This window comes from Sciurus carolinensis, unplaced genomic scaffold, assembly GCF_902686445.1.
Source record: "Sciurus carolinensis unplaced genomic scaffold, mSciCar1.2, whole genome shotgun sequence".
Taxonomy (NCBI): Eukaryota; Metazoa; Chordata; class Mammalia; order Rodentia; family Sciuridae; genus Sciurus; species Sciurus carolinensis.
Genome location: NW_025920172.1, coordinates 495,066 through 639,244, shown reverse-complemented (window position 1 = coordinate 639,244; position 144,179 = coordinate 495,066). Strand labels below are relative to the sequence as shown.

The 144,179-nt window shown below is 47.6% G+C and overlaps 1 pseudogene and 2 gene segments (V, D, J or C); all 3 read right to left on the bottom strand.

Annotated features, from left to right (window-relative positions):
* Positions 1-619: 619 nt before the first annotated feature.
* LOC124974735 (immunoglobulin heavy variable 4-38-2-like) lies at positions 620-3,187 on the bottom strand (annotated as a pseudogene).
* A 45,968-nt stretch (positions 3,188-49,155) lies between these two features.
* LOC124974734 (Ig heavy chain V region 914-like) lies at positions 49,156-127,082 on the bottom strand. The segment is given in 3 exon segments: positions 49,156-49,206; positions 50,950-51,257; positions 126,955-127,082. Coding segments are annotated over 3 exon segments (405 nt in total).
* On the bottom strand, positions 66,054-66,569 carry LOC124974719 (Ig heavy chain V region 1B43-like). The segment is given in 2 exon segments: positions 66,054-66,439; positions 66,518-66,569. Coding segments are annotated over 2 exon segments (390 nt in total).
* Positions 127,083-144,179: the final 17,097 nt, after the last annotated feature.

Sequence of the window (144,179 nt, the reverse complement as noted above, 5' to 3'; positions counted from 1 at the left end):
GTAATATAAAATGTCAAGGTAATTGTGAAATGGTCACTATTTGTGTATTAAATGTGTTCATATTTTCCAGATATACAAGTTTTAAAGCAGGGAAATTATCAAGCTGCTATTTTCCAAACTATACTTCTCTGTAATGGTAATTAAAAAGTGTAAATTTTATTGGGGATTTATTTCTACCATTTAATGTTCTATTATAGGACCTGTTATCAATAGGATATATGTAAAATGTGTTACTTTTTACACCAAGATAAAAATTTAAATGTAAATGCAATTCTAAAAGTTAGAGCCTGATTTGTTTAAAGGTTAATATTGTGAAACATGAAAACATTTTGCCACATTTGCCACACAAAAGGAAAGTTAAAAACTCTCTCAGCCTTCCTTTGATTCATGTTTTAGATGTAATGTTAAATTGTGTTAACTAATGTTCATATAGACTCACAAGTCAATATATGTAAATGTCTTAAAATGACATTTAAGAAAGAGTGTAATGCACAGTAGCAAAAACGGGACAGCAGTGATTGAGATTAGGGTCTCTGACCTCATGACTCTGAACAGTGGCCTTCCTTGAGAGCTGCACAGAGCTCCTAACATTGCGCTTTGCAGCTCTACCATCTTAGATCTACAGGTTCCACTTGATTCCTTGGTCACTGTCATCCTGCAATGGCGAAGGAAGAAGGGTTTTTCTTGTTCCTTGGTGAAGAGTGTTGTTTCTACGCCAACCACTCTGGAATTTTACAAGATAAAACCAAAAATCTACAAGAAGATCTGGGACATTGTAGGAGGGAGCTCCACTCTGATTTCCTCTGGGCTGGGTTACACGGGTGGCTCCTCTACCTCCTCCCGCTTATGGGATGGCTAATTACCATTATCCTTGTGTTCACCTTTGGGCCTTGAATAATCAATAAGCTTATCCATTTCCTGAACAGCCAGGCTAAGTCTGTGCTCAAGCCAGTCTAAGTCTGTGCTCATGGTGGTCCCACAGCATTATACCGCCCTTCATAATGATGATTGGGAGCCCTGTAGGATCACGGATCACTCCTCTCAGGACACTGGGGTCTAAGTGTCTCTCCCTTGAGCCCTGCTCCTCCTGAGGGGCCTGCCTGAAGTGCTAAGGTGGTAGTCAATGATGGGTAAGATAATCAGAGGAGGACAACCTAAGACAGGCACACCTTCGAGTAAGGTGGACGCCCAAACTGCTAGGGTGATGTTCCATGATGGGTAAGACCCTCCCAGGGGCAACCAAAGACAGACACACCCTTAATATAAAACAAAAAAGGGGGATGAGTTGGGACTAATGACAGGGTAACTAACTGAGGCTGACTCCATAGTACCTGGCGAGTGAGCATGATCAAGGCCTCAAAGGCGGTTTCAAAGGTTAATGACGATAAATTGCACCACCATCAGGGATTGGTTAACAACAGTTCCGTGAACCTGATCAGCTCATGCTTGCCATATAGTCCTATGGGACTCTCACATGCGTGAAGCACCCATGTCTTGCTGACCTTTAAGCTGATTGGTTCCCGCCTAGCCCCCACCCTATCATAAAAGCTGTGTGATTTCCTCAATAATCGCCTTCCTGCTGTGACTGGTCTCCCTGATGCATCTGATTGTCCTCCTCCTGGGGGCTGGGTGTGGGCGGTCAGTTGGCCCTACTATCCCGGTCTGACCTTCTTGGGGAGTGTCCCCTTCCCTTGTCGCTGGTCAAGAACAGCAAAGGGGCTTAAGACCCCGACATTCACCCTTTGGAGTCCTAGGTGTGGGATGTGGATGTCCAGAGCCTCATCATGAGGAGTGGATGCTCACACACACCAAAGCTCACTCTGAGCATACACATGTCTGTTTATCTGACCAGGTTTAGGGCTTGTGGTCAGCATTTCTTAGCTCAGGCTTTGGACATTTGAATCATTTAATTCCACTCTGAGGGTGTTGTGCTGTGATGGAATGAGGTTTGGCAGCCGCAGTGGTTTCTAACTACAACCATCTTAGGTTTGTCCCATCTTAACATGGGGAGCACACACTGCCTGCAGACCTTGTCAAAGGTCCCAGGAGTGGAAGTCTCTGCACGTGTAGGATCCAGGCAGACGTGTGTACTGTGGCCTGACAATGTCTGGACAGACCCTGGGTGGACTGGGAATGGGAAGGAGTCATGGGAAAGGGACAGGGACCCCCTGAGCATGGAGGGTAAGACCTGGCATCAGAAGTTCATAAAGTTCCCCTGAGCATGGTGAGCTCACCTGGAGCCCAGGTACGCAGGAGGCTGAGGCAGGAGGACAGCTTTCCAAGACCAGCCTGGGAATCTGGGGAGAAGCTGTGTCAAAATGAGATGCAATCAGGGCTGGGATGGGGCTCAGTGGAGGAGCACCTGGACTCAATCTCACTGCTGAAAACAAATGTTGGTAAAGTCCACTTTAAAGGCACTGCTCAGGAAATGTCATTGAAAAACACAAACAAAAAAAGCTTCACAAATGAAATTGTATTCTCTGTGCTGACAGAATTGTAGATGAGCTTGAACTAAACAAGAAAAACATTTCTGAGGGTTTGAGAGGAGAGAACTCAAATATCTCCAAGGAAGGTGGTGTCAGGAGAGCTGCTGGCTGGGGAGGAACCTCAGGAACCAGGTGAACTGCTCTCTCCTCCGTCTGTACCTGCTCCTGGGTGACCCTGAGTTCCCTGTGTGCTGAGCACACCCTGCTGGCCCTGGGCTCCCTGCATGGAGGTTTGTGTCTGGGCTCACACTGAGGTCCCCTCACTGTGTCTCTGGCACAGAAATAGATGGCCGTGTCCTGGGTGGTCAGGGAGCTCAGTTGCAGGGAGAACTGGTTCTTCGACGTGTCTCTGGAGATGCACGCTCGACTCTTGAGGGATGGGCTGTAGTGTTACCATCATAACATACGTACCCTATCCACTCCAGCCCCTTCCCTGGGGGCTGACAGATCCAGCTCCAGCAGTAACCACTAGAGATGGAGTAACCAGACACAGTACAGGTGAGGGACAGGTTCTGCAAGGGCTTCACCAGGCCAGGTCCTGACTCCTGCAGCTGCACCTGGCAAAGGACATCTGGGGACAAAGATAGGCAGACCCTGTCAGTCACCTCAGTCACAACCTCCCCATGTACCCAGCTTTGACACTGGGGACACTCACCATGGGGCGCTGTGACCAGGCACAGGAAAAGACTCAGCAGTCTCATCTTCTGGACCACACTGGCCTTCCCAGAGAGCTCAGCCCTGTGTGAGCAGAGAGCTGTGAGCTCCCACAGCCCAGAGGGCATTTGAACCCAGAGCAGGAGGAGGAATTTGCATGTGGGTGAGGCTCTTCTTATATCTGGAGAGGATGAGACCAGGATGCCCAGGCCCTTAGTGCTCCTGAGATGTGTCCCTCCCTTGATCCCATGTGGAGCTTTACCTGTGACAGGAGAGCAGTTGGTTTAAGGGGTGCTGGAAGGCTGTCAGAGGAGGAGCCCCCATTCTTGAGCCCAGCACTGCCTCCTCCAACCCTTCCTCCCTGTACCTGGAAGGATCTCAGAGTGGCAGGAACTTGCCTATCATGCAAGAGGCCCAAGGTTCAACTCCCAGCCCTGAAGGAAGAGACCTCAATGGTGACTGGAAAAGGCCACAGGACTGAGGATGGTGTTCCCCATGTCCAGGAAAAGAGCTCTCCTTTGTTCTCATGAATAGTTCTTCTCTTGTCTCTGTAATATTTTGGGTTACAGACTGTACAGGAGAGGAGGGAGCAGGGACTTATAAGAGGAGGGGTACCTGCTGTGTGACCACTGCCCTGCCCACCACCTTCTGACTTGCTCATCATCCTGACTCTTCAGCCAATGCCTGTGGGCAACAGTGGACTGGACTCTGCCCTGAGTTCTTCCACTCATCTTTCCTGCCCTCTGGTCTCCACCATGAGAGGATGGCATGGGAGGGGCTGGGACATGGTGGGGGTCCTGGGAGCAGAGGCAGCTCTCACCTGCAGCCTGAGGCTGAGAGCCACCGGGTCCACCAAGAGCAGCAGAGCCAGGCTAACAGCAGACAGGGAGGGCATGCAGGGCAGGCTGGGCCAGGAGAGAGGCCCAGAGCTCCTTCCTTGTGCAGTATCACTGCAGTGAGAACTGCACTGCCCACAGCACCATCATTTGGAGGACACTTTGGACACTCTCCTTAGTCAGGTGGATTTGCTGAGAGGACAAGTGTAGGTGCTGATCTCCTGAAGAGGATTCAGGAACTGATCTCCTGCCTAACTGAGTGAACACAACCTACTAATGAGACATGTAGGCACCTGTTCTTTTTCACTATGTTGTTGATCCTAACCTCACTGCAAACCCTGAACCTCCAGACATCCTCCTCCTGGTGCTGCGGAGGCTCAGGGAAGACCTTGCTGGTCTCCATGTTTCCAGCAGCAGCAAATCCATGGGTTCCCTGTGGATGAAGATTCTAATTTCTAGAAATTCACCTGATTTAAAAGCTGGTCCTGTAGTCTAACCAAATCAGAGACATTTTCAGATGATCCCACCTCCTGAATTTGGAATCCTCGACCCTCTCTCTATGTGACTGTTTCCCTTACTCACGTAGGCCAGGTGTGAGCCAGTGGCCTCAGCAGCCTGCTCTTCAAAAGGTCCTGTTTAGATAATGTGCCCATGCACAGTCTTCAACTCGGCCTCACTGTGATTGACTCCTGCATTTGTTATGTTCAAGGTTTCATGGATCCAATATATTGTCTGTGTGCCCACAGCCCTGCCCTCTACCCTCTGACCTTTCATGTGAGAAACCGCTAAGGATCATGGAAAAGAACACAGCTAGAGTGCACAGAAAGTGCAGGGAGCATGGCACACACTTGCTGCTCAAAAAAACATTAGTTAACATGTCAAGACAGAAAAAAAGAGGACAGGGTGGACGGATGCTCCTAGGCATGGGGATCTGGGAGGTAAGTTCCTTCCAGGCAGCTCAAATCCATGGACAACTGCACAAATACAACAACTTTGAACTTGAGTTTGACCTGGCTCCTTGGCTGAGGAGGTCTTGCTGTAGAAGTCTGAACCAGGTCACACTTCACATTCTTGTCCATATTCCTGTGATCCTGCTTTGAACAAAGATGTGGCTCCTCCTCCATCTGCACCACATAAGAAGAAGGAGTTACATAATATTGAAAAGTTCCCTCAGGCTTACTGTTATAGTCATCAAGGCTCAAAACTCAAGGTTGATATTCAGAAATATGTGAAGCATCACAGGAATCTGAATCTAGTATAGAAAGCAAAACATTATTTACTGAAATTAAGATTGATAAAAATTAAGAAGTACAAGTAGAAGACTAGAGGAATTCCTGAGATGAAAAGAGAAACCACAATATACAGAGCAAAAGTCTGCCCAGGACATTCCTCACCTTCTCCTGGGGCTGATGTGATGCTGATGGTCCTGATCTCCTTGCTGCTCCTATATGCTCTGCTGGTCCTATGGGCCCCCTGCTGGTCCTAAGGGTCCTCTACTACTCCTACATGTGCCCTCCTGCTACTGAGCATCCCACTCCTGGATCTGCTGCAGATATTGAGCTCTGCCTCCTGGTACTGGGTCTTTTCTTCTTGTCGTGATCCCCTGGTGACCCTGAATTCTTGCTGCTTCTCCTGAACCTCTTGCTGGTACTGAGCTCCCTCTCTTGAACCTAAATACTGTCCATAGGTCTTGATATCCCTGATGATCCTAAGTACTCCTTAGTGGTCTTTAGGTCCCATTAGTGGTCCTGAATCTACTTTTGCTCCTGAGCTGCACCTTCGAGTCTTGACCTGCTTTGTTGGTCCAGGGCTCACTGCTGGTCTTCAACTCCCCTGCTGGTGCTCAGCTTCCTGTAAGTCCTCAATTCTACCTGGAGGCTGTTGAGTGACCGGGCTTACGCTGAGTTCCCTCAATGTGTGCTCCACTGGAATACATAGCTGTGTGCTCAGGTTCTTGCTGGTGGGTTGAGTGTTAATAAAACCTGGCTCTTAGAAGTGTCTTGGTGATGCTGACACTCTACCCATGCAGGACCAAATTCTGCAGGTGCAATTGAACAAGGACACCTGGGAACAGAACCACCATGTGCAACCCCCAGTGAGCACTGAGGACCAATGTGGACTCAAGATCTGTTGTGTAACGCTATCTGCTTCCACCACTATCAGTCTATCTAACCCCCTGCTGGTCCTTCCCTGGAGGATGGCAGATCCAGCTCACACCATAGCTGGGTAAAGAGAATCCAGACAGAGCAATGGTGAGGGACAGGATCCATGAGGGCTTATCCTGGCCAGGATCTGACTCCTGGATCTCCACCATGAACACGGCACCAGGGACAAGGAGCATCACCTCCTGTCAGTCACACTAGAAGCTGCATGCCCCATCTATCTCCTGAAATTCCTGGACTGTCACACATGGCAGGCAGAAGGGCAGTCCAAGGACCTCCATGCTGCAATAAAAGCCTTGTGAGAAGGACTGAGGGCTGCTGATCCAGGGCTGAGACGTGGGCTGCTTTGCATGGGGGAGGCCTAGGATACAAGTGGGGAGCAGCTGGCAGGGCCACTGTCCTTCCTAGGGAGTGTGCTGGCCTTGTGCTGGTCAGAGGCAATAGGAGTAAACCTCCATGTCCTCCCTGCTTCCTACCTGGTCTTCCTCCTGCAGTCATCAGGAATGGACAGGCCAGAGTTCATGGGTTGGGAACACCACACTTAAGGGAGGGCTTCTGCAGGAGGGCACAGCCATGCAGAGAAAGGAGACAGCAGGTGGACCCCTCAGGTCCTTTGCTCTGTGCTGTGAACTCCAGGGGAGGGTTTGGGGTGGGGCAGGGCAGAGGGTGCCATGGGCCTTGCTGGGGATGGAGAGGAAGTTCAAGAGTCTGCTTGCTCCCACTCAGGCAGCCAATGGCCTCCTGCCTTGAATATCTTCATAACCTTGACTTCACCCTTGGCTGTGGTGCTCCTAGACCTCCAGACCTTGCTGTCTCCAGGTCTCACAGCTTCTGGGTCTGTGAAGTGTCTCTGGGTCCTTGTGAGGCAGTCTCAGAATGTCCCATGTTAAGTCACATCAGGGCTTAGCATGGACCTCTGTGAAGGCTGGAGGTCAGTGCTGGGTGAACCATGACCCATGAACCATGGACAGGAGGCTCTGCGATTCCTACCTGGCTCTGTCCAGCAGGCTCAGGGCCTGATAATGGAATAGGTGTCTGCAGTCTGCACTGGAGATTCCCTTCCAGCTCTGCAGCCTGCCTGTGTCCATCATAACTGAGACAATACCAGGAGCAGGGCCATGAACACAGGTGCAGAGCCTGTGGGTTCTGGGGCAGCCCATGTCCCCTTACCCTGTTCTCCTGTGAAAATCACATGTGCTGAGAGAGGAAGCCCTGCCCTGCAGCCCTGCAGCCCTGTGAGGACCCCACTCTCTGGCCCATGCTCAGCTCTGGGACCTGCACTGGTCCAGAGGACAAAGCAGCCCAGCTCCCTGTGCTCACCCAGCACAATGTTATGTATTCCCTGTCAGGTATTCAAGGCAGGAGGAGGACCATATGTGAGGGAATGTGAGTGGTGTTTTCTCTGTGCTCTCCCAGGGTGCAGTGTTAACAGATTTAGAAATGCAGGTTGTGATTTTTCCTATAAACTTGAGCCAACATAGAGGAATCATGCACATGGTGAATTGCTTAACCTCAACCAGTGAGGATAATCCATATGGGGAGGTTTTAAATGAACTCAGCATGAGAACCTGGGGCAGTCAGTGGCAAAGCCTTACCTAAGGCCACAATGATAAGGAACAGGCATCATTCTCCTACAGTCACAGTCTTCCTGAGGTCCAGAGGACTCCCTGCAGACACATGGAAGCAGCAGAGCAGAGGACTCTTAGGAACTCCATAGTCCTGTGCACCCAGAGGATGGAAGGTGGTTTCAGATTGCCAGGCACCAGCAAGGCCCCAGCTTCACCAGCTCAGAGGCAGAGATGAAAATACTGTAGTCACCTAGGGCAGGATATGTGGGAGAGAGCTCTGGGGTGCCTGGCCCTGAACTGCCAGGCATGGTCTCCCTTGTTCAACCAGCAAGGTGCTCAGAGTTTCCCAGTCATGGCTGAAGGGAGGTCAGGACCTGCTGCCTGCTGAGGCCACCTTGTCATCAGCCTCCCCATGCTGGCTTTGCTGGCAGGCAGAGGGCAAGAGGGTCAGATCACATGAGTTCCACCAAGACTTTAAGGAAGTCGCAGATGGGATGTCAGGGTAAGAGTCCTGCTGGCAGCCCTGGCAGGGTGATGCTGGAGCTGAGAGATGAAGCCAGAACTGCTATGGAGACCCAGGAACAGAGCCCATGTGTGGCAATAATTTTTAGAGGTGGAAAGATTAGATGATGATTATTGGAACCTAATCAGTAGAATCATATAAGGTCATGCTTTATATGGGTGACAACCAAATGTAAGATGGTGTGTTTATTGGAAGTAGGTCAATGGGATGTGGTTTGGATTTTTATTATGTCCCTGGTGAGCAGAGCTCTCCCTCCATCTCTCTGTCAGCTGTTACTATATGCTGAGCAGCTTTCTTCCACCACACTGCTCTGCCATGATTGGCCACCTCACCTATGGACTAGAGTTATGTTGTTCACTGCCCGTGGACTGAGACCTCTGAAATTGTAAGCAGAAATAACTGTGTCCTCTTCACATGGTCCTTGACATATATATTGGTTATGGTAATGTGAAAGGTGACTAAGACACTATCCAATGCCACATAAAGAGCAATTTAAATAATAATCAGTCTGCTTTCCTACAGAACATGGTAGAAGGAGAAGCAGTAGAATGAGATAGAATGACTCGTGAACATCCACCATCCTGTGAGGACCTGACAGGAGGGAGGGTTGCTGTGGGACAGGGAGGGAGGAGCAGACCCCAACCTGCAGATACAGGTGAGATTTTTACAGTCCAGGAGCCTTCCTGTCATGAGATAGATCATGAAAAAGAAGACAAACAACACTATTGGTAAATAAAAATATATAAAACTGTGAAATATTGGGTATATAATTAATCTGTTCAGAGAGATATTGAAAACTATAAAATATTCTAGAAAAAATATAGCAAGGCAATTGAAGTAAATCCAGAGTCCCTGCTGTAAAAATATTAAAACTCTGAAACTCTTTTAATTCCCAAATAGAGCTATGAGGAGGGGGGTCAGCTGTGGGACAGGGAGGGAGGAGGAGACCCCAAACTGCAGAGCCAGGTGAGCCTGTTACCCTCCAGTGGCCTTCCTGCCATGAGGTATAGCATGAAAAATAACAGGACAACAAAATTACTTGTGAATAAAAATATATAAAACTGGAAATTATTAGGTATAAAATGAATCTGTTTAAAGACAGATATTGAAAACTAGAATATATTCTAGAAAAAATATAACAAGGCAGTTAAAGGAAGTCCAGGGTCCCTGATGTAATTCTCAAATAGAGCTATGATTTTAGCACTTCGTATTATAACCCTAATGGATTTTTTTTACAGTATTAGAAAAAACTGTTTACAACATATTTTGATCGGAAAAAAAGATCCTGAATATTCAAAACAGATTTTTAATTCATCATAGATATCTATAGGATTGCATTCACTTTGAGGTAATCATAGAAGACTGGACTGTAATTTGCTCCCATTCAGTCCCCATGACTTCCCATTCTCTCTCCTCCTTCCTTCTCTTGATCCCTTCCTCTGCTCTGCTCATCTCTCTGTTAAAGGTTGGAGATGGACTGTCCCCAAGCTTCTTTGTTTGTGCCAAAGAGTCAGATGTGGGAAGATGAGGTCATGAGCTCTGAAACTTGTAAGTGATCTATTTTCATGGACCTGATGGGTGGTGATTTAAGCAGGTGAGGCATGACTGAGGAAGGGAGTCACAGGGGGTGTCCTGGAGAGTGCCCACTCCCCTGTAGCCCCAGTGATTTCACCTGTGCTTGGTGGCCACCAAGAGGTGAGCACCTTCTTTCCTTTGCTGCCCTTCCACCAGCAGGCTCTGCCTCCCTCAGGTCCACAGCAGTGCAGTGACCTTCTACAACCTGGAGCCAGAGCAAAACTGACATGCTCTACATTGGTATTGTCAGGTGTTTACACACAGGGAAGGAAAGATGACTGCCACAGAAATTAGTACCAGAAGTGGGGTCCATCTATGACAAGCTTATCTATGAGATTCCAAAGTCTTTAGAATTGGTTTTAGGAAAGAAAGTGGAAAAGCCTGATGATGCAGGATGGAGAAGCCTTCAAGGTGTAAGTAGGGTTCATGGGCTATTGTAGTGGGAGCTCAGAGGGCCAGAAGGCTGATAGGAATGAAAACCATGCTCATGAGGATTCCAAGGGAACTGAGGACTCCCTGGGGAGCTGGAATGGAGGCAATTCATGGTGTATTACAGCAAAGAGCATGTCTACACTTTCCCAAGCCTGAGGAGACCTGGGAGGCTGAATTAAAGGTAATGAACTAGTCAATCTAGTGGTGGAAGATTCAAGGCAGCACAGCTGCAGGAGGTGACATAGGTACTGCTCTTTGTTATGAATCAGGTCTATGGTGATCATCAGGAGCAGAATACAGAGCAGAAGGATTTGAAGACTTGCAGATGAGTCAGAACAGTACATGCAAAATTAGGGAGGGATAAGGAATTTGGGGTTTTAGAAGAGTTTACAGACAAAATGGGATGCTATGTACTCTACCCAGACAATAGGGCAGATAATTCAAGGACATCTAAGGATTTGCAAGGGCACACCCATTGCAGCATCAGGAAAGTTGGAGGTAGATCCCATGAATTGAGTTAGTGGGGCCCCGGTCACATTGTGAACTAGGAAGTGGCTTCTTCATGCTCCCTCCTAGGCACTGAGAGACCAGAGCAGCCATGACCCCAGGGGGTTCATTTTCTGCTTGAGCTTCCAGCATAAGCTGGTATTATGCACAGAGTGCTGGTTCTTTCAGAATGCAGGAAGCTGGAGTTGTTCATGGATGACTTCACTGATCCTTCAAAGAATTCTGGGAGGTCAGGCAATGAGTAGAATGTCCAGAATCTCTGTGGTCAACCTGAGGTAGATGATGCTTGGACCTGTGAATCTGAGCCTGAATCTGGAATGAAGACCCCAGAAATTAAGAGATGGCAGCCATGTGCTCTATGTCCCAAGGAGGGCTGCTGACTGTGGAGAAAGCCAGGATATGGAAGAAGCCATGAGGGCAGCAGCAGGCAGCACCACAGGGTCACGAAGGCCAATCACTTAGAAGAACACATCTCTCTTTCTTGTGACTCTGAGACCACAGTACTGGCTTGCCAGGTAAGTTTTCTTTCCTATCTTTTTCCAATCCCTTCTCTCTCAGCCTTAGACTTGTTTACTTGATGCCACTGTGTGCATATATATGACCTGCTTCTGATTTTGATAGGAGCTGCCAGCCAAGTGTTTGCCTTTATTGAGGTGAGACATTGAAGTTGGCCTTTTGGGAAATGCAGGGAATGGTCACTCCATGATGACTCTGAGAGAAGAACCACATTCATTTTGCACTGTGAGATGGACATGAGCTTTGGGGTCCAAGGTTGGAAGGTTATGGTGTGGATATGAGGTGTCCTCCCACAACCTCTGTTCTATTGTTGGTAGTGAAAACATCAGAATGTGAGCTGCAACCACATCAGTCCATCCTAGTCAAAATAGACTACCTGAGAGGCACCTGTATGTGGGTAAAGAGTGTGTGGAGGAGGCGTTCACTGTCCCCCAGCCTCCTTCCCACTTTCTTTCTTATTCATTTCTGCCAAGACCTACACCTGTTGCCTCCACCTCCCTTCCACCTTGGGAATTTGCCTCACCTGAGACCGAGCATGATAGAGTTGGATGACCACGTACTGACCCTCTGAAACTATCAACCAGGATGAAATTTTTTATTCTAGGTGAATCATGATGTAGTTTGGTCAAAGGGATATATTCATTAAGTTCATTGAACTTGCTGTATTGATCACATCTCAACTAAGCAATTAAATAGATAAATAGATGGTTGTTAAAATAATGACAGGTGAATGACAGATTACAAACAGATAGACCTGTTTGATTATACACACGCAGACACAAACATATGGAGAGAAGAGAAAGACAGGTAAGAATTTAAAGTGATAGAAGATAGAAAGATGGTAGACAGGGGATGGATAGAGGTCAGCAGCCTTGGTTGAGGCTCTGGTGTCTGGAGGACCCACAGGTGGAGGGCTGCCTGCTTCGTAATTGTGGACATGTCTGGACCAGCCACAATGCCTTGGCATCCCAAGAATGGTTCCTGCCACTTTCCCCCATGCGTTGAACCCCTAGATCCTCAAGTCTCCTACTCAAATAACAGTTGGTGGAGACCCAGGCCTGACTGGGCCTCATCTTCAAGAATCTCAGGATGGGCAGATCTGGGCTCCAGCTCCCACAGGTGTGTGACCTTGCCCTGGTCCTGGTCCTGCTGTGGGCACCCTGCTCTTTCCTAGGTTCATGCTCAGGTCACTAACCCCTGCTTTCTGGGACACATGTGTGAGGAATGAGCAGTGCACTCTGTTCACACTGAGGCAAGGTGTGCTTGGGTTTCCAGGTTATTGAGGAGAGTCACAGCAAATTCACTTTATGAGATGACCTGAGACGAGGAATAGTGTGGGCACCAGAGTCCATGAGCCTCAGTAGAACTGGCATTTAAAGTCTTAATCGTGAGATGCGAGGATATTTGAGCTCTCTACCACCCAGGTGCCATGAGAAGTCCCAATGCCCTGCAGACACCCAGACTGACTCCAGACACTGCCATGGACCTTAGAGTGGAGTAGAGAAGCAGGAGGACCCTGTGGACTCCATGTCCACATGCAGGACACTGTCTGCCCAGAAAAACCTCAGGCAATGTCTGCCCAGGGTGTGGAGAGCTCATCAGGGAGAGAGCAGGTAGAGATGTGGCCAAGGAAGGAGTGCAGGTGTGTAGTCACCAGGAGAACCATGTTGTCAATGGAGGATCCTGATGACAGCTAAGGACACTGTGTGGGAGTCTGAGCAGCAGACACAGGTTTTCATTTCAGGTGTGTGTGTTTGTGTGTGTGTGAGTGCATGTGTGTGTCTGATGTTTCTGGGAAGTCATAATGTGTGTGTGTGTCTGTGTGTTTGTGTGAGGTATGTGTGGGTCTCTGTAAGATCCTAATGTGTGTGTGTGTGTGTGTGTGTGTGTATGGTGTGTGCGCACACGTGTGTGCATGTCTGAGGTCTCTGAGAGCCTAGGCTATGCTCTGGAAGATGAGTCTGCACAATGGTGTGAATGGACACCTGCCTGCCCTGGGGAGGTGTGAGTCCAGGTCAGTGTGTAAAGAGCACCTGGCAGTTTCTTGGTCGTAATGGGTCAAGGTAGAGAGCCTGCTGAGCTCTCCCCATGTGCGCCCTCTTCAGCTGTCCAGGGACTGACTGACTGGAGCAGGAGGCAGGCCTGGTACTCAGGGACAGCAATGTGACAATGTAGCAGAATCTGCCTTCCAGGGTTCTCACCCATAGAGACACACAAAACATCCAGACACACATACAAATATAAAACTCAAATATAAATGTACACATGGACACATAGATCACACAGGTACTGTGCAGCCAGGACTGAGGTCTGTGGAGAAAGACACAACTGACCTCATAAGATAACATCATGGGATGAGCTGAGGCAGATAAGATCCCACGATTCCCCATGATGGGATCAAGGGACACCCAGATCAGGTGAAGAGAAACCACTCACTCTTCTCCCAGGCTGCTCTGAAGGTGGCACCTGAGTTCCCTGTATGCTGAGCGCCCACTGCTGGCCCTGGGCACCCTGCAGGAGAGTTTGTGTCTGGGCTCACACTGAGGTCCCCTCACTGTGTCTCTGGCACAGTAATAGGTTGCTGTGTCCTGGGTGGTCAGCTCAGCTGCAGGGAGAACTGGTTCTTGACGTGTTTCTGGAGATGGATGCTCGTTTCTTGAGTGATGGACTGTAGTTAGTGCTACCATCACTACATAGGCGCCACATCCACTCCAGCCCCTTCCATGGGGGCAGACGGATCCAGCTCCAGCAGTAATACTTGGTTGTGATGGAGAATCCAGACACAGCACAGGTGAGAGCCAGAGTCTGCAAGGGTTTCACAAGGCCAGGTCCCGACTCCTAGAGCTAGTCCAGGCATAGGACACCTGGCGACAAGGACAGGCAGACCCTGTCAGTCACCTGCAGTCACAACCTCACCATGGATCCAGATCTGACACTGGGGACACTCCCCTTGGGGACCTGTGACCAGGCACATGAGAAGACCCAACAGCCTCATCTTCTAGACCACACCCAGAGGGCATTTGAACCCAGAGCAGGAGGAGGAATTTGCATGTGGGTGAGGCTCTTCTTATATCTGGAGAGGCTGAGGCCAGGCTGCCCAGCTCCTTAGTGCTCCTGAGATGTGAACCTGGCATGAGAGCCAAAGCCAGTTCTTACTCTCACATTGATTGAGTTCATGGCCCAGGTTGAGGGTGTGGGGCCATGGAGCTGCTAACTCCCAGGAACCTGGGGCAGCCCTACTGGGTCAGGAATCCCTGCTTCTTGCTTGCCTAAAATGTGCTCACATCATGGACTTTCCAAGTTCACCTGTCCTCTCCACATTGGTGGGTTGTGGGCTGTTTCTTCTTCTGACTCACAGGTTACTACTATCTGCAGGATTGTCCTGTAAGCCCGAGATCTCCCTCCTCCTCAGCCAGTGCCCAGGAAGGCAGCTCCCAGGCCTGAGTTATGGTCACCTCTGGGAGGAGAGGTGCAGCTCCACTCTGCACTCCCAGCAGCATGACCAACTCCAGGCCCTGCCTCCTGCCAGCACCTCTCTGTCAGATCTTCCTGGTACTTTCAGAAATTCCATCCTGGGGGGAATCTCCTGGGTCATAATGCGAACTCTCCTGGTGGCAGATGAAGGAGATTCTCTGCTCCTGTGCTGAAGTACCACCTTCTGCACACTCCACCAGCCTGGGCGAAGGACCAGTCAGTGTCCTCATGGACCTGGTGCTGTGTCCAGGGTCAGATTTAATTTCCACCACTGCATCTGGTGCTCTTTGTTCTCCACATCTGCCCTCTGGACTCTCTCCCAGCAAGGCCAGACAGTCTAAGCTCCTATGTCCAGTGTCATGTCCCTCATCCCCCACACTGTAGACCTGGCCCTTTGTCACCTGTCCATTGTCATAGGTAGAGGCCATGATGGTCTCTCTCATGTTGGATGCAGTGCCAGAGACACAGCCCCTGCTAGGTACACAGTTCCAGACTCCACCTGTGTTCCCATGGTGATTTGTCCATGGTCAGGACATGTGTCCCTGACGGAGAGACAGGAGCAGGACAGCTCCTGGTCACGATGCCTCTGATGAGTGAAGGAGGCTGCAGACCTGGGAGGATCCAGCCCTCTCCATGGTTCCCATCTCCATGCCCAGCATCCTCCTCCTCCAGTTCAGGGAATGTGGTGAAGGAGACTGATGGAAGGGGACAGGTGGTCAAGGTAAGGGAGGGCTTTGAAAACTTTTCCAGGGTCACCCTTGTCTTAGAACTACTGATACTAACTTTTGTTTTTTAACATCTATCATTCTATCTCTATCAATCATCCATCCATCATCCCTCATATGTGTTAACTATCATCATTTTTTAAAGTTTCTATTGCATATGATGCATTATTTGGTCATTTATCTGTGTCTATAAAATATCATTTATCCTCCATTTAGTATCAATCTTTTTATTTGTAATCTGTGTATCAGGTGTCTATCTATCCTCTTTCTTCCCCTCATCCTCATTACCTGAACTATTCTTCCCTTTTTGCCCTTGTCTTGCATCTCTCCTGGACACACAGCCACCTGCCCATGATGGTGCTGCCCTGTCTTCCTCAGCATGTCTGTGTCATCCACAGATGGAGACAACAAGTGACCCTGGGTCATTCTCCCCAAACCCTGCAACTGAGAGATTCCACCATGGGTCCACTGCACTCCCGAGGTCATGTTCCCAGGACAGGATCATATAGGGTGCAGACCTTGTGTGAACCATGGGGAAGCAGGTGTGCCTATACTCAGTGTGGGCTCCTTCAGTCCCCACTGTGCATGTCATCTGAATGAGGACCAACTAGAGGTCCTCTCAGATCTACAGGAAGCCCAGCAAGCTCACCTCTAGTCAAATCACTGCAAGGCTTAGCAATAGAAACTCACGGGAGAGGGAAGCGAAGGCCCTTAGCAGGGGAAAGGAGAAGTCGAGAATTTGAATTATCGATCACCCAACTTGATGTACATGAAAAGGTAAAGAGTCCCCCCTGAGTTTAAAACTGACAAACTGGCAAAGTCACAAAATACAAAATTAACACACAAAAAAGTAACATTTTATACATGAAAAGCAAACATTAAAAAATCAAAAAACAATCCAATTCAAAAAGACTAAATAATTACTAGGATAAATTAATCAAAATAGAGAAATTCTCCTTAAGGAAAACCATAAAACTGTCCAAAGTAATTGAAGAGGAAAGAGACAAAATGGAAAGAGAGTCCAAGTTTATGGATTGGAGAAAAATATTGTTAACTTTTCACATTTCATGAAACTACTTGCAGATAAAATGTTGTCTTTCCCAAAGTTCCTTTTACAGTCTTTTTTTTTTATTGCGGTACTGGGGATCAAACTCAGGGCCTTGTGCTTGCAAGGCAAGCACTCCACAAGCTGAGCTATCTCCCCAGCCCCCTTTCACATTCTTAACAGAAAGAGAAAGCATAAAACCACAATCCACTGGGAACAGAAGGTCCCTGAGCAGGAAAAGCCAACATCACCCCCTAAAATATACCTGGTCTTATCTCAACCTCGATGTCAACATGTACCACTCTGTGAGAGCAGCTCATACTGATGACCCTGCAGTGAACCAACACACAGACCAGAGGAGAAACAGAGGACAGGGTGCAATCCCACACATGCAGTCCATGGGCTGTGGGCAAAACTGACAGAAAAAGTCATTGGAGGAAAGGTCAGTTGTTACTGAACAGCTCTGGGAAAACTGGATGGCCACACAGGAGAAAGGAACTGGACTCCTAACTCTCACTAGTGCAAAGCTCAGTTCCAAACAAATGCAAGACTTGCATACAGGTCCTGTAATGTGAGAGCCTTGGAAGAAAACCTGGGAGCTGCTGCACAGTGCTGCTACAGGAGGAGAGTTTGCATAAGTACCTTAAAGCTAAGGCCATAAGAGTGAAAGTGGACATGTGGATTCATCACACAGCAGGACTCTCCACAGCAAAGTACACTAGAGTGAGGATTAAAAACTACATAGTCGCAGAAAAATCATGTGGAAGCCTGTTCCTCCAACAAGGGACAGAAATACAGATTGAGTGTGAAAAGTTCATTAACCAAAGACAACACAGAGGAAGAGTCCACAGCTGGCAGCACTTTGGCTAATTATATGCATACACACCTCCCAAATGAGCACATAGACCTGATCATGGAGAATTTTTTAAAAAAATGCTCAATATCATGAATCACCAGGAAAGTACAAACAAAACCACAATGGAATTTCAACCCTTCCTGGTGGAACAGCTTCTGGTAAAGGGCAGAAGTTAACAGATTCTCACACCTGGAGGGGGTCAGGGAGTTCTTGTGGACTGACTGGTAGGAATGTAGAAAAGCATGGTGGTCATGGAGAACACTGTAGAGCTTAAAAACTAAAATCAGTTCTTCCATGATGCAGTCACCCAGGTTTAACCACAGGGAATAGACCATGCAGTTCAAATAGATGCTGCAAACCTATGAGTAAAAAGCACATTACAAAATCAACAAAGGAGCCTTTCAAGGGGTAGGTGGATAAGGGAAATGCACCATTTCTTGACCAAGAAATATTATATAACCAGAAGAATAGCATCTTGTCCCTCCTGACCATGGGCGTGGACCTGGAGCTCATGGACCTAGCTGACCTAAGCCAGGAAGAGGAGAACATCACCACACCAGCATCATGTGGGGAAGATACTGCATCAGCCTCCTGGACAGAGAGAGGACCAGTGGCCCCTGGAGATGGGCAGGTGCAGGGAGGGTGAGGGTGGGGTGGGTGGTGAGGACCAGGTGCAGAGAGGGCCTTGTCCTGGTGCCCTGCAGCTCACATGCACCGGTGGCCACAGCCAGGCTGTGCTTCACAGTGACTGCAGCCCAGTATCTGGGGGCGTTCCAACACCAAGGAGGGATGGACGGCTGGTGTGCACAGCCTGGGTCATTCATGGTGCCTTCACCCATGTGTCAGGGTGCTGTCCTCTGCCTCACAAGGACTGGATTTCATTGTGACTATGAAAATACAGCTGGAAATGCCAGTTATGTGTCTGATGGAGAGAGAGGCTGACCTTCTTAGTGTGCTGATGATCACACACCATCGCATGTGAAAAACAGCAGCATACAACACATCACTGCTTATTCAGGTTCTTCAAACTGTATTACACTGTAAAATTCCTAAATCTAATTCACTTAAGTAGGTGTAAGTATTATACACATAAAAATAGCTTTAAACAATCAAGTACAAACTGTGCCCAACTGAGGAGCTTCATATTAAGGAAAGTGATCCCAGCATCCACCAGGTCTAAGGAAGGAGCTGAGTGAGGACCACAGAGCAAGTCCTGAGGTTTCATCGAGGCAAAGGAGACAGGAACTCATTCGCCAGGGAGACTATACCATTCATAATATGCCCTGTTAATTCAGATGTGGGATCATTTTTGTTTTTTGAAACACCAAAATTGTACAGTGCATGATTACTGGATATCAGAGAAATAAAACAAAGGAAAGCTATTGTATTTCTGAGTAGTATGAATAAAGATAGATAATGAATTGAGAAGATGATGACAGGTAGAGAGATTTAAAGTATACAAGATAGGCAGGAACAACCTCTGCTGTAGAAATATGTTCATGTGTCTATGAACATGAACTACACGACTATTTATAATGCACACACAATATGTTTAATGATTAAAAACATGGAATTATTACTGATAGAAACAGAAGTGAAATGCATTGTTAGAAAATGTACTACACAACATTATAAATTACTTACAAATTTCATATTAAACATCACTACCAAAGCTCTCAACCAGGAAATATTTTTCAAAATATTCTTAATGACTTAATTTTCTGGAAGAAACCAGGAGTATCTTAGGACAATCTGGGATATAAAAATTGATAAAGCTCATCCTCACCCAGACTGGAGCTGGACTCTCAGGACAACTGGACACTGAGCAGGAACAGAGCCCAGGACTGTAAACCCATCAGGCTGAAGCTGTATCTCCCCAGCAGCCAGTGGTCCTGGGCTTCTCAGACTCAGGGTCACTTTGCAACAAGTTGGGGCACAGGGTGTCTTCAGGATCCTGCAGCTCCCACAGTCCATGCAGAACTGACTACCCTCACTCGGGGTCTTTGCAAGGAAGCCCCTTTCTCACCAAGACTTGCTCAGATCACCCCTGTCCACAGGTCATGCACAGATATCTGAGGAGTGGGCATCTCTTTCCTTTGGAGCCCAGAGTGTGGTGTGCGGTGTCACAGAGTCACATCATGAGTGTCAGATAGCTCACGTACACCACAGTTCTGTGGATTATGACCAGTTTTGGGTTTTGTGTTGGCAAATCTCAGCTCAATTATCTTTACTCTTTGGAACAGAAGATACCTTGTGCCTGCTGATAATGGCTAGAGAAGACCCACTGCATCCACATTCTCTAACACCTGATGGCAGTACAAGGGACTGTTATTATCATGTGACAAAACTAACTGTCCTCTGTCCATGTCAAATGTCCCTTGTGGCTGGAATCTCTGGTACAAGTGGGCTCTGACTTCTGCATGTGCACAGTGCACAGATCAGTCACAGGAAGGTCTCAGGAGCCCTGGAATGGGAGGAGCCCTGGGGCAGGGAGGATGTGGAGACCCTTCTCAGGGTGGAGGGAATATCCAGGGCCATGAAGTGTTCACACAGCTCACGTGATGGCACCTACATTTCATGTCATTTCAAAGAAAGTGTCATCATCAGACCTGATTATGAAGTTTGTGCTGAGAGGGGAGATTTCAGAAACCCCTACCTGGACAAGGAGAGGTGAGTGAAGTCCACGGGGAGGAGCCCTGTGTAGAACCACCATGGCTGGAGCACATAGTAGGAGCTGCCTCATAAGAGGGCTCAGGACTGGGGTCAAGGTTCTCTCCTCCCTGTGCACCTGCTCCTGGGTGACCCTGAGCTCCCTGTGTGCTGAGCGCCCCTTGCTGGCCCTGGGACCCTGCAGGGAGGTTTGTGTCTGGGCTAACACTGAGGACCCCTCACTGTGTCTCTGGCACAGTAATAGGTGGCCATGGCCTGGTGGTCAGGGATCTCAGATGCAGGGAGAACTGGTTCTTGGATGTGTCTCTGGAGATGGACGCTCGGCTCTTGAGGGATGGGCTGTAGTAAGTGCTACCATCATAACATATGAGCCCCATCCACTCCAGCCCCTTCCCTCTGAGTTGACAAATTCATCTCCAGCAGTAATAACTGGTTGTGAAGGAGAATTCAGACACAGCACAGGTGAGGGACAGCATTTGTGAGGGCTTCACCAGGCCAGGTCCTGACTCCTGAAGCTGCACACAGGACATCTGGGGACAAGGACAGGCAGACCCTTTCAGTCACCTGCAGGGATGGCATACCCAAGTACCAAGCTCTGACACTCGGAACACTCACCATGGGGAGCTGTGACCAGGCACAGGAGAAGACCAAGCAGCCTCATCTTCTAGACCACACCTGCCTTCCCAGAGAGCTCAACCCTGTGTGAGTAGAGAGCTGTGAGCTCCCACAGCCCAGAGGGCATTTGAACCCAGAGCAGGAGGAGGAATTTGCATGTGGCTGAGGCTCTTCTTATATCTGGAGAGGCTGAGGCCAGGATGCCCAGGTCCTTATTGCTCATGAGATGTGTCCCTCTCTTGATCCCAAGTGGAGCTTTACCTGTGACAGGAGAGTTGTTTTGTTTTCTGGGTTCTGGAATGTTGTGGAACCGCGAACCGTTCTTTCTCAGCCCAGCAGCTTCCCCAAGGACCCTGCTCCCTTCCTGCTGCCCAGTCTCACTCCTTTGCTCTACTCAGGGTATTGGTGTTGTGTCCTGAGTGCTGAGCACAGTACAATCTGCTGCCTTCTCCCCCATTGCCCTCTGCTGGGACATGGCCCTTGTGTCCCTGGAAAGCATGTGACACTGTCAATTTGGTGGTGTTATCTTGGTGTGGCCTTTCTCACTCCGAATGTGCTGTGGTCAGTGTAGATGTGGGTGACCACAGAGGAGTTAGACCAAAAGTGACTGAACAAGACTCTATTGGAGTTTGTGTCTGGGGCAAGATTCACCAGTCCTTCAGCGTGAAGGCCAGGGAATCCACGCCATGGACCTGATGGGGCCAGGTTTTGTAGTCCCAGAAAAGCGGGGGAAACCTTGAGGGTTTAGTGTCCCCCTGGTGTTGGCTGGGGAATCCGTTGATTGACAGGTGGTTGAGAGACTCCTCTAGGGTTACCTGCTGGCATCTGATTGGTTCTTGTTTGACATGCTCTGGCTGCCTGATTCCCAGGCCGCTTGATGCCCCATACCAATTCAGCTGCTCAGACCTCCCTAACAGTCAGGACACACCAGAACCAGAACCAAGGAGACTGTACCCAAGGTCTCCTCTTAATTTTGTCACATGTGTGATGGTGAGCATGTGAAAAGAGAAGGAGGCCGTCTCTCCAAGTTGGCCAATCGCCAGAGAAACTATGCATCTGAGATCTGAGTGTTTCCTTCTATGTCCAGCTCCCTCCTGATCTTCAGAGAATTCCCTGGATTCCACCTTCCCAGCTCTCTGTAGATCCTGGTTTGGAGAGTCATTCACAGAAGACCCAGGCTCAGGGTGCTGCTGTCCTGACTCTCTGCAGTGATGGACAACTTCCTGTCAACTCCAGTCCATCCTCTCCACAAGTCTCACCTGGAAATGTGTCTACAGACCCAGGGGCAGCCCTGCTCTGGTACCAGGGAGTGGCGTCCTCTCTCCTTCATCCTCAGGAGGGAGGGTGGAAGTATTGATGGGGACAATCTGGCCCCAGGGAAGACGAGGTTTAGGGCAGACCAGTCAAAATGCTGCCAAAAACCTGTCTCCACTTCAGTGGTGGGCTTAGGACAAGACCACACTGTCTGAACTGAGAAAACACCTGACCAACTGCAGCGGTTTTTCCTGGCTTATCTCTGTAATCTTCATGGTACCCTCCTGAGCTGCCTCTTCCTATGCAGAGTACAATGAGCATGGCTGAGGAGCTTACTCCTGCAGGTGAGCACCAAGTCTGTGTCCTGTCTTCTCCCGAACCATGGTGCTGCCCTTTGCTGGCTCCTGTGTGAGGTCAGAGACCATGAAGGGGAAACCAGACCCCATATGTCCAGTCCAGAGACTGAGTCAGGGCCATGATGTGCTGCATCTGTCCCCCTCCTCAAGTGACTGTGCAGTGCCCTGCAACACAGGCACCTCATGAAGGATTCTGATTTTATTACTAGGAGGTTGTGAGTCATGAGCTCCAGGGTTGTGTCAGATCCCTCTGAAGGAAGTGAACAGGACAGCACCTTAGCTCAGGCCCTCTGTGCCTAGCCATGATATTGACACCAGCAGGACACTTCAGCCCTCCACTTGACAACTGTGAGTAGCACATCAGGCTAATGAGCTTCATGTGCCCATTTTATCAAGTATTAACTCTGCGATCTCATGATGCTCAATCTTATGGCCTGGAGGTCATATCAAGTTCCTCTGAATTAATGCATTCACCAGCTCCAAACAGAAATCTTCAAACAAAAAGGGTGCTAAACCTTCTGGGTCTCAGTGTCTGCTGACCATCATTATTTAAACGAAATTCTAATACAGGCCATAGGGGCAAAGCAGGGCCCAGGGGACTCATTAGCTTCCATGATGTTCCCAATGGTCACAATGGTGGAGTCACTAAATCCACTTCTTAGCACAGGCTGCATCTTTGACATCCATCATTCATGGTGGGGAAATAACACCTGCTCTCTCCTCACTGCTGCAGGTCCACAGTAGATGGTCATTCACTGCAGCCACCTGCTGAGCATCTGCTATCCTGGAGGTGTTGCTCCTGCTAAGAGAACAGACTCCAGTCTACCAGCCTCTCCCCAGGCCCACTGCTCCAGTCTCTGGGAGCCTCCCTCTACTCTGTGCACCTCAGGGATAACTGTTTATATTAGAATTTTCACACAATGGTTCCTATCTGTGACTGATTGATGACACTAAGTCTTGTCCTGAGGGTCCCCTGTGTTTTCCCAAATGAGGACCACCATGGTTAATGGCTGAGTAGTATTCCATGATTACTCAGGCTCCCCTTCTCCTGGTGAGAGCACAGGTCACTGTTGTACCCTGGCTGGGGTGAACAGTGGTGCAGTCAGCATGGGGTGGAGGTGGGGGTTCCTCCTCCTAATCATGGAACTGAAGGCAGAGCTGAGGATCATTTTCATCACACCCTGGACCAGAGATTGCTAACTGTTTCTCAAGCACAGCTCAGGTGCCTTCACCTTGCTGAGATTCAGGGCCACAGCCAGCCCTGGTATCTCACAGGAGAGAGTAGAGACAGGGCCCTCAGGAGGAGAATCTTTCTGCTGTGTGCACACCCCCTGCCTCCACACTCTGTTCTGGCTCATCGACTGACTAATTCAGCCACAGATGTGTGCAGGAGAAGACCTTCCTGGGTTGCACCCAGGCCCAAGGAAAGAGTCCTTCAGACAAAACCTCTCAACACTCCATTTGTGGGATGGGTACATCTATCTGGGTTTTAAGAGACAACAATAATGTTCTGTATGTATTTCATGATAAAATGAAAAGAAGAAACACATGATTTCTGTCTCTTAGTATTAATATAATACTCACAAAATTACATAGTCAAGTTTTCTTATTTGGGAACTTATGACCCATAAAGTCACTGCAGACATTCAGTTACTGAGTGCTAACCTGCTTCTCCCTGGGAAGTGCAGAGTCAATTCCTGCTGGACTCTCATCACATGTGTCCCATGGCAGCTTGGGTCTTAGAGGTCCTTATAAACTATGCAGATCCATGTAATTTCACAACCACCTGGTCCATCTACCTCTTCTTATGCAGGACTTGCAAGGAATTAGAAGTCTTTCCACATAATTCCTGTCTAGTGAAGGCACTGAACACCCAAGCTCAACTTTCTCATCCTCATGTGTGAGAGCAGCAACTCCAGCCAGGAAAGATTCCTGCTCATCCTGAACTCCAGGCCTTGCATAGTTCAGCCTCTTCTTAAAAAGTGCCTGTTAGCAGCATTTTTTTAAAAAGAAATTTATTGCAGGAATCCAATAATCCAGACACTCCATGTATCTACAGGGTCACCACAACCTCTTCCTATAGACATCAAATTTTTATTTCACTAACCTTGAAATCATGATCAACATGATTTGAGGTGTCCCCCAAAATCTCACATGTGAGACAATGCATGAAGATTCAGAGGAGAAATGATTGGGGTAAGGCCTTAACCCAATCAGTGAATTAATCCCTGATGGATAAATGAAGTGGTAGGGTGTGGCTGGAGGAGGAGGGAATTGGCCATGACTATGGGGTATATATTTTGTGTCTGGAGTGCTTCCTGATGATGTGAGCTGCTTCCCTACTCCCACTTTCCACCATGATGTTCTGCTTCACCTCAGGCCCTAAGGAATGGAGCTAGCCTCCTATGGACTAAAACCTCCAAAACCATCGGACATCAAATACACTATTCCTCCTACATAATTGTGCTGGTCACATTGTTTAGTTGTAGCAGCTTAAAAGATGTATAAAAGATATTGTAACCCTTAATTGGGTGGTTGCTGTGACTAACGGGACCATGTGTTTCAGAAGGTTTTGGAGCTGCTTGGAAGAGATCTTGCATCTGATAGAAGAAAAAGTAGGTCCAGAGCTTCAACATGTCGGCTTAGGACGAGACTTCCTCAACAGGACTCCAATAGCACAAGAAATAAAAGCAAGAATTAATAACTGGGATAGAGTCAAACTAAAAAACTTTCTCTCAGCAAAGGAAACTATCAGCAATGCGAAGAAAGAGCCTACAGAGTGGGAGAAAATCTTTGCCAATCATACTTCAGATAGAGCACTAATCTCCAGAATCTATAAAGAACTCAAAAAACTACACCAAGCATGCAAGTAATCCAATCGACAAATGGGCTAAGGAAATGAATAGACACTTCACAGAAGAAGATCTACAAGCAATCAACAAGCATATGGAAAAATGTTCAACATCTCTAGTAATAAGAGAAATGCAAATCAAAACCACCCTAAGATTCCATCTCACCCCAATTAGAATGGCGATTATCAAGAATACAAGCAACAACAGGTCTTGGCGAGGATGTGGGGAGAAAGGTACACTCATACATTGCTGGTGGGGCTGCAAATTAGTGCAGCCTCTCTGGAAAGCAGTATGGTGACTCCTTAGAAAACTTGGAATGGAACCACCATTTGACCCAGCTATGCCACTCCTTGGCCTATACCCAAAGGACTTAAAATCAGCATATTACAGAGATACAGCCACATCAATGTTCATAGCTGCTCAGTTCACAATAGCCAGATTGTGGAACCAACCTAGATGTCCTTCAATTGATGAATGGATAAAGAAACTGTGGTATATATATACAATGGAATATTACTCTGCCATAAAGAATGATAAAATTATGGCATTTGCAGGCAAATGGATGAAACTGGAGAATATCATGCTAAGTGAGATAAGCCAATCTCAAAAAACCAAAGGAGGAATGATATCACTAATAAGTGGATGAGGACACATAATGGGGGGTGGGAAGAGATAGTGTTAGGGTTAGAGTTAGGTTTAGGGAGGGGGGCAAGAATGGAGGAAGGAAGGACTGTATAGAGGGAAAAGAGGGGTGGGAGGGGTGGGGGGAAGGGAAAAAAATAACAGAATGAATCAAACATTACCCTATGTAAATTTTTGATTACACAAATCGTATGAATTTACGCCATGTACAAATAGAGAAACAACATGTATCCCATTTGTGTACAATAATAAAAAAAAAAGAAAAAAAAAAAAGAAATTGTTACCCTTAATTGGGTGGTTGCTGTGACTAACGTGACCATGTGTTTCAGAAGATTTTGGAGCTGCATGGAATTGGTTGGGGGAATTTTCAGATATTTAACAGTGCAATATGGAAATGTTTTAGAATGTTGAAAGCAGAGATTAATGGTCAATTCTGGTGGGAGCTCAGAAGACCACCATGATAATAGGACCGTGATCAGTGAAGACCTGACTCAAGAAAGTTCAGAAAAGTGGGACTCCATGGGAATGTGGAATAGAGGCCACTCCTGTTACCTTCTGGCTGAGAAGTTGTACGAATTTTGCCTGTGCCTGAGAGTTTCTGTGAGGCTGATTTTAAAAGTGATATACCAGGGTCCAGCCCTAGCTGAGATTGTAGTGGTCTCAGGTGAAGGAGTAGGCATTGGCGCAGTGGAGAACAAAGCAACACAGACTCAAAGAATGGATGCTAAGTTCTAAATTTTATTTTTCCCAGCCATCTTTTTATACATTAAAAGGTTGACAGTTACACACCTTTTTCCAGAACAGGAAAAGATCACAAGGAAAAATAACAAAAATATCTTGTATAATCATTACTAGGCTAGGCAATGAAGTATTGTAATTATTTTTAGTAATTGCTTACTCGTGATAACCTATAAGTAAACAATAAGACATATTAATATTGCTTAACTAATCATAAAGGTTAAAGCAAGTTCAGCAGGGTTGAGTAAATGTCAGTTGTGTGGCTACTGCTGTGGTTAATAAGCGCTAGACAGTTTAAGCTAACAACAATATGACATCATCTTATACTGTGTGAACTTAACATTGAGGAACTATTGTCTGGGGGATAGGTGGCCAAGAGTATTTACAGCATTAGTAAATCCTAATCTTTAAGAAATGGAGTATCTTGCACTCTTGTATGTTTACATTCAAACCAGATTATAACATGTCCTTATTTTATATATAAATATCCAGTAGAAGATAAAGGAGGGTCTATATCCAGGGGCTTATGAGGCATCCCTCTGTAAGGTTGTCATGGCGTTCCATTAATTAAATAAGCATTGTCATAAGGCATTTTAACTGTTGGAACTCTATTTTCTGTATTTCTTCAGTTCCTATTAATCATTCCTGATGGGGTTGGAGTTATTTGCCTATGTGTTTCAGGTCATCTGAGAGTAGTCAACAAGGGATCAGCTGCTAGAATCTATTTTTGTATTTTCTCATGACATTCTTGGTTACTCAAAGTTTCATTACAAATGACTAAATCTGAAATCACTGTTCCATTAGAAGTCTGGTTTTTATGTTTTAAGCCTGGTTCTGTTAAGACCCCTGTTTTCAGGGAAAACACATAAAATATTAATAGTAAACCTACACATATTATGCAAGCAAGGAAGGAAAACCTGCAACCAAATTTCCAATGAGATGAGACTTTGAAAATACCTTTATTACTCAGCAGAATCCTTGTCAAGCACTGAGGGGAATTGCAGGTGTTGTAACAGTGATAGACTTCTTAATCGGGAGGAAGAAATGCCTTAGCCCCATAGCATTGAAGCAGTGGTATGGATATGGCTGGTGGCTTTTAGCTAAAGTTATTGTGATAATCAGGAGCAGAAGGCAGAGCAGATAATTTTAAAAATTTTAAAGGCAGGAGTAAAACTAGGGCTAAGGAAGTTGCAGCTCTTAACATTATCACCACCAATGGAATGCTAAAGACCATGCCTAGAGACCATGAAAAAGATGGCTTCAGGGTGTCTCAGGAGCTGGCAAGACCACACCATCTCAAACTCAAGGGAGTAAAGATAAAATTTCTCTTGGGAAGAAGCCAGAGTAGCAACTTTCTTACACAAGGGGGCCTAAGAAGATTTTCAACATGCTCAGCCACCCTGACCCTCAGAGGCTGCTGCAGTAAGGATTACTGGAGACTTGGTTACTGTTCAAGATGGCAGCAGACTTGGCATCAACAATGTGGTGCTGGTTCTGAAGGAATGCAGGATGCTGGAGTTAGGGGCTTCCACCAAGGTTTCAAGGAAGGCCTTGGAAGTTAGAAAAAGTGCAGCAGGGTCAGAGTCCCTGCAGACAGCCTCTGAGAAGTCAAAGTGTGAAGAGGTGAGGAGGAAGCCAAGGTTGCAGTGAAGACCTGCAAGATTAATAAATACCAGTAATGTGGGACACCATCCTAGGAAAGCTGCAGAAATTGAGCAGAGACCAGCCAACAGAAAGGCCACTTGTGCTGCAAACAAGGCCACAGAGGTGGAGTTACACAAGCCCTTTGGGGAAAATATCACAATGTCATGTGCCCCAAGTGCTGGACATGGAGTGACAGGACCTTTTTGTCCAGCTGGATTTCAGTCTTGCTTGGGTCCCATCCCTAATTTCTATTCCCCATTTGTGTAAATGGGAACATTTACTAAGTTACTTCATGTGTTGCATATTTGTAAATTACTTTTACTTTAATAGGGTCTCACAGATGAGACTGCCTAAGCCTCAGAGAAGACTGTGAACTTGAACTTGAGCAATCTTGGAACTGTTGAGACTGTGGACTTGTGGAAATAGACAGAAAGTATTTTGCATTGTGAGATGGTTTTCAGCTTTTGGGGGCCAGAGGCAGATGTTATAGTTTGGATGTGAGGTGTCCCCACAAATCTCACTTGTGAGACAATGCAGGAAGATCCAGAGGAGAAATGACTGAATTGTAAGAGACCCAACCCTATCAGTGAATGACTCTGTGATGGATTAATTGAAGGGTTTCCCTGACCTTGGGCTAATGAGAATAATGGATTCTATCTGTGTGTCTCTGTCATCTATCCTAAGCCTAACATCTATCATCTATGTACGTATGTACCTAAGTATGTATGTATGTATCTAAATATCTATATATGAACTTGTCTTTCTACCTATACATCCATCCATCCATCCATTCATCCATCCATCCATCCATCCATCCGTTCATCCATGCAATCTCTCATGTGTCTTCCATCAAAGAGCATGTCTACACTTTCTCATCTCTAAGGTCTTCAATTTCTCCCTGGGTGTTGATTGCTTCCATTGTAGAGCTCCTTCACCTCCTGGTTTAGATTTTGTCCAAGTGCTTTTAAAGGTTATTTTTAATGGGATTCTTTTCCTGATTTCAGCCACACCAAGTGTGAGGTCATGCACACCATGTGCTCAGACAATGTCACGAGTGTGTCCACCTGGGAGCTTGAGAAGGTGAGCAGTTCTGTCCAGGGTGAGAGCAAACCCCAAATACTCAACACTTTCTGGAACTGAGCTCTTGGGCACAATGAACCAAATCACATGATTCTCTGGGTGATTTTACAATTGCATAATGGAATTAAAATTGATGCTTCCTTTTTGATTTTGTGCATATATAAAATAACTTAATGCATGATGAATGCAAAACAAAAAAATACACACAGGAAATTTTATTATTTTACTTTCCAGAAAGTTACTATGTCCACTATGCTGACCCATGACACTCCCATCTGCTCTGAGTGCTGCTGTACCTGGGCCTCCACCCAGAGCTGCTATAGAGCAGGAGGACATGCAAATAGGGACTCTGTCTGCTCATGAAAACCAGCCCACCCTGACCCTGCAGCTCTGCACAGGAGCCCAGCCCTGGACTCCAGCTCATCCCACTCAGTGATCAGGACTCAACACAGGCTACTCACCATGGACTGTGTGCTCAGCTGGGTTTTCCTTGTGGCTGTTTTCAAAGGTTCATTATGGAGAACAGAGATTCTGAGTGTGTGAGTGGGCTTGGTCAGCGTGGTCCTGTGCTGCCTGTTGGAGGTGGGCTCGGTCATCTGGAGTGACAGTGAAAGAAAGAATAACATTAGCATCAGGCCAGGTGAGACTACATGTCGCTGCCCATGGCAATTTGTTCCCGCCTGCAGCAACAATTGTGCGGGTATTTATCGGAGGTGGACTGGAAACTGAGCTACTTCTATTATCTTTCTCTTTAGTGAGCTGCTTTCTGGCTTGTTCACTTGTTCCCTAGCTTATAGAAGAAGAAAGGCTTTGAGAGAGGAGAAAGAGACTTTGCATAAGAGAGAAAGAGAGACTTTACATTAAGAGAGAGAGGCTACACTTTCAGAGATCTATATCTTCTTAGTTCTGCTGCTTCTTCTTAAAGGTGCATCCTGCATCCTGCGTCCTTCACTCTGCTATCTAGAGGTGTGGCTTTACTTCTCCGTTCTGTAATCTGCAACCTGCATTCTGCCATCTATCAGAGGAGCTGCTTATATGACTTATCTGGTTATCCCTCTACTAGCTGCTTATCCATTATCCCTGGTGCTTCCTATAGGTGTGTCTTACATACCTAAGGCAGCCAATCAGCTTAGGATTAGCACAATTGAGGCATGCCCCTTGGTGGCAATCAAGAAAGAATGAGGAATATCTGTTGACAACTAGCACAAAGGAGACATTAACTAATTAGGCAAAGGTAGATCACGCCATGTTAACGTTAATAATGTGCCACCTCTTAGTTCAACGCCAGCCGCCATCTTAGGGTTACCCAAACATGTCTTCTGCATCTCCGCCTTTTTTAGTTTAGAAAGGTGAAGAATAATGGATGTGTGATGGCTATCACTACATCTGGATCGACTGTGCCTGTTTTAGGTGTCCACATGTCCCACTGACATTCCTACCTGTCATCGGATAACCAAGAAGCTATTGCCTTGGCTCCTGTCTTAGGTTGATATGTCAGCCACATGAGACTTTCCCATCTTTGACTACCAGCTGTCCATTTGAGACAACCAAGCAGTTCTGGCTTCTAAGGCGGCAAGTGCGCTTTTTTCCCTTTGTTGGCATAGATGCATCTTACACATGCAGAGAAATGCTAACACAAACAGAAACATGAATAAATCTAAGTTTCCTGAAGCTGGGGTCATGTGTAACGTCCATTTGTCATAAATGACTAGGCAAAAAGCCTTTTACCAACATGAGGGACTAAAGAATGAGTTACACAGGATGAAAACAAGCAGCCTGCTTTACTGAGGAAAAGAGGAAAACCATCTGAGTTTGAATGCTGGAGTATGAGGGGCCACAGGTCCAGCCAACTTCACTCTGGGAGTCGCCTGAGTGATGCAATCACTATCAGCAAAATGACCTGTTACTCAGTCTCTACAAGGGCTATGACATGTACTTCCATTTCCACCAACTGAGCCAAGTTTTAAGATGTAATCTAAATAATAGTATCTTGGTGAGTAACTACTGCAGCAGCACCATTAGGAGAAACATTCAGGGCCTTAGGAAAGGATTGTGTCAAGGAACCATCTGAATTCGTGATCTGACATTGTTACCCTCTAAAGTTCCATACATTTGTGGGTCCTGTGCTCCATTTTTTTTTAATTACTAGGAAGTGCATTCCCCTTAATATCTGTGCATAATCTATACTTATTAGCCCAATGGCTTCCTTTTCTGCACTTTGGGCAAAAACCTGGGGCATGAGGTGTAACAGATTTTACTATAGTCACCTCTTGTCTTTTATTAGGGCATTGCTTTTTGATATGGCCTGGCTGTCCACATAGGAAGCAGCCTTTAGGGCAAGCCCTTCCAAAGGTGTTCAAAGGAGAAGCACCTCTCATAGCTCCACAATTATATTTCCTGTAATCACTGCCTCAGTGATATCTTTACAAAGTTTTGTATAGATAGAAAGGTCCCTTTTATTTTTCCAGGGCCTAATAGCCTCTTGGCAAAATTTGTTAGCATTTTCATAGGCTAGCTGGATAACCAAAGGTATAGCTGTCTCTACCTCTCTTGCCACTGAGCTCTCCAAATCAGATATTGTCCTCCAGATAACACTGCTCTGTACTTTGGATTTTTTCCCAAAGTGCAGAAAAGGAAGCCATTGGGCTAATAAGTATAGATCACACACAGATATTAAGGGGAATGAGCTTCCTAGTAATTAAAAAAAAATGGAGCACAGGGCCCACAAATGTATGGAACTTTAGAGGGTAACAATGTCAGATCACGAATTCAGATGGTTCCTTGACACAATCCTTTCCTAAGGCCCTGAATGTTTCTCCTAATGGTGCTGCTGCAGTAGTTACTCACCAAGATACTATTATTTCTATTATTTAGATTACATCTTAAAAATTGGCTCAGTTGGTGGAAATGGAAGCAGCTGTCATAGCCCTTGTAGAGATTGAGTAACAGATCATTTTGCTGATAGTGATCGCATCACTAAGGCGACTCCAAGATTGGAGTTGGCTGGACCTGTGACCCCTCACACTCATACATTCAAACTCTAGCAGAAATAAGCCCAGGGTTTATAGAGGAAAGGCTGCTCAAGCTGCCACAAAGCCTTTCTTCCTCTATAAACTCTCCTCTGAAAGCAAGTAAGCCTTTCTTCCTCTATAAGCTAGGGAACAAGTGAGCAAGCAAGAAAGCAGTGCACTAAAGAGAAAAATAATAGAAGTAGCTCAGTTTCCAGTCCACCTCTGTTAAATACCTGCGCAATTGTTGCCTCAGGTGGTAACAAATTGCCAGAGGTGGCGACAAATGGTGGCCCATACAGGGAAGGAGAAAGGGGGAAAAAGGAAATCGGCACAGTGGGGAAACTGAGGAACCTAGCAGGAATAGGGCGAGGGAAAGTAGGAACCTCACAGGAGTCTCTGGATAGAGCAGTTTAAGGGTGAGGGATAGTAGGAAGAAAGGGTCGGTCAAAGACCCAAATGACTAAAGGTCAAAAAAGACATGACAGTGATGGAAACCACTGCACAATCTTATATTCAAACTCTAGAGCAAGCAAGAAAGTAGCTCACTAAAGAGAAAGATAATAGAAGTAGCTCAGTTTCCAGTCCACCTCCAATAAATACCCGTGCAATTGTTGCTGCAGGCAGTAACAAATTGCTGTGGGCGGCGACAACTAAAAGTTTGGGAAAGATGTTTAAATTTGTTAATATAAGTAGGGAAATCAGCAGAGAAAGGTCCTAAACATTTCTCAATCTGGGAAAGAACCTGGAGTGAGAATAAAACTTGGATTCGCACAACGCTTTTTGCACCAGTCACCTTCAGAGGAGAAAAAGCTCTGGGTTAGGTGGTGGGAGGGCTCTGATGAGATCGCCTGAGTGTTTTCACAGGGGAGGAGGGAACAGTGGGTGGAGGGACGTTCTGGAGGAGGAGGAGGAGGAGAGGTGGGAGGGCTCTGAGAAGTAAGAGGAGCTGCATCCACAGCAGGAAGGAGTGAGCTTTGGGTCAAAGGAGGAGGAGGACAGGAAGAGGAGGGGGAATGCTGGCCAGAACATGGAGGCGGGGATTGAGACCTGCCTGGAGAGGAGAACTTGGGTGGTGGAACAGGTAGAGGAAGGGGCGGGGCAAATGCCAAATTCCAAAATGAAAATCTTGCAAATGGTCTTGAGTGCCTTTGGTGGCCATCTTGAGCCATTATCTAAAACACACTGAGGCCAGGCTATGGTCAAATAAAAAACTAGCTGCTTATGGCTTAAATTTTGGGGAAGTCCCAGTTTAGTTAAACTACAGCAGAGACAGCCCAAAGGAGTTTTGGGGTCCAATGAGCTCCTGGTATTTCCCATTAACCATCCAACTTTACCCAGATAGGTATGCAAAAGAAAAAAAATGCGTCAAAATTTCAGCTTGTGCACACTGGAAAAAAGATGGACGGGCCAAAAGCCAAAATGTCTTTCGACTTTGGGGGTCCAGAAGGGAATAAACTGGGGGAAAACTGGAGGCTGGGTTGTCTCTAAGGCCAGCAGAGCCCAAACAGAATGGGTGGGGGAGTCTGATGCGTGCACACGGACATATCCCTTGGGGAATGGAGGGTAAAAATTGGGACGAAAAATGGAAAAACCTTAGGGAACTTACCCCATTTGATGCTGGATAAAGAGAAATGGGATGGAGCAGAATGGAGCAGAGCTGAGAGGAATGGAATGGAATCTCCTGGTTCTTCTGAGGAGGGGATGGTCCTCAACCCCGATTGTAGGAAGCCTGAAAACACTTCTCAGATTTGTCACCAAATATTAGTTTGGGGACATGGTTAGCGGCCAAATAAAATTGGGCAGAAAGCGGCCTAAGCAAGCTTTATTGGAATTTGACTTTCGGGTGAAATTCCCAAACTCCGGGTACAGGTCAGGTAGGGAGCTGGAGAAAATTGTGTGTGGCCCTGGCTGCCCAGGGTCTTTATAGGATGAAATGGGCAGGGGTCCTGCTGAGTGACAGGTGGAGTTAAGGGAGTTAAGGGTGAGCAGGTGGAGTTAAAGGTCAGTGGAGTTAAGGTTCAACAAGTGGACTTAAGGGTCAGTGGAATTAAGGGTCAACAGGTGGATTTAAGGGTCAGTGGAGTTTTCTTGTCTGTTTGATTCATCACCATTTGGCACGCTGCCCTTTGTCTCAGTTGCTCTGCTCTCTCTCCTACCATTGCCCAAATTCTGACCTAACAAAACTGTTTGCATCTACATTTTCTGTTGGAGCTTCCTTTAAACAGGCATAAATCATTGTTATCATAGGATAAAATGGTGCTGGTGGGACTAAACATTCTTTCACTTCTGCCTTCCTAAAGGGGCCAGGTCTGAGATTGGGGTGGAAATCCAAAGCTTTCCACCACCATCAATGAGAAAATTGACAGGGTATGCTGCAAATAAATTCTTGGAAGAAAAGTTAGAACCTTTTAATTCTCTGTGCTTCCTGGAGGGAACTCTGGAGCAAGAGAGAGAGGGCAATTCATTCCAAGGGTGTAGAGGGGGAGGAACAGATGGCAGGAGACCTTTGTTATTACCGGTGTCTGTGCCTCCTCTTTAGAAGTTAAAAAGCTGGAAGTGGAGGCCTCAAGGGTCATTTTCTTGGTTTTGGTTTCACTTTAAGCCCACACTGCACTGCAAGTGAAGTGCCTTTAAAGTGGTGAGCTGTGGAGCTCTCTGTATATGGGGGGACTTTGGAGTAAACAAATCTCTCAAGAGCAAAGAGAAGGACTGTGAAGTAACCTGCAGGGAGTGTCCCTAAGCCTAAGATAGGGGACCTGTGGGAGGACACAGGAGCCTCTCTTCCCTCATGCAGAGAAGTGCTGAGGATCCGATATGTCTCAGGCTTAGTGGGGAACTTCCGTGAGTCATTACATCATGGCTGTATGTCTGCACCACGTCTACAGCAAAAGTCTCCACAGAGGGAGATGTGGTTCTGAATTCGGGGGAATCAATCCCTTATGTGAATTTGCTGTGAATTTCAGTGAATTTCACTGAAAGTGAAAGTAGAGTTGCTGGGGTTGGGCACATAACAGGAGCCAGAGGTGGTGTGGGCCTTTCCTAGGAGATTAGGACAGTCAGGATGAACAGGGAAGAAAAGGGGATGAGGGGTCCTCTGCTCACCCTCACAGGACCCTCAGCACACCAAACACGAAGGGGCCCTTACCGAATCAGGGGGGATTCACCAATCCCGAGGTGCATGAGTAGAGGAGGCACGTGGGTGCAAAATGTAGTGGTGCCAGGCTAGCTCAGGTGCAGGTAAGGCTGTGGAGTCAAGACCCCCAGACTCGGGAGTTGGGTGGGAGCAGGCTTGTGGCCAGCAGCCTGCAAACTCGTTTATTGTCGGAAGAGTTATACATTTTATAAGTTTCTTGCCCAATCACAATGTGCCACGGGGGATCAGAACACCAGACTCATATACGGTTCTCTTGGTAACGCTAGGTCAACGTGGGGCAGTTGTTTACTTTCCTAGGTAGAAGCAGAACGCTCCTCCCTGCAAGTGTACACACTTGAGAAGTTCACTGTGGCCAGCCAGGAACTGGGATTTCTCCCAACATATATGGGTGGAAACCAAATGTAGGATGGGTGTGTTTGTTGGAGGCAGGTCACTGGGCTGTGCTTTCAATTTTTATTATGTTTCTGGTGAGCAGAGTTCTCTCTTTCTACGCCCATCCTTCAGCGATTAGTCTAGCTGAGCCATGTTCTTCCACCACACTGCTCTGCCATGATCGGCCACCTCACCTATGGACTAGAGCTATGGTGTTCACTGCCTGTGGACTGAGACCTCTGAAATTGTAAGCAGAAATAACTGTGTCCTCTTCACATGGTCCTTCACATATATACCAGTCACAGCAATGCAAACGGTGACTAAGACACTCTCCAATGCCATTTAAAAGACAATCTAAATAATGATCAGGCTGCCTTCCTACAGGACATGGTAGAAGGAGAAGCAGTAGAATGAGAAATGAGACAGAATGACACATGAACATGCTCCATCATGTGAGGACCTGACAGGAGGGAGGCTGCTGTGGGACAGGGAGGGAGGAGCAGACCCCAACCTGCAGAGCCAGGTGAGCCTGTTACCCTCCAGGGGCCTTCTTGCCATGAGGTATAGCATGACAAAGAAAAGGAGAAACAACATTATTTGTGAATAAAAAACATATAAATCTGTAAAATAATAGGTGTAAAGCTAATGTTTAAAGTGAGATTTTGACTATTATAAAATATATGAGAAAAACTATAGCAAGGCAATTAAAGAAACCCAGGTTCCCTGATGTGCAAATATTTAATTCTCAAATAGAGCTATGGTTTTAGAGCACTTCCTACTATAACCCCAATGGAATTTTTCTACAGAACAGAAAAACTGTGTACAACATATTTTGATCAGAAAAAAGACCCTGAATATTCAAAACAGATTTTTAATTCATCGTAGATATCTATAGGATTGCACTCACTTTGATGAAACCATGCAGCTTGGACTGTGATTTGCTCCCATTCATTCCCATTCCTTTTTCTCTTTCCTTCCCTTGGCCTGCTCCTCTGCTCTGCTCATATCCCTGTTGCAGGTTGGAGATGGACTGTCCACAAGCTCCTGTGTTTGTGCAGAAGAGTCAAATGTGCGAAGATTATGGCATGAGCTCTGCAGCTTGTAGGTGATCCTAGTTTGATGGACCTGATGGGTGGTGATTTAAGCAGGTGAGACATTGCAAAGGAGGGGAGTCACTGGGGGTGTTCTGGAGAGTTCTCTCTTCTCTGTAATTCCCATGAATTTCCCCGTGTTTGGTGGCCACCACGAGATGAGCACCTTCTTTCCTTTGCTGCCTTTCCACCAGCAGGCTCTGCCTCCCTCAGGTCCACAGCAGTGCAGTGACCTTCTACAACCTGGAGCCAGAGCAAAACTGACATGTTCTACATTGGTCTTGCCAGGTGTTTACACACAGGGAAGGAAAGATGACTGCCACAGAAATTAGTACCAGGAGTGGGGTCCATCTATGACAAGCTTATCTATGAGATTCCAAAGACTTTAGAACTGGTTTTAGGAAAGAAAGTGGAAAAGCCTGAGGATGCAGGATGGAAAAGCCTTCAAGGTGTAAGCAGGGCTCATGGGCTATTGTGGTGGGAGCTCAGAGGGCCAGACAGCTGATAGGAATGAAAACCGTGCTCATGAGGATTCCAAGGGAACTGAGGACTCCCTGGGGAGGTGGAATGGAGGCAATTCATATTGTACTCCAGCAAAGAGCATGTCTACACTTTCCCATGCCTAAGGAGTCCTGGGAGACTGAATTAAAGGTAATGAACTAGTTAATCTAGTGGTGGAAGATTCAAGGCAGCACAGCTGCAGGAGGTGGCATAGATACTGCTCTTTGTTATGAGCCACCTCTGTGGAGATAATCAGGAGTAGAATACAGAGCAGAATGAGTTGAAGACTTGGAGAAGAGTCATAACTGTACATTTAAAGCTGGGGGTAAGAAAGTTGGAGTTTTGGAAGAGATTACAGACAAAAGGGGTTTCTAAGTACTCTACCCAGAAAATAGGACAGATGTCTCAAGGACCTCTCAGGAATTTGCAAGGTCACACCCATTGCAGTGTCAGGAATGTAGAAGGGAGATCCCATGAGAAGAGATAGTGGGGCCTCTGCTCACACCAGGGATCTAGGATGTGGCTTCTCCATTCTCCATCCTGGACACTAAGAGACCAGAGCAGCCATGACCGCAGTATGCTCAGTTCCTCCCTGAGCTTCCAGCATAACTTGGTATCATTCACAGAGAGCTGGTTCTTTCAGAATACAGGATGCTGGAGTGAGTTTTTCATGGAGGACTTCACTGTTCCTTCAAAGAAGTTCTGGGAGGCCAGCAATGAGTACAATGTCCGGAATCCCTGTGGTCAGTCTGAGGAAGTTGATGATTGGACCTGTGAATGTGAGTCTGAAGCTGGAATGGAGACCCCAGAAACTCAGAGATGGCAGTCATGTGCACTGTGTCCCAAGGAGGGCTGCTGGCTGCGGAGAGAGGCACGATATGGAAGAGGCCTTGAGGGCAGCAGCAGACAGCACCACAGGGTCAGCAAGGCCAATCACTTAGGAGAACACCTCTCTCCTTCATGTGACACTGGGGCCAGAGCTGGAGCCAAAGGACTGGCTTGCCCAGGTTGGTTTTCTTTCCTCTCTTTTCCCCGTCCCTTCTCTCTAGGCCCTAGACCTTTTTTACTTGATGCCCAAGTGTGGATATATGTGACCTGCTTCTGAGTTTTACAGGAGCTACCAGCCAAGTGTTTGCCTTTAGTGAGGTGAGACACTGAAGTTGGCCTTTTGGGAAATGCAGGGAATGGTCACTCCATGATGACTCTGAGAGAAGAACTACATTCACTGTGAGATGGACATGAGCTTTGGGTTCCAAGGTTGGAAGGTTATGGTGTGGATATGAGGTGACTGCCCACAACCTCTGTCTTATTTCTGGTAGTGAAAAGATCAGAATGTGAGCTGTAAACACATCAGTCCATCCTAGTCAGAATGGACTACCTGGGTGGCACCAGTAGGTGGGTAAGGAGTGCCTGGGGAGGCTGTCACTGTCCCCCAGCCCCCTCTTGGCTTTCTCTCTTATTCCTGCCCACCAAGACCTACTCCTGTTGCCTCCACCTGCATTTCACCTTGGGGATTTGCCTCACCTGAGACCCAGCATTATAAAGTTGGATGAACATGTACTGACCCTCTGAAACTATCAGTCAGGATGTGTTGGGGGCTGTGCCAGCCAGAACGGCACCTGATCACATGGGCAGTGAGGAGGTTGATTGACATAAGCACACTCAGGTGATTTATCACTCAGTATTCAGTTAAGTCCACGCACACAACGTTTGCACAGGTGTTTCTGAGCACGCCTGCTTGGGCCTGCTCGACTTAACCCTTGCCATGATGGGGCAGCTGGCTCCTCGCCTGATTGCAACTGACATGGCCCCGCCCTCCACCTCATGGAGGGAATATAAACAGGCAGTGGGCGAGTGTGCGAGAGTAAGAGCAGCAGCTAGCAGAAAGAAGCGGAGTAGAAGCCACTAGCAGAAAGGAAGAAGAAGAGGGACCTCCAAATCTGATACCGCCGTTTACTGGTGACGAGTTCTGCTTCTTCAAATGTTGAAGATTAAGCACTAGAGAAGCACGCCAAGGCAAGCATATTAAGCAGGTTTATTTAAAGGGAATAATACAGACTTCTCCCGGCAGGGAGAAGGGGGCCATGGCTGATGTTCTAAAAGTCCCAAGAAGTGAGCACACCCTGCATCTTTTATAGGTTAAAGTCTCTTTTGTTCTTCAGTTCTCTCTCCCCTTATCTCTCCTTCCTGCCTTCGTGACTAGGTCTGGTTTTGCATTAAGTGAGAAGCCATGGGCAGGGGGAGGGCCAAGGTGATTCAGGCAGATAAGGGCCCAGGGGGCATTAATTAGCAGCTCCTTGTTTGCAGTCCTTGATAAAGGCAGGTAAATTTGGTAATCAATGGGCTCCGGAGATCTTTGACATTCCATTCTTCCAGGGGCAGTCTCCAACTTCCAAAGGCAGATGGCTTCATGGCTTCATTTCCTCGAATTGACCCGATTCCCTATTTCTACACTAACTACCTGTCCTTAATTCTGGCTTCATTCCCCCCTTTAGCTATAGGAACTCCTAACTGCTTTAAGGAAAAGGGGGCGTCGGTCGTTCTGGCTGCTTCAAAGCTGAAAGGGGGCAGCGAGGGGTAAAGCAGTTTGGAGTTCCTTTTTTAAAAATCGGGTCAATCGAGGGGTCCAAGGTAGAAGTCTGGTTGGGGAAGAGCAGATTGTAAAGTCATCTGGGAATGGGTGCTTCTATATAGAAGAACAAAAAGACATGAGTACTGAAATGAGATTAGTACAAAGTAAATGTTGCAGCATCTGGAACATGCCACTGAGTATCATGAAAATGACAGAAGTCAACCTCTCACCAGGAGGTGGAAGAACTGAGAAATTGTTCCCATAACTAGGCCTAGCAAAGGCTGGAGAGGACAAGGTCTTTATTTGGGGACTTTAACATTGTCCAGGTTATCAGGAATGTAAACACAACATTTAACTCTTAATGTCATAGATGTCCCCAGAAAATATAGTTAAGCTACTTAATGTCATCTGATTTTTGTAAAATATCCCTTTATTGGTATAACCTGTGTTTAGTAGAGATCTCTATACTTCTGTTACTTAGGGCTAGATAATCATACGAGCAAACATAGATTAAATCTACCTGTGTAGCTTAGGAAGGTCTGCAGGCCTTAAACTGACTAAAAACTTCTGACTCTGGCAGTTTCTCTTGATAGTTATCAGGCACATTTGCTGAAGAATCTTTATTTGTAGCTTCCAGTCTTTATTCTAGTGGGCTAATACAAGTGTACATCTTAAGTTACATTTAACTATTATTTCTTTTAAATGACCAAGAATGGCTATATTTTGGTTTTAACTGTTTTGCTGGGTGTCTAAGATCAAGCTGGTCAAATTGACCTGGTTCCTGTCTTGTTAAAGAGTCAGCTGAGTTCCCACAGGGGCCACTTGTAGAGAACTTAAGAGCAGCTTCTTAGCTCCACCAGTGCCATTGGTTAGGTAGGGTCTCCTTGATGAGGTGACTTCCTTTGGAAGCATAAAGGGATGTCTCCCTTTTTCCATGACCCTCCTTTGCAGCAGATGCACTGAGTGATTTTTCATCCTCTAGTCTCAACAATCTCCTTGATCAGGAGATTGTGTGACCCAGAGTTGCAAAGCTCCTTAGAGAAGTTCTCTTATTCCCTGGGTTCAGGCTGACTGAGGGCAAAAGATCCAAATACTGGTCCATCTTGCCTTCTGTACTTAATTCCAATCTCTAAGTTTGATCTTAATCATTCAGCAAGCCAGTTTCACCAGTCATAAAGTAAGAGTACTGGGCTTTAACTTCAATGTCCATAACTTTACAGTTATTTACCCTTTTATCTAACTGGAGTCTGCATTAGTACTGGAAGTTACCACTATCTATAGGTGATGGCTTATTATCACAAGTTACCTAGGTTGTGTGTTCTTGAACCAGCTACTTCTGCAAAACATTAACAGGTAACAGTTTTACAAAATGAAATTAGCAAGAGTAAAAATACATTTAGCTTGTATAATAGATATCTTGAATTTTGACTGAGAACCACATTATATTCCCTATTTGAGATCATACTACTTTTCAACAAGAATCAATCTTTTGACTATAACTTTAAATAAGCTGAAGTCTGACTAACAAATAAATAAGCTGGAGTCACTCTAACATGCAGTAAGGTGGGAGGCAGAGCCTTATCTCAGGTAAGGCATGGCTCTTTACAGACCTTAAGTGTTCTAATTCTGATGTTGATCTTTGCTTCTTCCTTAAATATCATTAAGTAGTTTACATATACTGTTTCCTGAGTCTATATAAACTTAATAATTAACACAATTTAACATTGTATCTAAAACATGAATCAAAGAAAGGCTGAGAGAGCTTTTAACTTTCCTTTTGTGTGTCAAAGTGGCAAAATATTTTCATGTTTCACAAAATTAACCTTTAAACAAGTCAGGCTCTAATGTTTAGAAATACATCTACATTTGAAATTCTTTTTCTCAGTGTAAAAAGTAACCAATTTTGCATATACCCTATTGATAACAGGTCCTATAATAGAACATTAAATGATAGAAATTAATCCCCAATAAAATTTACTCTTTATAAGTTTAAAATTACCATTACAGACAAGTTTATCTGGAGAATAGCAGCTTGATAAATTCCCTGCTTTAAAACTTGTATACCTGAAAGCAGATAGAAAGCACCTCTGAAAACATGCACCTCAGATAGACGCACCCTTAGTTCACAGGATGCAGGACCCACCTTTAAGAAGAAGCAGCAGAACTAAGAAGAAATAGATCTATGATAAGCGTAGAAGCCTCTTTCTCTAAAACTTGTTCTCTAAGCAAAGTCTCTCTTCCTGATAAGCAAAGTTTCTCTTCCTTTAAGCAAAGTCTATCTTTCTCTCAAAGACTCTCTTCCTATATAAATTAATGAGTATAGGAAAAATAGTTTATTTCCAGGCCTCTCCAATAAATACCTGCACAATTGTTGCCACGGGCAGCGACAAGGATGAAATTTCTTATTCTAGGTTGTTCTTAATGTAGTTTTGTCAGAGGGATGCATTCATTAAGTTCACTGAACTTGTTGTATTGATGACATCTCAACTAAGCAGTTAAATAGATAAATACATGATTGTTAAAATAATGACAGGTAAATGACAGATTACAGATAGAACTGTGTTTGATTATACACATGCAGACACAAACATATGGAGAGAAGAGAAAGGCAGGTAAGAAATAAAAGTGATAGAAGATAGAAAGATGATAGACAGGTGATGGATAGACTGAGCTTGCTGCAAGCCATCAGCCAGAGGTCAGCAGCCTTGGTTGAGGCTCTGGTTTCTGGAGGACCCACAGGTGGAGGACTGCCTGCTTCATAATTGTGGACATGTGTGGACCTGCCACAATGCCTTGGCATCCCAAGAATGGCTGCTGCCACTTTTCCCCATGTGTTGAACACCTAGATCCCCAAGTCTCCTGCTCACAGAATGGCTGGGTATAGTCACAGGCCAGGCCTGGCTCAACCTCATCTTCAAGGACCTGAGGATAGAGCTGGGCTCCAGCTCCCACGAGTGTGTGACTTGCCCTTTTCCTGTTCCTGCCTCTGCTGTGGGCCTCCCTGCTTCTTCCTAGGTCCATGCTCAGGTCACTCACTCCCACTCCAGGGGACACATGTGTGAGGAGTGAGCAGTGTCCTCTGTGCACAGAGACCAGCTGTGCTGTGGGTTTCCAGGTTAGTAGGAGAGTCACAGCAAATTCACTTTGTGGGATGAACTCAGATGAGGCTTAAGGTGGGCACCAGAGGCTCTGAGCCTCGTCAGAACTGGCATTTGGGGTCGTGGTTGTGAGATGTGAGGAGCTTTGAGCTCCCTACCACCCAGGAGCCAGGAGAAGCCCCACTGCCCTGCAGACACCCAGGCTGACTTCAGACACTGCCATGGACCTTGGTAGGAGCAGAGCAGCAGGAGGACCCTGTGGACCCACTTCCACAAGCAGGATGCTACCTGCCCAGGGAAACCTCAGGCAATGACTGACCAGGGTGTGGAGAGCTCATCAGGGAGAGAGCAGGGGAGATGTGGCCAAGGGAGGAAAGAGGTGGACAGTCACCAGGAGAACCATGTTGTCAATGGAGGATCCTACGATGACAGCTAAGGACACTGTGTGGGAGGCTGAGCAGCAGACACAGGTTTCCATTTCAGGTGTGTGTGTGTAAGTGTGAGTGTGTGTGTGTGTGTGTGTGTGTGTGTGTGTGAGATTTCTGGGAAGTCACAGTATGTGTGTGAGTGAGGTGTGTGTGAGGTCTCTGGGAGGTTCGTGTGTGTGTGTGTGTTGTGTGTCTGTGTGGTCTCTGGGAAGTCCTAATGTGTGGGTACTTATGTGTGTGTGTGTGTGTGTGTGGAGTTCCTGGGAGGTGATAATGCAGTTGTGTGTGTATGTGAGTTTCCTGGGAGGTGCTAACACATGTGCGTGAATGTATGGGGGTACCTTGGTTCCTGTGACGTCAAAACGTGTGTACGTGTGCCTGAGGTTTCTGGGGTTCCTAAAGTGTATGTGTGTTTGTGTGGTGTGTGCATGTGTGTGATTTTCCTAGGAAGTTGTAACGTATGCGTTTTTGTGTGTTTTGTGTGTGTGAAGTTATGGTAGGTGCTAATGTGTATGTGTGTGTGGGCTAGTGTGTGGTTCCTGGGAGGTGCTAATTCATATGTGTGTGTTTGTGTGTGTGTGTGTGTGTGTGTGTGTGTGAGAGAGAGAGAGAGAGAGAGAGAGAGAGAGAGAGAGACATCTCTAGGAGGTTCTACTCTGTGTGTGTGTGTGTGTGTGTGTGTTTCTTAGGTTTTGGGGAGGTCCTAATGTATTTGCATACATATGTGTGTGTGTGTGTGTGTGTGTGTGTGTGTGTGTGTGTATGTCTGAGGTCCCTGGGAGATTCTAATGCATACGTGTGTGTGTGTGTGTGTTTGTATCTGAGTATCCTGGGAGGTCCTAAATTGTGTGTATGAGGTTACTGGGAGGTCGTACATTGTGTGTGTGTGTGTGTTTGGTGTGTGTGCATGTGAAGTCTCTGGGAGGTCTTAATGTGTGTGTGTGTGTGTGTGTGTGTGTGTGTGAGGTCTCTGGAAGGTTCTAATGTGTGTGTGTGTATGTGTGTGTGTGTATGTGTGTGTGTGAGGTCTCTAGAAGGTCCTAATGTGTGTGTGTGTGTGTGTGTGTGTCTGTGTGTGTGTGTCTGAGGTCTCTGGGATCCTGAGATCAACTCTAGAAGATGAGGCTGCACAATGGTGAGAGCTTACACCTGCCTGCCCTGGGGAGGTGTGAGTCCAGGTCAGTGTGTAAAGAGCCCCTGGCAGGATCGTGGGTGTGATGGGTCAAGGTGCCTGAGAGCCTGCTGAGCTCTCCCCATGTGCATCCTCTTCAACTGCTCAGGTACTGGCTGGCTGGAGCAGGAGGCAGGCCTGCAGCTCAGGGACAGCAATGTGACAACATAGGAGAATCTGCCTTCCAGGGTCTCACCCATCCAGACACACAACACACAAAACATCCAGACACACATACACACATAAAACAAAAACATACATGTGCACATGGACACATAGATCCACACAGCTACTGTGCAGCCAGGACTGAGGTCTGTGGAGAAAGACATGACTGACCTCGTAAGACAACATCAGGGGATGAACTAAGGCAGATAAGAGCCTTCGATTCCCCATGTTGGAATCAATGGACACCCAGATCAGGTGGAGAGAAACCACTTGCTCTTCTCCAAGGCTGCTCTGAAGGATCATCTGAGATCCCTGTGTGCTGAACACCCCCTGCTGGCTCTAGGACCCTGCAGGGAAGTTTGTGTCTGGGTTCACACTGAGGTCCCCTCACTATGTCTCTGGCACAGTAATAGGTGGCCGTATCTTGGGTGGACAGGGAACTGAGCTGCAGGGAGTACTGGTTCTTGGACGTGTCTCTGGAGATGGGCGCTTGGCTCTTGAGGGATGGCCTGTAGTTAATGCTACCATCGGACAATATGCACCCTATCCACTACAGCCCCTTCCCTGGGGGACTGATGGATCCATTGCTATTATTAACCACTACTTGTGATGTAGTAACCAGACACAGCACAGGTGAGGGACAGGGTCTGTGAGGGCTTCACCAGGCCATGTCCTGACTCCTGCACCTACACCTGACACCGGGGGACAAGGACAGAGAGACCCTGTCATTCACATGCAGTCACAACCTCCCCATGGACCCAGCTCTGACATTGGGTACACTCACCTTGGGGAGCTGAGACAAGGCACAGGAGAAGACTCAGAGCCTCATCTTCTAGATCATACCTGCCTTTCCAGAGAGCTCAACCCTGTGTGAGCACAGAGCTGTGAGGTCCCTACAGCCCAGAAGGCATTTGAAACCAGAGAAGGAGGAGGAATTTACATGAGGCTTAGGACAGGGTGCCATCAGAGATGTGTCCCTCTCTTGAACGGAAGTAGATATTTACCTGTGACAGGAAAGCAGTTGGTTTAGTTGGGTGCTGGAAGGCTTTCAGAAGACAGCACTGACTTACTCAGTCTTTGTTTTTAGAGACAATGTTATAAAACCATGTCTAGAGACAACGCTAAAGAACATGCCTGGAGACAATGCTAAGGACGATGCATTGAGACAATGCTAAAGACTATGCCTGGAGACAATGCTAAAGACCATGCCTGGAGACAGTGCTAAAGACCATGCCTGGAGACAATGCTAAAGACCATGCCTGGACACAATGCTCAGGACCATGCCTGCAGACAATGCAAAAGACGATGCCTGGAGACAATGCTAAAGACCATGCCTGGACCCAATGCTCAGGAACATGCCTGGAGACAATGCTAAAGATCATACCTGGAGACAATGCTAAGGACCATGCCTGGAGACAATGGTAAAGACCATGCCTTGAGACAATTGTAAAGACCATGCCTGCAGACAATGCTCAGGACCATGCCTGCAGTCAATGCTAAAGACCATGCCTGGAGAAAATGCTAAAGACCATGCCTAGAGACAATTTTAAAGACCATGCCTGTAGACAATGCTAAAGAACATGCCTGGAGACAATTGTAAAGACCATGCCTGTAGACAATGCTAAAGAACATGCCTGGAGACAATGCTAAAGACCATGCCTGGACACAATGCTAAGGACCATGCCTGGAAACAATGCTAAAGATCATTCCTGGAGAAAATGCTAAGGACCATGCCTGGAGACAATGCTAAATACCATGCCTAGGGACTATGCTAAAGACCATGACTGGAGACCATGCTAAGGACCATGCCTGAAGACAATGCTACAGACCATGCCTCGACCCAATGCTAAGAAACATGCCTGGAGACAATGTTAAGGAACAGGCCTGGAGACAATGTTAAGGACCATGTCTGGAGACAGTGCTAAGGACCATACCTGGAGAAAATAATAAAGACCAGGTGTAGAGACAATGCTAAGGACCATGCCTGGACAGAATGCTAAAAACCATGCATGGAGACAATGCTAAAGACCATGCCTGGACACAGTGTTCAGGAGCATGACTGCAGACAATGCTAAAGACCATGCCTGGAGACAATGCTAAAGACCATGCCTGGACACAATGCTCAGGACCATGCTTGTAGACAATGCTAAAGATCATACCTGGAGAAAATGGTAAGGACCATACCTGGAGACAATGCTAAGGACCATGCCTGGACAAATGCTAAAAACCATGCCTGGAGACAATGCTAAAGACCGTGTCTGGACACAGTGCTCAGGAGCATGACTGCAGACAATGCTAAAGACCATGCCTGGACACAATGCTCAGGACCATGCTTATACACAATGCTAAGGATCATACCTGGAGACAATGGTAAGGACCATACCTGGAGACAATGCTAAGGACCATGTCTGGACACAATGCTCAGGACCATGCTTGTAGACAATGCTAACGACCATAGCTGGAGACAATGCTAAGGATCATACATAGAGACAATGCTAAGGACCATGCCTGGAGACAATGCTAAGGACCAGGCCTGGATACAATGCTAAAGACCATGCATAGGGACAATGCTAAGGACCATGCCTGGAGACAATTTTAAAGACCATGCCGTGAGACAATGCTAAGGACCATGCCTGGAGACAATGCTAAGGACCATACCTGGAGACAATGCTAAAGACCATGCCTGGAAAGAATTGTAAAGACCATGCCTGGAGGCAATGCTAAGGATCATGCCTGGAGACAATGCTAAAGACCATTCCTGGAGACAATGCTAAAGACCATACCTGGAGACAAGTGTAAAGACCATGCCTGGAGACAATGCTAAAGTCCATGCCTAGAGAAAATTGTAAAGACCATGCCTGTAGACAATGCTAAAGAACATGCCTGGAGACAATGCTAAAGACCATGCCTGGACAGAATGCTAAGGACCATGCCTGGAGACAATGGTAAGGACCATACCTTGAGAAAATGCTGATGACCATGCCTGGAGACATTGTTAAGGACCATGCGTGGAGACAATTCTAAGGACCATGCCTGGAGACAATGCTAAAGATCATGCCTGGAAACAATGCTAAAGACCAATCCTGGAGACAATGCCAAGGACCATGCCTGGAGACAATTTTAAAGACCATGTCGTGAGACAATGCTAAGGACCATGCCTGGAGACAATGCTAAGGACCATACCTGGAGACAATGCTAAAGACCATGCCTGGAGAAAATGCTAAAGACCATGCCTGGACACCTTGCTAAGGACCATGCCTGAAAACAAAGCTAAAGACCATGCCTGGACACAATTCTCAGGACCATGCCTGGAGATAATGCTATAGATCGTGCCTGGAGACAATGCTAAGGACCAGGCCTGGAGACAATGCTAAAGACCATGAAGAGGGACAATGCTAAAGACCATGCCTGGAGACAATGCTAAGGAAAATGCCTGGAGACCGTGCTAAGTACCATACCTGGAGACAATGCTTAAGACCATGCCTGGAGACAATGGTAAGGACCATGCCTGGAGACAATGCTAAGACCATATCCAGATACAATTGTAAAGAGCATGCCTGCAGACAATGCTAAACACCATGCCTGGAGACAATGCTAAAGACCATGCCTGGACCCAATGCTAAGGACCATGCCTGGAGACAATGCTAAAGATCATGCCTAGAGAAAATTCTAAGGACCATCCTTGGAGACAATGCTAAAGACCATGCCTAGGGACAATGCTAAAGACCATGCCTGGAGACAATGCTAAGGACCATGCCTGGAGACAATGCTAAGGACCATGCCTGGAGACAATGCTAAGGACCATACCTGGAGCCAATGCTAAAGACCATGCCTGGAGACAATGCTAAAGACCATGCCTAGAGACAATTGTAAAGACCATGCCTGGAGACAATGCTAAAGACCATGCCTGGAGACAGTGCCAAAGACCATGCCTGGAGACAATGCTAAAGACCATGCCTGGACCCAATGCTAAGGACCATGCCTGGAGACAATGCTATAGATCATGCCTAGAGACAATTTTAAAACCGTGCCTGGAGACAATGCTAAAGACCATGCCTGGAGACAATGCTATAGATCATGCCTAGAGACAATTTTAAAACCGTGCCTGGAGACAATGCTAAGGACCATGCCTGGAGACAATGCTAAGGATCATGCCTGGAGACAATGCTAAGGACCATGCCTGGAGTCAAAGAGAAAGATTGCATCTCATGAGCTGCCAAGAACATACGAAGCTCAAGCTCAAGGGTGTAAAGTTAAAAATTCTCTTGAGAAGACAGCAGTGGGGCAGCTTTCTTACACAAGGGAGCCTAGGAAGTATTTTCAACATGCCCAGCCACCCAGACTCTCACAATCTGCTGCAGCCAGCGCCCCTGCAGACTTGGCTAGTGCTCCAAATAGTGGCAGACCTTCGTGTCAATCATGTGGTGCTGGTTCTGCAAGATTGCAGGGTGCTGGACTTAGGGGGTCATGGAGGCTTCCACCAGGATTTCAAAGGAAGGCCTCAGAGGCCAGCCATGGTGCACAGGGTAGAGTCCTTGTGGTCACACCCTGAGGCGTCAACGTGTGGGGATGTGAGAAGGAAGCTGAAGCTGTGGTGCAAACTCCTGAGATTTAAAATCACCAGTAACACGGGACACTGTCCTGAAAAAACAGCAGGAATTGAGAAGAATCAAGCCAACAGGAAGCCACGTGGGCTTCAAGACACAAGGCCACAGGGGTGGAGCTACACATGACATTGGAGAGAATATGAAGATGCCATGCTCCTCAAATACCGGACATCCAACTATGGGAGGTGTTTGCCCAGTTTGATTTCAGTCCTGCTTTGGTTCCATCCCTTCCTTCTATGCCCCTAGTTTTGTAACTGGAAATGTTTACTCAGTACCTTTATGTGTTGGATATTTTTAAATTGCTTTTAATTTTACAGGAACTCTCAAGGCGAGAATGGCTGAGCTCCAGAGGAATCTGTGGACTTGAACTTTGAGCAATCTCAGCACTGCCTAGACCATGGGGACTCTGGAAAATGGACAAGGTATGATTTCCTTGTGAGATGGTTGTGAGTTTTGGGAGTCAGGGGCAGAACTTTATGGTTTGGATGTGAGCTGTCCCACAAATGCTCTCAAGTGAGACAATGCAGGACAGTATCAGAGAAGAAGTGATTGGGTTGTAAGAGTCTTGCCCTAATCAGTGAGTGAATCCCATGTGGGATGAACTGAAGTGGGATGTTGTGGCTGGAAAAAATTAGAATTAGGGCATGACTTTGGGGTGTCTGTTTTGAGTCTGGAGAATGAAGACTCTGCTTCCTGATTACCCTGATGTGAGCTGCTTCCTTCCACCACCTCTTCTGCCATGATATTCAGCCTCACCTTGAGCCTCAAGGAATGGAGACTGCCTTCTATGGACTAAGACCTCTGAAAACGTGAGGCCTCAAATAAACCTTTCCTCCTAAAATTTTTCTGGTCCGATCCTTTAGTCAGATCAGTGAAAAAATCGTAGACACAAAGAGAAAAAAAGCTGAGAGGAATCCCTGGGAAATAGAAGAGAGAACAGGAGGTAGAGAACAGGATTGAGGGTGAGGTTGAGGGGCAGGAGACGGGAGGGAGGAGGAATGAAACTGACCAGGCTACCCTGTGTACCTGCCAGAGGTGCCGCAGTGAATGTCCTTTATGTTCTCTCAATGGCACTAAGGAAAACACACACACACACACAAACAATCAAAAATCCCACAAACCCCGCCCCAAGACACACACACACACACACACACACACACACAAAAGATCTGTTGGAAAAAAAAGAAAAAAGGGCAAAGAGGAAGAGTAAAGAGGAGGAAGAGGAAGTGGCAGGGATGGAAGAGGAGGAGGTCATAATCCATGATTGTGCAGTTACGTCAATTGAAATGCTATATCATCCATGATTATGAGGCACGAATGAAAAAGGAAGTATAAAGTGAAAACCCAATTGTTCTCTTCAGAGACACTACCAATTAGTACAGAACACGTCCACAGAGCTCCCCTGGGAAGCTGGTACATGGAGAGGCACCAGATGCTGGAACCTGCCCTCAACCCCTCTGCACCTGCTCCTGGGTTGACCTTGAGCTCCCTGTGTGCTGAGCGCCCCCTGCTGGCCCTGGGCACCCTGCAGGGAGGTTTGTGTCTGGGCTCACACTGAGGTCCCCTCACTGTGTCTCTAGCACAGTAATAGGTGGCCGTGTCCTCGGTTCTCAGGCTGCTCATTTGCAGGTACAGCATGTTCTTGGAGTTGTCTCTGGAGAAGGTGAACCGGCCTTTCACAGAGTCTGGGTAGTAGGTGCTACCACCACTGCTAATATACCCAAGCCACTCCAGCCCCTTCCCTGGAGCCTGGCGGACCCAGTACATCGTGTAGCTACTGAAGGTGAATCCAGAGGCTGCACAGGAGAGTTGCAGGGACCCCCCAGGCTGCACCAGGCCTCCCCCAGACTCCACCAGCTGCACGTCACACTGCACACCTGCAAATACAGAGGCAGCCTGGTCAGGACACTCACTCATCCACTCTTTCCCTCACTCCTGTCCACTCACACACTCAGGATCTCTGTTCTCCATTAATCACCTTTGAAAACAGCCACGAGGAAAACCCAGCTGAGCACACTCTCCATGGTGAGCAGCCTGTGTTGAGTCCTGAGCACTGAGTGGGATGAGCTGGAGTCCAGGGCTGGGCTCCTGTGCAGAGCTGCAGGGTCAGGGTGGCTGGTTTTCATGAGCAGAGGGAGGCCCTATTTGCATGTCCTCCTGCTCTATAGCAGCTCTGGGTGGAGGCCCAGGCAGAGCAGCCCTGAGAGCAGGTGGGAGTGACATAGGCAGCCACGTTTCCTTAAGGCTGCTGCTCTGTCACCTCAGCATGTCCTTGTGGTCCCAGAATAGTGAGACAATTCACATCCTTGGCCAGGTCACCTGGATTCCCCTAGGGCTGGCAGAGTGACTTCCTGGCCTGTCAGGGTCCTCTCTGCCATGACCACGTGGGGGAGGAAAGGGTTAACTGGAGGATGGTGGAGGATTTTTATTTCCCAAAACACTTACCTACTCAATGACCACACAAGAGACAGTACCTTATTTGTGAGAGAGGGCGTGTGACAGGTCTGGCCATACCAGCTCTGCCCTCTTCAGAGCCACGGAGTCACCCAACTCTGCTTTATTCATAATATGCAGGTAAAAGGGGCAAGAGCAGCAGGAGCTTCTTCTGAGATGGACAAGATAGGGTTGAGTGAGGGGAGCCATGCACTTAGGGGGAAATTCCAGAAGGAGACAGGGAAACACCCCCAGGCAGCTCTACCTACTTCCAGGCAGTTCCTAGAAGCCAGGCCTCTGTGTCCCGTGGCTCAACCTAGTCAGATTCTGCTAAATAAGGAGGCTCCCCACACTGGCATGGTGAGTCCCCAGTGTGACCCCAGCCCCACTCCGGGCATCCAGCCCAGCTGCCCCTCTCTGCCTCCTGCCTTCCTGCCATGTGGTGGAGGAGCCTCAGGAAGCCCTGGGCAGGAGCAGCACCTTGAGGACTGCATCCTGGTCTCCAGAACCTGCTGCAGTGCAGCTCTCTCATTGCACATCATCAGCCTCTGGAGCTGCTCAGAGCCCCACAGACTGGATCAGCTCACACTGGAGCTGGTGACAGAGGTAGTCACAGTAAACAGCTAAGGATGCAGCCCTGGACTGGGTAAAGTGTCTATGCCAGGTTGATCTGGGTGCTGGAATCGTCTCTCCAGCAGCAAACCTGGCAGCACCCATGTGGCTGACTCTGCAGGCACACAGGTGCCAATGCTGCCGAGGTGAGTCCTCTTCCATCTGTGTCCAGAGGAAGACCTTGGTGGACCTGGGGCTCAGGCAGAGCTTTGTCACAGGTGCAGCACCTACAAAGAGACCCCTGGGCCATGGCTAGTGGAGCCTGGAAGCAAGGCCCACTATGGACCCACCCCTCTAGGTCTACCAGCTGCAGGGCCAGCTAGGAGAGCAGCAGGCAAGAGACTCCAACCTGTGCAGCACAGCCTGGGTGAGCAGAGACATGGGGTGGGATAGCCTGAGGACTGGGGTCAGGACCACTGTCCAGTGTGCACAGCAGGTGGGACCTGGAGGCAAAGGGGTGAGTCCTTAACTCAGGTCCCAGGAGTGGTGAAGCACTATTCATGATCACCATGTTGTCCCTTAGTGGTGATGTGGAAAATAAGCTGTCCACAGAGGAGGAATGAACCTTAGCCAAAGAGAATGGCGTCCTGTCCCTCCTGGCCATGGGCATGGACCTGGAGCACATGGACCTAGCTGACCTAAGTCAGGCAGAGGGAGGCCATCACCACACCAGCATCATGTGGGGAAGCTACTGCAACAGCATCCTGGACAGAGAGAGGACCAGTGGCCCCTGGAGATGGGAAGGTGCAGGGAGGTTGAGGGTGGGGTAGGTGGTGAGGCCCAGGTGCAGAGAGGGCCTTGTCCTGGTGCCCTGCAGCTCACATGCACCTGTGGCCACAGCCAGGCTGTGCTTCACAGTGACTGCAGCCCAGCAGCTGGGGGCTCCCAACACCAGGGAGGGACAGGTGATGGACAGCTGGTGTGCACAGTCTGGTCCATCATGGCCCCCTCCCCCATGTGTCAGGGTGCTGTCCTCTGCCTCACAAGGACTGGGTTTCAGAGTGACTATGAAAATACAGCTGGAATGTCCAGTCGTGTGTCTGATGGAGAGAGAGGCTGACGTTCTTAGTGACATTGATGATCACACACCATCTCATGTGAAAGACAGCAGCATACAACCCATCACTGCTCATTCAGGCCCTTCCAAGTGTATTCCCCTGTCAGATCCCTAAATCAATTTCCTTAACCTGGTGCAAGTGTGTAATGAGAAAAGCAGGCTTAAGCATTGAAGTATATACTGTCTGCAAGTGAGGGTCGTCATGTTAGGGGAAGTGACCCAGCATCCACCAGGGCTCAGGACGGGGCTGAGCGAGATCCCAGAGCAAGTCCTGAGCTTTCAATTTGTGCATGTGACAGAATGTAAACCGCTGTGGAAATTCTTTCCAAATTCATATGCAATATTGTTTTTATTTGTCTGAACAGAAAGAAAATGTGGATATATGATTATTAGTAGGTTGTTTCTCAGGCTGCAAAGGCCTTATAATGAGGGAAAACCGTTGTATTTATAATTTATATTAAAAAAGATAGGTAATAATTTGAGAAGTTCATGCCATATATAGAAATTTCAGATCTACCCAACATGCAATAGCAATCTCTCTGCCGTCATCTGATCCATCTGATGGATACCTTCTATGGATGTGAGAAAATGAACCAATAATTGTCTACACTTAAACTGCTCTACTGAAATATGTACATGATTAAAAACCTGGAAATATCATTCATAGAAAGACAATTGACACATATTACAAAAACTAAAACTCTACCAGCAAAGTACAATTCTTTAATATAAAATCAATGGTGTCGTTCTGAAGATATATTTCTGAAAAAATAAACAAATGGCTTAATTTTCTGGATTGAACCAGGAGTTCTGAGGGCAATCTGGCATATAAACATTGCCAGTTCTGTTCCTCATCCAGACAGGAGCTGGACTCTCAGGACAGGTGGGCACTGACATGAGCAGGAACAGAGCCCAGGGCGTCCCTCTCTGTGACCCTGCAATCCAGCCACAGGGCTGGAATCCCAGGCAGGCTCCAAGCTGCCTCTCCCAGCAGCCAGGGGTCCTGGGCTTCTCAAGCTGGGGGTCAACTGGCAACAAGTTGGGGGTCAGAGGTGTCCTGGGCACAGTGTGTCTTCAGGGTCCTGGGTCCAGTGCAGACCCCCGTCCAGTGGCAGGAATCCCTGGGCCATTGCAGACCCCCGTCAGGTGGCAGGAATCCCGGGGCCAGTGCAGACCCCCGTCAGGTGGCAGGAATCTCCGGGGCCATGAAGTGTTCACGCAGCTCACGTGACGCACCATGCAGTTCAGGCCACTGCACAGGAAGTGTCGCCATCAGACCTGACTATGCAGCCTGTGCTGAAAGCAGGGATTCCAGTCTCTCCCGACCTGGACAAGGAGAACTGAGCAGTGTCCAGGGGGAAAGAGACGCCTGCAGAACCACCATGGCTGGAGCACATAGTAGGAGCTGCCTGGTGAGGGGGCTCAGGACTGGGACCAAGGTTCTCTCCTCCCTCTGCACCTGTTCCTGGGTGACCCTGAGCTCCCTGTGTGCTGAGCGCCCCCTGCTGGCCCTGGGCACTGCAGGGAGGTTTGTGTCTGGGCTCACACTGAGGTCCCCTCACTGTGTCTCTGGCACAGTAATAGGTGGCCGTGTCCTGGGTGGTCAGGGAGCTCAGCTGCAGGGAGAACTGGTTCTTGGACGTGTCTCTGGAGACGGACACTCTGCTCTTGAGGGATGGGCTGTAGTTAGTGCTACCACCACTACATATGTACCCTATCCACTCCAGCCCCTTCCCTGGGGGCTGACGGATCCAGTGCCAGCAGTAACCACTAGAGATGGAGAATCCAGACACAGGACAGGTGAGGGACAGGGTCTGTGAGGGCTTCACCAGGCCAGGTCCCGACTCCTGCAGCTGTACCTGGCACAGGACACCTGGGGAGAAGGAAAGACAGACCCTGTCAGTCACCTCAATCACAACCTCCCCATGGACCCAGCTCTGACACTGGGGACACTCACCTTGGGGAGCTATGACCAGGCACAGGAGAAGACCCAGCAGCCTCATCTTCTAGACCACACCTGCCTTCCCAGAGAGCTCAGTCCTGTGTGAGCAGAGAGCTGTGAGCTCCCACAGAGCAGAGGGCATTTGAACCCATGGCAGGAGGAGGATTTTGCATATGGGTGAGGCTCTTCTTATATCTGGAGAGGCTGAGGCCAGGGTGCCCAGTCCTTAGTGCTCCTGAGATGTGTCCCTCTCTTGATCCCATGTGGAGCTTTACCTGTGACAGGAGAGCAGTTGGTTTAGGGGTGCTGGAAGGCTGTCAGAGGAGGAGCCCACCTTCCTGACCCAGCACTGCCTCCTCCAGTCCTGGCTTCCTGGATCTGGGAGAGTTCTCAAAGAGGCAGGAAACTTGTCTATCATGCAAGCAAGATTTTTGTTCTGATGACTGAAGAGGGAGGGAGCAGTTTCTCAGGATGGGAAGGACTTCCTGCTGTGTGCCCACTGCCCTGCCCTTCACCCTCTGACCCGCTTGTCATCCTGACTGTTCAGCCAATGCCTGTGGACAGGAGTGGCTGGAATCTGCCCTGAGCTCTCCTCTCATCTGTCCTGCCCTCTGGTCTCCACCATGAGAGGACAGCATGGGAGGGGCTGGGCCAGGGTGAGGGTCCTGGGAGCAGAGGCAGCTCTCACCTGCAGCCTGAGGCTGAGAGCCACAGGGTCCACCAAGAGCAGCAGAGCCAGGCTGACAGCAGACAGGGAGGGCATGCAGGGCAGGCTGGGTGAGGAGGGAGGCCCAGGGCTCCTTCCTTGAGCAGCATCACTGCAGTGAGAACTGCCCTGCCCACAGCACCATCATTTGGAGGACACAGTGGACACTCTCCTTAGTCAGGGGGATTCACTGAGAGGACAAGTGTAGGTGCTGACCTCCTGATGAGGATTCAGGAACTGATCTCCTGCCTAACTGAGTGAACACAACCTACTAATGAGACATGTAGGCACCTGTCCTTATTCACTGTGGTGTTGGCCATGACCTCACTGTAAAACCTGAATACAGGGGCGTCCAGAATTCCATCCAGTGCTTGACAAAGATCCTCTGGAGGATGATTGCAAAGGCTCATCCTAGATGGAATTGCCTGATGTTTTGCTCTGATAATATATTACTCATCTCAGTCTGAACGGATTGCTTAAGGGGATGAGGGGAATACAACAAACATTCCAGAAAATATTACCTACAATCTGAAAAACAATGGGTCTTTACCACTAACAAAATTAAAAATAATTTTGCAACCGTACAATGAGTCCCTGAAAGCCTCTGGAGAGAATAGTTGTAGATCTGCCTTTGTCTCCCACAGGCTGGTTAAATTTTAACAATGGTTTTGTTCATGTGTGGTGGTGAGGCAAGAGAATAAGGTTTCACAACATTCCTTCCTTCCTACAAACAATATGTCACCCCTATAATAAACGTTGGTACACAATTACAATTGTGACCGCTGCCCTCCTGTAACCCTTAACTCAGCAATTTAGATATTAACCAGATGGACCTAGTAGAGATGGTCACATGAGAGTACTTGTCTATTGTTTTAACCGCGAGAATAATGACCGGGAGAATAGTAAGAATAGTCTTAGGTCACATAGAGTTTAGATATTAAGGAAATAAATATTGTATTAGTTCATCGATGTAGTTAGATATTCTTAAAACAATTATGATTAGGTAAGGATAATCTGTTTCTGATTTCTCATAATTTTTCTGTTCCTCGTTAAAAATAATTTCTGCCTATGCTTTGGAAACTTCTTTAATATTAACCACAAGACTGCCATTATAGCTTGAAAAAAATGTATATAAACCCAGTCTTCCCCAGAATAAAGTGGGAGTGATTGCACCAGAACTAGAGTCTGTGTCTTTCATTCTCCATCCATCGCCGACGCTGTCTCCCCACGCCCCGTTTACCTGTGAGGAAAACATGGACTCCTGCTAGGACTGGACCCCGGCACCTGAACCTGCAGACACCCTCCTCCTGGTGCTGGGGAGGCTCAGTGAAGACTTTGCTGGCCTCCATGTTTCCACCAACTGCAAATCCATGTGTGCCCTGTGGGTGAAGTCTCCAATTTCTAGAATATCACCTGATTTAAAAGCTGGTCCTGTAGTCTAACCAAGTCAGAGACATTTTCAAATGACCCCACCTTCTGCCATGAGAATCCTGGGTCCCACTGTGTGGCAGTCTTCCCCTCCTCACCTGTGCCAGGTGAGACCCAGTGGGCTCCAGCAGCCAGGGCTTCACCTTGCTCTCACCATTCACCACAGTTTGTTGGTAAGACTCATAAGAAGGTACTGGACTCATGGTGTGGTCGTGAGTAAACCTGATAAAACTGTAAATAATAGGTGTAAAGCTAATGTTTAAAGTGAGATATTGACTATTATAAAATATATGAGAAAAACTATAACAAGGCAATTAAAGGAAGCCCAGGGTCCCTGATGTACAAATATTTAAGTACTTGCCTGTTTTAATTCTCAAGTAGAGCTATGGTTTTAGATCACTTCCTATTATAACCACAGTGAAACTTTTTTACAGAATAGCAAAAGTGTTTAAAACATATTTTGATGTGGACAAAGACCCTGAATATTCAAAACAGATATTTAATTCATCATAGATCTCTATAGGATTGCACTCACTTTGATGAAACCATGCAGCTTGGACTGTGACTTGCTCCCATTCACTCCCATTCCCTTCGCTCCTTCCTTCCCTTGGCCTGTTCCTCTGCTCTGCTCAGATCCCTGTTGCAGGTTGGAGATGGACTGTCCCCAAGCTCCTGTTTGTTCAGAAGAGTCAGATGTGGGAAGATTATGGCGTGAGCTCTACAGCTTGTAAGTGATCCTAGTTTGATGGACCAGATGGGTGGTGATTTAAGCAGGTGAGGCATTTCTAAGGAGGGGAATCACTGGGATTGTCCTGGAGAGTTCCTTTTTCCCTGTAGTCCCCATGATTTCCCCTGTGCTTGGTGGCCACCCTGAGGTGAGCACCTTCGTCCTTTGCTGCCCTTCCACCAGCAGGCTCTGCCTCCCTCAGGTCCATAGCAGTGCAGTGACCTTCTACAACCTGTATCCAGAACAAAGTTTAGATGCTCTACATTGGTCTTGTCAGGTGTTTACACACAGGGAAGGAAAGATGACTGTCACAGAAATTAGTACCAGAAGAGGGGTCCATCTATGACAAGCTTATCTATGAGATTCAAGTCTTTAGAACTGGTTTTAGGAAAGAAAGTGGAAAAGCCTGAGGATGCAGGATGGAGAAACCTTCAAGGTGAAAGTAAGTCTCGTGGGATATTATGGTGTGAGCTCAGAGGGGCAGAAGTCTGATAGGAATAAAAACCATGCTCATGAAGATTCAAAGGGAAATGAGGACTCCCTGGGGAGTTGGAATGGAGGCAATTCATGGTGTATTCCAGCAAAGAGCATGACAACAGGTTACCATTCCTGAGGAGTCCTGGGAGGCTGAATTAAAGGTAATGAACTAGTTAATCTGGTGGTGGAAGATTCAAGGCAGCAGAGCTGCAGGAGGTGGCATAGGTACTGCTCTTTGTTATGAGCCAGGTCTATGGTTATAATCAGGAGCAGAATACAGAGCAGAAAGATTTGAAAACTTGGAGACAAGTCAGAATTGTACATATAAATCTGGGGAAAAGGAAGTTGGGGTTTTGGAAGAGATTACAGACAAAATGGGATGCTAAGTACTCTACCCAGACAATAGGACAGATACCTCAAGGACCTCTCAGGAATTTGCAAGGTCACACTCATAGCAGGATCAGGAATGTAGAAGGGAGATCCCAGGAGAAGAGATAGTCGGGGCCCTTCACACTTCAGGGAACTAGGAAGTGGCTCCTCCATGCTCTCTTTTGGGAACTATAAGACCAGAGCAGCCATGACCCCAGTGGGCTGAGTTCCTGCCTGAGCTTCCAGCATACCTTTGTATCATGAACAGTGCTGGTTCTTTCAGAATGCAGAATGCTGGAGTTAGTTGTTCATGGAGGACTCCACTGGTCCTGCAAAGTATTCTGGGAAGCCAGCAATGAGTAGAGTGGCCAGAATCCCTGTGGTCATCCTGAGGAAGATGATGCTTGACCTGTGAATGTGAGCCTGAAGCTGGAATGGAGACCCCAGAAACTAAAAGAGGTCCATGTTTGTGTGTGTATCTGTGTGTGTGTTGTGTGTGTGTGTGTGTGTGCGTGCGTGTGTGTGGTTCCTGGGAGGTGCTAACTCATGTGCGTAAATGTGTGTGTGTTCCTGAGGTTCCTGTGAGGTCAAAACATGTGGGTATATGTGTCTGAGGTTTCTGGGGTTCCTAAAGTGTATGTGTGCTTTTGTGGTGTGTGCATGTTTGTGTTTCCTGGAAAGTTGTAACCTATGTTTTTCTGTATGTTTTGTGTGTGTGAAGTTTCTGGGAGGTGCTAATGCATATGTGTGTGTGTGTGTGTGTGTGTGTGTGTGTGCATGTGTTTGTGTGTGGTTCCTGGGAGGTGCTAATTCATATGTGTGGGTTTGTGTGTGTGTGGGACAGAGAGAGATAGACTTTTCTAGGAGGTCCTAGTCTCTGTGTATGTGTGTGTGTGCCTTAGATTTATGGGAGGTTCTAATGTATTTGAACACGTATGTGTGTGTGTGTGTGTGTGTATCTGAAGTACCTGGGAGGTTCTAATGCATGCGTGTGTGTGTATGTGTGTTTGTGTGTGTATCTGAGATTCCTGGGAGGTCCTAAATTGTGTGTGTGAGGTTACTGAGAGGTCCTACATTGTGTGTGTGTGCATGTGAAGTCTCTGGGAGTTCCAAATGTGTGTGTGTGTGTGTGTGTGTGTGTGTGTCTGAGGTTCTTGGGAGGTCATTGTGTGTGTGTGCATGTGTGTGTTGGGCAGTTTCCACATAGTCACCAAGAGTCAGTCAGTGACCATGTCCCTGGAAATTACCTGAACAAATTCAAAGACGAAACTTCAGAAGTCCAGGAGAGGAGAGCTGAGGAGAGGGACGTGGCTGCCCAACCCTCCTGAAGGAGCAACAGGCTCCTTCAGGAAATTAGACCTGAGTCCAGTCAGGCTCCCGTCCCCCGCTTCCTCCAGGTAGAGGGCTGTACATGGTGGTGGGTTGAGCCAGGAGAGCAGGACTGTTGGGTGGTCCAGCAGAAGGGTTGGAAGTTCTCAGACCACGAGGACAGGGACATGACTCCTTCATTCTTAATCAGAGGCACTTAGTCCTGCATGCAGCAGTCCCTCTGAATGACCAAATCACTAGACTGACTTTTGAATAACAATAATGGTGCTGATGCCTCCCTTCTCCAAGGACTCTTCGGTTGTGGTAAATTGAGTTTCCTTTCAGTTTTACACAAGGAGTGTTTGCATTTCCAGGGAAATTCGTAAGAATGAGATTAAGAAAATAAGTAGTTACACATGCAGTAAACTTTAACAAAGGCTCTGTTTTACCTGGCACTGGGACATTTTCCAGGTCCTCTATATACATACATATAGACCTATTATAGTGACTCCTGAGGTTACGTAAGCTTGGGAAAGACAAACCCCTACCAGCTTACAAAAAGTCTCTCTCTGCCCACTTTCTCATCTCTATCTGATGTGTGGTCCCATCCTGTTGCTCATGGCTCCCCAGGATCCCTACTTGTCCTGAATTTCACCTCCTGGTCCTGAACTCTACCTGTTGGTCTTGATCTTCTGCTGCTGGTTCTGACCCCTCTCCTTATCCTGAGTGTTCTATTGATCCTGAGCTCCACCCATGGGGCATGAGGTCCATGCTGATCTTGAGTTTCCTATGGTGATGCTGATTCTCTGTTTATACTTAGCTGTTCTGCAAGGAGGTTTGTGTCTGGAATCAGCCTGAAGTCCCCTCACTTTAAGTTCAGAATAGAAATACACATTGGCCTTCTCAATGGTCAGAGAGAGCAGTTGTAGTGAGAAATGATTCTTGGACATGTCTGTGGAGAAGATGATTTAACTCTTCCGGAAGGGGTTACAAGTTGTACCTCCATTACTAAAAATGGGCCCCATCCCCTGCAGCACCCTCCCCAAGGGTTGCAGATTCAGCTCTAATAGTAAACACTGGTGATGAATCTACACAGCTGAAGGACAGGGACTGTGCGCGCTTCAACACGCAAAGTCCCAGCTCCTGCATCTGCACCTGGCACAGGAAACCTGGGGACAAGGACAGGCAGACTATGGCAGTTATCTGCAGTCATAATCTCCCCATGGATCCAGCTCTGACTGGGGACATTCACCGTGGGAAGCTGTGACCAGGCACAGGAGAAGACCCAGAAGCCTCATCTTCTAGACCACACATGCCTTCCCAGAGAGCTCAGCCCTGTGTGAGCAGAGAGCTGTGAGCTCCCACAGCCATGAAGGCATTTGAACTCAGAGCAGGAGGAGGAATTTGCTTTTGGGATGAACCTCGTATGGAAGGATGTAAGGGGGAGGGGCAGACACATTTCTCTGCTGGAAACAGATGACTGTTCCTCCTCTGCTTGCAGTCCACTTGCAAAGGGGCCAGGGAGCCCTTATTCCAGGACGTGTGGTAGGAATTTTCAGGGAGCAGGATGTGTTCACAAGTGAAAGACTCATTGGGAACATGGTGATCAGCATCACCTCCTAGAGATTATGGGGCTAATGGTTAATGGCTGTGCATGTGTGTGTAGTGATCACAGAAGGTCATGCTATGCATACGCATATCTAAGTCTAAAGTATGGAATTATGATTCAATTACTTTTCCGGGCACCATAAGCACATGTGCACATGTTAAAGTTTGGGTTTCCAGAGTTTGAGGCAGCATATAAACATTGCAATCTGTATAATCCAGAGTAACTTCCTTAGACTCAAGGTTTTCCATGTGATGGCAGTCCATGTGTGACTCATGGACTGAGATTCATGTTTCTTCATGCAAATTGCCCATGAATCTTGTAGTGTCAGGGACTGCCCTGGGGAGGGTTTAAAAACTACATAAACCGTGATTTAAAGTAGTGCAGACATTTTGCTCTCATGGTGTCCATTTCTAGCATTGTTGAAAGATCCAATAGGTACTTGTTCCTCCTTCTTCCTGTGGAAAGACCAGGTGCTGCAGCAGGATCTGGTCTTGGGGACGTCCCCTTGGTGGAAATCCTTGAGGAGCAAGGTCATTCTCAGAGATGGAAGCAGTCATCTGTTGAAGGACATTCAGCTCAGAGATGGGGATAGTTTCCTGCAGGTGACTTCCCAGTTGTCCCAGGTGGTGCACATCTTTTTCTCTATATCTGGATTTCTCTTTTAGGGAACCATTTTCACTATGGAACTTCATGGTGGTTCAGTCTATCTGCACATTCAGATTCTCAAAAGAAACAAGTTCATCTGGACCCAGGGAGCTATTGATGTCCTCTTAGGTCTCTATAAATTGCTCACCTCAAGCTCATGTGGACCAAGGGTGCTGATTGTGCCAAGAATCAGGTCTCTATAAACCACACATATGACTTCCTATCATAAAAGTCAGAAAATGGACAGAGTAAACATGGAAAAGTGAGTCAAGTTAGGAGCGATATGTGATTGTTGAAGTCATCACCACTACTCAAGAGAAATTAAATTCTTTGCATCTCAGTAATCAGCAAGAGGACACTCATTGCAGAATCAAGCATCTAGAAGAGAATAGTTATTTAGGAGACATGGGGGCACCCTGTTCACACATGGGATCCTGGGAAATTTTTCCCTAAATATTATTTTTGCTGTTCTCACTAAAAGGCCCTTGAGAGTCCACTGCAGCCATGGCTGAAGCGAGATGTTTATTGCTTGATTATAGGGGAGTTATTAGTGTAGAAAATGTTGTGCTAGTTTTGCAGAAATGCAGGATGCTGGAATCAGGGGTTACCAAGTCTTACCTGGGTGGCCAGGTAATGCAGAGTAGCACTAGTTTTCTGCAGGCTGCCTGAGAGGGAGATGTGTGAATCTGTGGAAAGTAAACAACACAGCAGTGGAGATGCTGGAATGAAGAGAAACCAGTAATGTGCAACATCTGCTGGGGAAGGAACAGGAAGTGGACAGAGCAGCCTCATACAGAGGCTGTGAACCTTGTGACCATTGTGTCCATGGCCATAGCCCCAACCCTGTGCAGTAAGCATGATGCAACTCCTTCTGGTTCTGCTTGGGCAGATGCAGGACAAGGTTGGCCTGTTGGACTTCAGTCCTGACTTTTTCCACTCCTTCTTTCTATACCCCCTAGATTATGAGAGCTCTAACCCAATGTGGATTAATCCACAGATGTGGATTGACTTGCAGCAACTATAGCAGGTGGAGTGAGGCAGGAGGAGGTAGGTCACTGGGGTGAGCCTTTGGGTTCATACTGTTGTTGAGCAGATCTCCCCTGCTTCCTGGTGACCATGTTCTGAGCTGCTTTCCTGCTCCCCAGGCTTCTGCCACACAGAGGGCACAGGTGATGGGAAGACACAAATAAATGAAGTTGGATATGACAAAGGAGAAATGAGGAATGATCCCTCAGAAATGCAAAGGACCACAGAGCCCGTGAGGAACAACTGTACATCAGCAAGCTGGAAACCGAGAAGCAGTGGACAAACCTAGACTCACATCTATCACTGCCAAGCCTCAGAGACGTGGGAAGGGAGCCAAGCAATGGCCAGCAGCAGACTCCCAGCCAGAAGCCAAGGGCCCGAGTGGTCACTGCAGAAGGCTCCAGGACCCTGAAGGACCAGCCAACACCCACTCTTCTCCAACTGCCCCAAGAGAAGTGCTGGGGTCTGGGTGTGCTTTGCCCACAAAGGTGCATGTGTTGAAAGCTCGGTCCCCAGTATGGGGGTGTGAGAGTGTCAGGGCTGGGATGTGAGCGTCCCCCAAAGCTCTCGTGAGACACTGCAGGAAGGTTCGAGGACGGGTGGTGGGTTGAAGAGTCTGAACCCATCAGTGAGTGAACCCCTGAGGGACTGGCTGAGGGGTAACTGGGGGCAGGTGGCCATGGCTCACAGGAGTGCTGCCTTGGGGCGTGGATTTGGGTATATATTTTGTTTCTGAAGTGTGGAGTCTCTCCCTGGCTCTGCTTCCTGATCACCCTGGGAGCCGCTTCCCTGTGCCCCCCTCTCCCACCATGATGTCTGGCCTCACCTGAAGACCTGAGGAATGGAGCCGGCCTTCTGTGGACTAGGACCTCTGAAACAGTGGCCCCAAGTAAACCCTTCCTCCTCTGTAATCGTGCTGGTCAGATCATTCAGTCACAGCAGCTAAAAGCTGACGAAGACAGCGGCTTACAAATATTTCATACAAATCCTCGATGTAGCTCTCTACACGTATTGTGAAAATACACAAATGCCTTAATTTTATGGCATGAACCAGGAGTAGCTTAGGACAATCTGGGATATACAAATTTCCAATGCTCTTTCTCACCTAGACTGGAGCTGGACTCTCAGGACAGGTGGACACTGACATGAGCAGGAACAGAGCCCAGGTTGTCCCTCTCTGTGACCCTGCAATCCAGCCACAGGGCTGGAATCCCAGGCAGGTGAAGCTGCCTCTCCCTGCACCAGGGGTCCTGGGTTCTCAGGCTCAGAGGTCCCTTACAGCAAGATGGGGGTCAGAGTGTTCCTGGACACAGTGTGTCTTCAGGGTCCTGAGGCCAGAGGCAGAGCCAACCTGCAGCTCCCACAGTCCATGCAGAGCTGACCACCCTCCCTCCTGCGGACTTTGCCAAGGGAGCCGCCCTGCACAGCTGCAGGAGGAGTGGGCGTCTCCAACCTTTGGAGCCCTGGGTGTGGGGAGGGGGTGTCACAGAGCCTCACTCTGAGGGATACATAACTTGAATACATCAAAGTTCACTCTGAATATACACTTTCCCTGGATTTTTCCTCGGATTATAGGTTTCTGTCAGCATTTCTCAGCATGGACATGTGGGTGAGATAATTTTTTGCTGTGGGTGCTGTGCTGTGATGGCTGGAGGTTTGGCAGCCTCAATGGTCTCTAAGAACCAAATGCCATAACATATGAGAACAACAGCTGCCTCCAGACTTTGTCAAAGTTGCCATGGGTGGAGGGTTCTGGCACCGTGTGGGCTCCAGCAGGAAGTGTGTGCTATGACCTGATCTCCCACACAGACACAGCGTGGAAATGGAGAGGACTCATGGGAGGAGACAGGGTGCCCACCTGGCATCAAAGTTCATAAAGTTCAGCTGGGCGCACTGTAACTTGCCTCTCACCCAGGTCCTCAGGAGGCTGAGGCAGGAGGATCACAAATCCAAGGACAGCCTGGGCCTCTTGGGGACCTGTCTCGCAGTAAGATGGAAACAGGGCCATGATGCAGCTCAGCGGTAGAGCCTCCGGGTCCTTCCCCTGTACAGAAAAGCAGTTTATAAAGTTCACACTAAACTCACTCTGCAGGAAACGACATAGACGAAAATGATCTTCATCAGCAAATATTGTGAGTGGCCTGTGCTCAGAGAGGGAGATCCCACATGACTGAGCCAGGGAAAGGGAAGCTTCTGAGGGTCTGCACAGGAGAGCTCCGCATCCTCCATGGAGCTGGTTTCAGGCAGGGGCTGGCTGGAAAGAACCTCAGGGGCAGAGCTGAACTCTTCTCTCCTCCCTCTGCCCTGCTCCAGGGTGACCCTGAGCTCCCTGTGTGCTGAGCGCCCCCTGCTGGCCCTGGGCTCCCTGCAGGGAGGTTTGTGTCAGGGCTCACACTGAGGTCCCCTCACTGTGTCTCTGGCACAGTAATAGGTGGCCGTGTCCTGGGTGGTCAGGGAGCTCAGCTGCAGGGAGAAGTGGTTCTTGGACGTGTCTCTGGAGATGGACACTCGGTTCTTGAGGGATGGGCTGTAGTTAGTGCCACCACCACTATTTATGTACCCTATCCACTCCAGCCCCTTGCCTGGGGGCTGACGGATCCAGTGCCAGCAGTAACCACTAGAGATGGAGTAACCAGACACAGTAAAGGTGAGGGACAGGGTCTGCGAGGGCTTCACCAGGCCAGGTCCTGACTCCTGCAGCTGCACCTGACCCAGGACACCTGGGGACAAGGAGAGGGAGACCCTGTCAGTCACCTCAGTCACAACCTCCCCATGGACCCAGCTCTGACACTAGGGACACTCCCCTTGGGGAGCTGTGACCAGGCACAGGAGAAGACCCAGGAGCCTCATCCTCTAGACCACACCTGCCTTCCCAGAGAGCTCACCCTGTGTGAGCAGAGAGCTGTGAGCTCCCACAGCCCAGAGGGCATTTGAACCCAGAGCAGGAGGAGGAATTTGCATGTGGCTGAGGCTCTTCTTATATCTGGAGAGGCTGAGGCCAGGGTGCCCAGTCCTTAGTGCTCCTGAGATGTGTCCCTCTCTTGATCCCATGTGGAGCTTTACCTGTGACAGGAGAGCAGTTGGTTTAGGGGAGCTGGAAGGCTGTCAGAGGAGGAGCCCACCTTCCTGACCCAGCACTGCCTCCTCCAGTCCTGGCTTCCTGGATCTGGGAGAGTTCTCAAAGAGGCAGGAAACTTGTCTATCATGCAAGCAAGATTTTTGTGCTGACGACTGAGGAGAGGAGGGAGCAGTTTCTCAGGATGGGAAGGACTTCCTGCTGTGTGCCCACTGCCCTGCCCTCCACCCTCTGACCCGCTTGTCATCATTGTTCAGCCAATGCCTGTGGGCAGCAGTGGCTGGAATCTGCCCTGAGGTCTTCCTCTCATCTGTCCTGCCCTCTGGTCTCCACCATGAGCGGACAGCATGGGAGGGGCTGGGCCAGGGTGAGGGTCCTGGGAGCAGAGGCAACTCTCACCTGCAGCCTGAGGCTGAGAGCCACTGGGTCCACCAAGAGCAGCAGAGCCAGGCTGACAGCAGACAGGGAGGGCATGCAGGGCAGGCTGGGTGAGGAGGGAGGCCCAGGGCTCCTTCCTTGAGCAGCATCACTGCAGTGAGGACTGCCCTGCCCACAGCACCATCATTTGGAGGACACAGTGGACACTCTCCTAGGTCAGGGTATTCACTGAGAGGACAAGTGTAGGTGCTGATTTCCTGATGAGGATTCAGGATTGATCTCCTGCCTAACTGAGTGCACACAACCTACTAATGAGACATGTAGGCACCTGTCCTTATTCACTGTGGTGTTGACCATGACCTCAGTGCAAACCCTGTACCTGCAGACACCCCCCTCCTGGTTCTGGGGAGGCTCAGGGAAGACTTTGCTGGCCTCCATGTTTCCACCAACTGCAAATCCATGTGTGACCTGTGGGTGAGGTTTCCAGGTCCTAGAAAATCATCTCTTTTAAATCCTATTTCTCCAGGCATTCCTAATGAGAGGCATTTTCAGATGACCCCACCTCCTGCCCTGAGAATCCTGGATCCCACTCTGTGGCAGTCTTCCCCACCTCACCTATGCCAAGTAAGACCCAGTGGGCTCCAGCAGCCAGGGCTTCACCTTGCTCTCACCATTCACCACAGTTTGTTGGTAAGACTCATAAGAAGGTGCTGGACTCATGGTGTGGTCGTGAGTAAACCTCATAAACATGTGTCCGTGCTTAGACAGCTCTTGGCCACTTGACCAAGGTCTGGAGAAGTGCCACCTGGAAGAGGGAAGGTTCCTCTGGTTCACGATTTCAGAGATTTGAGGGATTGGGGTCCAAGTAGTCAGCCCTGATGCAGGTGAGGAGGACATGATGGCAGAAGGCTGGGGAACAGGAAAGAACTCAAGACTTGGTCACCAGGCAGCAGGGGAGCTCTGCTCATCAGGGACAAAGTGTGAACCCAAAGCCACACCCAGTGATCCACCCTCTCCTGCCTCACCCCACCTGCTTAAAGTTGCTGCAAGTCAATCCATGTCTGTGGATTAATCCACTTTGGGTAGAGCTCTCATAATCTAGTGCTCTGATCTCTGAATCTTCTTGCATTGTCTCACAATGAGATTTTGGGGCACCTTTTATATAAACAATAGCAATCAATTCTTGTTTCTGATAATCCTTCCACTTGATCAGTTTCAAGGGTGTTCAATCCCCTGATTTCATATTGACATGAAGATTCCATGAGCACAGTCCACAGATTTGAAAAGGGTCCTTGCATGGCAGGGAGAGGCTGGTCCAGGCTGCTGCTGTCCATCACCAGCACTGCTATGCCAAGCCTGGGTCTGCATGTGGAGCCTGCAGGAGGCACTTCACATTTCCACACAGAGGGCACAGAGGATGGGAAGCTGTCATGGCAGGACCCTGCTGATGTGTCGGATGAGAGGAGAATTAGAAATGAGCATGAGGACTGTGGAAAGTGAACATGGACGTGTCCTGCAGGGAATGCCAGGCCTGAGAGAAAAGCATCAGTGCTCCCCATGGACATTCACTGCAGAACAGAGCCAGCAGCAGCCACAGCAGCCAGGTCTCCTGCACCAGCTCCTGGGTCTGTGCAGCCTGCAGACAAGCCCTGGGCTCTGATGGTGGGAGGTCTGTGTCCTCCCATCATTTGAATTTCCATGCTCCTTACAATTCTCCCTGCCCTGTGCAGGGTCAGGTGGTCACCCTGCAGTACTGGGGGTCTCTTCATAGACACAGGTTCGTGGCAGGAATCTCGAGGAGCAGAGCTGTGGAGGTGGGACACAGGGAAAGCAAAGTTCTGGAGTTGATGCAGGGAGCTTTTGGCCTCTCTCTTGATGAGTGCTCTCATCTGCTCCTCAGGGTCCTGCAGTTGTGACTGTCATGTGCAGAGCTGAGAGTGTGTGCTTGCACATGAGTGTGCGGTTTTGTGTGTTATTGTGCAATGTGTCCCTGAAATGCTCTTGGTCTTTGTGAGTTTTCTCATTCACTTCCAGCTAGAAAGGTAAAAATTGAACGTTTCATGATTCTAAGGTGCTGGTTGAGGAATTTCACTATAAGTTAGTGGACCTTTAGGATTTTAACTTTGTGAACTTTAGACATGATGATATTTTTGGAAATTTATTTTGGAACCATGGAATTCATACTATGTGATGAACTCCTTTCAACCACATTCAGTTACATATTATTCTTTGAAATCAGAAACAAATATGGTTGGCCCAGAATCGTAATTGTAGAGAACGTTTCTAAAAAATGTGTGTAACTTCTACAGAAAAAATCAAAATCTATCAGGAAACAGTTCCAGGGAGTCAATCAGCAAGTCCTTTGTCTTGAGCGTCCCCTGCTGGCCTGAATTTCCTGCATAGATGATTGGTGATTCTGAAGGGCCTTTGGCTGTTCGGGGCCGGTGGATCCCTTAGGACACGGAGACTCATGGAATTTATGCCAATCAAATGGACATGACATGCAAGGGTATTGACAGACCCCAGGCTCTTCCTCCCTTTCTTTTGATTCCTAGCAAAGAAGTGAGAGGTTTCCCCTACAGTGGGCTCTCTTTATTGGCAACTGGAACACCCAGAAAATGAGTAAATTCAATGGGCTCACACTGAGGTTCCCTAACTGTGTCTCTGACATACTATTAGGTGTCCGTGTCCTTGGGTCTCAGGCTGCTCCTTTGCAGGTACAGCATGTCCTTGACTTTCTCCTTGGAGATGGTGAATCAGCCTTTCATTGAGTCAGCACAGATAATGGTACAAAAACTACCACTAATGTTGGAGACTCACTCCAGCCCCTTCCCTCGAGCCTGGCGGACCTAGTGCATCGTGTAGCTACTGAGGGTGAATCCAGAGGCTGCACAGGAGAGTCGCAGGGACCCCCCAGGCTGCACCAGGCCTCCCCCAGACTCCACCAGCTGCACCTCACACTGCACACCTGCAAACACAGAGGCAGCCTGGTCAGGACACTCACTCATCCACTCTTTCTCTCACTCCTGTCCACTCACACACTCAGGATCTCTGTTCTCCATTAATCACCGTTGAAATCAGCCACGAGGAAAACCCAGCTGAGCACACAGTCCATGGTGAGCAGCCTGTGTTGAGTCCTGACCACTGAGTGGGATGAGCTGGAGTCCAGGGCTGGGCTCCTGTGCAGAGCTGCAGGGTCAGGGTGGCTGGTTTTCATGAGCAGAGGGAGGCCCTATTTGCATGTCCTCCTGCTCTATAGCAGCTCTGGGTGGAGGCCCAGGCAGAGCAGCACTGAGAGCAGGTGGGAGTGTCATGGGCAGCCACGTTCCCTTAAGGCTGCTGCTCTGTCACCTCAGCATGTCCTTGTGGTCCCAGAATAGTGAGACAATTCACATCCTTGGACAGGTCACTTGGATTCCCCTAGGGCTGGTAGAGAGACTACCTGGCCTGTCAGGCTCGTCTCTGCCATGACCACGTGGGGGAGGAAAGGGTTAACTGGAGGATGTTGGAGGATTTTGTGATCCCAAGATACTTATCTACTCAATGACTACACAAGAGACATACTTCATTTATGAGAGGGGCGTGTGACAGGTCTGGCTATACCAGCTCTGGTCTCTTTACAACCACTGAGTCACTGAACATTCTTTTTTTATAATATGCAGGTCAAATGGAAGAAGGACAGGCAGGAGCTTCTTCTGTGATGGACAAGATAGGGTTGAGTCAGGGGAGCCATGCTCTTAGGGGGAAGTTTCAGAAGGAGCAGGGAAACACTCCCAGGCAGCACCACCTACTTCCCAGCAATTCCTAGAAGCCAGGCCTCTGTGTCTCGTGGCTCGACCTAATAAGATTCTGCTAAATAAGGAGGCTCCCCACACTGGCATGCTGAGTCCCCAGTGTGATCCCAGCCCCACTCCGGGCATACAGCCCAGTTGCCCCTCTCTGCCTCCTGTCTTCCTGCCTTGTGGTGACGCAGCCTCAGGAAGCCCTGGGCAGGAGCAGCACCTTGAGGTCTGCATCCTGGTCTCCAGAACCTGCTGCAGTGCAGCTCTCTCATTGCACATCATCAGCCTCTGGAGCTGCTCAGAGCCCCACAGACTGGATCAGCTCACACTGGAGCTGGTGACAGAGGTAGTCACACTAAGCAGCTAAGGATGCAGCCCTGGACTGGGAAAAGTGTCTGTGCCAGGTTGATCTGGGTGCTTGAATTGTCTCTCCAGCAGCAAACCTGGCAGCACCCATGTGGCTGACTCTGCAGGCACACAGGTGCCAATGCTGCCGAGGTGAGTCCTCTTCCATCTGTGTCCAGAGGAAGACCTGGGTGGCCCTGGGGCTCAGGCAGAGCTTTGTCACAGGTGCAGCACCTACAAAGAGACCCCTGGGCCATGGCTAGTGGAGCCTGGAAGCAAGGCCCACTATGGACCCACCCCTCTAGGTCTACCAGCTGCAGGGCCAGCTAGGAGAGCAGCAGGCAAGAGACTCCAACCTGTGCAGCACAGCCTGGGTGAGCAGAGACATGGGGTGGGACAGCCTGAGGACTGGGGTCAGGACCACTGTCCAGTGTGCACAGCAGGTGGGACCTGGAGGCCAAGGGGTGAGTCCTTAACTCAGGTCCCAGGAATGTTGAAGCACTATTCATAAACATCAGGTTGTCCCTTAGTGGTGATGTGGAAAATATGCTGTCCACAGAGGATGAATGAACCTTAGCCAAGGAGAATGGCGTCCTGTCCCTCCTGGCCATGGGCATGGACCTGGAGCACATGGCCCTAGCTGACCTAAGCCAAGCAGAGGGAGACCATCACCACACCAGCATCATGTGGGGAAGCTACTGCAACAGCCTCCTGGACAGAGAGAGATACCAGTGGCCCCTGGAGATGGGAAGGTGCAGGGAGGGTGAGAGTGGGGTGGGTGGTATGGACCACGTGCAGAGAGGGCCTTGTCCTGGTGCCTGCAGCTCACATGCACCTGTGGCCACAGCCAGGCTGTGGTTCACAGTGACTGCAGCCCAGCAGCTGGGGGCTCGCAACACCAGGGAGGGACAGGTGATGGACAGCTGGTGTGCATAGCCTGGTCCATCATGGCCCCCTCTCCCATGTGTCAGGGTGCTGTCCTCTGCCTCTCAAGGACTGGGTTTCAGTGTGACTATGAAGATACAGGTGGAATCACCAACTGTGTCTGATGGAGAGAGAGGCTGACATTCTTATTGACATTGATGATCACACACTATCTCCTGTGAAAGACAATACACAGCACGTCTTTGTTTATTTGGTTCCTTCAAATACATTCAACTTCCCAATCCTTAAATCTAACCTACTAACTATTTGCAGATACTGTTCTCAGAAAAGCACATTAAACAATCCCATATAGACTCCCTGATAATGAGGGACACTGTGCTCAGGGAGCATCATCTCAGCATCCACCAGGGATCAGGAAGGGGCTGAGTGAGGCCCCCAGAGCACGTCCTGAGGTTCATTGAGGCAAAGGGGACAGAAACCAAACCACTGGGGAAAGGGAGCCCCTGGGAAAATGCTTTTTGAAACCTAATGCAACATCCATTTTGTTCAATTAAATGCACACAAAATTTTGTAGAAGGTACTCTTCGCAGGCTCATAAACTTAAGACTTTCAAGACATTCAGCAGAGGAAATCAATGCATTTTTACTCTGTAAAAAGAAGAAAAAGAGTATATAAATGAAAAGATGATGGTTGGTACAGGAATTCAGATGATTAAGACAGGAAGTGACTTCTGTGCTTTGCATCTGTCCATCCACCTGTGAACATGAGGATGAGGCAGAGGAGGCAGGAACTGAACCACTGGGGAAAGTGAGCCCCTGGGACAATTCTGTCTTTGTTCAGGTGCAATATCCATGTTGTTCACTAAAATACCACAAGCTGTCTACGTTTGATTGTTATTCAGGTATTTCTCAGGCCATCAGAGGACTACAACACAGGAAAAACAGTTTCTTTATTCATTTAGTATGAATAAAAATAGAAAATGAAATGAAGAGATGATACCACATAGAAAAATTTCAGGAAGACAAGAGAGGCAGGAGGCAACTTCTCTGTTATAAAGGTATGTGTATGAGACTGTGAACGCGTGAAAGTGAACAACACAAACTTCATGATTATGTCACAAATAGAGAATAAAATAATAAAAGATATGAAACTGCACTCTCACTTGGTGACATGAAATTTTACATGGACTCAGTGTTGTAACTCTCAACACAGGTTGTGAAAACACATGGAGTGATTTAATTCTATGGTATGAACAAGGACCAGCTTAGGACACTCTGGGGTATACAAATTGCTGAAGCCCATCCTCCTCCAGACTGGAGCTGGACTCTCAGGACGGCTGGGCACTGATGTGAGCAGGAACAGAGCCCAGGGCGACCCTCTCTGTGACCCCCAATTCAGCCATATGCCTGGAAACTGAGGCAGGCTAAAGCTGACTCCCCAGCAGCCAGGGGTCCTGGGCTTCTCAGACTTGTGGTCACTTTGCAGCAACATGGGGATCAGTGTGGACCTGTGCACAGCATGTTGTCAGGGTCCCGAGGCCAGTGGCAGAGCCGACCTGCAGCTCCCACAGTCCATGCAGAGCTGACCTCCTTCACTCCTGGGACTTTACACAGGGAGACCTTTCTCTCCAAGACCTTGCTCAGGTCACCCCTGTCCACAGGCCATGCACAGCTGCAGGAGGAGTGGGTGTCTGCAATCTTTGGAGTCCTAGGTGTGGGGTTTGGGTGTCCAGAGCCTCATTATGATGGGTGGACAGCTTGCATACCCCTAAGCTCACTCTGAGCATACACATCTCTGTTTATTTCACCAGGTTTGGATTTTGCTGTCAACATTTCTTAGCTCAGTCTTTGGACAATTGGATCAGATAATTCCACTCTGAGGGTGTTGTGGTGTGATGGCAGGAGGTTTGGCAGCCTCAAAGTTCTCTAACTAGTACAACTCTAGGGCTATCCCTCCTTAACATGGGGAGCAAACCCTGCCTGCAGACCTTGTCAAAGGTCCCAGGAATGGAAGACTCTGGCACGTATAGGATCCAGGAAGAAGTGTGTACAGTAACCTGACAACGTCTCGAAGGACCATGGGTGGACTGGGAATAGAAAGGCGTCATGGGAAGGGGACAGAAACCCCCTGAGCATGGAGGGTAAGACCTGGCATCAGAAGTTCATAAAGTTCCCCTGAGCATGGTGAGCTCACCTGGAGCCCAGGTACTCAGGAGGCTGAGGCAGGAGGACAGCTTTCCAAGACCAGCCTGGGAATCTGGGGAGAAGCTGTGTCAAAATAAGATGCAATCAGGGCTGGGATGGGGCTCAGTGGAGGAGCACCTGGACTCAATCTCACTGCTGAAAACAAATGTTGGTAAAGTCCACTTTAAAGGCACTGTCAGGAAATATCATTGAAAAACAAAATCAAACCTTCACAAATGAAATTGTGGGGTCTGTGCTGACAGAATTGCAGACCAGCCTGAACTAGACAAGGAGAACCTTTCTGAGGGTCTGAGAGAGGAGAGATCTCGAATATCTCCATGGAAGGTGGTGTCAGGACAGGTGCTGGCTGGGGAGGAACCTCAGGAACCAGGTGAACTGCTCTCTCCTCCCTCAGCACCTGCTGCTGGGTGACCCTGAGCTCCCTGTGTGCTGAGCGCCCCCTGCTGGCCCTGGGCTCCCTGCAGGGAGGTTTGTGTGTTGGCTCAAACTGAGGTCCCCTCACTGAGTCTCTAGTACAGAAATAGGTGACCATGTCCTGGGTGGTCAGCTCAGCTGCAGGGAGAACTGGTTCTTGGTCGTGTCTCTGGAGATGGATGCTTGGCTCTTGAGGGATGGGCTCTAGTTAGTGCCACCACCACTACATATACGCTCTATCCACTCCAGCCCCTTCCCTGGGGGCTAACGGATTCAGCTCCAGCAGTAACCACTAGAGATGGAGTAACCAGACACAGTACAGGTGAGGGACAGGATCTGTGAGGGCTTCACCAGGCCAGGTCCTGACTCCTGCAGCTGCACCTGGCAAAAGACACCTGGGGACAAAGAGAGGGAGACCCTGTCAGTCATGTGATTTCTCAACCTCCCCATGGACTCAACTCTGGCACTGGGGACACTCACTGTGGGGAGCTGTGACCAGGCACAGGAGAAGACCCAGCAGCCTCATCTTCTAGACCACACCTGCCTTCCCAGAGAACTCAACCTGTATGAGCAGAGAGCTGTGAGCTCCCACAGCCCAGAGGGCATTTGAACCCAGAGCAGGAGGAGGAATTTGCATGTTGGTGAGGCTCTTCTTATATCTGGAGAGGCTGAGGCCACTGAGACAAGGACCTTAGTTCTCCTGAGATGTGTCCCTCTCTTGAACTCCTGTGGAGTTTTACCTGTGACAGGAGAGTAGTTGGTTTAAGGGGTGCTGGAAGGCTGTCAGAGTAGGAGCCCACCTTCCTGAGCACAGCACTGCCTCCCCCACTACTTCCTTCCTGAACCTTCGAGGGATCTCAGAATGATAGCAACTTGCCTATCATGCAAGATGCCCCAGGTTCAACTCCCAGCCCTGAAGGAAGAGCGCTCAATGGTGACTGATCAAAAGCACAGGGTTGAGGATGGTGTTCCCCATTTACAGGAAAAGAACACTCCCTTTTTTGTCATGAGTTGTTCTTCTTTCATTTCTGTGAAACTTGGGGGTTACACACCATGCAGGAAAGGAGGTAGAAGGGACCCATAAGAGGAGGGGCTATCTGCGGTGTGTCCATTGCCCTGTCCTCCACCCTGTGACCTGCTTGTCCTCCTGACTCTTCAGCCAATTCCTGTGGTCAGGAGTGGGCTGGAATTTGACCTGAGTTCTCCACTCATCTCTCCTGCCATCTGGTCTCCACCATAGGAGGACAGCATGCGTGTGTCTGGGACAGGTTGAGGGTCCTGGGAGCAGAGGCAGCTCTCACCTGCAGCCTGAGGCTGGGAGCCACTGGGTCCACCAAGAGCAGCAGAGCCAGGCTGACAGCAGACAGAGAGGGCATGCAGGTCAGGCTGGGGGAGGAGGGAGGCCCAGGTCTCCTTCCTTGAGTAGCTTCACTGCAGTGAGAACTGCCCTGGCCACAGCACCATCATTGGGAGGACACAGTGGACACTCTCCTTAGTCAGGGGGATTCACTGAGAGGACAAGTGTAGGTGTTGACCTCCTGATGAGGATTCAGGAACTGATCTCCTGCCTAACTGAGTGAACACAACCTACTAATGAGACATGTAGGCACCTGTCCTTATTCACTGTGGTGTTGATCATGACCTCACTGCAAACCCTGAACCTGCAGACACCCTCCTCCTGATCCTGGGGAGGCTCAGGGAAGACCTTGCTGGTCTCCATATTCCACCAACTGCAAATCCATGAGTGCCCTGTGGGTGAAGTCTCCAATTTCTAGAATGTCACCTGATTTAAAAGCTGGTCCTGCAGTCTAACCAAAGCAGAGACATTTTCAGATGATCCCACCTCCTGAATGTGGAAACCTGGATCCTCTATGTGACTCTTTCCCTTCCTCACTGGGCCAGGTGTGAGCTAGTGGCCTCCAGCGCCTGCTCTTCTTAAGTCCCTGATTAGGTCATGTGCCATGCACAGCCTTCACCTCAGTATCACTGTGACTGACTCCTGCATTTCTGTTTGGATCAAGATTTAATGGATTCAATATACTGTCTGTGTGCCCACAGCCCTGCCCTCTACCCTCTGCCCTTGCATGTGGGAAAACTTTAAGGATCATTGCAAAGAACACAGTCATAGTGCACAGAAAGTGTAGGGAGCGTGGCCCTCCCTTGCTACTCAAATAAACATTAGTACTCAGGATAAGACAGAAACAAGAGGACAGGGTGGAGGGATTCTCCTGGGCATGGGGATCTTGGAGGGTATTTCCTTACTAGGTAGTTCATGTCCATGGACAACTGAACAAATGTAACAGCTTGAAATTGAGTTTGACTTGGCTCAAGGGCTGAGGAGGTCTTGCTGTAGAATTCTGGACCAGAGCATGCTTCACATTCTTACTTCAAACAAAAATGTGGCTCCTCCTCTATCTGTACCACATAAGGAAGACTTAAATAATATTGAAAATTTCCCTCAACCTTACTCTTGTAGTCATCAAGGCTCAGAACTCAAGGTTGAATTTCAGAAAAATGTGAAACATCACAGGAACCTCAATCTGTATAGAAAGGCAAAACATTATTTACTGAAATTAAGATTGATAAAAATTAAGAAGCATAAATATATAGATTAGAGGAACTCCTGAGATGAAGAGAATCTACAATATACACTACAAAGTCTGCCCAGGACATTCTTCACCTTCTTCTCAGACTGAGATGTAGAGTTGATGAATCTCAACTTTACTGTTGATCCTAAGTTCTCTCCATAGGTTTTGATCTCCCTGCTAATTCTATGTACCCTAACTGGTTCTTAGGTCCTATTATTGTTCCTGAATCTACTTCTGCTCCTGAGTTACACCTGCAAGTCTTGACCTCACCTGTTGATCCAGGACTCAATGCTGGTCTTCAAATGTCTTGTTGGACCTCAGTTCCCCCTGCCTTCTGTACAACCCCCTTCAGGTCCCAGGTCACTGCAGGTCCTCAGCTCCACCTGCAGGCTGGTGAGTGACTGGACTCACACTGAGTTCCCTCACTGTTTGTCTTCTACTTGAATACACAGCTGTCTTCTCAGGTTTCTTGCTGGTGCATTGAGTATTAATGAATTGTGGCTCTTGGAATTGTCCCTGTTGATGCTGACTCTGGACCAATATAGGTCACAACTTCTGTAGGTTCAATTGATAAAGGGCACCTGGGAAAAAGTACTAGCAGTTGCTCAGGAACATCAAGGAACACTGAAGACTGACAGGGACTCAGGACCAGTTGTGTAATGATATCTGCTTCCACCACTATCTGTCCTTTACCCACTCCAGGCCCTTCCCTGGAGGCTGCAGAACCAGCTCACACCACAGTTGGGTAAAGAGAATCCAGACACAGCACAGGTGAGGGACAGGGTATATGAGGGCTTAATCTGGCCAGGCTGACTCCTGCAGCTGCACCATGGACAGGACACTGGAGGACAGGGACAATTATCTTTAGTCAGTCACACCAGAAGCTGGATGCTCCGTCCATCTCTTGAAATCCCTGGACTCTCACACATGGCAGGGAGGAGGGCAGACCCAGGACCTCCATGATGCAATGAACACCCCATGAGAAGAACCCAGGGCTGATCAGCCAGGGCTGGACTTTCAGTGTGACGCTGCACCTGCTTTGCTTGGGGGAGGCCTAGGACACAAGTGGGGAGCAGAAGGCAGGGACACCGTCCTCCACAGGAAGTGTGCTAACCTTGTGCTGGTCAGAGGCACTGGGAGGGAACCTCAGGATCCTCCCTGCTTCCTGCCTGGTCCTCCTCCTGCAGCCATTAGGAATGGGCAGGCCAATGTTCAGGGATTGGCAGCACCACACTTAGGGGTGTTTCCTGTAGGAGGGCACAGCCATGCAGAGGGAGGAGAAGCAGGTGGCACCCTCAGGGCCTTTGCTCTGCTCTGTGAAATCCAGGGGAGGGTTTGTGCTGCGGAAGGTCAGAGGGTGCCATGCGCCTTACTGGGGATGGAGAGGTGAGTTCAAGATACAGCTTGCTCCCACTCAGGCAGCTGTTGGCCTCCTGCCTTGAGTATCTTCCTAGCCTTGAATTCACCCTTGTCGGTGGTGCTCCTAGATCTGCAGGCCTTGCTGTCTCCAGGTCTCAAAGCATCTGGGTTCGTGAAATTTCTCTGGTTCCTACTGATTCAGTCTCATTGTGTTCCAGGTTAAGTCACATCAGGGTTTAGCTTGGCCCTCTGTGCAGACTGGGTCAGTGCTGGGTGAAATGGAGGCTCTGAGATTCCTCCCCCGCTTTTCACAGCAAACTCAGTGACTCATAATGCAACAGGTGTCTGGAGTCTGCACTGGAGATTCCCTTCCAGGTCTGAAGCCTGCCTGTGTCAATCATAACTGAGCTGAGACCAGAAGCAGGGCCATGAGGACAGGTGCAGAGCCTGTGGGTGCTGGGACAGCACATGTACCCTTCTCCCTGGCCTCCTGTGGAAATCACATGTACTGAGAGAGGAGGCCCTGCTCTGCAGTCCTGCAGCCCTGTGAGGACCCCACTCTCTGGCCCATGCTCAGCTCTGGGAACTGCACTGGTCAATAGGACAAATCTGCCTAGCTCCCTGTCCTCACCCAGCACAATATCATGTGCTCCCTGTCAGGAATTCAAGGCAGGATGATGACCATATGTGAGGGAATGTGAGTGGTGTTTTCTCTGTGATTTCCCAGGTGCTGTGTTAACAGATTTAGAAATGCAGGTTGTGATTTTTCCTGTAATATTGAACCAACACAGAGGAATCATGAACATGTTGAAATGCTTCACTTCAACCAGTGAGGACTATCCATATGGGGAGGTCTTAAATGAACTCAGCATGAGAAGCTGGAACAGTTGTTGGCAAAGCCTCAGCTAAGGTCACAGTGACAAACATTCTCCTACAGCCACAGTCTTCCTGAAAACCTGGGTTCCCTGCAGACAGGTAGGAGTAGGAGAGATGAGGCTCCTGGGAACTCCATAGTCCTGTGCAGGTTTATCCCCATCGGGTAATCACCAGGTTCTGAACTGTGCATGTACGAGTTTTTGATCAGGTGGGAGTCCACCATATGGCCCAGATATAGAGGCTGCTGGGTGCAAACTTCTGCACCCAGAGACCTTGAGGGTGTGTATGCAGGGATAGGTGGACCTGACTGTCCTCCTGTGCTGCAGGCTTGGACTACAGCAATGACCCATTGATGTTGGTCCCTCACTGTGAGCACTGCTGCTGCAGAGGTGCCTGCTGATCTCAGCCTCTGCTGCCTCCACACCTTTAGGTGGCTCCCTGTGCCTTGTCTGTCCTCATAGAAGTCAGTCTTTCTGGGTCCTCTCCTAGATCCTGTGACCACCTGGGAAGGTGTTGGCTTTCCTCACCTGCTCATCCTCGCTCACCTTCCCTGTCCTGAGGAAGCTGCTGTGCATGGCTCCTGCCACCTTAAGCCCAGGTACTTCCTCAAAGTATCAGGTGAGGCCCCTGCAGAGGCTGCTGAGGGCACTGAGCCAGGAGCACATTACTGTGTGGTGGACACTGCATGCAGGGCAGCTCTGCTCTGCTCAGCCTGTTGCTGTGAGAACCTGGCTGCTGTTCATTACTGTGGAGGGCAAGTGAGCTGCTCCTGTCCACTGTGGATCAAGTGACTCACTGCATAGTGCTGGTCACTTGCCTGTACTCATTTCTAACAACTGAGTGAGATGAGCTGGGCATCAAGGACTGGGCCCCTCTGCAGAGCTACAGGGTTAGGTGGGTTGGTTTTCATGAGCAGAGGGAGGCCCTGTTTGCATATCCTCCTGCTCTATAGCAGTTATGGGTGGAGGCCCAAGTAGAGCAGAAATGACAGCAGAGGGGAGGTTCATGGGCACAACTGTTACATAGTAGGACTCAGGAAACTAAAATTTCTTTTTTGTATATTTTCTTTCTTGCATATGTCATCCAATAAATTGTTTTACTCAAGAACAAAATTATGATAGAGTGATCACGGTCCCTTCAAGATGTGATTGTAAAATCACACAGAAGGAGAAGTGGTGGATCACTGTGTGCAACAGCTCATATCTGGCAGTGGCAGATGAGTATTGGGCTTCAGCATTCACCCTGGACATACTGCTCACCTGACTCTCCTCCAACTCCCAGGTGGACATGCTTGGTGACCTCCTCAGAGCCCATAGTGTGCATGAACTGAAACTTGGTGGGAGCTGGGATCACTCATGGTGGAGCAGACTGTGGGTGGGCCCTCTCTCAAGGGCACAGGGATGCCCTGGCCTCTGAACTCCTGACTGATGTCAGCCATGTGCAGGACAAGGAGGGGCAGAAAGAGCAGTGCAGGAAAGCTGGTGCTCTGAAGTTTGTCCAGGAGAGCAGCACATTTGTGGTGCTGCTCAGGAGCTGTAGCCAGGAGGGTGTGGCCAGCAGCTCCACAGAAAGCAGCCCAGGGCTTTGCACCCAGAGGATGGAAGATGGTTTTGGGATCCCAGGAATCAGCAAGTTCCAGCTTCACCAGCTCAGAGGCAGAGATGAAAATGTTGCAGATACCCAAGGCAGAGCATGTGGGAGAGAGCTCTGGGGTGCCTGGCCCTGGACTTCCCAGGGCATGGTTTCCCCTGTTCAACCAGCAAGGTGCTCAGAGGTTCCCAGTCATGGCTCAAGGGAGGCCAGGACCTGCTCCCTGCTGAGGCCGACCTTGACATCAGCCTCCCCATGCTGACTTTGCAGGCAGAGGGCAAGAGTGTCAGGGTCACACAGGTTCCACCAAAACTTGAAGGAAGGCCAGGGAGGCCAGATGGGGTGTCAGGGTCAGAGTCCTGCTGGCAGCCCTGGCAGGGTGATGCCTGGAGCTGAGAGATGAAGCAGGGCTGCTCTGGAGACCCAGGAGCAGAGGAGGCAGCAGTGAGCAGGGCTGGTCCAGGAAGCCGCAGGCTTCAGACCAAGCTTTCTACGAGGTAGGTCAGGGCTGTGTCCAGCTGGGCTGTGTGATGGGGCTGCTCTGACCCCTCACCCATCCCTTACTGCAGTGACCTTTAGGACAGACAGAGACACAGGTGTTCAGTGTATGTCCTGCTGGGCTCTAGTCCTTTTCAACAGGTCTGTGTCTTTTCTTTCACATGGGAATATTTGCTCCTGATCTAGAACATTGGGTAAGGAACTCCTGTTTGATATTTTAGGGCACAGAGGCCAGTTTTTCCTCAATTTTTTGGAGTCCTTGGACTGGACTTCTGAACTCTACTGGAGCATTTCCTTTAGGCACTGAAAGATCAGGACTGAATGTGCTCTGCATCATGAGAGGGAGTGAGATCTTTGTGTTCAGTGATAGAAGGATTATGATTGCATAATTGTCTGCCAAAATTCCACTTGTTAAGTGCATTATGAAGTCCCTATGGCTTTGGGGGAATGGTTGATCGCTTAGGACATGGGGACTCCTGGAATTTAGGTTAATCACTGTGGACATGCCATGAGAAGCGATTGCCAGACCCCAGTCTCTTCCTCCCTCCATTTTATTCCTAGTACAATGTGAGTGGTTTCTCACAGTGGGTTCTCTGTGTTGCAATGGGAACACCCAGGAAAGGCATTATGCAATGGACTCCTCTGCTCATGGATGGGAGCTTTCTCTATCATGAGCCAAAATTCATCTTCCTCTATGTGTATTAGTGATGTCAGTTATTTGCTTCAGGAATGCAAAGCTCATGAGCTAATTTTAGGTTATAATCTAGGAGAGAAGGTGGAGCCTGATGGACAGACTCCTACTGACCTCACTCCCCTGTCCACGAACAGAGCTGCGCTGTGACTGTGGAGGGAGAGGGTGGTTCAGGAGGGTGGAGGGGCTGTGTGGAGAGGCACAGGACATGACTGACACAGGAGCAGCTGGTCTGTTCTCACCCAGAGGGTGGTGATGGGCAGCATGCTCACCCGCACACCCAACAGAGCCTGCAGGAGGCATCCAGAAGGGTCTCCTCCCAGGAAGGAGTGTTGGGTGGTGAGTGAACTCCATGTTCCCACCTGACCAAGAGGCCATGTTCAGGCATCCAGGCCACTGCTCCTGCCTCCCCAAGATTTGCAGCTTGTTTTCCAAAACTACAATGACAGCTCAGGTGTGTTAGCCTTTGGTAGAATGGACTCCAGCATTCACAGTGCCTGGGGTCCACCCAGGTTTATAAAGTCTTTAATTACCACATTGAAATCCACAAGGAGAATGCTCACAGACACAGGATCCAAAAGTTAACTGAAGTTGGATATGGAACCTGAGAGAGAGAGATGCCAACAGAACTGCAGGAAATGGAAGAACCAGGGGCACAGGGAACATCAGAGTGCACCATGATTTGAAGCAGGTGCTGAGCAGTTTGCACACAGCCACCAAGACTCAGTCAGTGACTAGGTCCCTGGAAGTTACCTGAACAAATTCAAAGAGGAAACTTCAGAAGTCCAGTAGAGGAGAGCTGAGGAGAGGGACATGGCTGCCCTGCCTTCCCTAAGCAATGGGCTCCTACAGGAACTTGGACTCTGTGTGTGTGTGTGTATGTATATCTGAGGTACTTGGGAGGTTCTAATGCATGTGTGTTTCTGTGTGTGTGTGTGTTTGTGTGTGTATCTGACTTTCCTGGGAGGTCCTAAATTGTGTGTGTGAGGTTACTGAGAGGACCTACGTTGTGTGTGTGTGCATATGAAGACTCTGGGAGGTCCAAATGTGTTTTATTGGTGTGTGTGTGTGTGTGTGTGTGTGTATGTGACTGAGGTTCCTGGGAAGTCATTGTGTGTGTGTGTGTGTGTGTGTGTGTGTTGTGCAGTTTCCACATAGTCACCAAGAGTCAGTCAGTGACCATGTCCCTGGAAGTTTCCTGAACAAATTCAAAGACAAAACTTCAGAAGTCCAGGAGAGGAGAGCTGAGGAGAGGGACGTGGCTGCCCAACCCTCCCCTGAGCAACAGGCTCCTTCAGGAAGTTGGACCTGAGTCCAGTCAGGCTCCCTTCCCCTGCTTCCTCCAGGCAGAGGTCTGTACATGGTGGTGGGCTGATCCAGGGGAGCAGGACTGTTGGGTGGTCCAGCAGAAGGGTTGGAAGTTCTCAGACCACGAGGACAGGGACATGACTCCTTCATTCTTAATCAGAGGCACTTAGTCCTGCATGCAGCAGTCCCTCTGAATGACCAAATCACTAGACTGACTTTTGAATAACAATAATGGTGCTGATGCCTCCCTTCTCCAAGGACACTTCAGTTGTGGTAAATTGAGTTTCCTTTCAGTTTTACACAAGGAGTGTTTGCATTTCCAGGGAAATTCGTAAGAATGAGATTAAGAAAATAAGTAGTTACACATGCAGTAAACTTTAACAAAGGCTCTGTTTTACCTGGCACTGGGACATTTTCCAGGTCCTCTATATACATACATATAGACATATTATAGTGTTTCCTGACGTTACCTAAGCTTGAGAAAGACAAACCCCTACCAGCTTACAAAAAGTCTCTCTCTGCCCACTTTCTCATCTCTATCTGATGTGTGGTCCCATCCTGTTGCTCATGGCTCCCCAGGATCCCTGCTTGTCCTGAATTTCACCTCCTGGTCCTGAACTCTACCTGTTGGTCTTGATCTTCTGCTGCTGGTTCTGACCACTCTCCTTATCCTGAGTGTTCTATTGATCCTGAGCTCCACCCATGGGGCATGAGGTCCATGCTGATCTTGAGTTTCCTATGTTGGTGCTGATGCTATGTTTTTCCTTAGCTGTTCTGCAAGGAGGTTTGTGTCTGGGATCAGCCTGAAGTCCCCTCACTTTAAGTTCAGTATAGAAATGCACATTGGCCTTCTCAATGGTCACAGAGAGCAGTTGTAGTGAGAACTGGTTCTCGGACATGTCTGTGGAGAAGATGATTTAACTCTTCAGGAAGGGGTTACAAGTTGTACCTCCATTACTATCAATGGGCTCCATCCCCTGCAGCACCCTCCCCAAGGGTTGCAGATTCAGCTCTAATAGTTAACACTGGCTATAAATCTACACAGCTGAAGGACCTGGTCTGTGAGGGCTTCACCAGGCAAAGTCCCAGCTTCTGCAGCTGCACCTGGCACAGGAAACCTGGGACAAGGACTGGCAGACTCTGTCATTTATCTTCCGTCATAATCTCCCCATGGACCCAGCTCTGACGCTGGGGACACTCACCGTGCGGAGCTGTGACCAGGCACAGGAGAAGACCCAGCAGCCTCATCTTCTACACCACACCTGCCTTCCCAGAGAGCTCAGCCCTGTGTGAGCAGAGAGCTGTGAGCTCCCACAGCCATGAAGGCATTTGAACTCAGAGCAGGAGGAAGAATTTGCTTGTGCAATGAACCTCATATAGAAGGATGTAAGGGGTAGTGGCAGACACATTTCTCTGCTGGAAACAGATGACTGTTCCTCTTCTGCTTGCAGTCCACTTCCAAAGGGCCAGGGTGCCCTTATTCCAGGACATGTGGTTGGACTTTTCAGGGAGCAGGATGTGTTCACAAGTGAAAGACTCATTGGGAACATGGTGATCAGCATCACCTCCTAGAGATTATGGGGCTAATGGTTAATGGCTGTGCATGTGTGTGTAGTGATCACAGAAGGTCATGCTATGCATACGTATATCTAAGTCTAAAGTAGGGAATTATGATTCAATTACTTTTCCAGGCACCATAAGCACATGTGCACATGTTAAAGTTTGGGTTTTCAGAGATTGAGGCAGCATATAAATATTGCAATCTGTATAATCCAGAGTAACTTCCTTAGACTCAAGGTTTGTCATGTGATGGTAGTCCATGGGTAACTCATAGACTGAGATTCATGTTTCTTCATGTAAATTGTCCATGAATCTAGAAGTGTCAATGTCTACCTGGGAAGGGTTTGTCCACAAACTGCACACACTGTGATTTACAGTATTGCAGAAATTTTGCTCATATGGTGTTCATTTATAGCACTTTTGAAAGAGATGACAGGTCCCTTTTTCCTGTGGAAAGACCAGGTGCTGCAGCAGGATCTGGTCTTGGGGATGCTCCCCTTGGTGGAGAGCATTGAGGAGCAAGGGCCTTCTCAGAGATGGAAGAATTCATCTGTTGAAGGACAATCAGCTCAGGGATGTGGGTAACAGTTTCCTACATGTACCCTCCCAGTTGTCCCAGGTGGTGCACATCTTGTCCTCTACCTCATTTTTCTCATTCAGGGCACCATTTCCACTATGAACCTTCATTGTGGTTCAGTCCATCTGCACAGTCAAAGATTCTCAGAGGAAACAATTTCATCTGGACCTTGGGAGCTATTGACTTCATGTTAGCTCTCTGTAAATTGCCCACCTCAAGCTCATGTGGACCAAGGGTGCTGCCTGTGCCAAGTGTCAGGTATCTGTAAACCACATTGTGTGATGTGCCCTCCATGACCACGAGTCATTGGGGAGTGATCTCCTGAGCATGGTGGTTATAATCAGAGCCCAGGCCATCCTTCCTCACCACAAAGCCCGCAGGATGTGGATAGCACATATGACTTCCTATCATAAAAAGCAGAAATTGGGGATTGTAGCTGGAACTCTATGTGTGTCCTTGGTAGCAGGAAGTCTGAGGAATACGATATCATCTTCTACTCTAATGACACGGTTCCGTTTTGGACACTAAAATTTCACATATAATCTCTCATCACAGAGTCTGTAGTCACCTGCTCTGCTGTCACCCTATATTTCTGGTGGGCATTCGTCCTTTTTACTGGAACCACTTGATGTAGATGAAGTCTCCTGACTGGAATAGGTGTTGGAAATCAGTGGTCTCATGGGACTGGTTCTCTTGTAAGTTGAACCTATTGGGGAGACTTAACAACAGGTTGGCAGAGGAGCAGATTCTTGGTAAGGGTGGAGGACAAGCTGGGAAGCTTTAACACTTTAAACTTTTAGATGTCATTTGTCTACAACTTTCTGGACCCAAACTGGTCTTTATTTTTAATTTAATCCAATTACTTATCTACTTAGACTTTACTTTTAATTTTGTTATTGCCCCTCTATCTTTAGTGACTTCTTACTGCTGTAAGGAAAAAGGGTGATGACTGTTCTTGTGACTTCAATCTGAGATGGGGTGACATGTGGTGGGGCAAGCCATTTGGGGTCCCTCCTTAGAAATTGGGTATTTCTAGGGGTAGATGTCTGTTTCTATGAAAGAAACAAAAATACAGGCAGCACCCAGCAGATCTCAAGGGAGTTGCCCTTGTGGTTCCTGCTGGGCGCAAGTTATACATGAGAACACTGTAGAGCTCACAGGACCTTCTGTTTTCAAGATGTGGAACATCTCACCTGGGCCTGGCAAGAGAACCAAAACCAATTCTTACTGTCACCTTGAAGGAACTCAAGGCCCAGACTGAGGTTGTGGGGCCATAGAACTGGGAAATCCCAGGAGTCCTGGGGCAGCCCTACTGAGACAGGAATACCTGCTTCTTGCTTTCTGTCCAAAATATGCTCACATCATGGACTCTCCAAATTCACCTATACTCTCCATATTGGAGGGCTGTGGACTGTTTGCTTTTCTGACACACAGGTTGCTACCATCTGCTGGATTGTCCTGTCAGCCTGAGATCTTCCCTCTGCAGATCAATGACCAAGAGTGAAGCTCCCAAGCCTGAGTTAAGGTCAACTCTGGGAGGAGTGGTGAAGTTCCAGTCTGCAATCCCAAGAACACTGACCAGCTCCAGGTCCTGCCTTCTGCCAGTTTCTCTCTGTCAGATTTTCCTGGTACTTTGAGTAATTCCAACCTGGGGGGAATCTACTGGGTCTTGATGTGAAGTCTCCTGGTGGCAGATGAAGGAGGGATCCTGCTCCTGTGCTGAAGTACCATATCTGTACACTCCACCAGTATTAGCTAGAGTGAGACTCTTGTGCTGTTCAGCGGGGATAATTCTAACTCTACTGTGTAGACTGTTGGTGTGTGGTTTACAAATATTTCCTGAAACTGATTTTTTCAAAGTCATGTGGGTTGAAGATCCTTTTAAACTTGGACCACATGTCTTCTTCTGATCACAAATTCCCTTTTAATGACCTCTGCCTGCTGGTAATAATTTCCTGCTGCTACATTCCACATACACACCTTGATTTCCTTGGTCCCTCCTGTGCTGACCTGGTCACTCTCTGAACTTTGGTCACTCAGTAATTGCAGGAAGGTTTTCCCAAATTTGTGGGCAGTTCTGTCTTCATGCTTAAATGGAAGGTGGAGATTCTCATCATTGTGTTCCCACATTTCAGTTTTATTACATTTTGACAAATTGCTCATGTGGTTGGCTAGATGTGCATCTGACATGGAACCCACACATTTCTCCTTCAAGGAGCCAGGCTGGGCCTCCTCTGAGCACCCACTTCTCTCCTAGTCACAAGCCTCATCAGACTAGATCCCAGGGGATCCCTGGAGACAGGTTGGCACAGCTCCTGCACCAGGACTCAATGGTGGGGACTTGGGTGTGTCAGCATCTCATGGGTTATGCCCTCAGTGCCTCTAGGGACACAGTGTCTCTTCTTCACTGCAACAAAGTGGTGTCTGTCCTGCTGTCCTGATGGGCTCTGACTCCCAATTCCTGTCCTGCTCCTACCCAGCTGGTTAATGAAGTCACAACTGGTGGTGAATTGTGTTCTGCCCCTGTTTGGGTTTGAGTCGCTGTAACAGGTGACCTGTATATCTATGTGGCTAGGGGCCAACACCATGCATGACGCCCTTCATGACACAGAGCACAGCAGTGCACATGCCTGTGCAGCTCCCCAGGAACGTGTGGCAGAGAATTAAAGGAGGAACAGATTCCAGGGCCCTGATAATCAGGGGTAGAGAGGGAGCCACAGAAGTTGACAGGGAGACAGTTTATCCACATTGACCCATTGGGAGCCCAGGGAGAGGCAGAGCTCTGGTCAGCCTGAGCCCTCATGGAGGAGATACAAGACTGTGCCTTTTGTGCCCTCAGCACAGTCATAGGGACTGGGGCTGCAGGGTCCAGGCTGGTCATAGGGACCACCACGTAGTGGTGTAGTTGTCCTAGGAGTTTGAGAGCCAGCTCTTCAGGAATGGGTGAACCAAATACTGGCCAGTCACTGCATGGCCTTCCCTGGAGCTGATGGATCCAGGCCACTCCCATATTAGGAGAGCAGAGTGAGGACCCAGAGGAGTAGCTGGTCAGCCTGTGGGTCATAGTGGGTTCCTTCTGCCCAGGGACAGACACCTTCAAGCTAACCTGGGCCAGGTCCCTGTATGGGAACAAGGAGGTGGTTCTGGATGAGGACAGGAGCACCTTTCCATGAGTCCAGCCTGAGCAGAGCACTCCCAGGCAGGAGCTGTCCATAGCAGGAGTCTGCACAGAGCCAGGTGTCCCTCTGTGATCCCTGCAAGGAGAGGTTACAGAGGTCTCAGTCCACAGACAGTCTATGCCATTCCCCAGGCTCAAGGTGAGGTGGACATCATGGCAGAGGAGTGCGGGGAGGGAAGCAGCTCTGGACATCAACATGGCAGCCCACTGCTAAGTGAAATAAACCAATCTCTGATAAGTGGATGATGATACATAATAGGTATGGGGGTGGGAGGTGGGAGAAAATGGAGATTACATAAAAAATTATGTAAGGAAAATGATGGGGGGAGGAGGAAGAGGTATGAAAGATGGTGGAATGAGACAGACATCATTATCCAATGTACATATATGATTACAAGAATATTGTGAGTCTATATCATGCACAAACTTACAAACAAAAATTTGTACCCCATCTGTATACAATGAATCAAAATGCAGTCTGTGAAAATAAAATGTTACACACAATTATATTATAATAAAATTATACATGAAAACACACAAAAAACCAACAGTGGAAGCCCAGAGAGAGAGATTCCCTCACCACAGATGAATCAACTCCCACAGGCACACCCAGTGATCCACCTCCTCCAGCCACAGCCCATCTGCTCACAATGACCACCCAAGTCATCCATTAGAGGGGGATTAGGTGAAGGTTCTCTTACCAACCATCTCACCACAGAAGGTACTTGCCTTGTCTAACCATTGAGCTTATAGGGACCACATATCTTAACCCTAGATGATAGACATGCAAATTCATTGTATGAGTCCATTTTCCTAAGGTCAAAAGAAATGGGTACTTCTGATGAGCCCTACTTCCTCTCCCCTCTAACCCTGTATCTAAGTACAGTGCTGAGAAAGCCCTGGGGTACCTCTTCCTCTGGTGCTAGTTGACCTTAAACATCCCAGGTGGAATTTTCCCTGCTGACCCCTTATTCTGTAGGGGCTCAGCACCCTCCCTGGTTCCCTGAGGTCAGCTCAGTCCTGCTGCACCAACCCAGCTCTCATGGGGTGTCACTTTGGGGGACTCTAAGTGTCCCTCAATTCTCTTTGTGAGTGGAAGGAGTGGTTGAATTGAAATGGAGCAAATTAAAGTCCAGGCTGGAATAATTATGTGAAAACGAAACCAAACATCATGTTTACCTGTAATGCATAAAAATTGTATCCACTAAAGAAGAAAGTCTGAGGACTATTCCACAGCTGTAGGGCCAGAAACACCGCTCCTGAATCCTTGAGGAAGAGGTCACCATTGAGGGCCTGGGGCCACTTCCAAGTGTGCAGGATGACCTAGTAAGGAGGCAGACCCTTTCAACAGGAACAAGTCATTGGCATTCTGGGGATCAGGCTCGAGGACCCCATTACCTTTGGTCCTACTGACACATTGTTATAGATAGACCATGTGTGTCCTATGTCTGTCCCTCCATTTGAGTGTGGAGCAGATAAGTCCTGTTAAGTTTCCTTGAAGTTGTAGAAGTAACAGCAGCAAAGTGGTTCAGAAGGTTGAGGAGGAGAGAGACTAACCTCAGGATCCAGGAGGGAACTGAGTTGGACTCTCATGACTGTGGGGTCTGGAGTCTCCCAGATGTTGTCCTGATTACCCTGGTGAGGACTTCCATAGCAGAGGGCTGTCGGCCATGCTGGTCATGATGGTGGCTGTTTCCTGGGCCAGAGTCCAGCAGCACAGTGATAAAAGAATGTTGTAGTCACCCTCTCAGCAGTTCTAGGCACAGGGGTCATCAGTCTCCCTCCCTGGCTGTTCCTCAGCTCTATCCCCTCCTTCCCCAGGACTGCTGAGGTCAGTTTGAGTGCAGGATCACCTGGAGTCTCAGGCATCTGGGCAGCGAGGCTCCTGTTCTAAGGTGGCAGATCTGGTCTGTGGTGGGAAGATATTGGGAAGACAGGGATTCTGAGTGGGCTGGTTAAAGGGCCTTCTGCCCATCACTAGGGTTCAGCTGCTGTGATGACACAGTCTGTCCCACTGTAGAAACCTGGCCCTGGTCCTCAGCCCCACACTCTCCTTTAAGAAACATCAAAATGGAATTTCACATCAATGTGAATTTTCATCAATGACATTGGTCTGAAGACTTCTTTGCTGGATGTGTTTGTGTTTGGTTCTGGAAACAGGGTATTACTGGATTTATACAATGATACTTTCATTGTTCTCTTCTCCTGTTCATGAAGTAATCTGAGGAAATTAGTCTTAACTCTTCTTTTAGGTTTTTTGAGGATCAACTGAGAATCAGTCTGGTTCTGGGCTCTACTCTCTTGGAAGAACTTTAAATACTGCTGAACTTTATTGAATGATTATTTTCTTTCATAGTTCTATATTCTAGTGCTTCAATTTGTGGAGGTCACAAGCATTGATAGTTTTGTCAATATCTTCAAGTTTCTAGTTACTGGAAGCTGATTTGTCAATATACTTTCTAAGAATCTGGATGTCAGAGAAGTGTGTAGCAATACCTCTGCTTTCTCTCTCTCTTTTTTATCCTTTGTATTTTGTATTTTTTTTACTTCATGTAGTTTGTTCAAGGCTTTGCAATCATCATGTTGTTCTCTAGGAACCATCTGTGTTTTTTGATTTTTTGTATTGTGAATTGAAACTCTGGATAGAGCAATGAAGCAAGAGAAGGAAATTAAGTGGATACAGAGGAAAGTAGGAAGTATGAATATGTCTGCTTGCTGGTGATATAATCCAATGTCTAGTAGAACCAATATCTCCAACAGAATGCCTCTAGATAAAATAAAGAACTTCATCAATGTAGTCAAATACATCATGCATACACAAATAAACCACTTTCCTATATTTCTAAAATGCATTTGCTGAAAAGAAATCAGGAAACCTGTCCCATTCAAAATATCCATAAAAAGTACTTGGAAATAAATCAACCAAGGAAGTGAAAGAGCTCTATTATGGAAAAAAATGTACACCAGAGGGACTAATTGAAGAACTTAGAGATGAAAAGAACTCCCATGTTCTTGTGCAGATAGAGTTAATTTTATTAATTGGCAAAACCACTCAAAATGTTACACATATTCAATGAAATCACTAGCAAATTCAAAGACATTTTACATAAAAACAGAAAAAGGGTCTGAATATTTGTGTGGAGAAGTTACGAATTCACAATAGCTAAAGCAATCCTTAGCAAGAAGAGTCATGCTGAAGATATGATATTATCTGAACTTAAAGTAATTGACAGAGCTATAGTAACTAAAACAGCTTGGTCCTGGCACCAAAAAGACATCAAGTCCAATGGACTAGAATAGAACATACAGAGACAAATCAAAAAAGTGCAGTTATCTGGCACTTGACAAACGTTTCAAATTTTTTTGGAGAAAAGACAGCCTTTTCAACAGCTAGTACAAAGAAAACTCAATATCCATGTGTAAGATAATAAAATAGATCACTGCCTCTAACCCTACATAATATCAACTCAATGTGGATCAAAATCTAAGAATTAGACTGAAATCTCTGCAAATGCTAGAAGCAAATACAGTAACAATCGTCATGTGTAATGGCAGAGGAAAAGACTTCCTCAACCAGGTTATTAAAATCCACAAACAAAACCAGGAGTCAGTAAGGAGGACAGCATGCAATTAAAAATTCCACACAACAATGGAAACAGTGAAGAGTGTGAGGAAAGAGCCTTCAGAATGGGAGTTGCTTGCCACCTGCTTCCAGAGAGGGCATTGATTTCCAGAATATATGAAGAACCACTTCATGACAAGACCCAAATAACTCAATAAATAAATGGGAAAGAACTGAAAAGACACTTCTCAAGAGAAGTTACAGAGATAGAAAAATATAGGAAGCATGTCAATATTCCTAGCAGCCAGGAAATGCAAATTAGAACTACACTGAGTTTTCTTCCCACTCCATTTAGAAGGCCACCTTCAAGAAGATATATACTAATAAATGCTGGCAAGGATTTGGGAACGAAATATATAGATGTATTGTTGGTGGTACTCAAATTAGTGCTGACATTCTGAGAAGCAGAATGGAGATCAGGAATCGACTGCCCTATGACCCAGAATCCCACTGCTCAGAATTGATCACATGCAACCAAAATCAGCACACCATAGCAATATATCCACATCTGTGTTTACAGCAGTGTTTCTCACAAGAACTATATTGCAGAGTGTTCCCAGATGCCATCAACTGAAGAATGGATAAAGGAAAGGTGGTGTACATAGAAAATAGTTTCACTCAGTCACAGGGAAGATTGAAATTAGGTCATTTGCTGGTCAAAGAATGGAACTGGAGAAAGTCATGTTAAGTTTTATAAGGCAGATTCAGAGGGTGAACTGTCAAGTGCTTACTCAATGTTATGGTATGAAAGTGAGGTGTCCCCCAATACTTCACATGTGACAATGCTGGAAGGTTCAGAGGAGAAATGATTGACTTGTAAATGTCTTAACCCAATCAGTGAATGAATCTCTTATGGGATTAATTGAAGAGGTAGGGGGTGAATGGAGGAGATTGGAATTGGGGTGTGGTTTGGGATATATATCTGTATCTGTAGAGTGGTTTCTCTCTGTTTTCTGCAAGCTGCTTGCCTCAGCCACACTACTCTGCCATGATGTTCTGCCTCATCTCAAACTCCAAGGAGTGGAGCCTGTCTTCTGTGGACTAAGACTTCTGAAACCATGAGTCCTCAAATAATTCTTTCCTCCTAAATTTTTTCTAGTCAGATCCATTAGTCACAGCAGTGAAAAAAGCTACTAGAAGAGAAATGGGTACCAGGAGTAGGATCATTGCTGTTATTAACTTGACCATGTGGTTCAGAATCTTTTGCACTTTCCTGGAGTTGGTGGGAGGAAATATGAGATGCTTAGAAATACAATCTGGAAATGCTTTAGATTGATGTAAGCAGAGACTAATGGCCAATTTTGGTAGTAGCTCAGAAGAACAGAATGGCACCAGGACTGTGGTCAGTGAAGAGAGTGCTCATGAGGATTCAGAAATGGAGGAAACTATTGTAAGTTGAAGTGAAGACCATTTGTGTTTTGTTTGTTGAGAAATTGTCCACATTTTGCTCATGTCCAGAGGCTTCCTCGGAGGCTAATTTTAGAAGCAATGGACTTCTTACTCTGGCAGTAGCAATGGCTTGGCAGCACAGCATAGCATTGAGGAAGTGGCATGGATATTGCTGGCTGCATTTAGCCAAGTTTGTTGGAAAAAGCAGGTCAGAAAGCAGAGAAAAAATATTCTTAATAGGTGGACTTGAAAGGCAGGAGTAAAACTAGGATTAAGTAAGTTGCAGTTCTTAAAAACTTTGAGCCATGCCTGGACCATGCCTAGGAACAATGCTAAAGACCATTCTTGGAGATAATGCTAAAGACCATTCATGGAGATAATGCTAAGTACCATGCCTAGAGACAATGCTAAAGACCACGGCTAGAGACAATGCTAAAGACCATGCCTAGAGACAGTGACAAAGAAGGCTTGAGGGCATCTTAGGAGTTGGCACGACCACACCATCTCAAGCTCAAGGGAGTAATGGTGCAAATTCTCCTGAGAAGGGACCAGTGGGGCACCTTTCTTGAACAAGGGGGCCTAGGAAGTTTTTCCAGTGAGCTCAGCCACCCAGACCCTCAGAGGCTTCTGCAGCCAGGGTCCCTGGAGGCTTGGCTACTGCTCCAGATAGTGGCAGAACTTGGTGTTAAACATGTGGTGCTGGTTCTGCAGGAATGTAGGGTGCTGGAATTAGGGGGTCATGGAGGCTTCCACTGAGATTTTATAGGAAGGCCTGGGAGGCCAGGCAAGGTGCACAGGGTAGAGTCCCTGTGGTCATACCTTGTGAAGTCAAAGTGTGGAGATGTGAGAAGGAAGCCAAAGCTGTGATGCAAACTCCTGAGATTAAAAAAATGCCAGTAATGTGGGACACTGCCCTGAGAGCACAACAGGAATTGAGCAGAAACAAGCCAACAGGAAGCACTCTTGAGCTGCAAAACACAAGGTCAGGTAAGAGGGGTGGAGTTACACCCGACATTTGGAGAGAATATCAAGATACTATGCACCTCAAATACTGGACATTCAACTATAGGATATGTTTGCCCAGTTGGATTTCAGTAATGCTTTGATGCTATCCCTTCCCTTTATGGCCCTAATTTTGTAAATGGAAATGTTTACTCAGTACCTTTATGTGTTGGATCTTTTAAATTGCTTTTAATGTTACAGTTGCTCTCAAGGCTAGAATGCCTGAGATCCAGAGAAATCTGTGGACTTGAACTTTGAGCAATCTCAGCACTGCTGAAACTATGGGGCAACTTGAAAATGAACAAGATATGTTTTTCCTTGTATATGGTTGTGACTTCTGGGAGTCAGGGGAGAACATTATGGTTTGGATGCTAGGTGTCACGTGGATGTTCACAAGTGAGACAATGCAGGACAGTTCAGAGGAGAAGTGATTGGACTGTAAATGTCTTAACCCAATCAGTGAGTGAATCCCATGTGGGATTAACTGAAGTGGGATGCTGTGGCTGGAGGAAATTGGAATTAGGGCATGACTTTGGGGTATCTGTTTTGTATCTGGAGAGTGAAGACTCTCTGCTTCCAGATCACCATTATATGAGAAGCTTCCTCCTATCACCTATTCTGCCATGATGTTCAGCCTCATCTCAAAACTCAAGGAATAGAGCAGCCTTCTATGGATTAAGACCTCTGAAAACCTGAGGCCTCAAATAAACCTTTCCTCCTAAAATTTTTCTATTCAGATCCTTTTAGTCAGATCAGTGAAAAACTCTGACTAAAATACTCACAAATGAAATTCTAGACCAAAAAGAAAAACAGCTGACAGCAATCCCTGGGAACTAGAAGAGGAAACAGGAAGTAGATAAGGGTTTGAGGGTGAGGTTCAGGAACAGGAGACAGGAGGGAGGAGGATTGAAATTAACCAAGCTACACCATGTACCTGCAGGAGGTGCCACAGTGAATGTCTCTTATGTTCTCTAAAAGGCACTAAGGTAAAACAAGCACACAAATGAACAAAAGGCCCCAACTCCCCAACCAAACACCCACAAACACACAAAAGTTCGGTTGCAACAAGAAAGAGAGAATATTAAGGAGGAAGGGTAAACGGGAGGGAGAGGAAAATGGCAGGGATGGAAGTGGAGGAGGTCATACACCATGACTGTGCAGTTATGTCTATTGAAATGCTATATCACTTATGATTATGAGTCACTAATGAAAAAGTAAATATAAATTGAAAAACAAATTGATCTCTTCAGAGACGCTACCAATTAGTACAGAAAACATGTCCACAGAGCTCCCCTGGGAAGATGGTACATGGAGAGGGCCCAATGCAGCAATCAGCCCTCAACCCCTCTCAACTGCTCCTGGGTGACCCTGAGCTCCCTGTGTGCTGAGTGCCAGCTGCTGGCCCTGGGCACCCTGCAGGGAGGTTTGTGTCTCATCTCACACTGAGGTCCCTTCACTGTGTATCTGGCACAGTAATAGGTGGCTGTGTCCTTGGCTCTCAGACTGCTCATTTGCATGTACAGCATGTTCTTGGAGTTGTCTCTGGAGATGGTGAATCGGCTCTTCACAGGTCTGGGTAGTAGATGTTACAATTAACATCCTTGTTAATTGCTGCAACCCACTCCAGTCCTTTCCCTGGAGCCGAACAGACCCAATTCATTCCATAGCTAGTGATGGTGAATCCCGAGGCTGCACAAGAGGGTTCAAAGTCCCCCCAGGCTGCACCAGGCCTCGCCCAATCTCCACCAGCTGCACGTCACACTGCACATGTGCAAACACAGAGGAAGCCTGGTTAGGACTCTCACTCATCCACTCATCACTCATATACTCTTTCTCTCACTCCTGTCCACTCACACTCAGGATCTCTGTTCTCCATTAATCACCTCTGAAAACAGCCACATGGAAAAGCCAGCTGAGAACACAGTCCATGGTGAGCAGCCTGTGTTGATTCCTGACCACTGAATGAGATCAACTGCAGTCCAGGAATGGGTTCTTCTGCAGAACTACAGGGTCAGGGTGGGCTGGATTTCATGAGCAGAGGGAGACCTTATTTGTGTGTCCTCCTGCTATACAGCAACTCTGGGTGGAGACCCAGATACAGAAGCATTGAGAGCAGATGGGAGTGTCATGGGCAGTCATGTTCCCATAAGGCTGCTGCTCACTCACCTCAGCTTGTCCTTGTGGTCACGAATGGTGAGAACAATTGACATCCTTTTCCAGGCCACCTGGATTCCCCTAGGGCTGATAGAGTGATTACTTGTCCTCTCAGGGTCCTCTCTGCCATGTCCCTCATGGAGAAACAAAGGGTTTACTGCTGGAGGAGGATGTTGGAGGTTTTTGTATTTCCCAAAATACTTATCTACTCAATGACCACTGAGGAGACAATACTGTTTTTATGGGGGGTGGTTTGAAAGGTCTGGCCATATCAGGTCTGGCTTCTTTACAGCCACTGAGCTGCCTGACGATCCTTTACTTACAATATGCACATATAAGGGGGCAAGAACCAGCAGGAGCTCATTCTGTGATGTACAAGATGGGGATAAGTTAAGGGAGCCATCCTCATGGGGGGAAATTCTATTAGGAGACAGGGAACCACTTCCAAGCACTAGAACATACTCCCCAGCAATTCCTAGAATCCAGGCCTCTGTGTTCCTTCTAAATAAGGAGGGCTCCCACACTGGTATGCTGAGTCCCCAGTGTGATCCCAGCCCTGCTCCGGGCATCCAGCCCAGCTGCCCCTTTGCCTCCAGCCTTCCTGCCATGTGGTGGTGCATCCTCAGGAAGCCCTGGGCAGGAACAGCATCATCTTGATATCTGCATTCCTGGTCTCCAGAACCTGCTGCAGTACAGCTCTCTCATTGAACACCATCAGCCTCTGGAGCTGCTCAGAGCCCCACAGACTGCAGTCCACTCACACTGGTGCTGGTGACAGAGGTAGTCAAAGTAAACAACTAAGTATGCAGCCCTGGGACTGGGTAAAGTGTCTGTGCCAGGTTGATCTAGGTGCTGGAATAATCTCTCCAGTAGCAAACCAGGCAGCACCCATGTGGCTAATTCTGCAGGCACACAGGTGCCAATGCTGCCAAGGTGAGTTTTCTTCCACCTGTGTCCAGAGGAAGACCTGGGAGGTCCAGACATAGCTTTGTCACAGGTGTAGCACCTACAAAGTGGCCCTGGGACCATGGATAGTGGAGCCTGGAAGCAAGGTCCACTGTGGACCCACCCCTCTAGTTCTACCAGCTGCAGGGTCAGCTAGGAGAGTAGCAGGCAAGAGACTCCAACCTGTGAAACACAGCCTGGGGAGAGCAGAGACACGGGGTGGGACAACCTGAGGAGTGAGGACAGGACAATTGTCCAGTGTGCCCACCAGGTGGGACCTGGAGGCCAAGGGATGAGTTCTTAACTCAGGTCCCAGGAGTATTGAAGCAGAAAGCATGATCACCACATTTTCCCTTTGTGAGCATGTGGAAAATATGCTGTCCACAGGGGAGGAATGGACCTTAGCTAAAAAGAATGTCATGCTGTCCCTCCTGGCCATGGGCATGGACCTGGAGCACATGGACTTAGCTCACCTAAGTCAGGAAGAGGGAGACCATCATCACACCAGCATCATGTGGGGAAGCTACTGCATCAGCCTCCTGGACAGAGAGAGGACCAGTGGTCCCTGGAGATGGGAAGGTGCAGGGAGGTGAGGGTGGGGTGGGTGGTGAGGACCAGGTGCAGAGAGGGCCTTGTCCTGGTGCCCTGCAGCTCACATGCACCTGTGGCCACAACCAGCCTGTACTTCACAGTGACTGAAGCTCAGCAGCTGGGGGACTCCCAACACCAGGGAGGGACAGGAGGTGAAGGACAGGTGGTGTGCTCAGCCTAGGTCCATCATGGTGCTTTCACCCATGTGTCAGGGTGCTGTCCTCTGCCTCACAAGGATTTGGTTTCAGTGTAACTATGAAAATACAGATGGGATAATTAGCTGTGTGTCTGATGGAGAGTGAGGCTGACATTCTTGGTAATGTTGATGATCACACACCCTCACGTGTGAAAGACAGTGTATAACACATCTTTATTTGGTTCCTTCAAAAAACTCTACCCTCCAATTCTTAAATCTAATGTACTTAACTATTTGCAGATACTATCCTCAGAAGAGCACATTAAACCATCAAATACAGACTCCCTGCTAATGAGGGCCACTGTGTTCAGGGAGCATCATCCCAGCATCCACCAGGGATCAGGAAGGGTCTGAGTGAGGCCCCCAGGGTAAGTCCTGAGGTTTCATTGAGGCAAAATGGACAGAAACTGAACCTAGGAGAAAGGAAGCCCCTGGGAAAAAGCTTTTTTGAAATCTGATGCAACATCCATTTTTTTCAATTAAATGCACACAAAATTTTGTAGAAGGTACTCTTAGCAGGTTCATAAACTTAAAGACTTCCAAGACATTCAGCAGAAGAAATCAATGCATTTTTACTTTCTAGGAAGAAAAACAGAATATAAGTTGAGAAGACAATGGTAGATACAGGAATTCAAATGAATGAGAAAGGAAGCAACTTCTGTGCTTTGTGTCTGTCCATCCACCTCTGAACATGAGGATGAGGCAGAGGAGGCAGGAACTCAACCACTGGGGAAAGCGAGCTCTGGGACAATTCTGTCTTTGTTCAGTGGCAATATCCATCTTGCTTCGTAAATAACCACATGTTGTCTATATTTGTTTGTTATTCAGGCATTTCTCTGGTCATCAGAGGCCTACAACAAAGGAAAACCAGGTTTTTCATTTAACATGAAGAAAAAAGGTAAATGAATTGAAGAGACGATACCACACAGAAAAAATTCAGGAAGTCAAGGTAGGCAGGAAGCAACTTCTCTACTATAATGTTATGTTTATGTGACTGAGAAAACGTCAAAGTGAACAACATCAATTTACATAACTATAAGTCAAATTAGCAAATAAAATGATCAGAAATATGAAACTGCACTCTCAATTGGTCACATTAAAGTTTCCATGGACTCAATGCTGTAGCTCTCAACACAGATTATGAAAACACATGGAGTTATTTAATTGAATGGTATGAACCAGGATCAGCTTAGGACACACTGGGATATATAATTTGCTGAAGCTCATCCTCACCCAGACTGGAGCTAGACTCTTAGGACCACTGGGCACTGACATGAACAAGAACGCAGCCCAGGGCATCCCTATCTGTGACCCTGCAATCCAGCTGCAGGACTGGAAACTGAGGTAGGCTGAAGCTGCCTCTCCCCGGCCAGGGGTCCTGGGCTTCTCAGACTTGGGGTCACCTTGCAGTAACTTGGGCATCAGAGTGGTCCTGTGCACAGAGTGTGGTCAGGGTCCTGAAACCAGTGGCAGAGCCAACCTGCAGCTCCCAGAGTCCATGCAGAGCTGACTACCTTCACTCCTGGGACTTTACACAGGGACTTACAAGACCTTGATCAGGTCATCACTTTCCACAGGTCATGCACAGTTGCTGGATGAGTTGGTGTCTCCACGCTTTGGAGTCCTAAGTGTGGGGTGTGGGTGTCTAGTGCCTCATCATGAGGGGTAGACAGCTCACACACACCAAAGCTCACTCTGAGCATACACATGTCTGGTTATTTGACCATATTTAGGACTTGTGGTCAGCATTTATTGGCTCAGTCTTTGGACAATTGGATCATTTAATTCCACTCTGTGGGTGCTGTGCTGTGATGGCAGGAGGTTTGACAACCACCCTAGGGCTGTCCCACCTTAACATGGGGAACAAACACTGCCTGCAGACCTTGTCAACGGTCCCCAGGAGTGGAAGTCTCTGTCACAAGTAGGATCCAGGAAGAAGTGTGGATTTTGAACTGACAATGTCTGCAAAGACCCTGGGTGGACCGGGAATGGGAAGGAATCATGGGACAGGAATCCAATGAGCGTGGAGTGTTAAGACCTGGCATCAGAAGTTCATAAAGTTCCCCTGAGCATGGTGAGCTCACCTGAAACCCAGGTATTCAGTAGGTTGAGGCAGGAGGACAACTTTCCAAGACCAGCCTGAAAATCTGGGGAGAAACAGTGTCAAAATAAGATGCAATCAGGGCTGGGATGGGGCTCAGTGGAGGAGCACCTGTGACTCAATCTCACTGCTGAAAACAAACATTGGTAAAGTCCACTTAAAGGCACTGTCCAGGAAATGTCATTGAAAAACAAAATCAAACCTTCACATATGAAATTGTGTGGTCTGTGCTGACAGAATTTCGGACTATCCTGAAGTAGACAAGAAAAATCTTTCTGAGTGTTGCCACCTGCAGCAAGGAGACTGTGGGAAAGAATCGGAGGTGGACTGGGAATGAACAACTTCTTTATTTTTCTTTAGGGGTGCTTCCTTGCTTGCTTCCTTGCTTGCTTTTCTCCCCAGCAGATGCCTTGGTGCCAACACCAGCTCCGCATTCCAGGATGGTTAAGGCCTCTCTTTGCCTTGTGGGACAAGATACCAGTGGCGTTTTCCTCGGTCCAAGTGCAGGTCTTGTGGGCTGAAGTGCCGATCTCACATAGAGCGGCGCCGCCAGGAGCCCAATGCTCCCGCGTGCTCCCTCACTAGACACCTCACACGCCCGGTTTCTGGGTCCGCAGTGCAAGCGTAGCCAGGGCTGCGTGCACGTGTAAGGGTGGGGGAGGAGGCATGGTGCGCTAGCAGGCGGACGTGTCCACGTGCTGGCCTGTCCACCCACACGCGTGCACGTGCCCTCTTCTCCAAACAGCAGCAAGTATGTCTCTACATCTCCCCCTTTTTGTTTTAAAAGGTGAAGAAAACGTTAATGGATGCATAATAGCTATCACTACATCTGGATCCACTGTGCCTGTCTTAGTCATCCACATGCCTTACTGACATTCTTACCAATCATCGGATTACCAAGAAGCTTGATATTATTGTCTTGGCTCCTGTCTTAGGTTGATATGTCAGTCACATGAGACTTTCCTGTCTTTGACTACTAGCCATCCATTTGAGACAGCCAAGCACTGAGGAGAAGTTCCACTTTCTAATGCGGCAAGTGCGCATCATCTTGGTGTTTATCAATGACTGAGTGATCATTGACTTGTCCGACGAGTCTTGTCAGCACCCACACTGGAGAGGTTGCATCCTGTGGAAAGATACAAACAGATCCTTGCCCCCATATTAACACTGGGTCCAGACCCTTCCACATCTCTGTAAGGACATCTTTCCAGAAGGCTAGCGGTTTGTGTTGCTGATGAAGATACCAATGTCTGTCTCCAACACAATAACCCTCTGAATCTATAGTTAAAAAATTTAAAGTAAAATGATCTATAGCCAATCTATCTCTGGGGGTAACCCAATTTCCCCCTTTTTCTTTTAAAAGCATGAGCTTGAGCGTTTGATTAGCATGCTCCACTATGCCTTGGCCTTAATTACTTAAGGAATTCCTTAAGGAATTCTAGTTTTATGAGTGATTTGAAACTTAAGACAAAACTGAGTAAAAGATGATGAAGTATAATCAGGGCCATTATCTGTCTTAAGCATTTTAGAAATGCCCATAGCTACAAAAGCTTGTAAGCAATGAGAGATAACATCTTTAACTTTTTCTGCAGAATGGAGAGAAGCAAAAGTCAATCCTGAACATGTGTCAAGAGACACATGAATAAATTTTAGTTTACCAAAGCTGGGATCATGAGTAACATCCATTTGCCATAAATGATTGGGTAAAAGCCCTCTGGTATTGATGCCTACATGTGGAACTGGAGAATGAATAACACAAGATTGGCATCCCTTAACAATAGTCCTAGCTTGTTCTTTAGTTATTTTAAATCTACGTTGTGATGTCGTACTGTTAATATGAAATTGAGCATGAAATTGAGCAGCCTGTTCTACTGAAGAAAGTATGAAAATAGTTTTGAGTTGTAAGATCAGCTTTATGATTACCCTCATGTAGAGGACCAGGCAAATTGGTATGAGCTCTTATATGTCCAACAAACATAGGTTCTTTACGTTCCCATAAGAGCTTTTGTGTTTGAAGAAATAACCTAAAAGCTGGAGTATGAAGAGCTATAGGTCCAGCCAATTCTAATTGAGGAATTGCTTGAGCAATATAATCACTGCCTGTAAAAAAGATTTATGAGTTGTTCTTGAATTCTATAAGGGCTATGACCACAGCTTCCATTTCTACCAATTGAGCAGACTTATGAGAAGTAATATGAGTGATAGTATTTTGGCAAGTGACCACTGCAGAAGTACCATTAGAGGATTCATATGTAAAAATATTTAATGCTCTCGGAATAGGTTGTTTTTTAACTACCGAGGAAATATAACAGGATGGTTTAAACCAAAGGGTAATAAGGGAGATTTAGGAGTATGATTATCAAAATTTGCAGAAGTAGAGCATTTAGAAAGAGACTACATATCATTAGCACATACAATTTATTTTTGTTGGGCAGAATAAGGAGTTATAATGGCGGTAGGATGTATACCAAACACTCTAACTGCACTTTTTATCCCTTGAAGAATGAGTTGTGCCACCATAGAGGTATAAGGTTCAATTATATTTTTAGGAGAGGTGGATAAATGTATCCACATTAATGGTCCATCTTGCCAGAAAACACCTGTGGGCATATATTGAGAAGGAATTACTACAAATAGAAGTGGTTTTAAGAAATTAATTCTATCACACTGAGGACACTCAATAGCCCTTTCTACTCTACTTGAAGCTTTTCTAGCTTCATTAGTTAAAGATCTTGGAGAAGATGGATCAGGATCCCCATGGAGTATGTCAAATTAGAGCTTTATTTCTCCTGTGGAGAGGCCCAAAGTTGGCCGAAGCAATTAATATCCCCCAGTAGTTTTTGGAAGTCATTTAAAGTGGTCAATCGATCTTTACTGAGCTGGATATTTTCAGGTTTGATGAATGTGTCCATAATTTGAAAACCTAGATACAAGATAGGGGATCTAGTTTGTACTTTTGCTTCTGCTATGATCAACCCATGTTGTTTTAGGCTGATAGCCTTATCCCCAAATATCTCAAGGAGGCTCTGATGATCAGGATGAGCTAATAGAATGTCATCCATATAATGGAGACAGATGAGGTTTGGATACTTTTTTCTTATGGGTTGTAAAACTTGGTCTACAAAAATCTGACACATAGTTGGACTGTTTGCCATGCCTTGAGGCAAAACTTTCCAATAATATCTTTGATCTGGTCCTCATGATTAATAGAAGGAACTGTAAAACATTAAGTAAGGCTTCCTCTATAAACCATGGGCTCACTGTTGCTAAGGTTTGAACATATGACTTTACAGTAGATTCTTTTACTGCTGTACCTTACTCATTAATAAATCTTTTATGACTTTGGTCATCCCATTCTTTGAGATTTCCGACCCCATTATAAATTAGTTTCCTTCCCTCGTCCTATACCACTCTGGCCAGAAAGTCCCACAAGGTTCCTCAGTACTTACCCACTGTGCCAAGTCCCCGTATGGGCCACCACTTGTTGCCACCTGCAGCAACGAGACCACGGGAAAGTATTGGAGGTGGACAGGTAATGAACAACTTCTTTATTTTTCTTTAGGGGTGCTTCCTTGCTTGCTTCCTTGCTTGCTTCTCTTCCCAAGTACACGCCTTGGTGCCAAAACCAGCTCACCTTCCAGGATGGTTAAGGCCTCTCTTTGCCTTGTGGGACAAGATGCCAGTGGCATATTCCCGGTCCAAGTGCAGGTCTTGCGGCCTGAAGTGCCCATCTCGCATAGATCAGCGACCCCAGGAGCCGACGTTCCTGCGTGCTCCGTCATTGGAAGCCTCACACAAGCGGTTGCTGGGGCCGCAGTGCAAGCGCAGCGGGGCCACGTGTGCACGTAAGGGCAGGGGAAAAGGCGTGGCACTCCAGCAGGCGGGTGCGGTCCTCCCGCACATGCGCGTGCGTATGCGGCCTCCTCCCCAAACAGCTGCAAGCATGTCTCTACATCTGAGTGTTTGAGAGAGGAGAGAACTCAAATATCTCCATGGAATGTGGTGTCAGGACTGGTGCTGTCTGGGGAGGAACATCAGGAACCAAGGTGAACTGCTCTCTCCTCCTTGTGCACCTGCTCCTGGGTGATGCTGAGCTCCCTGTGTGCTGAGCGCCCCCTGCTGACCCTAGGGACCCTGCAGGGAGGTTTGTGACTGGGCTCACACTGAGGACCCCTCACTGTGTGTCTGGCACAGTAACAGGTGGTCTTGTCCTGGGTAGTCATGGAGCTCAGCTGCAGGGAGAACTGGTTCTTGGATGTGTCTCTGGAGATGGACGTTTGGCTCTTGAGGGATGGGTTGTAGTTAGTGCTACCACCACTACATATGAGCCCTATCCACTCCAGCCCCTTCCCTGGGGGCTAGTGGATCCACCTCCAGCAGTAATTACTAGAGATGGAGTAACCAGACACAGCACAGGTGAGGGTCAGTGTCTGTGAGGGCTTCACCAGGCCAGGTCCGAACTCCTGCAGCTGGACCTGGCACAGGACACCTGGGGACAAGGACAGGGAGACTCTGTCATTCACGTGCAGGCACAACATACACATGGACCCAGCTCTGACACTGGGTGCACTCACCTTGGGGAGCTGTGACCAGGCATAGGAGAAGACCCAGCAGCCTCATCTTCTAGACCACACCTGCCTTCCCAGAGAGCTCAGCCCTGTGTGAGCAGAGAGCTGTGAGCTCCCACAGCCAGAGGGCATTTGAACCCAGAGCAGGAGAAGGAATTTGCATGTGGCTGAGTCTCTTCATATATCTGGGGAGGCTGAGGCCAGGCTGCCCAGCTCCTTAGTGCTTTTGAGATGTGTCCCTCCCTTCCACCCAAGTGGAGCTTTATCTGTGGCAGGAGAGCAGTTGGTTTAGGGGGTGCTGAAAGGACGTCAGAGGAGGTTCCCACCTTCCTCATCCCAGCACTGACTCCCCAAGCCCTTCTAACTGTACCTGGGAGCATCTAAGAGTGTCAGGAACATGCCTAGCATGCAAGAAGCCCAGATTCAACTCCTAGCCCTGAAGGAAGTGCCCTCAATGGTGACTGAACAAGAGGACAGGGCTGAGGATGGTGTTCCATGTGTGCAGGAAAATTGCTCTCCATTTTTTCTCATGAATATTTCTTCCCTTATCTCTGTGAAATTTGGGGATTACAGACTGTACAGGATAGGAGGGAGCAGGGGATCATAAAAGGAGGGTCTACCTGCTGTGTGCCTACTGCCCTACCCTCCACCCTCTGACCCGCTTATCCTCCTGAGTGTTCAGCAAATGCCTGTGGACAGGAGTGGTCTGGAATCTGCCCTGAGATCTTCCACTCATCTGTTCTGCCCTCTGGTCTCCACCATGAGAGGACAGGATGGGTGAGTCAGGGCCAATGTGAGGGTCCTGGGAGCAGAGGCAGCTCTCACCTGCAGCCTGAGGCTGAGAGCCACTGGGTCCACCAAGAGCAGCAGAGCCAGGCTGACGCAGACATGGAGGGCATGCAGGGCAGGCTGGGTAAGGGAGGGATGCCCAAGGCTCCTTCCATATGCAGCATCACTGCAGTGAGAACTACCCTGCCAACAGCACCATCATTTGGAGGACACTGTGGACACTCTCCTTAGGGGGATTCTCTGAGAGGACAAGTGTAGGTGCTGATCTCCTGATGAGGATTTAGGAACTGATCTTCTGCCTATCTGTGTGAACACAACCTACTAATGAGACATAGAAGGCACCTGTCCTTATTCACTGTGGTGTTGACCATGACCTCACTGCAAACACTGAACCTGCAGACACCCTCCTCCTGGTCCTGGGGAGGCTCAGGGAAGATCTTGCAAGTCTCCATGTGTATACCAACTGCAAATCTATGTGTGCCCTGTGGTTGAAGTTAACAATTTCTCTAAACTCACCTGACTTAACAGCTGGTCCTGCAGGCTAAAAAATGCAGACATATTTTCAGATGATCCTACCTCCTGAATTTGGAAACCTGAACCCTCTATGAGACTCTTTCCCTTCCTCACCTGGGCTAGGTGTGAGCCAATGGACTCCAGTAGCCTGCTCTTCATAAGACCCTGTTTATGTAATGTGCCCATGCACAGCCTTCACCTCAGTCTCACAGATACTGACTCCTGAATTTCTGTTATGATCAGGATTTCATTGATCCAATATATTGTCTGTGTGCCCCAGCTCTGCTCTCCACCTTCTGACCTTGCATGTGGGAAACTTCTAAGGATCATTGCAAAGAACACAGTCACAGTGCCCAGACAGTGCAGGGAGCGTGTCCCTCCCTTTCTGCTCAAAAAAACATTAGTTCACAGGACAAGACTGAAACAAGAGGACAGGGTGGATGGATCCTCCTGGGCATGGGGATCTGGGAGGGAAGTTCCTTCCAGGCAGTTCATGTCCATGGACAACTGCACAAATACAACTACTTTGAACTTGAGTTTGAACTGGCTCAAGGGCTGAGGAATTCTTGCTGTGGAAGTCTGGACCAGGTCACACTTCACATTCTTTTGAATATTCCTGTGATCCTGCTTCAAACAAAGATGTGGCTCCCCTTCTATCTGCACCACATAAGAAGGAGTTACATAATTTTGAAAAGTTCCCTCAGCCTTACTGTTATAGTCATCAAGGTTCAGAACTCAAGATTGAATTTCAGATATATGTGAAGCATCACAGGAATCTGAATCTAGTATAGAAAAACAAAACTTTATTTTCTGAAATTAAGATTAATAAATTTAAGAAGCATAATTAGACAGAAGACTAGCGAATTTCCTGAGATGAAAATAGAAACCACAATATATAAAACAAAGTCTGCCCAGGACTTTCTTCACCTTCTCCTGGGGCTGAGATGTGAAGCTGATGGTCCTGAACTCCCTGCCGGTCCTATGTGCCCTGCTGGTCTTGAGGGCCCTGTACTGCTCCTGCCTGTTCCCTCCTCCTGAGCGTCCCTCCTGCATCTGAAGTTGCTGCTGATATTGAATTCTTCCTGCTGGTCCTGGATTCTTCCTTCTTTTCCTGATCCCCTGGTGGCCCTGAGGGATTGCTACTGCTCTTGAGCCTCTTGCTGGTCCTGAGCTCCCTCTGTTGATCCTAAGTGCTCTCCATAGTTCTTGATCTCACCGTTGATCCTACGTACCCATTACTGGTCCTTAAATCCTGTTAGTGGTCCTGAATCTACTTCTGCTCCTGAGCTGCACCTGCACATCTTGACCTCACTTGTTGATCCAGGACTCAATGCTTGTCTTCAAATTCCCTATTGGTCCTCAGCTCCTCCTGCCTCTTGGATATCCCCCTTCAGGTTCCAGGTCCCTTCAGGTCCTCACCTCCACCTGCAGGCTGGTGAGTGACTGGGCTCACACTGAGTTACCTCACTGTGTGTCTCCCACTTGAATACACAGCTGTATGCTCAGGTTTCTTGCTGGTGAGTTGAGTGTTAATAAATGTGGCTCTTGGAAGTGTCCCTGCTGATGCTGACTCTGGACCAATACAGGTCACAACTTCTGCAGGTGCAACTGACAAAGGGACCCTGGGAAAAAGTACCAGCATGTGCTCAGGAACATCAAGTACCACTGAACACTGACAGGGACCCAGGGCCAGCGGTGTAATGGTATCTGTTTCCACTACTATCTGTCCTTCTAACACTCTCCAGTCCCTTTACTGGAGTCTGGCAGATACAGAACACACAACAGCTAGGTAATGAGAATCCAGACACAGCACAGATGAGGGTCAGAGTCTATGAGGGCTTAACCTGGTCTTAACCTGACTCGTGCATCTCCACCATGTACAGGACACTAGGGAATAAGGTGCATCACCTCCAGTCACTCAACTAGAAGCTGCATGCCCCGTCCATCTCCTGATATCCCTGGATTCTCAGAAATGGCAGGCAGAAGGGCAGCCCCAGGACCTCCATCCTGCAATGAAAGTCCCATGAGTAGGACCCAAGGTTGCTCAGCTAAGATTGGGCTTTCAGCCTGAGACTGGGGCTGCTTTGCCTATGGGAGGCCTAGGATACAAGTGGGGAACACAGTGGCAGGGCAAAAGTGTTTACCAGTGTGCTGTCCTCTGCTGTTCAGAGGCAGTGGGAGGCAACCTCAGGGTCCTCCCTGCTTCCTGCTTGGTCCTCCTACTGCAGCCATCAGGAATGGGAATGTCAGTGTTCAGGGATTGGCCACACCACACTTATGGGTGTTTCCTGAAGGAGGGCACAGCTATGCACAGGGAGGAGAGCAGGTGGCATCCTCAGGTCCTTTTCTCTGTGCTGTGAACTCCAGGGGAGGTTTTGGGGTGAGGCAGGGCAGAGGGTGCCATGGGCCTTTCTTGGGATGGAGAGGCGAGAACAAAAGACAGCCTGTTCCCACTCAGGCAGCTGTTGGCCTCCTGCCTTAAATATCTTCCTATCCTTGACTTCACCCTTGACTGTGGTGCTCCTAGACCTCCAGATCTTGCTGTCTCTAGGTCTCAAAGCGTCTGCATTCCTGAAGAAACAATGGGTCTTTACCACTAAAAAAATTAAAAATAATTTTACAACCGTGCAATGAGTCCCTGAAAACCTCTGGAGAAAATAGTTAAAGAACTGCCTTTGTCTTCAACAGGCTGGTTAAATTCTAACGATGGTTTTGTTTATGTGTGATGGTGATGTAAAAGAATAAGATTTCACAACATTCCTTCCTTCCTACAAAGAATAAGTCACCCCTATAATAAACGTTGGTGCACAATGCCCTGTTCTGGAAAAAAAGAGCTACATAAGACAATGTAACTTATTCAGTAAAAAAACTTGGCCATGAGAACCACTGCGACTGCTGAGCTCCTGTAGCCCTTAACTCAGCAATTTAGATATTAACCAGATGGATCTTGTAGAGATGGTCACGTGAGATTACTTGTCTATCGCTTTAATCGCGAGAATAATAAGAATAGTCTTAAGTCACATAGAGTTTAGATATTAAGGAAATAAACATTGTATTAACTCATTGACATAGTTAGATCTCTGCGTCCTTGTGATTCAGTCTCAGTGTAACCCAGGTTAAGTCACATCAGGGCTCATCATGTCCCTCTGAGAAGGCTGGAGGTCAGCGCTGGGTGGACCATGGCCCTAGTGGACAGGAGTTCTGAGATTCCTCCCTGGCCCTGCCCAGCAGGATCAGGGCCTGATAATGCAACAGGTGTCTGGAGTCTGCACTGGAGATTCCCTTCCAGCTCTGCACCCTGACTGTGTCCAGCATAACTGAGATGAGACTAGGAGCAGGGCCATGAGGACAGGTGCAGAGCCTATGGGTGCTGGGGCAGACCATGCCCCATTTCCCTGGCCTCCTGTGGAAATCATATGTGCTGAGAGAGGAGGCCCTGCCCGGCAGCCCTGCAGCCCTCTGAGGACCCCACTCTCTGGCCCATGCTCAGCTCTGGGAACTGCACTGGTCCAGAGCACAAAGCAGCCCAGCTCCCTGTCCTCACCCAGCACAATGTCAAGTGTTCCTTGTCAGGAATTCAAGGCAGGATGATGACCATATGTGAGGGAATGTGAGTGGTGTTTTCTCTGTGCTTTCCCAGGGTGCTGTGTTAACAGATTTAGAAATGCAGGTTGCAATTTTTGCTGTAAACTTGAGCCAACACTGAGAGTAATTGTGAACATGGTGAAATGCTTCACATGAACCAGTGAGGACAATGTATACAACAAGGTTTTAAATGAACTCAGCATAAGAAGCTGGGGCAGTTGGTGGCAAAGCCATGGTTCCTGATATCCAGAGTGCTCCCTGCAGACACTTGGAAGCAGGAGAGCAGAGGCTCCTGGGAACTCCATAGTCCTGTGCAGGTTTGTCCCCAGCTGTTGATTTCCCAGGTCCTGAACAGTGCATGTAGGCGTTTATGAGCAGGTGAGAGTCCACCAGGAGGCCCAGCATGCAGAGGGTGCTGGACACAAATTCCAGCACCCAGGGCCCTGAGGGGTTTGTGTACAGGGTAAGGTGGACCTGACTGTCCTCCTGTGCTGCCAGCTTGGTCTATATCAATGGCCCATTGATGTGGGTCCCTCACTGTCAGCACTGCTACTGCAGAGGTGCCTGCTGAGCACAGCCTCTGCTGCCTCCACACCTTCAGGTGGCTCCCTGTGTCCTGTCTGTCCTCACAGGAGTCAAGCCTCCTGGGTCTTTTCCTAGATCCCATGCCCACCTGGACAGGTGATGGCTTTCTTCACCTGCTCATCCTCGCTCCCTTCTCCTGTTCTGAGGAAGCTACTGTGCATGTCTCCTGCCACCTTAAGCCACTTCCTCAGTCATCTGCTTCAGGTCCTGCAGAGCCTGCTGAGGGCCCTGAACCATGAGCACATTGCTGTGTGGTGGATGCTGCATGCAGGACAGCTCTGCTCTGCTCAGGCTATTGCTGTTCAGAGCCTGGTGATATCCATGGCTTTGGGGGATGAGTGTGCTGCTGCTGTCCACTGTGGAAGAAGGGGTGGACTCTATACATTGTGCTTCATTTGTCCATTCTCAGTACTGACCACTGAATGGGATGAGCTCGAGTCCAGGGCTGGGCTCCTGTGCAGAGCTGCAGGGTCAGGGTGGCTGGTTTTCATGAGCAGAGGGAGGCCCTATTTGCATAGTCCTCCTGCTACTATAGCAGCTCTCGGTGGAGGCCCAGGCAGAGCAGCACTGAGAGCAGATGGGAGTGTCATGGGCCAGAGCAGTGCACATAGTAGCTCTGAGGAAAGTGAAATTTCTTTTGCATATATTTTTTTCTTTTTTGCATATGTCATCCAATAAATTGTTGTAAATATGAACAAAATTATGATAGAGGAATCAGGGTCACCTTCAAGATGTGATTGTAAAATCACACAGAGGGACTACTGGTGGATCACTGTGTGCAACAGCTCATATCTGGTTAGTGGCAGGTGAGTATTTGGGTTTTTCTCTTATTCTGAACAGAATGCTCCCCTGACACTCCAGCACCCAGGTGGACACAAAAAGCCCATTGTGTGCATGACCCCACACTTGGTGGAGCTGGGCTCACTCATGCTGGAGCAGACTGTGGGTGGGGACTCTCAAGGGCACAGTGATGCCCTGGCCTGTGAACTCCTGACTGCTGTCAGTCATGTGCAGGACAGGGAGGGGCAGAAAGAGCAGTGCAGGAGAGCTGGTGCTCTGCAGTTTGTCCAGGAGAGCAACCCTTTTGTGGTGCTGCCCAGGAGCTGTAGCCAGGAGGGTGTGGCCAGCAGCTCCACAGAGGGCAGCCCAGGGCTTTGCACCCAGAGGATGGAAGGTGGTCTTGGGATCCCAGGAATCAGCAAGGCCCAGCTTCACCAGCTCAGAGGCAGAGATGAAAATGTAGTAGACACCCAAGGCAGAGCATGTGGGAGAGAGCCCTAGGGAGCCTGACCCTGGCACTGCCCAGGCATGGTTTCCCCTGTTCAACCACCGAGGTGCTCAGAGGTCCCCAGTCATGGCTCAAGGGAGGCCAGGATTTTCTCCCTGCTGAGGCCACCTTGTCATCAGCCTCCCCATGCTGGCTTTGCAGGCAGAAGGCAAGAGGGTCAGGGTCACACAGGTTCCACTAGGATTTGAAGGAAGTTCAGGGAGGTCAGATGGGGTGTCAGGGGTCAGAGTCCTGCTGGCAGCCCTGGCAGGGTGATGCCTGGAGCTGAGAGATGAAGCAGGGCTGCTGTGGAGACCCAGGAGCAGAGGACCAGCAGTGAGCAGGGCTGGCCCAGGAAGCCGCAGACCTCAGACCAGGCTCCCTAAGAGGGAGGACAGGGGTTGTGTCCAGGTGGGATGGGTGGAGGGCTGCTCTGACCCCACCCATCCCTCACTGCAGTGACCTTGAGGACAGACATGGACACAAGGGTTTAGTGTATGTCCTGCTGGGCTCTAGTCCTTTTCAACAGGTCTGTGTCTTTTCCTTTTCAAATGGGAATATTTGCTCCTTCTCTAGAATATTGGGGTAAGGAACTCCTGTTTGATTTTTAAGGCACACAAGCCAGTTTTCCCTCAATCTTTTGGAGTCTTGGACTGGACTTCTGAGTTCTGCTAGAGCATTTCCTTTAGGCGCTGAAAGATTAGGACTGAATGTGTTCTGCATCATGAGAGGGAGTGAGATCTTTGTGCTCAGTGATAGAAGGATTATGACTGCATAATTGTCTGCCAAAATTCCATTTGGTAAGAGCATTCTGCAGCCCCTGGGGCTTTTGGGGAATGGCTGCATCCTTAGGACATGGGGACTCCTGGAATTTATTTTAATCACTGTGGACATGCCATGCAAGGGTATGGTCAGACCCCAGTCTCTTCCTCCCTCCCATTTGATTTCTAATAAAATGTGAGTGGTTTCCCACAGTAGGGTTCTCTGTTTGCATGTGGAACACCCAGGAAAGGCATTTATGCAATGGACTCCTCTGCTCATGGATGGGAGCTTTCACTATCATGAGCCAAAATTCATCTTCCTCTATGTGTATTATTGATCTCAGTTATTTGCTTCAGGGATGCAAAGCTCATGAACTAATTTTAGGTTATAATCTAGGAGAGAAGGCAGAGCCTGATTCTCCTGTCCATGTGAAAAGCTGGTCTCACAGAAGCAGAGCTGGACTGTGACTGTGGAGGGAGAGGGAGGTTCAGGAGGGTGGAGGGGCTGAGTGAAGAGGCACAGGACATGACTGACGTAGGAGCAGCTGGTCTGTTCTCACCCAGATGGTGGTGATGGGCAGCACGCTCACCTGCACACCCAACAGAGCCTACATGTGGCATCCCGAAAACTCTCCTCCCAGGAAGGAGAGTGCTGGGTGGTGGGTGAACTCCGTGTTCCCTGCTGACCAGCAGGCCATGCTCAGGCACCGAGGCCACTGCTCCTGCCTCCCCAAGATATGCAGCCAAATTCACAACCTAAAATGACAGCCTGGTGTGTTGACCATTGGTAGAGGAGGCTGCAGCATGCACAGGGCCTGGGGTCCACCCTGCACCTCAGAAGTTCACAAATTCCTTGATGCCCATGTTGAAATCCACAAGGAAAATGCCCACAGGTCCAGGATCCAGAAGCTAGCTGAAGCTGGAGATGGAACCTGAGAGAGGGAAGCAACAGAACTGCAGCAAAGGAAAGAACCAGGGGCACATGAACATGAGAGTTCACCCTGACTATGAAGCAGGTGCTGAGCAGTTTCCACACAGTCACCAAGAGTCAGTCAATGACCATTTCCCCAGAAGTTATCCTGAACAAATTCAAAGAGGAAACTTCAGAAGACCAGGAGAGGAGAGCTGAGGAGAGGGACACTGTTGCTCACAGCTCCCCTGAGCAATGGGCTCCTTCAGGACCTTGGACCCTGCGTCCCCTGCTTCCTCCAGTCACAGGGCTGTACATGGAGGTGGGCTGAGCCAGGGGAGCAGGATGGTTGGGTGGTCCAGCAGTAGGGTTAGAAGTTCTCAGACCACGAGGACAGGGACATGACCCCTTCATTCTTAATCAGACGCACTGAGTCCTGCATGCAGCAGAACCTCTCGATGACATGATTTCTGGGAAACCCATCATTCAAGAACTTATTCTTCTCAGCATTGGTAGCCATTGTTTGATCCATTTCCCTCTTTAATAAACTGATGCTTATTTCAACTGGTACAGTCTTTCCATCTTCAATGTGCTTTTCAGTGAGTCCACCATACTGTGAATCTGGGTTCTTCCTTTCATCACGGAGAAGTTCTCCCAGAGAGGTGTGTGTAGCCCTATTTTTCGAAGATGCGGGCGCACTGGGTCCCCTTGCCGGCGCCTGGGACGCCGAGTACAAACACGATCAGCGGCTTCATGAGGCTGGGAGGGTAGAGAAGTGCCCGGCGGGTCAGCAGCGCGAAGCTTGGGCCCAATACGTGCAGCCACCTGCAGCAGCAGCACCTCAGCATACACCGCGTCTCCCACAGCGCCCAGCAACGCGTGGGCAGGGCGAGGCCAGGCGGGGCGGAGACTGTGGAAAAAGGGGCGGGCGCAGTGGGCGCCTCGGCCCGGCCACGGTACTCAGTAAAGTTTAACAGAGGGTCTGTTCAGTACTTGGGGCTGGGAAAGTCTACAGATCCTCTACAGAAGATGCATTGTAGGGTCTCCAGAGCTTATGTAAGGTAGAGAAAGAGAGGAAACCCCACAGGCTGTCAGGAAACCCCTCTCTCCCCAGCTTGCCCTCTGCACCTGCTCCTTGGTTCCTTCCTGTTGCTCATGGCTCCCCAGTAACCCCTGCTTATCTTGAGCTCCCCATGTTGGTCCTGAGCTCTACCTCCTGTTCCTCAGTTCCCTTTCTGATCCAGAGACCTTGTGGATCTCGAGCTATACCTGCTGGTCTTACACTACCATGCAGGGAGGTTTGTTCCTGGGACCACACTGACATCCCTCACTGTGAGTCCAGCACAGTAATACACAGCCACATCCTCATTGGTCACAGAACTCCACTGCAGGAGAACGGATTCTTGTGTGTGTCTCTGGACATGGTGACTTGACCCTTCAGGGAGAGGTAGTAAGTTGTGCCTCCATTACCAAGAATGTGCCCCATTCACTGCAGCCCCTTTCCTGGAGGCTGATGGATCCAGTTCCAGCTGTAACCAATAGTGATGTAGTAATTAGACACAGAAAGGTGAGGAAACAGGTCTGTGATGTCTTCACCACCCTGGTCCTGAATACTGCAGCTGCACCTGGGACAGGAGACTGGGGACAGAGGACCACAGTGAGTCAAGGACTCAGATGCAGCTGCACAAAACTTCCTCCCTGAATCCATGACACACGTACATTTGGGCACAAACATCAAAAGGAATTAAAACCAGGATTTCTCCATGGTCTTCAGAGCAGGTTCCCAATCCTAGAAAATAACTTCCAGATGGAGAACCTGAATATGAGTCAGTGGGTGCTGTGCTTTAACCTGGCTGCCTAAGTGTACATTTTTCAGTGGGTGAGGCTTGAATCAAGGATGTAGAGGGAGGGACCAGACACTTCTCTCTGGGGGAGGCTACTGTTTATGCCCACAGAGAGTTCTGTTCCCTGCCTGGGGTGCACTTCACCAGACCCATGGAGCCCTCATTCCAGGATATGACATGTGGTGGGACATTTCAGGGGGCAGGATGTGTTCACACATGAGACATGGCTTTGAGAACGTGGTCACCAGCCTCACCTCTCTATACTTACATCTTACTCTGAATTGTGGAATTACAATTCTGAAAACTGTACAGTCACCATAAGCTCTTGTTAAACTTTGGGTTTTCAGAGTTTGATGCAGCATCTGAATGTTTCAATCTATATGATTCAGAGGAAATTCTCTTACGCCCAATTCTTGTCAAGTGTTGGCAGGTGTTGGGAGACTCATGGGACTGAGATTCACGTTTCTACATGTAAATTTTTCTCAACTGTTTATAGTGTAAAAAGCTACCCTGGGAGGGTTTGTTTACAAGAAGCTGCATACGTTGAGATTTTGGGTGGTGTAGACATTTTGCAAACATGGAGTCCATACCTAGCACAGTTGAAAGATCTGACAGTCCTTTCTTCCCAGATTTTCCTGTGGATTGATGAGGTGCTGCAGGAGCATCCTTTACCGCAGATGCTCCCCATGGTGGAGAGTGTTGAGGAACAAGGTCCTCTACAAGAAGGAATTAGTCATCTGTTGAAGGACCTTCAGTTCAGGGATCTGGGTACAATTTCCTGAAGGTGCCCTCCCAGCTATCCTAGGTGGTGCTGATCTTGTTCTCTATCCCTGTCTTTCACATTCACTGAAACCTTTCCACTATGTTGGAGAGAGGACTTTCATGATGGTTCCATCCATCTTCACAGTCAAAGCTTCTCAGAAGAATCAAGTTCCACTGGACCCAGGGAGCTACTGGTGTCATGCTAAGTCTCTGTAAATTGCCCACCTCAAGCTCATGTGGGCTCATGGTGCTCCCTGTGCCAAGAATCAGGTCTCTGTGAACCACACTCTGTGACGTGCCTTCCATGACCATGTGTCACTTCATCCTGGATGGTGGAGAGATCTCCTGAGTGTGGTGGTGACAAGCAGAGCTCAGCCCATCCCTCCTCACCATGAGACCACCAGGATGTGAACAGCATGTATGATTTCCAGTCTGAAAAGGCAGAAATTGGGGATTGCAGCAGGAACTCTATGTGTGATAGTTACAGCAGGAAACCCAATGAATATGACACTGACATCTATGAGTGCCAAGATTTCCTTTTGAACACTGAAATTATGTATGAGCCCTCATTATGTGTGATGGGTTGATATACTTGACTCCATGGAAACGTTACAGGCCAGGCTATGTGTTTAACAACTACACAGACTCCATTTAACCTTGAGACTCCATGTTATGTAGGAAATGCTTGTCACATGGGAAAGTCCCACCTCTGTACCCATCAACAGTTGCTTAGCATGACTTGTTTGGCAATAAAAAATGATGAATTGGCAATTCTTGTATAATGAAAAATTGTTCTTTTTTTGATTCCTGTTATCCCAAACAACGTACCATGTTGATGATTATGTCAACAGTAATTTTCTAGATATCAGTAACCATTTTTAGTTTGTAACTCAGTAAAGTCATTTTGACCCCCTTTCCCCTGTGCTAATGACTTCAGATCCCAAGATGTTAGTTTATAATTTAGAATCATAGCAACATACACTTATGACTGATGTACTGACTTTTGATATAAAAACATGTTCAATGCTGAAGCAGGGGCTGCACTGCCAATAGCTATTTTCGGGGCATTGTTTGTGACACTCAGCTGGCTGTCTTAATAAAGACTCTAAATTTGGACTTCTCAGTGGTGATCAGTCTGTTTTTAAGTTGCCCACCATAACACATGGAGTCCAGAGGGTCACCTCTCTGCTGTTTCCTGACATGCCACAGCTTGGGTAGGTCAGAGAACCTGAGCCCATTGCCCTCACACATGTTTCTAGTGATACAGGTCCAGCATTCTGGAAAAATCCCTTTCCTTTCTATAATTTTATGACAGGGTTTTCAATGAACCATATTGTAAGTTCATTATACACTTCAGTTTAATTATGAGGTGCATAAAATCCCTTGTGTGAGATGTTGCAAGAATTTGCAGAGGTGACAGGATCAGGCTCTGAAGGTTGTGGGATAATCAGTGGATCAATGCACCAACATGGATTAAGTGGGTGTTATAAATATAGACAGGTAGGCAGTATCTGTAGGATACAGGTCCCCCATCGGGTTCATATTTGGGGATTATATTTTGTCTCTAAGGAGTGGATCACTCTCTCTCACCTACACCTCAGTCAATGATTCCTCTTGGCATTATCCTGAACAGTGATCCTCCGCAACACTCTTTCATGATGATCTGCATTAACTTGTACCCAGGGAATTAGAGTCAGACACATGTGGACTGAACTGTTCTTCCCATCCAGTGTTCTTGACAGGTATTTTGACCATGGCAATACAAATACTGACTGAAATAGAAATAGGTATGCTTAAGAGGGGTCATTAAAACTGACCTGTTCCTATAGTCCAGAAGCTTTAGGAGTTTTATGATGTTGGTGTGAAGAAAAGAGAAAAATTTGGAAACAAGAACTGCACCAGCTTTAGAATGCTGTAAGTGGTGTGTGATGGAGGTTCTGATGGGAGCCAAGAAGACCAGAATGTGAATTGGAGGGTGGATACTAAAGACTGGGCTCATGGGCATTCAGAGGAGGACTCTACTGGGAAGTGGACTACAGTCCATTCATACACATTGAATTCTGACTGGAAAGCTGTCCACATTTTACCCATGTCCTGAGACTTTTTGTGAAGGTGAGTTTATATGTAATGGACTCATTTATATGGCAGAGGAAATTTTCAGCCAGTGCATCTTTCAGGAAGGCATGGATAAGTCTGCCTGCTTTTAGCCAAGTTCAGCGTGATGTTGAGGAGCAGAAAGCAGAGAAAAGAGATGTGAAAACTTGCAGTTTGGTTGGACATGTGTGAGTAAAACTTGGGCTAGGGAAATTGGGATTCTTAAAGACATGACAGCCACTTGAAAATTGCTAATACTTTCCACATAAACAGGAGAAAAGTTGGGATCATGGCATCTCAGAAATTGGCAAGACCACAGCCATCTCAGGATCAAGGGTATAAAAGGAACAATTCCTTTAGAAGAGACCATGTGGACACCCTACTTTCACAGGCAAGAATACACAGTTGTTTCACCATTCTCCACCATTGATGCATGCAGAGGTCACTGTACCATGGTCCAGGAGGCCTGGTGCTACTGGAGAGGGTGGCAGACCTGGGGACTAACCACAAGGTGCTGGTTCTGCAGGATTGCAGGATGGTGGGTATAGGGAGAAGTCTTCCATTAAGATTTCAGGGAAGGTGGGGAAGGCCAGAAATTGTAGGGTCAGAGGCCCTGCATGCTGTTCTGAGCGAATGATGCATAAAAATGCGAGGTCAAACGTGCCATTCCAGGGGCAAACTGCAAGATAAGAGATGCCAGCAACCTGGAATTTAAGCCAAGGAAAGCTGCATGAATGAAGCACAGACAAGTCACAAGGGAGGCCATGAGGGCAGCAACCAGCAACGTCACTGGAGCTGAGAGACACCAGCCTTTGGATGAAACAGCTGATGCCATGTGCCCTGGTGTTGGACATGGAGCTACAGAACTGTGCAGCTGGATTTTAGTCTTCTCTTCATTCTATGCCTGCTTTCTAACTTGTGGACAGGAAATATTCACTCTGTGCCTTTATATGTTAAATGTATGTCACTTGTTTTGAACTTACTCCCACTGTTAGGAGTTTGCCTTGAGCCTCAAGAGATTTTGTACTTGGGCTTTTTGGTGAATCCTCAAAGTTGACTCATGGCATCTTGATATGTGAGATGGGCATAAACTTTTGGGGATTGGAATAGAATACTAAGGTTTAGAAATGGGCTGTTCCCAAGAGCCCATGTGTGGCAATAATTTTTAGAGTTTAAAAGATTAGATGATGAGTATTGCAAACTAATTAGTAGATTCATACAAGGACGTGTTTTATATGGGTGGCAACCAAATGTAGGATGGGCATGTTGTTGGACATAGGTCACTGGTGTGTGCTTTGGATTTTTATTATGTCCCTGGTGAGCAGAGCTCTCCCTCCCTCTCCCTCTCCCTCTCTCTGTCAGCTGTTACTATATGCTGAGCATCTTTCTTCCACCACACTCCTCTGCCATGACCACCTCAGCTATGGACTAGAGCTATGTAATTCACTGCCTGTGGACTGAGACCTCTGAAATTGTAAGCAGAAATAACTGTGTCCTCTTCACATGGTCTTTGACATATATATCAGTCACAGCAATGCAAATGGTGACTAAGACCCTCTCCAATGTCACTTAAAGAGCAATTTAAATAGTAATCAGGCTGTCTTCCCACAGAACACGGTAGAGGAGAAGCAGTAGAATGAGACAGAATGGCACATGAACATGCTCCATTGTGTGAGGACTTGACAGGAAAGAAGGGTGCTGTGGGACAGGGAGGGAGGAACAGACCCCAAATTCCAGAGCCAGGTGAGCCTGTTACACTCCAGGGGCCTTCCTGCCATGAGGTATAGCATGAAAAAGAACAAGACAAACAACAATTTTTGTGAATATAAAATATACAAAATTGTAAAATACTAGGTTAAAACTAATCTTTTCAATGTGAGATATTGAAAATTATAAAACATTCTAAGAAAAATATAACAAGGCAATTAAAGGAAACCCAGAGTCCCTGTTGTAGAAATATTATAGTACTACCCTGTTTTAATTCTCAGAGTTATGGTTTTAGAGCACTTCCTATTATAACCCTATTGGAATTTTTTTTACAGAATTAGAAATCTGTTTACAACATATTTTGATGTGAAAAAAGACCCTGAATATTCAAAACATATTTTTAATTTATCATAGGTATCTAACACTGCATTCATTTTGATGTAATAATACAAGGCTGGATGATCATTTTCTCCCATTCTGTCCTCATGACTTCCCATTCCCTCCTGTTCTTCCTCCTCCTAGTCCCTTCCTATACTCTGCTCATCTCTCTGTTGCAGGTTGGAGAAGGACTGTCCCCAAACTCCTGCATTTGTTCAGAAGTGTCAGACTTGGGAAGACAAGGTCATGAACTCTGGAACTTTTAAGTGATCCTAGTTTGATGGACAAGAAGGGTGGTGATTTAAGCAGGTGAGGTGTGATGAGGAGGGGAGTCACTGGGGGTGTCCTGGAGGGTTCCCTCTTCCCTGTAGGCCCCATAATTTTCCCAGAGCTTGGTGGCCACCATGAGGTGAGCACCTTCTTTCCATTGCTGTGCTTCCACCAGGAGGCTCTGCCTCCCTCAGGTGCAGAAAATGGAGTGACCTTCTACAACCTGGAGACAGAACAAAGCTTACCTGCTCTTCATTCATCTTGTCAGGTGTTTTCCCATAGGGAAGGAAAGATGACTGCCACAGAAATTACTACCAGAAGAGGGGTCCATCTATGACAAGCTTATCTATGAGATTTGAAAGTCTTTAGAGCTGGTTTTAGGAGAGAAAGTGGAAAAGCCTGAGGATGCAGGATGGAGAAGCCTTACAAGGTGTAAGCAGACCTCATGGGCTATTGTGTTGGGAGCTCAGAGGGCCAGAAGACTGATAGGAATGAGAACCGTGCTCATGAGGATTCCAAGGGAAATGAGGACTCCCTTGGGAGCTGGAATGGAGGCAATTCCTGATGTATTCCATCAAAGAACATGCCTACACGTTCCCATTCCTGAGGAGTCCTGGAAAGATTAATTAAAGGTAAGGAACTCATTAATCTGGAGGTGGAAGATTCAAGGCAGCACAGCTGCAGGAGGTGGCATAGATACTGCTCTTTGTCATGTTCAAAGTCTATGGTGATAATCAGGAGCAGAATACAGAGCAGAAAGATTTGAAAACTGGGACATGAGTAATAATTGTACATGTAAAACTGGGGATAAGGAAGTTGGGGTTTTGGAAGAGATTACAGACAAATGGGGATTCTGTGCACTCTACCCAGACAATAGTAGAGATGACTCAAGGACCTCTCAGGAATTTGCAAGGTCACACCCATTTCAGGGTCAGGAATGTAGAAGGGAGATCCCATGAGAAGAGATAGTGGGGCATCTGCTCATATCAGGGAACTAGGAAGTGGCTTCTCCATGCTCTTCCCTGGGAAATAAGAGACCAGAGCATCCATAACCCCAGTGTGCTCAGTTCCTGCTTGAGTTTCCAGCATACCTTGATTAGTTGTTCATGGAGGCCTCCACTGATCCTTCAAAGCAGTTCTGGAAGGCCAGACAATGTGTAGAATGGCCAGAATCCCTTTGGTCATCCTGAGGAAGATGATGCTTATACCTGTGAATGTGAGCCTGAGGCTGGAATGGAGACCCCAGAATATAAGAGATGGCAGTCATGTGCACTGTCTCCCCTGGAGGGCTGCTGGCTGTGGAGCGGAGCCAGGATATGGGAGAGGCCATGAGGGCAGCAACAGGCAGCACCACAGGTTCAGGCAGGCCAATCACTTAGGAGAACGCTCCTCTCCTTCTTGTGACCCTGAAGCCACAGGACTGGCTTGCCCAGGTGGGTTTTTTTCCATTTTTTCCCCATCATTTCTCTCTATAGCCCAAGTCCTTCTGCTTTAAATGGAATGTTTATTTATGCCACTGTGTATTGGGTACATGTGACCTGCTTCTGATTTTGAAAGGGCCTATCAGCCAAGTGTTTGCCTTTAGTGAGGTGAGACTTTGAAGTTGGTCTTTTGGAAATTGCAGGGACTGTTCACACCATGACGACTCTCAGAGAAGAACCACATTCACTTTGCACTGTGAGATGGACATGAGCTTTGGGATCCAAGGTTGTAAGTTTATGTTGTGGATATGAGGTGACCTCCCACAACTTCTGTCTTATTGCTGGTATTGAAAAGATGAGAGTGTGAGTTGGAAACACATCAGTCCATCCTAGTCAGAATGGACTACCTGGGTGGAACCTGTAGGTGGGTAAGGAGTGCCTGAAGGAAGTAGTCCCTGACCTCCAGTCCCCTCTTGACTTTGTCTCTTATATCTGCCCACCTAGACCTAAACCTGTTTCCTCCACCTCCATTCTGCCTTGGGGATTTGACTCACTGAGACCCAGGATGATAGAGTTGGATGACCATGTACTGACCCTCTGAAACTATCAGTCAGGATGAAATTTCTTATTCTAGATATGTCTTGATGTTGTTTGGTCAGCAGGATGTATTAATTAAGTTCATTGAACATGTTGTATTGATTACATCTCAACTAAGCACTTAAATAGGTGAATAGATAATTTTTAAAATAATGACAGATGAATGACAGATTACAAACAGAGAGACCTGTGTTTGATTATATACACACAGACACAAACATATGGAGAGATGAGAAAAGCAGGTAAGAAATGAACATTATGGAAAATAGAAAGGTGGTAGATAGGTGATGGATAGACTGGTTGAGCTTGTCACAGGTCATCAACAAGAGGGTAGCAGCGTTGCTTGAGGCTCTGGTGTCTGGAGGACCCACAGGTGGAGGACTGTGTGCTTCATAACTGTGCACATGTGTGGACCTGCCACAATGTCTTTGCATCCTAAGAATGGTGACTGCCACTTTTCCCCATGCCCTGAACTCCTAGGACTCCAAGTCTCCTGCTCACATAACAACTAGATATAGTCACAGGCCAGGTCTGGCTGGGCCTCATCTTTAAGGACCTCAGGATGGGTAGAGCTGGGTTCCAGCTCCCACAGGTGTATGACCTTGCCCTTGTCCTTGTCCTTCCTCTATGTGGGCACCCTGCTTCTTCCTAGGTCCATGCTCAGGACACTCACTCCCACTCCAGGGGACACACGTGTGAGGAGTGGGCTGTGTCCTCTATGCACAGAGACCAGGTGTGCTGTGGGTTTCCAGGTTATGGAGGAGAGTCACAGCAAATTCACTTTTGAGAAGCAGTGAGACAAGGCTTAAGGTGGGCACCAGAGTCCCTGAGCCTCAGCAGAACTGGCATTTGGGGTCTTGTTTGTGAGACATGAGGAGCATTGAGCTTCCTACCACCCAGGTGCCAGGAGAAGCCCCACTGCCCTGCAGACACCCAGACTGACTCCAGACACTACCATGGACCTTGGGGTGGAGCAAAGCAGTAGCAGGACACTGTGTAACCCCTTCCACATGCAGGATGCTACCTGCCCAGGAAAGCTCAGACAAAGACTGACCAGGGTGGGCAGATCTCATCAGGGAGAGAGCAGGTGGAGATGTGGCCAAGGGAGGAGGACATGTGGTAAGTCACCAGGAGAACCATGTTGTCAATGGATGATCCTTTGATGACAGTTAAGGACAGTGTGGGTGACTGAGCAGCAGACACAGGTTCCCATTTCAGGTGTGTGTGTGTGTGTGTGTGTGTGTGTGTGTGTGTGTGTCTGAGATCTCTGGGACCCTGGGTTCTGCTCTGGAAGATGAGTCTGCACAATGGTGTGAAGTTCCACCTGCCTGCCCTGGGGAGGTGTGAGTCCAGGTCAGTGTGTAAAGAGCACCTGGGAGAAATTGAGGACCTTAGAGATGGAAAGACCTCCCCTGTTCTTGTATAGTCAGAATTAATATTATTAAGTGGCCAAACCACTCAAAATGTTACATAGATTCAATAAAATCTCCAACAAATACCAAAGACATTGAAAAGAGAAACAGAAAAAGTACTGAATATTTGTGTGGATAAATTACAAACACACAATAGCTAAAGCAATCCTAAGCAGGAAGAGCGAGGCTGGAGATACGATAATATCTGACCTCAAATTATTTGAGGCTCTCATAACTGTGCACATGTGTGGACCTAAAGCAGCATGGACCTGGCACCAAACAGACAAAAAGACAAATGGACTAGAAGAGAAGATACAGAGACCAACACACATAAGTGCAGTTATCTGACAATATCCAAAATATTGTTGGAGAAAGACAGCATTTTCAACAGACAATGCTAAGAAAACTCAATATCCATATGTAAAATAATAAAAGAGATCACTGCCTCTAACCCTACAAAGTCAACTCAAAGTGGATCAGAAAACTAAGAATTAGACTAGAATATCTGCAAGTACTAGAAGTAAATACTGCATCAACTCTCCTGTGTAATTACAGACGCAATGACTTCCTCAACCAGGTTACTAAAGTGCATAAATAAAATGAAGAATTAGTAAGGAGGACAGTATGCAATGAAAAGTTTCTGTACAGCATTGGAAACAATCAGGAGTGTGAGGAGAGTCCTTCAGCATTGGAGATCTTAGACACTTGGTCCCAGCTATGGCGCTGATATCAAGAAAATAACACCAGAAATGTTTAAATATAAGACGCAAATAACACAATAAATAAATTGGAAGGAATGAAACTAACACTTCTCAAGAGAAGAAACACAGTGTTCAACAAATATGGGAACATGCTCAATATTTCTTATAATTAGAAAACGCAAATTGAAACTACATTGAGATTTCATGATACTCTATTTAGAAGTCAATCATCAAGAAATCAAATAACAAAAAATGCTGGCAAGGATGTAGGGATGATGTACACAGATGTATTGTAGGTGGAACTATAAATTAGTGCTGCCATATTAGAAATCAGAATGGAGATGCAGAATGGAACACCATATAATGCAGTATCCCACTAATCAGTACTGGTCACATAGAACTAAATTCAGCATACCATGGCTATATAGTCAAATCAATGTTTATAGTAATTATTCTCACAACAGCTATACTATGGAATGTTCCCAATGCCCATCAGAGGATGAATGGATAAAGGAAAGGTGGTGTATACTCAGAACAGGGTTTCACACAGTCACAAGGAAGAATGAAGTTAGGGAACTTGCTGATCAATGGATGGAAATGGAGAATGTCTTGGTGAGTTTCATGAGCCACATGCAGAGGGTGAAATGTTAAGTGTTTATTCTGATATGCAAATTATAGACTGGAAAATAAGTAAAGGAAAGGGAGGAATTCCCTACAATTAGAAGAGGGATCACGGATTAGAGAAGGGGACTGAGGGTGATGTTGGAGGAGCAGGAGAAGGGAGGGGAGGTGGAATGAAACTGACCGAACTACCCTGTGTACCTGCAGGAGGGGCCTCAGTGAATGTCCCCTTATGTTCTCTAAGAAGCACTAATGTACACAAAACCATTAAAACGTCTGTTGAGAAAAGAAACGGAAAGGATAAGAGGATGGGTAAAGAGGAGGAGGGAGAGGGAAATGGCAGGGATGGAAGTGGAGGAGGTCATATACCAAGACTGTGCAATTATGTCAAATTGAATATCACATATAATTATGAGACACAAAAGAAAAAGGAAGTACAAATTTAAAATCAAATTGTTCTCTTCAGAGACATTATGGATCAGTAGAGAAAATATGTCCACAGGGCTCCCCTGGAAAGCTGGTATGGAGGGGCTCCCAGATGCAGCAAATCAGCCTCAACTCCTCTGCACCTGCTCCTGGGTGACCCTGAGCTCCCTGTGTGCTGAGCGCCCTTGCTGGCCCTGGGCACCCTGCAGGGAGGTTTGTGTCTGGGTTCACACTGAGGTCCCCTCACTGTGTCTCTGGCACAGTAATAGGTGGCCGTGTCCTCGGCTCTCAGGCTGCTCATTTGCAGGTACAGCGTGTTCTTGGAGTTGTCTCTGGAGATGGTGAATCGGCCTTTCACAGAGTCTGGGTAGTAGGTGCTACCACCATAGCTAATTGCTGCAACCCATTCCAGTCCCTTCCCTGGAGCCTGGCAGACCCAGTTCATCCAGTAGTTACTGAAAGTGAATCCAACAGATGCACAGGAGAGTCGCAGGGACTCCCAAGGCTGCAACAGGCCTCCCCCAGACTCCACCAGCTGCACCTAGCACTGCACACCTGCAAAGGCTGCAACAGGCCTCCCTCAGACTCCACCACCTGCACCTCACACTGCACACCTGCAAACACAGAGGCAGCCTGGTCAGGACACTCACTCATCCACTCTTTCTCTCACTCCTGTCCACTCACACACTCAGGATCTCTGTTCTCCATTAATCACCTTTGAAAACAGCCACAAGGAAAACCCAGGTGAGCACACAGTCCATGGTGAGCAGCCTGTGTTGAGTCCTGACCACTGAGTGGGATGAGCTGGAGTCCAGGGCTGGGCTCCTGTGCAGAGCTGCAGGGTCAGGGTGGCTGGTTTTCATGAGCAGAGGGAGGCCCTATTTGCATGTCCTCCTGCTCTATAGCAGCTCTGGGTGGAGGCCCAGTTAGAGTAGTACTGTGAGCAGATTGGAGTGTCATGGGCATCCAAATGCACTTAAGGTTGCTGTCCTGTCTCACTCAGCATGTCCTTGTGATCCCAAAATGGTGAGAACAATTGACATCCTTGGCCAGGCCACCGAGATTTTCCTAGGGCTGGTTGAGTGGTTTCCTGACGTGCTGAGAATTAATGTTTTCTCATCCCCACTCAGGGGTACCAGCTCCATCTGCCTCTCTTTGCTTCCTACCTTCCTGTTATGTGGTGTTGTATGCCCAGGAAGGCCCTGGGCAGGAGCTACCCCTTGATATTTGCATCCATGTGCCAGAGAACCTGCAGCAATACAGATCCTCACTGTAAATCATCAGCCTCAGGAGATGCTCAGAGCAGCACAGACCAGACTTACCACACACTGGTGCTGGAGCCTGAGGTGTAAACACCTAAAGATGTGGATGCACTCCTGGGCTGTGTAAATGGTTGGTCTGTGCCAGTGTTAACAGGGCTGCTCACCAGCAGCAAACCTGGCAGCACCCATGTGACTGACTCTGCAGGCACACAGGTGCCAATGCTGCCGAGGTGAGTTCTCTTCCATCTGTGTCCAGAGGAAGACCTGGGTGGACCTGGGCTCAGGCAGAGCTTTGTCGCAGGTGCAGCACCTACAAAGAGACCCTGGGGCCATGGCTGGTGGAGCCTGGAAGCAAGGCCCACTATGGACCCACCCCTCTAGGTCTACCAGCTGCAGGGCCAGCTAGGAGAGCAGCAGGCAAGAGACTCAACCTGTGCAGCACAGCCTGGGTGAGCAGAGACATGGGGTGGGACAGTTTGAGGATTGTGGTTCACTGAAATACCACAGTACCACGTGCCCACCAGGTGGGATTTGGAAGCCAAGGGTGAGTCCTTAACTCAGGTCTTAGGAGTGTTGAGTCACTATTCATGATCACCACGCTCTCTGTTAATTTAGATGTGGAAAATAAGCAGCACAGCCTGGGGAGAGCAGAGACATGGGGTGGGACAGTCTGAGGACTGGGGTCAGGAACACTGTCCAGTGTGCCCACCAGGTGGGACGTGGAGGCCAAGGGGTGACCCTTAGTGGTGATATGGAAAACATGCTGTTCCCAGAGGAGGAATGAACCTTAGCCAAGGAGAATGGCGTCCTGTCCCTCCTGGCCATGGACATGGACCTGGAGCACATGGACCTAGCTGACCTAAGTCACGCAGCAGGAGACCATCACCACACCAGCATCATGTGGGGAAGCTACTGCATCAGCCTCCTGGACAGAGAGAAGACCAGTGAACCCTGGAGATGGGAAGGTGCAGGGAGTTGAGGGTGGGGTGGTGGTGAGGACCAGGTGCAGAGAGGGCCTTGTCCTGGTGCCTGCAGCTCACATGCACCTGTGGACACAGCCAGGCTGTGCTTCACAGTGACTGCAGCCCAGCAGCTGGGGGCTCCCAACACCAGGGAGGGACAGGTGATGGACAGCTCATGTGCGCAGCCTGGGTCCATCATGACCCCTTCACCCCTGTGCTGGGTGTTCTCCTCTGCCTCACAAGGACTGGGTTTCATTGTAACTCTGTGAATACAGCTGGAATGACCAGCTATGTGTCCATGGAGAGTGAGGCTGACGTTCTTGGTAATGTTGATGATCACACACCCTCACCTGTGAAAGACAGTATTCAACACATCTTGTTTACTTGGTTCCTTCAAATACATTCAACTCTCCAATCCTTAAATCTAATCTACTTAACTGTGTGCAGATACTATCCTCAGAAAAGCACATTAAACAATCAAATACAGACTCCCTGACAATGAGGGACACTGTGTTCGGGGAGCATCATCCCAGCATCCACCAGGGATCACGAAGGGACTGAGTGAGGCCCCCAAGCAAGTCCTGAGGTTTCATTGAGGCAAAGGTGACAGACACTGAACCACTGGGGAAAGGGAGCCCCTGGGAAAAAGCTTTTTAAAATCTGATGCAACATCTACTTTGATCAATTAAATGCACATAAAATTTTATAGAAGGTACTCTTATTAGGCTCATATACTTAAAGACATCCAAGACATTCAGCAGAGGAAATCAATGCCTATTTACTTTGTAGGAAGAAAAACAGAATATAAGTTGAGAAGATGATGGTAGGTAAGGAATTCAGATGAAGGAGACAGGAAGCGACTTCTGAGCTTTGTATCTGTCCATCCACCTCTGAATATGAGGATGAGGCAGAGGAGGCAGGAACTGAACCATGGGAAAAGTGAGCTCCTGGGAAATTCTGTCTTTGTTCAGGTGCAATATCCATGTTGTTCACTAAAATACCACAAGCTGTCTATGTTTGATTGTTATTCAGGTATTTCTCAGGTCATCAGAGGACTACAACACAGGAAAACCAGTTTTTTCATTAATATGAAGAAAAATAGCAAATGAAATGAAGAGATGATACCACATAGAATAATTTCAGGAAGATAAAGTGGGCAGGAAGCAACTTCTCTACTATAAAGTTATGTTTATATGATTGTGAATGTGTCAACGTGAACAACACAAACTTACATAAGTCACAATTAGAGAATTAAAATTATAAAACAAATGAAACTGCACTCTCCATTGGTAACATAAAATTTTACATGGATTCAGTGCTGTAGCTCTTCACACAGATTGTGAAAACACATAGAGTGATTTGATAGTATGGCATGAACCAGAAGTAGTTTATTACAATCTGGGATATAAAAATTGCTGAAGCTCATTTTCACCCGGACTGGAGTTGGACTTGCAGGACAGTTGGGCACTGATGAGAGCAAGAACAGAGCCCAGGGTGTCCCTCTCTGTGACCCTCCAATTCAGCCACAGGACTGGAAACATAGGCAGGCCTATGATGCCTCTCCCCAGCAGTCACGTGTCCTGGGCTTCTCAGACTTGGGGTCGCCTTGCTGCTATGTGGGGATCAGAGTGGACCTGTGCACATAGTGTGGACAGGGTCCTGAGGCCAGTGGCAGAGCCAACCTGCAGCTCCCACAGTCCATGCAGAGCTGACCACCCTCCCTCCTGGGACTTTACACAGGGAGCCCTTTCTCTCCAAGACCTTGCTCAGGTCACCCCTGTCCACAGGCCATGCACAGCTGCAGGAGGAGTGGGTGTCTCCACCCTTTGGAGTCCTAGGTGTGGGAGTGTGGGTGTCCAGAGCCTCATCATGAGGGGTAGACAGTTCACACACACCACAGTTCACACTTAACATACACATGTCTGTTTATTTGACCAGGTTTAGAATTTGTGGTCTGCATTTCTTAGCCTAATCTTTGGACATGTGGATCAGATAATTCGACACTGAGGGTGCTGTGATGTGATGGCAGTAAGTGTGGCAGCCTCAATGGTCTCTAACTACTACAACCCTAGGGCTATCCCTCCTTAACATGGGGGAACAAACACTGCCTGCAGACCTTGTCGAAAGTAACCAGGAGTGGAAGGCTCTGGCATGTGTAGGATCCAGGAAGAAGTGTGTACTGTGACCTGACAATGTCTAGAAAGACACTGGGTGAACTGGGAATGGGGAAGAGTTTGGGAAGGGGACAGGGATCCCCTGAGCATGGAGGGGTAAGACTTGGCATCAGAAGTTCATAAAGGTACCCTGAGCATGGTGAGCTCACATGTAACCAAGGTATTGTGGAGGCTGAGGTAGGAGGACAGCTTTCCAAGACCAGCCTGGGTATCTGGGGATAAACTGTGTCAAAATAAGATGAAATCAAGGCTGGGACGGGGCTCCGTGGAGGAGCACCTGGGACTGAATATAACTACTCAAAATAAATATTGGTAAATTTCATTTTAAAGGCACTGCTCAGGAAGTGTCATTGAAAAGCAAAAACAAATCTTCACAAACAAAACTGTGTGGTCTGTGGTGAAAGAATTTCAGACTGGCCTGAACTATACAAGAAAAACCTTTCTGAGGGATTGAGAGAGTGGAGAACTCATATATCTCCACGGAAGGTGGTGTCAGGTCAGGTGCTGTCTGGGGAGGATCCTCAAGAACCAAGGTGTACTACTCTCTCCTCTGTGTGCACCTCCTGCTGGGCTGACTCTGAGCTCCCTGTGTGCTTAGCGCCCTCTGATGGCCCTGGATCTCTGCAGGGAGGTTTGTGTCTGGGCTCACACTGAGGTGCCCTTCACTGTGTCTCTGGCACAGTAATAGGTGGACATGTCCTGGGAGGTCAGGGACCTCAGCTGCAGGGGGTACTGGTTCTTGGACATGTCTCTTGAGATAGACACTCAGTTCCTGAGGCATGGGCTGTTGTTAGTGCTACCACCTTAACAAATGTACGCTATCCTTTTTAGTCCCTTCCCTGGGGGCTGATGGATCCAGCTCCAGCAGTACTTGCTGGTGGTGATTGAGAATCCAAACATGGCACAGGTGAGGGACTGGGTCTGCGAGGGCTTAGCCAGGCCACATCCCAACTCCTGCAGCTGCACCTGGAACAGGATGCCTGGGGACAAGGACAGGAAGTCCTGGTCAGTCACCTGCAGTCACACTCTCACCATGGTTCTAGCTCTGACACTGTGGACACTGTCCTTGGGGAGCTGTGACTGGGCACAGGAGAAGATCCAGCAGACTCATTTCTAGACCACAATTGCCTTCCCAGAGAGCTCAGCCCTGTGTGAGCAGAGAGCTGTGAGCTCCCACAGTCCACAGAGCATTTGAACCAAGAGAAGGAGGAGGAATTTCCATGTGATTGAGGCTCTTCTTACATCTGAAGAGGCTGAGGTCAGGCTGCCCAGGTCCTTAGCACTCCTGAGATGTGTCCCTCTTGAACCCAAGTGGAGTTTTATCTGTGACAGGAGAGCATTTGGAATAAGGTGTGCTGGAAGTCTGTCAGAGGAGTAGCCCACCATCCTAAGTCCAGCACTAGCACACAGACTTTGTTCCCTGGACCTGGGAGAATCTCAGAGTGGCAGGAACTTGCCTAGCATGCAAGTGGCCCCAGGTTAAACACCAGCCCTGAAGGAAGAACCCTCAATGGTGACTGAACAATAGCACAGAACTGAGGATGGTGTTCCCCAAGTCTAGGAAAAGAGCCCTTTCTTTGTTCTCATGAATATTTCTTCTGTTACTTCTGTGAAATTTGAGAGGTACAACCTGGGAAAGTGAGGATGGACCAAGAAGACATAAGGGGAAAGGCTACCTTCTGTGAGCCCACTCTCCTTCCCTCCAACCTGTGACCCACATGTCCTCTTGACTGTTGAGCCAATCCTATAGACAGGAATGGGCTGGAAACTGCCCAGAATTTCTCCATTCATTTGTCCTGCCTTCTGTTCTCCACAATGAGAGGACAGCATGAGAGGGGCTGGACCACAGTGAGGGTCCTGGGAGCAGAGGCAGCTCACAAGTAATGCCTGAGGCTGAGAGCCACTGGGTTCACCAAGAGCACTGGAGACAGGCTGACAGCTGAAAGGGCATGCTGGTTTGGAGAGGGAGGCCCAGGGCTCCTTCCTTGTGCAGCATCACTGCAGTGAGAAATGCTCTGCCCACAGCACCATTATTTGGAGGACAGAGTGGACACTCTCCTTAGTCAGGGGGATTCACTGAGAGGACAAGTGTAGGTGCTGATCTCCTGATGAGGATTCAGGAATTGATCTGCTGCCTAACTGAGTGAACCCAACCTACTAATAAGAAATGTTAGGCACCTGTCCTTATTCATTGTGGTGACGATCATGACCTCACTGCAAACACTGAACCTGCAGATACCTTCCTGCAGGTCCTGAAAATGCTCAGCGAAAACCTTGCTGGCCTCCATGTTTCCACCAACTGCAAATCCTTATGTGCCCTGTGGATGAAGTTTCTAATTTCTAGAGAATCAACTGATTCAAAAGCAGCTCCTGCATTCTAACCAAATCAGAGACATTTTTAGATTATCCCAGGCTCCTGAAGTTGAAAACCTGGGTCCTTTATGTGACTCTTTCCCTTCCTCACCTGGGCCAGGTGTGAGCCAGTAGTCTCCAGCAGCCTGCTCTTCATAAGGCCCTGCTGAGGTAATGTGCCCATGCACAGCCTTCACCTCAGCCTCGCTGTGACTGACTCCTGCATTTCTGTTATGATCAAGGTTTCATGGATCCAATATATTGTCTGTGTGCCCACAGCCCTGCCCTCTATCCTCTGCCATTGCATTTGGGAAATGTCTAAGTATCATTGAAAGAACACAGTCACAGTGCACAGACAGTGCAGGGTTCCGGGCCTTCGCTTTCTGCTCAAAAAAAAAAAAAAAAAAAACTTAGTTCACTGGCCTTGACAGAAAAAAGAGGACATGATGGACAGATCCTCCTGGGCATGGATATCTGGAAGGAAAGTTCCTTCTCAGGCAGCTCATGTACATGGACAGCTATACAAATACAACTTTGAACATGGGTTTGATATGGCTCAAAAGCTGAGGAGGTCTTGCTGTAGAAGTCTGGACCAGGGCATGCTTCACATTTTTTTTCCATGTTCCTGTGATCCTACTTCAAACAAAGATGTGGCTCCTCCTCTGTCTGCATGCTTAAGAAGAAGGAGTTATATAATATTGAAAAGTTCCCTCAGTCTTAGTGTAATAAATCATGGCTCAGAACTCAAGGTTGAATATCAGAAATATGTGAATCATCACAGGGATATGAATCTAGTATAGAAAAGCAAAACATTATTTACTGAAATTAAGATGGACAAAAATTAAGAAGTTCAAATAAACAGAAGACTGGAGGAATTCTTGAGATGAAAAGTGATACCACAATTTACACAGCAAAGTCTGCCCAGAACATTCTTCACCTTTTTCTCCGGGCTGAGATGTGAGGCTGATGGTCTTGAACTCTGTGCTGGTCCTGTGTGCCCTGCTGGTCCTGAGGGCCCTCTGTTACTCATGGTGGTTCCCTCCTGCTCATGAGTGTCCCTCTTCTGCATCTTAAGTTGCTGCTGATCTTGAGCTCTTCCTGCTGGTCCTGGGTTCTTCCTTCTTTTCCTGGTCACCTGGTGGCCCTGAGTTCTTCCTACTGCCCATGAGCCTCTTGCTGGTCCTGAGTTCCCTCTGTTGATCCTATGTGCTCTCCATAGGTCTTGATTTCCATGCCTATTCTAAGTACCCCTAACTGTTCATTAGGTCCTGTTAGTTGTCCTGAATCTATTTCTGCTGAGCTGCAACTGCACATCTTTACCTCACCTGTTGATACAGGACTCAATGCTTGTCTTCAAATGCCCTGTTGTTCCTCAGCTCCCCCTTCCCCTTGGATATCCCCCTGCAGGGTCCCAGGTCACTGCAGGTCCTCACCTCCACCTGCAGGCTGGTGACTGGGCTCACACTGAGTTCCCTAACTGTAAGTCTCCCACTTGAATACACATCTGTATGCTCGGGATTCTTGCTGGTGAGTTGAGTGCTAATGAAGTTGGCTGTTGGAAATATCCCTGGTGATGATGACACTGTACCAATACAGGTCACAATTTCTGCAGGTGCAATTGACAATGAACCCCTGGGAAAAAGTACCAGCATGTGCTCAGAAACCTCAAGGAACATTGAAGACTGGCAGGGACTCAGGACCAGTTGTGTAATGGTATCTGCTTCCAACATTACCTGTCCTTCTAACCCACTATAGGAATTTCCTTGGAAGCTGGCAGATCCAGCTCCACCATAGTTGGGTAAAGAAAATCCAGACACAGCACAGGTGAGGGACAGGTTCTATGAGTGCTTAACCTGGCCAGTTTGGACTCCTGCATATGCACCAGGGACAGGACACCTGGGGACAAGGAGCATCACCTCCATCCAGTCAGTCACACCAGAAGCTGGATGCCCCCTTTATCTCTTGAAATCCCTCGACTCTCACAAATGGCAGGGAGAATGGCAGCCCAGGTCCTTCATGCTTCAATGAACACCCTATGAAATGGACCCAGGGCTGCTCAGCCAGGGCTGGGCTTTTAGCCTGAGACTCAGGCTGCTTTGCATGGGGGAGGACTAGATACAATTGGGGAGCAGGTGGCAGGGCCACCATCCTTCTCAGGGAGTGTGCTGACCTTGTGCTGCTCAGATGCAATGGGAGGCAACCTCAGTACTCCCTGATTCCTGCGTGGTTCTCCTCCTGCAGCCATCAGGAATGTACAGGCCAATATTCAGGGGTTGGCAGCACCACATATAGGGGGTTTCTTGTAGGAGTGCACAGCCATGCTTAGGAAAGAGACAGGAGGTGTCTCCCTCAGTTCCTTTGCTCTGTGCTGCGAACTCCAGGGGAGGGTTTGGGGTGGGGCAGGGCAGAGGGTGCAATAGGCCTTTCAGAGGATGGAGGGGAAGTTCAAGAGACAGCCTGCTCCCACTCAGGCACCTTTTGGTCTCCTACCTTGAATATGTTCCTAGCCTTGACCTCACCCTTGGCTGTGGTGCTCCTAGACCTCCAGACCTTGCTGTCTCCAGGACTCATAGGGTATGAGTTTGTGCAGTGTCCCTGGGTCCTTGTGAGTCAGACTCGGAGTGCACAGATTAAGTCATATCAGAGCTCAGCATGGCTCTCTGAAAGATGGAGGTCAGTGCTGGGTGGAATAGATGCTCTGAGATACCTCCCTTGCTCTGCCCATTAGACTCAGTGACTGACAATGCAACAGGTGTCTGCAGTTTGCACTGGAGATTCGCTTCCAGCTCTGCAACCTGCCTGCATCAATTGTAACTGAGATGAGACTCAGGAGTAGGGCCATGAGGACAGGTGAAGAGACTTTGTGGGCTGGGGCAGCACATGTCATCTTCCCCTGATCTCCTGTTGAAATCATATGTGCTGAGAGAGGAGGCCCTGCCCTGCAGACCTGCAGCCCTGTGAGGACCCCACTCTCTGGCCCATGCTCAGCTCTGGGAACTGCACTGGTCCAGAGGACAAAGCAGCCCAGCTCCCTGTCCTCACCCAGCACAATGTCAAGTGCTCCCTGTCAGGAATTCAAGGCAGGATGAAGAACATATGTGAGGGAATGTGAGTAGTGTTTTCTCTGTGCTTTCCCAGGGAGTTGTGTTAAAAGATTTCGAAATGTAGGTTGTATTTTTTCCTGAAACTTGAGAAAACACAAAGAGGAATTGTGAACATGGTGAAATGCTTCACCTCAACCAGGGAGGACAATACATATGGGGAGGTTTTAAATGAAGTCAGCATGAGAAACTGGAGCAGTTGGTGGCAAAGTCTTAGGTAAGGCCACAGTGACAGGGAGCAAGCAAACATTCTGATACAGCCACATTTCCTGATATCCTGAGTGCTCCCTGCAGACACTTAGGAGCAAGAGTGTAGAGGCTACTGGAAACTCCATAGTCCTGTGCAGGTTTATCCACAGCTGTTGATTTCCCAGGTCCTTAACTGTGCATGTAGGAGTCCATGAGCAGGTGAGAGTCCACCAGGAGGACAAGCATGCAGAGGCTGCTGGGCAAAAAATCCTTCACCCAGGCCCCTGAGGTGTCTGTGGAAGGGAAAGGTGGACCCCAGCTGTCCTCCTGTGCTGCCAGCTTGGACTGTAGCAGCAGCTCATTGATGTGGGCCTCTCACTGTGAGCACTGCTGCTGTAGAGGTGCCTGCTGAGCACGGCCTCTGCTGCCTCCACACATTCAGGTGACTCCCTGTGTCCTGTCTGTCCTCACAGGAGTCAGTCCTCCTGGGTCTTTTCCTAGATACCATGCCCACCTGGACACGTGGTGGCTTTCCTCAACTTGCTCATCCTCACTCACTTCCTCTGTCCTGAGGAAGCTACTGTGCATGGCTCCTGCCACCTTAAGCCACAGACTCTTCTTCAAAGCATCAGGTGAGGCCCCTGCAGAGCCTGCTGAGGGCACTGAGCATGGATCATATTGCTGTGTTCTGGACACTGCATACAGGGCATGCTCTGCTATGCTCAGTCTGTTGATGTGAGGAGCCTGGTGCTGTCCATGGCTGTGGAGGGTGAGTGTGCTTCTCCTGACCCCTGTTCATCAAGGGGTGGAGTCACTACATAGTGCTTGTCCTTTGTCACTGCTCAGTGCTGACCACTGAATGGGATGAGCTGGAGTCCAGGGCTGGGCTCCTGTGCAGAGCTGCAGGGTCAGGGTGGCTGGTTTTCATGATCAGAGGGAGGCCCTATTTGCATGTCCTCCTGCTCTATAGCAGCTCTGGGTGGAGGCCCAGGTAGTGCAGCGCTGAGAGCAGAGGGGAGTGTCATGGGCCAGACCAGGGCACATAGAAGCTCTCAGGAAACTGAAATTTCTTTTGCATATACTTTTTCTTTTTTGCATATGTCATCCAAAAAATTGTTTTTTTCTTATGAACATAATTATGATAGAGGGATCAGAGTCACCTTCAAGATGTGATTGCAAAATCACACAGAAAGAGTAGTGGTGGATCACTGTGTGCAACAGCTCATATGTGGCAAATTGCAGGTATGGATTTGGATTTTGCTCTCACCCTGGACAGAATGCTCACCTGACCCTTTTCCAGCTTCCAGGTGGACACTCCTGGTGACCTCCTCAGTGCCCATAGTGTGCATGACCTGACACTTGGTGGGAGGTGGGCTCACTCATGGTGGAGCAGACTGTGGGTGGGGACTGTATCATGACTTTATTTTTAATTTTTTCATTATCGCTCTAGTTTTAGGGACTTATTACTGCTGTAAGGATAAAGGGCAATGACCGCTCTTGTGACTTCCATCTGAGAAGGGGCAACATGCAGTGGGGCAAGCAGTTTGGAGTCCCTCTTTAGAATTTGGGTCTTTCTAGGGGTAAATGTCTGGTTCTATGAAAGAAACAAAAAGACATTAATACTGAAATGAGGTTAACAGAAAATAAATATTGTAGCATCAGGAACATGTCAATGAATATCATGAAGATGTTAGAAATCAATAATCTCTTAACAGAAGGTGGAAGAGCTGAGACATTGTTTCCATAAAAAGGCCTAACAAAGTCTAACAGGGCGGGAGATGATAAGTCCTTTATTTGTAAATCTTGAACAGTGTCGGTGTTATCAGGAATGTAAACACAACATTTAATTAACTTACCTAATGTCATCTGATTATTGTAAAATATTTTTTTATTAGCATGATCTCTTTGTTTAGTAGACATCCCCTTATTTTTGTTATTTAGGACTAGAGAATCATACTAGCCAAATCGTTTAAGTTTACCTGTATAGGAGTTTAAGAAGATCTGTTGGCCTTAAACTGAATAAAACTTATAACTCTGGAAGTTTCTTTTGATAATTATCAGATACTCTTGGCTAAGAATCTTTTTTGTTACATACAGTTTTATTTATTTTGGGGAGTCTAACACAAGTGTACATCTGAACTTACATTAAAATAACTATTGATTTAGTTTTTCAAATGTCCAGGTATGACTGTGTTTTTGTTTTAACTGTTTCTGCTAGGTGTTTAAGATCAAGCTTCTCAAATTGACCTTGTTTCTATTTGGTGTTAAGAGTCAGCTGAATTCCCACAGGGGCCACTCATGGGGAACGTGAGAGCAGCTTCTTAGCTCCTTCAGTGCCATTCACTAGGTAGGGTCTCCTTGATGAGGTGACTTCCTTTGGAAGGATTAGCAATGTCTCCCTTTTCCAAGAATCCTCCTCTGCATCAGGTGAAGTAATTGACTTCTCATACTCTAGTGGTCTCATTAATCTCCCTGATCAGGAGGTCGTGTGGCCCAGAGTTGCAAATCTCCTTAGAGAAGTCCTCTTGTTCCCTGAGTTAAGGCTGACTCTGAGTGCAAGATACAAATATTCATTTTATTGGCCCTTTTATTTTAATCTCAATCTTTAAGTCTTGATTTTAAACATCTGGCAAGTCCATCTCACCAGTCAATGAGAATGGCGATACACCATATCAAAATCTCTGGGACACTATGAAAGCGGTACTAAGGGGAAATTCATTGCATGGAGCACATGCCAGAAAAGAATGAAAAGTAAACAACTAAATGACCTAACATTACAGCTCAAAGCCCTAGAAAAAGAAGAACAGAATAACAACAAAATAGTAGAAGACAGGAAATAATTAAAATCACAGCTGAAATCAATAAAATTGAAACCAAAGAAACAATTCAAAAAATTGACAAAACAAAAACTTGGTTCTTTGAGGAAGTAAACAAAATAGACAAGCCCTTAGCCACACTAACAAAGAGAAGGAGAGAGAGAATTCAAATTACTAAAATTCGTGATGACAAAGGAAATATCACGACAGACACCACTGAAATACAAAACATAATGAGAAACTACTTTGAAAATCTGCATTCCAAAAAATCGAAACTACCGAAGACATTGACAAATTTTTGGAGACATATGCTCCTCCCAAACTGAACCAGGAGGACATACACAATTTAAACAGATCAATATCAGGCAATGAAATAGAATAAACCATTAAAAACCTACCATCGAAGGAAAGCCCAGGACCAGATGATTCTCAGTCGAGTTCTACAAGAACTTCAAAGAAGAACTCATTCCAATATTTCTCAAAATATTCCAGGAAATAGAAAAGGAGGGTACCATGCCAAACTCATTCTATAAAGCTAATATCACCCTCATAGCCAAACCAGGCAGAGACACATCAAGGAAAGAAAAATTTAGGCCAATGTCCTTGATGAACATAGATGCAAATATCCTTAATAAAATATTGGCAAACCGTATCCAAAAATGTATTAAGAAAATCGTGCACCACAATCAAGTGGGGGTGGATCTCTGGAATGCAAGGATGGTTTAACATCCGTAAATCAATGAACATAATCCATCTTGTCAATAGACTTAAGGATAAGAATCATATGCTTATTTCAATTGATGTAGAAAAAGTGTTCAACAAAATACAACACCCCTTCATGCTCAAAACACTAGAAAAAACAGGGATAGTAGGAACATACCTGAACATTGTAAAGGCTATTTACGCTAAGCCCATGGCCAAAATCAGTCTTAATAGAGAAAAACCAAAAGCATTCCCTTTTAAAATGGGAACAAGACAGGGATGTTCTTTTTCACCACTTCTATTCAACATTGTCCTTGAAATTCTAGTCAGAGCAATGAGAGAGACCAAAGAAATTAAAGGGATACAAATAGGAAAAGAGGAACTTAAGCTGTCACTATTTGCTGATGACATGATTCTATATTTAGAGGATCCAAAAAACTCCTGCAGAAAACTTCTAGACCTCATCAATGAATTCAGCAAAATAGCATGCTATAAAATCAACACGCATATATCTAAAGCATTTTTATATGCAAGTGATGAAACATCTGAAAGGGAAATGAGGAAAACAACTCCATTTGCAATAGCCTAGAAAAAAATAAAATCCTTGGGAATCAATATAACCAAAGAGGTAAAAGATATCTACGATGAAAACTTCAAAACATTGAAGAAGGAAATTGAGGAAGACATTAGAAGATGGAAAGATTTTCCATGTTCTTGGATAGGCAGAATTCATATTGTCAAAATGGCCATACTACTAAAAGTGCTATACAGATTCAATGCAATTCCAATTAAAATCCCAATGATGTGCCTTACAGAAATAGAGCAAGTAATCATAAAATTCATCTGGAAGAATAAGAAACCCAGAATAACTAAAGCAATCCTTAGCAGGAAGAATGAAATATGGGGTATCGCAATACCAGACCTTCAACTATACTACAAAGCAATAGTAATAAAAATGGCATGGTATTGAGACCAAAATAAGTAGATCAATGCAGAATAGTGGACACAAACCCAAATAAATACAATTTTTCATACTAGACAAATATGACAAAAATATGCAATAGAGAATGATAGCCTCTTCAACAAATGGTGCTGGGAAAACTGGAAATCCATATGCAACAGAATGAATCTAAAACCCTATGTCTCACCCTGCACAAAAATCAACTCACAATGGATCAAAGACCTTGAAATCAGACCAGAGACCCTGCATCTGATAGAAGAAAAAGTAGGTCCAAATCTTCACCTTGCTGTCTTAGGATCAGACTTCCTTAACAGGACACCCATAGCACAAGAAATAAAAGCACGAATCAATAACTGGGATAGATTCAAACTAAATAGCTTTCTCTCAGCAAAGGAAACTATCAGCAATGTGAACAGAGAGCCTACAGAATGGGAGAAAATCCTTGCCACTCATACTTCAGGTAGAGCACTAATTTCCATAAAATATAAAGAACTCAAAAACACTACATGAAGAATACAAATAACCCAATCAACAAATGGCTAAGGATATGAAGAGACACTTCACAGAATATCTACAAGCAATCAACAAAGATTGTCACCGCCCGCAGCAAGAATCCTGCAGATATTTGTTACCACCTGCGGCAACAATCTCGCGGGTATTTATTGGAAGTGGACTGGAAATAAACTACTTCTATTCCTGAGCTGCCTCCTTGCTTGTTTTCTTATTCTCTATCTTATAGAGGAAGAGAAGCTTGCTTGCATTTAGAGAAAGAGAGGCTTTGAGAGGGAGTTTTGATAAAGAGGCTTGCTACGCTTACAAAGGTCTATTTCTTCTTAGATTTCTGCTGCTTCTTCTTAGAGGTGTGTCCTGCATCCTGCAAACTAAAGGTGCGTGCTAGAGGTGTGTGCTAAAGGTGCTGTCTATCAGAGGTGCTTCTTAGTGGTGCGTCCAACATACTGCGATCTGTGATCTGCGACCTAGTGGTGTGTTCTTAGTCCTCCGCTCTGCAATCTGCAATCTGCCTTCTGTCTTCTGCCTACTGCTTACTGCTTTCTGCCTACTGTTTGCTTATATTCCCTCCAGGAGGCAGAGGGTAGGGTCATGCCAGTTAAGCGAAGATCAGGTGAGGAGCCAGCTGCCCAATCATGGGAAAGGTCAAAACGAGCAGGCACTAGCAGGAGCACTCGGGAACACATGTGCACTCATTGTGTGCATGGACTCACTTGAATATGGCCAATGACAAAGCACCTGAATGTGTTTATGTTATACGACTTCCTCACTGCCGATGTGATCAAAACAACTTCTGGCTGACTGCCAGGCCTCCATTTTGGCGTAGTCCGCATGGCATAGTCCCCAACAAAACATATGAAAAAATGTTCATCATCTTTTGTAATCAGAGAAATGCAAATGAAAACTACACTAAGATTCTATCTCACCCCAATTAGAATGGTCTTTATCAAGAATACAAGCAACAATAGGTTTTGGAGAGGATGTGGGGAAAAGGTACACTCATACATTACTGGTGGGACTGCAAATTAGTGCAGCCACTCTGGAAAGCAGTATGGAGATTCCTTAGAAAACTTGGAATGGACACACCATTTGACCCAGCTATCCCACTCCTTGGCCTTTATACAAAGGACTTAAAATCAGCATACTACAGAGATGCAGCCACATCAATGTTCATAGCTGCTCAATTCACAATAGCCAGATTGTGGAACCTAACCTAGATGTCCTTCAATTGATGAATGGATAAAGAAACTGTGATATATATATATATATACACACACACAATGGAATATTCCTCAGGTATAAAGAATAATAAAATTATGGCATTTGCAGGCAAATGGATGAAATTGGAGAATATCATGCTAAGTGAGATAAGCCAATCTCAAAAAACCAAAGGATGAATGATCTGGCTGATAAGCGGAAGATGACACATAATGGGTGATGGGAGGGTGGCAAGAATGGGGGAAGGAGGGACTATATAGAGGGAAAAGAGGGGTGTGAATTGTGGGGGAAGGAAAAATAACAGAATGAATCAAAAATTATTACCCTATGTAAATGTATGTTTACGCAAATGGTATGCTGTTTCTCCATGTACAAACAGAAACAACATGTATCCCATTTGTTTACAATAAAAATAAATTAAAATTTAAAAATTATTTTGAATCTGTTTTGACAGAAATAACATTAAAGGAACATGAAGAAAGAGGGAAACCTCTTACTGAGCATATTCTGCTTCATTTTTTAAATCAGAATCTCCCCAGATGGAACCCGTGAATCCTGTAAGACGTGGTTCCAAAGCCCACATGGCTGGAAAACAAACCCCTGCTCAGTGAGTGAGACTCTTCCTCCTGACAGAGCTGAGGTTGAGGGGAGAGACAAGGAGTCATTTTCTACTGCACAGGAAGGAGGAAAATAGGTGAAAGGACCATCAGGAGGCAGTGGGACGGAGGACCAGGCAGCTGTGGTGCTGAGGACAGCTGGGCAGGACATTCAGCTTGTGGGATTTGGTGTCATGCTGCAGCCACAGGACAGGGCTTATCAGGACTCCCACACTGACCCCCAGAGCTCACAGCACCCTGGGGTCCTGCAAGTCACCCTAAAGCCCAAAGTGATGGCAGGGCCAGGGAAGTTTCAGCAGAGCAATGTTCGTTCTAAGACTCTGCCCCATTTTTCCTGGTCACTTGCACTTTCCAAATCTGTCCTTGCAGAGGACGCCAGGAGGGCCTGGACAGCAAGACTCAGAGATCCTCCTCCAGATCCCAGAGACTGTCCTGATGGGAATCCCAGCAACCCACCTCTTTACCAATGGGAAAAGACCAGCCAGGTTCGCTGAGCTTCTCAGATCTGATTGCAGTGACTAGAATGGAGGGATTTCTGCCTCCATGTTCCTGTGAGAGTGCGTTCCTGGTACATCAGAACTTTGTCTTCAGAGACGACATGGCAGGAGCACCGTCACATGTTCAAGGTGTTCCCTGGAGATCTCTCTGGAGAAAAAACTGCAGACCCTGAACACCAGCACAGTCTCCATGGGCACCTGTTCCTGGCTCTGGCCCTGTACTCTTTCTCCTGAGGTACCCTGCAGGTCGTGAGCTCACTGCTTTTCTGAGCTCCCTGCCCTGGTCTTGAGCTCCCTGCTGGTCCTGAGTTGTCTATACTGACAGTGAGCTCCCTGATGGTCCTGAGCTCTCTCTCTGCTGACACTGAGCTCCACATGCTGCCCTGAGCTCCTCCTGTTTCTTAGCTCCCATTTGTTCCTAGGCTACCTGCTGGTCTTGATCTCCTTGTCCTGTGCCTGAGCTCCCTACTGATCCTTAGCTCCCCCTTGTGATTCCTGCACATCCTGTACTGTCCTGAGTTCCCTGCTGGTCTTCATTTCCCTGTTGGTCCTGAGACACCTACTTTTCCTGAGTGTTAA